General features: G+C 34.4%; 1 protein-coding gene across 4 annotated transcripts; it reads right to left on the reverse strand.

Moving 5' to 3' along the window:
* Positions 1-7,115: 7,115 nt before the first annotated feature.
* On the reverse strand, positions 7,116-108,029 carry CALCRL (calcitonin receptor like receptor). 4 transcript variants are annotated; one of them, XM_053598032.1, is made up of 17 exons: positions 107,753-108,023; positions 91,184-91,251; positions 59,464-59,535; positions 48,324-48,414; positions 48,055-48,145; positions 46,600-46,692; positions 44,013-44,148; positions 42,511-42,621; positions 42,298-42,410; positions 40,552-40,643; positions 25,553-25,679; positions 21,969-22,122; positions 20,440-20,500; positions 20,291-20,357; positions 15,691-15,909; positions 15,495-15,536; positions 7,116-10,119 (listed from the first exon to the last, which is right to left on the reverse strand). In XM_053598032.1, exons 6-17 carry the CDS (start codon positions 46,651-46,653, stop codon positions 9,904-9,906), a joined length of 1,392 nt encoding a protein of 463 aa, XP_053454007.1. In that variant the 5' UTR covers positions 46,654-46,692; positions 48,055-48,145; positions 48,324-48,414; positions 59,464-59,535; positions 91,184-91,251; positions 107,753-108,023; the 3' UTR covers positions 7,116-9,903. The 4 variants fall into 4 exon arrangements, with proteins under 4 accessions (XP_053454007.1, XP_053454006.1, XP_053454008.1 ...); XM_053598031.1 differs by lacking the exon at positions 59,464-59,535; XM_053598033.1 differs by lacking the exons at positions 59,464-59,535; positions 91,184-91,251 and having other exon boundaries at positions 107,753-108,029.
* Between the last annotated feature and the right edge of the window lie 18,786 nt (positions 108,030-126,815).

The raw sequence follows: 126,815 nt of genomic DNA on the forward strand, positions 1-126,815 counted from the left end.
AGGTTTCTCCTTCCAAAAAGGTTGTTTGCAGTCCCACCAGCAGTGCAAAAGTGTTCCTTTTTCTCCACAACCATGCCAGCATCTGCAGTTTTGAGATTTTGTGATATAGGCCATTCTCACTGGGGTTAGGTGATATCTCAAGGCGGTTTTAATCTGCATTTCTCTAATAATTAGGAATGATGAGCATTTTTTCATATGATTGCTGGCCATTTGTCTGTCATCTTTGGAGAAGATTCTATTCATTTCTCTTCCCCATTGATGTATGGGATTGTTTTTTTTTTTTTTTTCTTGTGAATTAATTGAAGTTCTGTATAGATCCTGGTTAAGTGTTCATCTGATTCAAAATATGCAAATATCCTTTCCCCTTGGGTAGGTTGTCTATTTGCTTTGGTTGTTGTCTCCTTGGCTGAACAGAAATTTTTCAATTTAATTAAATCCCATTTGTTTATTATCGCACTTGTTGGTATTGCCATGGCAGTCTTCCTCATAAAATCTTTCCCCAAGCCAATATCTTCCAGTGTTTTTCCTATTCTTTCTTTGAGGATTTTTATTATTTCATGCCTTAAATTTAAATCCTTTATCCATCTTGAATCATTTTTTGTGAGTGGAAAAAGGTACGGGTCCAGTTTCAGTCTTTTACATGTGGATATCCAATTCTCCCAGCACCATTTATTGATAGGGAATCTTTCCCCCAGTGGACGCTTTTGTTTGGTTTATCGAAGATAAGGTGGCTATAAGTTGTTGATTGCATTTCCTGGTTTTCTATTTGATTCCAAATGTCTGTGTCTCTATTTTTGTGCCAGTACCATGCTGTCTTGACCACTATGGCCTTGTAATACAGCCTAAAATCTGGTATGGTGATACCTCCGGCTTTTTTTTTTTATTACTAAGAACTGCCTTAGCTATACGGGTTTTTTTCCTGGTTCCATACAAAACGCAGAATCATTTTTTGCAAGTCTTGAAAATAGGATGTTGGTATTTTAATAGGGATGGTGTTGAATCGGTAAATTGCTCTGGGAAGTGTAGACATTTTAACAATGTTGATTCTTCCCAGCCATGAGCATGGTATGTTCTTCCATTTGTTAAAGTCCTCTGCTATTTCCTTTCTTAAGGTTACATAATTTTCTTTATAGAGGTCCTTCACCTCTTTTGTTAGGTATATTCGTAAGTATTTCATTTTCTTTGGGGCTATGGTGAAGGGAGTTGTGTCTTTAATTAACATCTCATCTTGGCTGTTGTTGGCATATACAAAAGCAACTGACTTGTGGATTTTATATCCTGAAACATTACTGTAAGTCATTTTTAATGACTTCCAAGAGTCTTGTGGTTGAGTCTTTAGGGTTCTCTAAGTATAAGATCATATCATCAGCAAAGAGGCTCCAATTTGGATGCCCTTTATTTTCTTGTCGTGTCTAATTGTATTGGCTAGAACTTCCAGCACTATGTTGAATAGTAAAGGTGACAGAGGACAACCTTGTCTGTTCCAGTTCTAAGAGGAAAAGCTTTCAGTTTTACTCCATTCAATAAAATATTAGCTGTGGGTTTGTCATAGATAGCTTCAATCAGTTTCAGAAATGTGCCACCTATGCTTCCTCAGTGTTCTAATTAGAAAAGGATGCTGGATTTTGTTGAATGCTTTTTCTGCATCTATTGAGAGGATCATATAGTTGGTGCTTACCCTAATGCTCTCATATAAACTATAAACCATAGTTTGTGTCTTCAATACAGAAAGACAAATAATAAGACCTTGAGAAAAAAATGTACTAGACATTTCAAACTATCAGTACATCAAAGAGCAGATGCACATGTTATACATTTAAACTTTTGGACCATACCAGTAAAGTGAGCCAAGATTTTGAGAACGTTTTTTAGGAGCACAAGAGACAGCTTCATGAGACTACTATGATGAGATCCAATTGATCAAGAATTTCATGTTTCATAAGACTGTAACAATTGATGAAGGGAATTTTATTGTGGTTATTTGTGTAAAATATTATTGATTTTGTTTTCATATTCTATTTATTAGATATATACTAAACCTCTGCTGTTTGACTTTAGATATCTAACCCATAATAATTTTATAAACTTTGTTCTTTAAATGAAATAAAACATTTAAAAATAGTAGATTCTAAATGATCCCCAGAATTTGGGGACAAAGCTTATTAAATATCCTTGGTTTTTATGGTAATATCAGGTCAGACAAGTTCACGAACTCATTCTAGAAAAAGTGCTGCATACTCATTGCTGAACTTTACTAGAGATACCTTCAAAGTACACCATTTGGAAGCTATGCCCTGATTCCAAAATCTAGTCCACCCTTCAGAGAGCTATCTTTGAATTATTTTTCTGAAATGGCCATCAGAGCTGTCATCATATAAGGTCTGAAAATTAAGTGTATGAACTTATCCCAGACCAAGTGCTTTGAAGGGTGGCCTAGGTACTTGTGTCAGTGCAGAGCTTCCCAAGGAGAGTACTTCAAAGGTGACCACATAGTAATATTCGACAATGAGGAAAGTAGCAATTTTAAAAAATGAGTCTGTAAACTAAATTGTCTGATCCTGTATAGTTAATTGCACAGGGTCAGTAACAATGCACCAGCATATTATTAGACAAAAGGATTGTATGTTAAAGCATTTTCCTGGCGTGTCATGTGTGAGAATAACGGTCATCAAATTGTGGGCATTTGGGGGAATAAAGTTTGGCTGTTTTGTGGAGCCAATGCCTGCTATTTTCTCTCAGGAAAACTGGCCTGGTATATGGTTTACAGGTCCCAGAATTTTAGGTGACAAAAAAGGTTAATTGCTAAAATGCCAGAAATTGGAGATATCCAAGAAAAGAGGAATTCACTCAAATTTATAGACATAGCAGATGAAATATAATAGATATTTGGGGGCATATAGGCTTTTAAAAATTCAATTAATATTTCATGTTAATATTCTCAAACAGAAATTAAGTTTGTGGACTTAGTAAGTGATGTTCATCATTTTATATGTATAGTTAAAAAATTAGATAAATTTTATGAAATGGGCAAATTCCCAGAGCTATCGAAACTGGATCACAAAGAAATAGATAGTCTGAATAGAGCTATATAATGTGAAGAGATTGAATCAGAAAACTACCTACATCTGGCTCAGGCTGGATGGCTTCACCAATGAATTTGTTAAAGAAGAATGAATACTAAATCTTTACAAACTCATGTAAAAAAATAGAAGAGGGAGTACTTTTCTCATCATTCCATGATGTCAGTATTATCCTGATACAAAAACTAGACAAATACACCAAAAGGAAAGAAAATTGCAGACTAATATTTTTATTCCTCAACAAAACACTAGAAGATAAAATTCAACAACATATACAAAGAAATAGACACTGTGGACAAGTGGGATTTATCCCATGGACATAAGATTGCTCTATCACCTGAAAATAAATTAATGCAATACATAGTATCCACGGGACATAGACCAGAACTCACAGGAAAATCTCAGAAATGCATATAAACTATTTCTCAAGATTAACATTTTTCTTTTACAAGAACAGCAATCATTGAAATAGAAATGAAAGGGAATTTCTTCAACCTGATAAAGGGCATTTACAAAAATATCCAAAGTTAATACCGTACTTAATGACAAAAGACTGGATACTTTAAATCAGGAATAAGACAATGATGTTAACTCTTGCTGCTTCTAAATACCACTTCATTAGAGGTTCAAGCCATGACATTTAGACAACAACAACAACAACAACAACAAAAGACATTCAGATTGGAAAAGAAGAAGTAAAAATATCTCTCTATTCAAATGGCATGAACTTTCATATAGAAAATCACTAAGAATTCATTACAATAGGTTAGAACTAATATCAGGGTTGCATAACACAGGACCAATATACAAAATCCAATTGTATTTCAATAAGTGATACAAAAGCATAATTAAAGAAACAATTCCATTTATAGTATTATGAAGAGTAAAATACTTAGGAATAAACATAATAAAGTAGTATACAACTTATACTCTGGGCCAGGTGCAGTGGCTCACACCTGTAATTCTAGCACTCTGGGAGGTCGAGGCATGTGTATTGCTTGAGCTCACGAGTTCGAGATTAGCCTGAACAAAAAGCAAGACCCCATGTCTACTAAAAATAGAAAAACTGAGGCAAGAGAATCACCTCAGCCCAAGAGTTGGAGGTTGCTGTGAGCTTTGATGCCTCAGCCTCAGCCCAGGGTGACAGCTTGAGACTGTGAAAAAGAAAAAAAAAAAACAACAAAAAAACTTATACTCTGAAAACAAAATATTTTCAAAATTAATTAAGAAATATTTAAATAAATGGAAAATCATTCTATGTTCATGGATTAGAGGATTTAACATTTAACATTAAGAGAGCAATACTCCCCAAATTACCTACAGATTCAACACAATCCCTATAGAATTCTAGGTGATAATCTGTATAAATTGAAAATCTGATTCCAAAATGTGTATATGGAGTTCAAGAGATTCAGCATAGCAAAAGCAATCGTGAAAAAGAATAATAAAATAAAATAATTTATGCTTCCCGATTTCAAAACATACTATAGAGCAAAAGAAATCAAGACATTTTGTTTTAAGCCCAAGAACAGACATATGGGTCAAGGGAATTAAATTTAGAATCTGGAAATAAACCCATACATCTAAGATCAAATGATTTTGTTAAAGACACCAAGACCATTCAAAGGGAAACAGTGTTTTCAACAAATGGTGCTGGAACAAAGGAATAGCCATATGCAAAAGAATGAAGTTGTACCCTTACCTCATACCACTTACAGCAATTATCTCAAGTGGACCAAATACCCAAACATATAAGCGAAAATTATAAATACTTAGAATAAATTGTAGGGGCAAATCTTATTGCTTTTGAATTTGGCAAAGCATTCTTAGATGATAATAAAAATATAAGCAATAGCAAAAAAATAAATTATACTTTATAAAAATTACGTTCTGTGCTTCAAAGAAAGTGACAAGGTAATTATTGAATGGGAGAAAATTTTTGCACATTATTTCTCTAATAATGAACATGTGTCTAGAATAAATTTAAAAAAAAACCTTGCAATTCCATTATTAAAAGACAAATAACAAAATTAATAATGGGCAAAGAATGTGAGAAGACATAGCCCCAAAGAAGAGATACGAATGGCCAAAAATACATATGAAAAGTTGTTCCCTATATTTATCCATCATGGAAATGCAAATTAGACTACACCGTGCTATTTTTCTCTTGTTAAGGTGGCTAAAATAAAAAAGACAGGTAATGACAAATGTGGGAGGAAATGTGGAGAAATAAGAACACCCCAAACACTGTTCATGGGAATGTAAAATGAGTTACAGTATGACCCAGCATTTCTAATACCACCCCAAAATGAAAACTTTGAATGTGACAAAGTTATACTCTTTTGTTTTACATAAACATTGTGTAAAACAAAAGCGTATACCCCAAACGGAATATTATCCAGGCACAAAAATGAATGAAAAGTGCAACATAAAACATGAATGAACCTTGAAAACATTATAAGTGAAAAAAGTCAGTCACAAAAAATCTATACCGTATGATTCCATTCGTAGAAAGTCCAGAGTAGGGAAATCTATTGATGCAAAATGTAGACTAGCGGTGAGTAGGGCTGGAATGGGAGTAGGGATGTAGGGATTGAGAAGTGGTGTCTGACAGATACGTTCTTTCTCCTCAAGGTCATAACAATATAATGAAGTAGTTGCTGTGGTGGTACCACGTATCTGTGAATATACTAAAATATGCTTTACTAATGTACTGAAAACTACTTTAAGTAGATGAATTATATGGTACATGAAGTATATATCTCAATGAAGCTATTAAAAATGTAGAATGGTTCTAGATTTGTAAAACAAATTTAAGGATGTCTATACTGTAAATGAATACTTTTGTGTACCTATATAAATAATTGGATCAAACCTTATGAGACTGGCAATATTTTGTAACAAGAATATTCTTCTTTGGTATTACTATAATGAAAAGGAGGGGGTAATTTAAGAAATAAATTGCAAAAGTTTTGAAATGTCTATGATGTATCTACGTATATATTATAGAAAACTGATAAAAATGCACATCATTCTTGATCATAAGAATAAAAATTAATTATTCATTCAAGTTCAACTTATTATTGTCTTAAGGATTTGGCAGTTTTGCATTTATTTATAAATTAATTTCAATATTTCCTATATTCTCATATATGTGCAATATTTTGGTATTTTGTTTTTGTTTTGCTTGTTTTTGGAGACAGAGTAGCACTCTGTTACTTAGGCAAGAGTGCCATGGAGTTATCCTGGCTCACAGTAGCCTCAAACTCCTCTACTCAGGCAATCCTCCTGCCTCAGCCTCCTGAGTAGTTGAGACTACAGGTGTGCACCACAATGCTTAGCTAATTTTTTTCTATTTTTGGTAGAGACAGGGCATCACTCTTGCTCAGTCTGGTCTTGAACTCCAGACCTCAAGGAATATTCTCCGCTTGACCTTCCAGAGTGCTAGGACTACAGGGGTGAAGCACTGCAATCAGGCCTGCATGTGATATTCTGAATAATGCTTTAAGTTGTTATATCTTACTGGCTCTCCTATAAAGTAATAAGTTAAACAATATCTTTGACACATTTCCATTTTTCACTTGTGTGAGAGTCATGGCTATGCCCTCTTTTAAAATTATCTTCAAATCCTTCTTCTTCTTTATCTTTCTGGTATTTAACACAAAGTACATAATGGAATTTAGTGCAGAAAGGAGATGAATCCCTGAACATTTTCTTATTTCCAGGCATCTTTTCCTTTCATTCATCATAATAAGCAATTTGCATACAATGTAGTTTACTTGAAATTTTTTACTTTAAAAACAAAACATAACTTTTCTTAATTGGTTTATTGATTCACTTAATGGTTTATTGAAAACTTTTGAGAGGATAGTAGAGATATATTTGTTGACTCTAAGAAGTGTACCACTGATTGCCATAAAAATTATGTTTATAAATTAAATTTTTCAGCACTCCAATAATATAAATGAAAATCTAACTCTTAACTACAATATTTTCATACAATAAAAATGGAGACATACTATAATAGGCAAAACGTGTTTTAATTGTCAAGAATATTTTATTATATTTTTACAGCTACATGGTGACTTCTATTAGCAGATTAAAACAAAGAGAAAATTGAAATAAGATCACATTTTTAAAAACATTGTAAGCAATAAATACAGCACCACAATTACTGCTAATTTTATGTACAATGGATTCTATTTAAACAAACACTAAATTCCAGAATAGATATTTTATGAATAAATGCACTGGAAAACTACTTCAGAAAAACAGATTTAAATTTTTAGAAAATTAATATATAGTTTTCACAAGTAATCGCAGAAAATGGCAATTTTATGTTTTAAAAGCAAGAAATTCCCCCAATTTGTTTCACATACCAAAGAAGTTCGCTTCCAAAATTATCAGATTTACTTTCCTTTCCCAGTATGATACAAAGATCTTAATTAGCACTTCGACTTTAGAGAAGTATGATGTTTAAAAATCTTACTCCTAAAACTAACAGTGATTAATCATGAACTGACTGGTACACTTGAAGATCATACAATAGATGAACTCCAGCTATAAAAGAAATCTGATCTAAGCTCAATATGATACAAACACAACAAAAATACTTGAAAATTAGGATATCATTTAGTATAATGTTCTCTGATAATTCAACATTTTCTACTGTTATTTATGATTCAGACTTGATAGTTTGTCTAGAAGAATGCTGAAATACGTGAACATCATCAGCAAAGGATTTGAATCTATTCCTTTGAATAATACAAAGCTAAGAACTGACTTTATTAAAAGGATTTTTTTCTATAATTTAGGCAGTTGAAAGTCTTCATTTTTATGAAAGCTTACTATGAAATCCATAAATTTTAAACTAAGGAATACCTTTATATGTATAGATAAATTGTAAATATTCACTAGACCACTTAATGTTAATTCTTATCACTCAGATATTATTTCATGGCAATTTCAACTGAATTCTGAACTCACTATATATTGACAGTTTAATAAACAACTTATAATGACTAATCCATTAATTTAATCAATTTTAAGCAGCTTGACACTTCAAAAACATATATATATAATGACTTGCAAAATTGAGTTTTACAATTTGAAGTCATTCCTGTTCTAAGAGACTATAGTGAAAAATAACATTAGAGAAACTGAATCCCATTTAAATTCATTAGCATGGCTTTCTTCCACATTTATTTAATCCATACCACTTGAAAAAAATTTTTCCTTAATGATATATTCAAGTCTTTCACCGGTTTGTATGAACACGTACAGTAGCTCTATTAAAATATTAAAACATTACATATGATATACATTTTATTCTTCTAGTCTTTTTTTTTCTTGAATTACCTAGTACATTTTCAAAGTCATGCATCTTCATATAGTAAAAGTCAATAAAATAATATTTTAATAAGGTAAAACCACAAGAGTAGCAGACTGGCATTTATTACAGTAGTTGTTTAAAATTTCCTGGATTAGAATATCAATTCCTCGTCAAAATAAAAGGAGAACTATGTCTAGCACACCTTTATTAAAGTGTGAATCAGCAAAACAAAAATACTCAATAAAATAATGGTCTTATGGTTTTGAAATAAATATTTTATATCTTATTATAGATGTTTCTGTTTTCTTAGTTTTCAAACTTCTGATGCTGGCATCTGGTTGTCATTAAAATATTTACCAAATATAGAATTCTACACTCTTATAAAGTCAGCTCAGACAGTATCAGATACTAATATCTATACATTATTGTATTATGTATTTGCCTTTTAAAAATTACCTAAGTTGTGTGTGATTTGAGAATATAAAATAAAATAATGGTGTATTTACAAGGGCACTTTTCATATTTTTTTTTTTACAAAATTGCAAGAAAATAAGAAATCCTTCATTGATTTCTTTTATGAAAATGATTGCTAATTTGTCTACACAGTAGAAATGGAAGGGGCAAAGTGTCTATTTACAGATACGGGGAAAACTGATTTCCTCTCACTTGTGTAGTAAGACAAGAAGTGCATGATGAGGCACTTTGTAACATCAACCAAGATGTCTCCCTAATGACACAGATTTGGACTGTGAACACATATCCTGTTCACCAGTTCTCAAAAAGAGATATGACATGGCGTATAACTGTGATGTATGTGTACAGTAAATGAGTAAATAGCTCACAGCAATTCTCGTCAATTGCTTTTCTTAGATAAAAGATAGTAAGCCCTCAATGAATCCCCAACAATAAAAAAAAAAAAAGAAAAAAAAAGATAGTAAGCCAACAGGGGTAACTCACTCTTTGGGCCATTCAAGAATGTAATTAGAAAAAATACTAGGGTACTTTCTGGGCAAAAAAAATTCAGCTGCTCTAATTGAGATGTGAGAAAGATTTTTAAAGCAAACAATCAAAAAATTAATGTTTCCTTAAGTCCGTAAGCCTTAGCTAGGTCTTTTATGGAAACAAGAGGAGAATCACGCCCAACGTGTATAGGAAGTTTAGTCATTCCTGTGTGAATTCATGTGTGGTGTGCAGGAGCTGGCTCACACCAATCCACAGGAGTTGATTAGGCTTGTCTTTTCTCCAGTTCCACATGTCAGGTTGGTAGTTTGACATCAATCATGGCGAGAGTATTTCCTGGAAAACATTACAGACCAGGGGGTTTTTTCATAGAGCTGGTTGTTATGCAATAAAACATTACTGAATTCCTGTGATGCTTTTCTTTATGACATTCAAAAAATTCATTTAATACTGAAGTCTTCTGGCTATAAAGTCATGAATCCAAGTCTTTGAGTTAGAAGTGGCACAAAACAGGCGATCATCTCTCTGTTTTCAATCATATAACTTTTCTGGTTTTAAGATAACATTTTCAACATCATGGATGCTTTTTCCATTTAAGTGTTCACTAGGAAAGTCATGACTATAACCTGGAACGTCACTGATTGTTGACACGGTGTAAGATGCGCTACGGAGAGCGTCTGAGTGGGAAAAACTATTTCCAAATTGGATTTTGTATTGATTCCAGTTTCTTCTCAGAATTGCTTGAACCTATCAATCACAAAGGAACAGAAGGAACAAAGTCAATCCATTAACTGCAATGAAGAAATTGTATTCAAAGCACAATAAAAATAGGCTTTGTAGACAAACATTTAAAAAAATTGATGTTAATTAGTGATTAATATTGCTTTGTTTTCTTAATTAAAAAATTAAGTTTAGTAAACCATATTTTCATTAGGAAATATGTTGCAATTACTTTAGATTCCATTAATATGCTTGTACCATGCCTTGTCTTCAAAGCTTTAATCCTGCATATGTATATAGTGTTGTCAAATAATCAATCTAGCAACTCTCCCACTTACCAGTTTACAACATATAGTTTTATGTTAATGTCTTTATTAATAGAATGAGAAGATAGTTGAGAGTATAAAAGAAAAACAGAAAGCAGGATGTAGAAAATGTAATTCTTCATCGTCCTTAGAAACAGCAGCAACCTTTTACTGAATGATTATCATATGCCAGGAATTGTGCTATATTTTTAAAAAAGAAAAATAACAAAGTAGTCATGGACTGCCCATACATACCCATGAATAAATAATTACAAATGGGTTAAATATTTAGTGGAAAAAATGGAGGAAAATGTTTAGGAATGTGACTACTCCACTTTCACATATCTGGACCCCTTCTGCCAAATGAATTTAAAGTTCAGTGACTCATTCTTCTTCTCTGAAGTTAGAGATCAGGGATAAACAGGTCATATACAGTGATTGTGGTTTTAATTGAATTTAAGACAATAAGGTAGTTTTCTTCACCTCAAGTCAGTAGGCACAAATGAGAATATTCGAATACATCTCCTTCCTGATTACCTGAATATTTACAGGTATGATGAGTGAGCGGACTGGCTTTGAGAAGTCTGCTTCTCGGTTATGAAAGCATTAGTCAAATCTCTGTGACCCGACCTATGTCTGCTCATAGTGTGTGTCACTTTGAATGGTCTTCGCCAAGCTCTCTATGGCTCCTTGATCCCCAAGAGGAATCTGAGCATCTAAAAACAGGGTTCCACTAACTCATGGTCTATATACTCATCAAATAATTCTTAAACTTTCTACTTTTTATTTAGAATTCCTCAACTTTCTATTCACTATATTCATGCATACAAATCAATGTTAAATCTTTAAAAAGGGCTTAATTTTTTTTTTTTTTTGAAATGGTGAAGAACTCTGAATTTTCTTTTTTTTTATACAGGTATAACACAGGTGGTACCCACTCCCTTCTCTGCCCCATAGTGTATAGCTCTGCCTACCTTCCAGGGAAGAGAAGGTTGGGTGAGTAGCCTTACTATTTCTCCAGCTCAGCAGTTATCAGTGGATACATTCTTTTTACTGCTTAGGAGTTTCTAAGAAAAGTGCAGGCTGATGTATGCAGAATGGGCTTTACAAATAAATATTAAATCTTTAAAAAGGGATTACTTTTTTATCATTTTCTAGTATAATAGGTCAAGAGAGCTCAATTCTGTAAATTACAAACTTTCTATGGCAAATATATATTCCTAGGATGTCTAAAGTTTTATAGGATTCTTCAAAGTCCTGTTAAAGTCTCCTGGTTCTGTCACTTTAAATGAACACCAAGTTTTACTATCTCATTTCATGTTTTTAGGAAAGAAGAAAGGAGCAAATATAGAGTCTACAATTTCTTTAGGTAGAACTCAAGATTAGAACTCGAGTTAGGTTCTCTATATAATTAACAATATATATAATAAATATGGCATCAAAAGGTATATTTTATGAAGTTCAGCAATTAGGACTTTCAAGCTGATTTCTTTATATATGGTGACTATATAAATAAAAGCACTTAAAGGGATATAAAATGATTCATCTTTTAAATGATCATAAGTTGTTTCCCCCGATTTAGTAATATAATTCAAGTTCTACAAATATCTAAATTTCTAAAGTAATATCCTCAAGAACATAGGCAAATGACAAATCAGGGAGCTTTAGGTCGTGAATTTGTTGGAGACTTAAAACAAAAATGATTTTTGCCTAATTATCTGTATATTTCTGATGGAAACTATACTTGGTCCTTATTTTTCTGCTTAATACATTTTTTTTCTTATTGCTGGATTGATTATGTAGCTTCTGATTGAAAGGAAGTAGAATGTAGCTTTCTACAAAAAATTCTACGTAAATGTTGGGAAGTTGACAGGAAACAACAGTTGTGAGTCTAGTACTACATTCGTAAAGTGAAGCTCAAATTCAGTTCTAAAAAGCAAAACAAATTTTGAGATATTTGACTGTTTACTCTTGAAATATAAATACTTTTATAAGGGTCATCACCTTATTTCTTCTTTCCAACTAAATCATCAAATAAGCAATAGAAATTTTCTGAACTGCCGGGTCTATTAAAAAAAAAATTAAAAATAAATCTAATTAAGAAGTCTCAGGCCTTGTAGGCTTCAGATTGTTTATGTCATTCTTTGTAAGGATATTATACTTTTCATCTACTTCTTCTAAGACAATATCACACCTATTTGTCAAAGAAAGTTTAGTAAATGTGGCTACTTCTAAATTATTTTTTTGAGACAGGACTTTGAAAAATCCTATAAAACTTTAGACGTCCTAGGAATATATATTTGCCATAGAAATTTGTGATTTGCAGAATTGAGTTTTCTTGACCTATTAGACTAGAAAATGATCAAAAATAAGTAATCCCTCTTTAAAGATTTAATATTGAGATTCAAGCTGTCGCCCTGGGTAGAGTGCCATGGTGTCATAGCTCACCACAACCTTCAATTCTTGGGCTGAACCGACTTTCTTGCCTCAGCCTCCCAAGTATCTGAGACTACAGGTGCCTGCCACAGTGCCAGGCTATTTTTATTTCTCGCTCTTGCTCAGGCTTGTGTCAAACCTCTGAGCTCAGGCAGTCCACCTGCCTGAGCTTCCCGGAGTACTAGGATTACAGGTGTGAGCCACCACATCCAGCCTTAAAAGTGGCTATGTTTAATAAACTTTTTTTTAAGACAGAGTTTTGCTGTCACCCTGGGTAGAGTGCAGTGGCAACATAGCTCATTGCAACTTCAAATCCCTAGGCTCATCCATCCTTCTTCCTCAGCCTCTTGAGAAGCTGGGATTACAGGCCCACACCACTGTGCCTGAGCAAATGATTTTAAAAAGTACATGACATAGTTGGAAACACACAAAATGAATTTGGCAGGTGTCTCTTCATGTTATGAGAGTGGGAAAAACTAAGAGGCAATGAGACACAAGAGGAGGGATTATAGTCTCTTAAGATGAGATATGAGTCATACTCAGAGATTGCATCACAAGAGATGAACTAAACGAGATGGGTATCAAAGAATCACAAAGGATTTGGTAACAACCTGGCTCAAAGATCTTTTTATTATTGCCATTTTCTAATGCCAAAATGGTCTCAATTTTAGGACATGGCAGAAGATCAAGGTTCTGTGTCTCTTTTGCTTACACAGATAGAGTACAACAGAAGTGTTAGGCAATTAGTTGGCTATTCCCTGGACACTCTTTCCAAATAAAAGGGCCAATTTGAGATTTTGATTCCAGTATGATTAATATTCCTGTTAGTATGTGTATTTTTGAAAATGAATATTTGTTAATCTAGTAATCCAAAATACACTGAAGAGCTAGTAAAGTTTTAGGGTGCCAAAAACTTTACAATCCCTAGTTTACATTAATCCTTGAAAACTTATTTTGAGGACCTTGCTCTTATTATCTGTTTAGGAAAGGCAAACTCAGATTTCTGAAATTTCTGAGCATTTCCCAAAATATCACAGCCAGGAAGAAAGTGGCATCTTTGGTGCTTAAATGCATTGCCATTTCCCATCACAAAATATTATGCTAATTATTATGTTTTGAATATTTAAAAATTATACTTCATAAAAATAAAATATTTTTCTGTGGATAGAGAGCTATACCTTTCCTATTTCATGCATATTCTTTGACATGCCTTCCCTATCACTCTCATCTGTATTTAATTGTTAAATCCTATATAGGCAGCATACGGGATTGTCTAATTCAGTGTATACAATAATAAATCTATAGAGGTACATAGCAAATGCTATTTACATTTTATTATTAAACCAAGTGATTTACATTCACTGCATTCTCTCGTCTATACTTCTCACTGATTTCAAAAAAGAGCTTATCAACTTCTGTGTTGCACTAGAGTTATGGAAACACCATTAAAGGTATGAAATAAAGTCTACTATGTTTGACAGTTCCACACCCTAATAAATAAATAAATACATAAAATAAATACCTATGTTTTGAAATTAAAATATATTTTAACTTTTAATTAAAATGAAATGTCAAGAGGAAAAAAGCAAAATATTACTTAAGCAAAGGAAAACATTTTATTATTTTTCATAATATGTACATGATTTCCAAGGTTCATTGTTTTATAAGAATGGCTGTCATAAGTTATGCCAACTGGTTCCATATGATCCCCATCTGCATTTGATCTTAGCCAAAAGGCCAAGAAGCTTTGTGATTAGATTCACATTTATCAAGTGTTCATGTCTCACTCAGTTGCTGTCTGAATTTATAAACTTTATTCCATTTTACTAAAATCTTATAGGTTAAAATTTGTCAAGTAGATTAAAAACATCTAAAGGGCTAAGTTGATGGAGCTCAAGCCATGATGGATATGCATAGAAATTATGGTACCAGTTTTTAAAATGCTTGAAACTTCCCAAATTAGGAACTTCTTGGATAAAATCTGGAACTATCCAAGAGCACATTGCCATGTTATGAATTGGAGCATACTATTTTAAATTTCATAACTACTCCATCTTCTCCATGTATAACTGAGAGTTTAATTGTTTCTAATCCTTTAGTACGTTCTGTAAAATTGTTTTAAAAAACCTCATTGTGGGGCAGAGAAAAAAAAAAGAGGGAAAATGAGCTGATCCTATTTCATATAGCTGATCCTATTTCCTATTAGATTGTATATTCTATGAAGTTAAGGATTACCTAACACTGTACCTGGGACAAAGTCCAGACTTAGTAGGATTCAAATGGTAGTTCAAAAGAATAGGTGAATAAAAGTCACGGACAAAATACTTCAACGTGAGGCTGACTTTTCCCTCGCTGGGAACTCCAATATGACCCGAGCTACATAAAAAGAGATTCTATTGGGGCAGCACCTGTGGCTCAGTGAGTAGGTGCTGGCCCCATATACCAAGGGTGGTGGGTTCAAATTCAGCCCTGGCCAAATTGCAAAAAAAAGAGTTCAAAATAAAAAATTAAAAAAAAGAGAGATTCTATTAATCTTTTCTCTAATAGAAATGAAGTTTGAAATAGTTATTTATTGGGAATTTATAACATTAGCCTATTTTTTAAAAGAAAAAATATACTGTACATGTAGAATAATAGAAAGAATAAAATCAATTACCATACCTCTCCATTAAAGAAGCAGAAAATTGTAGAGACCAAAAGACCCTGCAAAAGAAAAACAGAATTATCAGAATTCAAAAGAAAAACTATACATTTCTAACCAACTTGCAGGATAAATGATCAAGAAGGAAAGCAATGCTGTAAGAAAATTTAGTTGCAAGTTTCTAAAGCTGCCTTCTTGCTGTCGAGAGCTGCATACCTGATAGTGCATAAGGATGTGCATGACGTAGTCATAGACTTCCTCTGCAATCCTTCCTTCGGGACGCCATGGAATCAGCACAAACTCAATGCCCAGCAATGGCACCAGGATAAGAGTGGCTCTCACAGCTTTCATGTAGAGATTTGATTCTGCTTGGTGTGTAACTTTTAATTTGGTGATGAGAACACGCACAATATTCAGCAGGAAAAAAAGATTCACCTACAAAGAAAATTAAATGGCATATATAAATCATCCTACATTTAATATTAAGAAACCTTATGAAAGGATCATCCATCTTATAAATCTTCGAACATTTTTAATGCATAAGAATATGTTCTATTAAGGGTGTATTTGTCTATGATTTGAATTTGCATTTCTAGAATTGTGATTTATTTATTTAACAAGTACATCAACTTTAAAGAACTTCTATTTTAGAGAAACAAAATGAAGGTAGAATAATTGTGGAACACATTCAGTTGAGAAATATCTGAGTGTTTTTATCAGCTCATTTTCTCACGCAATTAAAAAAATATTCCTAACTAAAGCTTTTGAATATTTTCAGCTCAAAGAGAAAAAACCGTTTAGGTCAAATTCTAATTTTAAGGCATCACCTCTCCATCAGTGTCCTTATGATATATGTTCCAAATATATATTATACAATGATAACTATTTTCTTTTGGGGGCCGGGGGTTTATCCTTACGTTTCTTTTGTGAACAATAATATTAACACCACCACTGTCCACAATAGTACTGTGATCTTCTTTATCCTTAGAGAAGACTGAGTAATAAAATTGATGCTGTTAATATTCAGCACAGGTTATCCTGAGTTAAAAACCATTTGGCATTCCATAGGGCCTTCTGTTTCTTTCGGTAATTACGTATTTACTGTTTATTGGGTCTTAACAACTTTTCTCAAGAGACAACATTCCTTTTGAAAATACAGTATAACTAAGGGAAAAAGATCCTGCTGAAATACATTCCCTCCTATTTATCTCTTTTTCTTTGTTATTTTCACCCAAGTCAGTATCGTTTACTTTTGCCCGTTTTCTCTATGCCCATTCCCATTCCTCGTGCATCCATAGGATTACGGACTTTAATCCCAGAAGAAATCCACAGCAGCACCTGTTCTTCTTTAAATAATCTTAAAATTTCTGACTACAAACCAGTATTTACAGTTTATATGTATGCATTTCAATAAATTGTAAAAGTAGTGGTAGTATCACATTTAATAAAGGAAATAAATTAACACATAACACAAATTTGCTAATATAAAAGGGCATGTGTTATGAAATTAATGAGTATTAAAATAGTCTGCCACTGTTCTCAGAGAATTCAAAGGAACATATGCTTTAAAAATATACAGCTCACTATAGCCCTGATGGAAACACATCTATAAAAAGTAACATGTTTACAGTCACAGGAATGTGATGAAGACAAAAGCAGACTAAGCCTCTTCAGCAGATGCAAGAATGAAACACGACAAATCAACATGTCAGCTGTGATTCCACCCATCCAAATGTATTCCTGCCCTAAGAATTCATTGCTGTTCCAAAGTCTGCCCTGAATTAAAATTGCTACCATTCCATAGGAGAAAACATAATGCTAATAATGCTTATAAATTTATAATATAGAATATTTTATAATCCTAATATATAAAATCACCAATTACAAAAACACAGTAGAAATGTTCCTGTTTAGATGTCTGCTAAATGAAAAAAATGTTTAATGCAAAGTGTTCCTCCAAAATGGCAAGTATGATTTAAAATGTGAAAATAGAAAGTAGGAGCTAGCATTGACCATGGAATTAATTCTTTTGTTAGCTAATCTGTAAAGATTTGTGTCACAGTGAATTGGATGCTTTTTCTAGGCTGTTTTTCACATACTATAATTTTCAGAATTATAATCCCTTTGTCTTCATTTTGTGTAGCTACTTCCATTTATTTTAAAGAAAAACTGAATAGGCAGTTTAAATTTCAGATGAACTATTTGTCCATCCTAGAGCAAGACTAGTTAAGGAGCAAAGACACCTATTTTTACTGAAACATCCATAAAGTTCATATCATGACATTTTCAAATTACAATACCACCCCAAGGTCACGAGAGGAAGCAGGGAGAATCATCAGAACAGCCGCTATAGGAGGGTTTCTAGAAGCCATTCTCATATAAGAATGACCATCATCACTTAACTATGCCCCCAGGTGACCCAAATGTTTCTCACTGAACCTAAATTAAATGTATCCTCCCTCAACTTCCCCTTAGCAAGATCTCAAAAATGCTGAAGTCACCCCAATACCACCCTGTTCAGAGGAAATGTTATGTAGGAAATGTGAGTGAAAAAAATTGATCGTGGTTAAAATCAAAAAAGCACAAATTGTTTGTGGTTTGGACAAAAACACGTGACCATATGAAGGATTGCTAGGAACCCTCCCAGGAGCTTGGAGTTGTCCACAACTGAAAAGCAGCCCTGGAGCTCAAACAAGGACAGAGCAATTTTAACCTGGTAGAAAATCTTGTTTTAGGCCAGCAAGATGGAAAAGGTTTATGAAAATAATGTGGATCTTTACTTCTTCCTGAGCAGTTTGATGATGAGCTACATGCCTATGTGATAATTTATCCGCCCCCATCAGCTATTCTTCTTTCCTATAGTTGAACTGGACAAGTTTTTCTAAGGATTGTGTTAGCTGCTCTTAAATTTTGCATTTGCTAGGTGCTTTACTTCCAGAACCTCTTTTATTTAGGAGTTCAAATCACATAACCCTCCGGGAGTCGGATCTTTTATAATAAAATGTTGTCTGGTATTTGTTTTAAAAGTTCCTGGGTGGCCCAAACAATGTATCTTAATTTTTTTTGAGTTCTTTCAGGACAGAAGTTGGATATCAGGCAGAAATTACAAGTGAAAAAACATTTTTAAACCATTTTTTTTGAGAATTTATTATTAGGCACTATGCTAATCACTTAGTAGAAAATATCTTATTGAATTCTTACAATACCCTGTGAGGTATGTACTATTATTTCTTCACTACAGATGAGAAAATTAAGTCACAGGGAGGTTTAAGAACAAAAAAAAAAAAAAAAAGGACTTGGTTTGAGACGCACAGCTAATTGTGGCAGAGCCAGGATTCAATGCTGGCTCCTTGAATACAAAGAATACAAAGCCAGGCAGTTTCAGGGTGCAGTTAAACACAGTGTGTCAAATACATCCTTAGTATGTGGGGGGAATAAAAGAATGGAGTACTTCTGCCTTTGAAATTTTCACTATAATCTACATTAAAGTATATTAAAATTTTCATGAGAGCATAAAACCTTTCACGAGAATGGCTTAAAAATGACAGATTTTTAAACAGGTTTGAACAGTGTTTGAATATAATTATATAATAAATTGCAGCTGGCAAATATAGCAAAATGATAGAAGGATTTCATATAAGAAAGAGTAAAAACAAGAGTCAGAAAGCTTTGCATTTTAGATGAGAAATAGAACACTTTTTTGAATATACAATTTAATACCAGCTGCCATTGGAGTGCCACTCCTAGAGGCTGTAACTGCATTATGCTCTCTGTGAGTGAAAGCATGCTAATCTGCATTAATTAATTTCCCCATTCAAATAGTGTAGTAAAAGCCCTGACTGTGATTTCTGCTTCATTGCAACCACACTAAAGATGTCCAATTGGTTCATTCGCATTAAGTGCTAATTATTATAACAATAAAATGACTTAAGCAATAATGTCGTTTGTTGACTCCAAGCCTTCTTTTTTTTTTGTAGAGGCAGAGTCTCACTTTATGGCCCTCGGTAGAGTGCTGTGGCATCACACAGCTCATAGCAACCTCCAATTCCTGGGCGTAAGTGATTCTCTTGCCTCAGCCTCCCGAGTAGCTGGGACTACAGGCGCCCGCCACAACGCCCGGCTATTTTTTGGTTGCAGTTCAGCTGGGGCCTGGTTTGAACCCGCCACCCTCGGTATATGGGGCCAGCGCCTTACCGATTGAGCCACAGGCGCCGCCCGAATCCAAGCCTTCTTTATTGGAATGCTGCTCTTATCTGGGTGTATTGGCTTCCCTCACGTGCTGCACCTCCCTACTAGATCCGCTTTCTGTTCTTCTCTGTGCCCCAGGAAGCTGACAGCTATGGATTGCCTTGTTACCTAGGCCTTCTCACAATTGCTGCTTTGGGCTAATGGGGAGAACCAAAAGAGCAGAACACGGGAAGAAAGAAAAGGCTGGGTATTTGTTTGTAGTTCTTCTTCCCTGCCAGGCTGTGGTTTGGGCAGTAGATGTTTTCCTCTTCCTAGGGCCACAACTCCCTCAATGCTCATCCAACTCTAGTAAAACTGTCCCGTCCCCTCTTCAGGCCTAGGCATAGTCACAGTGTCCCACTGTTGGTCCTGATGCCTCTCTACCCCTTTCAGATTAATTCTAAATTCTTGTGGACTTTGCTACCCACAAATCAAATATGACACCTTCAGTAAACTGTATTCATTTCAGTGCTGTGGGCACGTCGTATGTGGCCTCTGGGATCCTGAAGGATATCACAGGACAGATGATTCAGGAAGTACAGTTGAAATGTGAGCAGTGATGAAGAAAGGAGACTTTTTGATGACATACCAGTAAAGCAGCACAAATCGGGCCGTGGATTATGTAGAGGAGATGGGTATCAGAACTGATCCAGCAACTAGGGAAAAAATAGGGACATTAGGTTGAAGATTTTCATTTTATTTAGTACGAATAAAAATTGTAAAGAGAGATTATCTTACTTGTCATTGTAATATAAGCTTCTGGCAACAGCGTGAATGCAAGCAGGAATCAGGGGAAATCCTGTAAATATCAAATAAAAAGAAAATAAATGGAAGCTTTCCATATAGATTGAACTAAAATACCCAATGAAATGTGAAACTGCAGAATATCCTAGAAGTAATAAAAAGAAACAAAAAACTAGTCATCATATGTTTATTGAATATATATTATCTGTGTAGTAAAGGAATAAATATGACAAACTATTAGGTATTTATATTTTGTGTTTTTTTGTGTACAAGTATTTATACATTTTCTTCTTATACAAGTCATTTTGAATCAGTGGACTCTTGAGCTTAATGTTCATAAATATGCTGCCTAAACTGTAAAGCTTAGAAGAAACTTAGCATTAATATACTTTCTGTGAGAAGGAATCAGCCAATATTTGTAGATTATCAGATATGGGAAGAAGTTGAGACTGATGGGAACTTCCACTTGAGAGCGAGATTAATGGTAAGCGCTTATCTGAAGAAGCAGAGAAAGAAGAGAAAGAGATGATTTCTAGATCACAATTTTTGTTTGCTTTAAATATGCTAAATCAGATCTTTCAAATATGAAATGATAAAATGTTTTAGAAGTTAACCAGAATATACTAAAGATCGTGTGTGTGTGTACACGTGGCTCTACACAGACACACAGACAGATGATAGATAAGTGAAATTTTAGTTTTATTTTTGGAAACTAGACCCATTGAATTCATTTTCTGCATTTTATATTTTGCATTATTCTAGTTTATTTTAATATGCCAGAAATAAATTGCATTTGCTTTGTGAATAATACCATGTCAGGATAGTGTGTGCAAAAAATAGATTTTAGATGCCTTTATTCAATTACTCATACCAAGTGACAATTTTGAAAAAGAAATATTTTTAGAATGAAACTTCAAAGTTATATAAGCCTAATGCTCTCATCTTACACAAGCCAAAAGAACAAGATTCAGAACAGGGCAAAGACTAGTTCCTTAACTTGGGATTCTAATTCTATGGTTTTCGTCATTTGCATATTCTGTGAAGACATAATATTCATTGGAATATTAAATAGAACAATATCTATTACTAATTGACTAATAAAACAATGAGACAGTGATACTGAAATATTTTGACTTATAACAAAAGTTAATTACTTGCTATTCTTTCAAAATGATTAATCACAAGTATGTTTGTATTACAGGGGACTATAAAATCTTCTTCTTTTTTTTTGTAGAGACAGAGTCTCACTGTACTGCCCTTGGGTAGAGTGCTATGATGTCACAGCTCACAGCAACCTCTAACTCTTGGGCTTACGCGATTCTCTTGCCTCAGCCTCCCGAGTAGCTGGGACTACAGGCGCCCGCCACAACGCCCGGCTATTTTTTTGTTGCAGTTTGGCCAGGGCTGGGTTTGAACCCGTCACCCTCGGCATATGGGGCTGGCGCCCTACCCACTGAGCCACAGGCGCCACCCTATAAAAGCTTTTGAATCAGTAGAATCAGTAGATGTACAATGGCACTTACCCCAGCCAAGAAAATAATACCACATCAAGTGTTGCTTCTCTGCAAACACGGCCACTACGATGAGCGTGTGTAGGTAAATGCCCTCGCAGAGCATCCAAAAGTAATTACAGCCCATCAGGTAAAGATGAATGAACTGGGACACTTTGCAACTAACCTGTGGGGAGAGAAAAGCAATCAACATCTAGTTGTTTCTGAATTTACATGCAAAACAATGGTCTAGTTTAATTCAGGAAATATAAAATTATTTTTTCCTCTTTACAAAATCTTACACATTAATGATTCAGGTTTATACAATGTCGGTCTTCATAAAAATCTAATGATATCTCTAAAGGTTTTAGCCACAGACTCCAAAGATTTATAATGGCATATCTCAAAAAAATGTGTACATTCCAAATCTACTTCATTTATGGGATATGTATGCTTCCATGTTTTGTGGTTAGTATGTAGTAATAAGTATAAATTTTTCACACATTAGTAACTTTATACCTATTTACATCTATTTTAATTATGTCATCATGAATTCCTTGATTGCTGTATTCTGTTGGGAAAAAAAACTTAATTTTTAAAACCAAGTCATTAAAAGTCTATGTCTTTGAATGAAGAAAGTAATAGAAAGTTTCATTAATTAAATTAAATAATTTAATCTTTAATTCTAAAGAATCTTCTTCTTTGGTGTAAAATGAGAGCATTAGGCTTATATAATTTTAATTAAACTTTAATACATTAAATTAGATAATAATTTAATTTCTGGCTTGGTGTCCGTAGCACATGGTTACAGTGCCAGCCACATGCACCGAGGCTGGTGTGTTCAAGCCCTGGCCCAGGCCAGCTAAACGGCAATGACAACTGAAACAAGAAAATAGTCGGACATTGTGGCAGACACTTGTAGTCCCAGCTACTTGGGAGGCTGAGGCAGGAGAATCGCTTAGGTTACTGTGAGCTGTGATGCCACAGCTCTCTACTGAGGGCAACATAGTAAGATTCTGTCTAAAAAACCGTAATAACAATAATTTAACTTCTTATTAAATAATAATTTAATAAGTCCATATATTATCCTATCCAAATATTGGATTTGAAGTTTTCAGTATGTAAAAAGAAAAAATATAGATATAGTTTTCCTCCTCTTTTCCTGAGGTCTCCTTTTCTCTTTTCTACTCTTAAAGAGGCAGGAGAAGGGAGGTTCATTTATGGGGTAAAAAAACCACAAATGGGTAAGAGATATAGTTCACTCTCCTAACAAGGAGAATAGATTTAAAGCTGTCCCAGAAACACATTGCCATTCCTATCAATTCCAGTTTTCAATCTGGAACTCAGTAAATATTTAGTGACAATTATTATTATCATTTTAAATAAATTTTTTAAATAAAAAGAAAATTGGAAAGAAAATGTACAGCAAAAGAAATATTGGATTATCATAAAATAGTAATAATAACACTTGCAAAGGAATTAACTTAAAAATAATGTATATTTGGCTCAGCACCTGTGTCTCAGCGGCTAGGTCTTCAGCCACATAGGCTAGAGCTGGTGGGTTCAAACTCAGCCTGGGCCTGCCAAACAACAATGACAACTACAACCAAAAAAAAAAAAAAAAAAAAAAAAAAACCCATAGCCGGGCATTGTGGAGGGCACCTATAATCCCAACTACCTGGGATGCTGAGGCAAGAAAATTAATTGCTTAAGCCCAAGAGTTTCAGGTTGCTGTGAGCTGTGATGCTACGGCACTCTCCCCAGGGTGACAGCTCGAGACTGTTTTTTTAAAAAAAAGTATATTTACACATATTATTTTATTTAAGCTTATAAGAGAAGCTTATAATGCACTTCTCTTATCTGGTGAGAAGTGCATTATCATTAGCCATATGTTTTATAAGTAAAAAAATGAGTACCAGAAAAGTTAAATGATTTGCTAATATTCACACATTAATCAAAGCTACAACCTGAACATTATTTTTATAATCCCAATTTTGTTTTCACTATTGCACACAATGTTTCCTGACATAAAGGTATTTGTAAGACCTATCCTTCATTAAATGTACCTGCAGAAGTCATGGCATTCATTTTTAAATAATGTGCCTTTATATTAAATGCAATGTTAAAGTACTCCCACTGGTAAAAATGAATTAATAACTATATGTGTATACATATAATAAATTTAGCTTCTAATTTTTATCTGTATTGTTTTCAGATATTTATATCTAATTGGGTTCTAATTTTTATTTTATTTAAAAATTAATCTATAGACTATTATGATTAAAAAAATTTAGAGCATGCTTCAGAAAAAATATTTCTGTGCAGGGTACTGGTGACAGAAGCAAATTATAAATTTTTCCAAAATAATTACACTACAGTTTGTAATTTGTATATTTAAGCACATCCTGGTATATAAATGTGGGATTTAGAACTGCTTACTCTGCAGCTTTATAACAAACCTTTGTATCATTTTTTGCTAGGAAAATTTACTCTAAAATAGCAGGACACTGGCCAGTTTTTTATATTGCTAATTATACCCCAGTGTGTTTCCTAACCCAGTGACTTTAGCGTGGAACATATACAAGATTAAGCAATCCGGATGCACATGTGCAAACAATGTAGGGAATTTAAAAATTCTGGAAATTACCCTAAAAACACACATAAAACACAGTTGAGAGTGTTGTTTATTGACCCATTGGGTGAAAATTCCTTCCCTTCCCTGATCTCAGTTATTAGATAACTTATTCTTGGAAAAAAAAAAAACACTTTATACACATACACATCAATACTATGAAGATTATGAAAATAGATGATTAAAAAATTTGAATGTGGGGCGGCGCCTGTGGCTCAGTGAGTAGGGCGCCGGTCCCATATGCCGGAGGTGGCGGGTTCAAACCCAGCCCCGGCCAAAAATCACAAAAAAAAAAAAAAAAAAAAAAAATTTGAATGTGCATATATGTATGTAGATCTTTTAATTTAAACATATTTACATATACATATTACTTGCACAAAATGCACACATTTAATAAATAATTTTAAACTATGTATTTAAAATATGGCTTTTAAAGAAACAACGTATAAATGTTTATGAAAACAGAAATTTGTAGCTCTTTTTTAAAATTTCACACTTTGAAGTTTACTGCTTTGTGGAGATTTATAATTCTTTTTTTTTATCCTGGTTTACTGACTTCTTAAAGTCTACCTGATACTAAAAATATAACTTAATTTAAATATATCACTTTATATGTCATTTTTTCTAACTACACAGTTAATAGCTTTGATTCTTTTTCATTGGATTGAGTAAATGTTATGTAGTCATAAACCTTTCTATCCCATTAGCAGCAAGATTCTACAACCATATGAGGTGAAGGTATGTGTAACATATATAAATAATGGAGTTGAGAAACGCATTCCTCTTTTTGATGTTTACTTTTTGTATGTGGCAGAATGTTGAGAAATATTTAGCTTTCTGGGGTGGGATATATCTATATACACTCTCTGTTTATCAGACCTGAAAATATACGTGCACTTAATTACACACATAATACATATGTCAGCACTCCCTGCACTGTCCCACTAACTCTTTGAACCTAAGGACAAACTCTTGTTTTACTTACAGGATTTGTGGCTACTAAGGCCTGGTTGTTGGCCACTGCAGTGAGATGAATGATTGTTACAACAGAGTTACAAACAAAAGAGAAGAACAGATTTTTGTGTAAGGTGATCCTTTGGCAGCTTAGGCTCCTAAAAGGCAAGAAAAACAAAGTGTGTTGACATCGTAAAATGCTTTTTATTAATCGTCATACAAATCAGATTGTTTCCTAATTCAGAGCTATGACTCTAATTCTGGAAGAATTATTTTTTTTCTCCCCAAGAATCAGTCATTATAAAAGATTAATTAGGGGAAACTAATTCCTTAAGACCTAAAGAGGAAGGAATTGCTTTAGGGGAGCAGACATACACAGGGACAAGAAATTTGCCTGTAGAAGGCTTCCATGTAGATTTTTTCTAATGATTTCTGGATATGATTAATATCTTACTTCATTATGCAAATCCAGAAACTGGGATTTAGTGAAGCGAGACAACTGATCAAAAATTGTACAGCTAATTAATTTGAACACTTTTTATCCGTCAAATTTTCACACGGGCAATGCTCTTTTCTTGACAACATACAGCTTGTTTTGTAACACACATGTAGCCTGTGTTTCGTTGTGCTGGTGCTGACTATGCAGACCAGCTCTGTGAAGGATAGCCATGTGTTTAGAGTAGATGAAAAGATACAATATAGGGTAGCAGTCAATGAGGCTTTACTGAATTTTTCTAATTGGCCCAACCATACATGAGATCCATGATAAAATAGGGCAAACTCAATGGAGTTCCTCTTATATAAAACAAAAGAATTATCTTTGTGGAGTTCATAGAGAAGTAGACTTCAGGAATAAGTGCCCTTGATGATAAATTGTGCAGCTCGTAAGACTGAATTCACACTCACTCTAACCTGACCATCCATTTATGACTGCCTTGCCTATGCTCAGCCATTGCTTTCTTTGTTAAACATTTACTCAAAGGCTTATTTCAGAAACAGTTTTAAAATAAAGAACATGATCTACTTAAAGCTGAATACTTAATGTCAAGTCTGAACACATATATAGGAAGACATGAAGAATCATTCCCTCACAGACATAAAATCTTATTTTGTATATTTTATAAAATTGTGCAATTTACACTGTCAACCTATGTAACCCACTGCATAGAATTAAAACCAAAGACTTCTACTTTGGAAATTTTAAGAATATTTTTACTTGATTTTATCACTCCTTCCTCTTATCCTACATAGATTGTGTGCCCGGAATTTTAGAATTGGGATGAGATGCCCAAGTATCCTATATTTAAAAATGCAAATTTTAGGCTATATTGACCTTGACATTTTTTTTCCGTCTGTAGGTCTGTAATTCTATATATAGCTCTAGTATTTTACCACCCCCCCCAAAGGAATCCAATTCTGTGTTATTAGGGAAGACCTCCTTCATGGACAAGATGGCTCGTGGAATATTGTTAAGTGTAAGTAAGACAGTTATGTACCAAGAAGTACATGAAATCTCACCAAAATCCACTAAAACAGAAACAACTGAGAAGGGCTAGTATTTTCACATTACAGACTTATTCCCTTTGACTTGACTTTGCAGCAGATAGGAGGAATGACAGGCGGGCAGTGATCAAGGCTTATCTACAGAGTATTGATGATATTTTATGGAAAACAAGAATCTTTGGGAGTTTTGAATAAAGAAGTGGCATGATTGCTATTAGTTCAGGAAATTCACTATCAAGGAAAGGACAGCTCTCCTTTTTTGATAAAATGCCATAGCAGCAATGTGATTACTTCATGTTCACTAAGTGTGAAGTGAACTGATAAATATGAGAAAAGGTCTGGTTAAGAATATTCTATGTCAATCAATTGTAATATGTGTGGCTTATTTCTGCAGTTTATCAATCTCCTATGGTGAAAGTTTTGGGTATATAAAATGTGTCCACATGGTCTCATTTTAAAATGCCTGCTTTGAGCTTACCCTGTGCCTGTGGAGGGCCAAGTATCATTGAGGAAGGAATTGCTCTCCCCTGCAGTTATACACTCTTTTAGAAAGAGAATTTAAATAACTTAGCTATCATCACAAGAAAAAATAAAATAAAATGTTTTTCTTAACTACACAATTTTGCTCTTTACTCCTGATCTCACACACACATACATATAGCCAAAATTTCGTAGTTCTCAAATTATGACCAAAATATTGAGTAGATTCGCTTAGCAAATATGAAATATTGGTAAGGAGAAAATTGGAATCGGGAAAAACAAACATTAAAGAAGACTTTCAACAATAACAATGCATGATAGAAGAGCTGAAATATGGTAGCTAGGAACATAAACAAATATTTATATTTTAATTATAATGATATATTAAAAACATTCACATGTGAAAAGATAGGAGCTAGTAAAATGAACTGTGAGTTGAAATAATTAATTTTCTTTGTGTACATTTAAATGACCCTCTCTTCTATAAGTCCGTTTGTGTTTCTGTTCCTCTCAAAATTCCACCTTTCCCCATGACCCTGCTCCCACCTCAAACTGCCTTGAAAGGTAAGTACTTAAAAGTGAGTTGTTAGTGTATTTTCTCTTCTAAATGTGATTATTGTGAGTACAGCCACAGAAGAAATGTTTGCTTCTTCTCTTTTTTCTTTTTTGGAACAGAGTCTCGCTTTATTTTATTTATTTATTTATTTATTTCTTATTATTAAATCATAGCTGTGTACATTAATGCAATCATGGGGCACCATACACTGGTTTTATAGACTGTTTGACACATTTTCATCACACTGGTTAACATAGCCTTCCTCACCCTCTGGTAGAGTGCTGTGGCGTCACAGCTCACAGCAACTTCAAACTCTTGAACTCAAGTGATTCTCTTGCCTTGGCCTCCCAAGTGGCTGGGACTACAAGTGCCCGCCACAATGCCCAGCTAATTTTAGAGATGAGGTCTCACTTTGGCTCAGAATGATCTCTACCTGGGAGCTCAGGCAATCCACTCTCCTCGGCCTTCCAAATTCTGGGATTGAAGGTGTGAGCCTGGCTTTTCTTCTCTTACTGTGATAAAAGGATATGTGCGGTCTGCATTTCCCTTTTTTAGACTTAAACAATGTTGATATGGGAAAACTTTTGAAATAATAGAATGAAATTCACTTGAAATGAACTTAATAAACAAACCATATACTTAAGTTATTTCATTATGAAGACATACAAGTTTGAGTGCTTTACGAAATAATCCAGAAAATATGGTCAACCTGGATAACTCACCCTAGGTAACCAAACAAAAGACTTCTGCTTTGGAAACCCTGATATCCAGGTTAGCTGTCCAAATTTCAACAAACTGGACCATTGCCAAATCATTTCATTTTGTGTTGTGTAAATGTGTCCTACTGTCTAAAATATTAATCTCCTGCTTTAGTTTCTTCCATTTCTGCCTGCAGGAACTGCAACTTCAACTAATGCAGGCGGATGCTATCTGACATATGGTTTCTATCAATGCTCAGTGGTAAAAATGGCTCAGATTTTTCTAGTGATGCATATTGTTTTCCTCTAAACATATTCATTAACACATGTAAGTGGATTGGTACGAATAAAATCAACGTGTAAATGAAAACCAAATGTAACTGATAAACAAATGTTTTATTTAAATAAACCCTAAATAGTTATACATTTTTTCAAATGTTAACCTGCAATCAACTTTACTTACTTTAAATTCTTTTTTTTTTTTTTTTTGTAGAGACAGAGTTTCACTTTATCGCCCTCGGTAGAGTGCCGTGGCGTCACACAGCTCACAGCAACCTCCAACTCCTGGACCTAGGCGATTCTCCTGCCTCAGCCTCCCGAGTAGCTGGGACTACAGGCGCCCGCCACAACGCCCGGCTTTTTTTTTGTTGCAGTTTGGCCGGGGCCGGGTTTGAACCCGCCACCCTCGGTATATGGGGCCGGCACCCTGCTCACTGAGCCACAGGGGCCACCCTACTTTAAATTCTTAAATGTTCTCATTGTATCCTAAATATTAAAATCAATTATTTTATAGGCTTAAGAAAAGTTTACAAAAATTCTGTTTTCTTTGAATTTTATGATACCCTATTCTATCTTAGCATAACCAGAGAACACAAAATGTGGTCTGTGGGTTTGGATTGCTTCCATTTAATATTGTTTACGGAATTACCTTAGAACACTATTTCAATATGCAATTTCGGAAAGTAGAGTCATAAAGGCACTCGGTGCAAGTGTGTCAACAAAATTATTACATTTTACATGCAATGACACCATGTTTTTTCAATTATCTTTTGGAATAATTAGAAGCAGGTAGTTATCAAGTTAGCACACATAGTTCAGAGAGTGAATCTAAACTCTGCCATGTATTTGTAGTATGACTTTGGGTAAGTTATTTGAGAACTCTAATCTTTAATTACTTCATCTGTAATTTACATAGTTGTACTTCATGAATTGGTTTGAAGCTTAAATGAGATGTAGCATTTTAAATGCTTAGCATAGCACCTAACCCATGATGAACACAGAATATTAAGTTAGTTATTTTTTAAATACAATTATCATATGGCTGATTTTAATCAATACTATACTGATTTTCTGTCACAAATAATAAAATAGCATGAAGGTTCTCAGTAAGGTAAAGCTGCCTCTGTGTTAAAATTCTGTTTGAAGTAATTCAATGAAGCAGTGAAGAAATGTCATCTTTTTCTTACAAAACAGCATTAGAAAAACAATTTCCCTATGATAAAGAGCAATAGAGAAAGCAACCTAAATTATCTTCCCAAGGACTTTCATTCTTTCATTCTATAGTTGTTACCAAATTACTGAGTTCACTACTAGGCTGACCCTGAATGTCATACTTCATCTTCAAAGTTCTGCCACTAGCATGGACAATAGCCTTGCCTTTGGCTTCCATCTGCTTTTGATACGAGCTAAAAATTTTCAAACTACTTTCCTCAATATTAAGCACGAGCAAAATAAATAATGAAAGGAGAGAATGCACACAACATAATAATGTCCCAGTCTACAAAATATTCTCTTATTCGCATTTATCTAATTTAATTCCCAAATGATCAGATCTTTTCCCAAGAAAACATTAGCCATGTGTACAAAAAAGGAAAACTCACGCCAATCTAAACACTGCCAAAGACAGCAAATATATCAAAGGAATAAGAAGTATGACTATCGGTTTGTCTACTGAATGAATACTTGAGTTCATGGGATGACCAGATTATGTACAACAAAAAGCATTTGTAACCTCTATCAAAAGCTTGCATTAGGGGACTGCTGGTGACCAATTTGGATAGATTAGAAGGAGCTTTCAATCGTTCAAATTGGAAAGTCCTTCTGGAGGAGAAATGGTGTGTCTTCCTCCATCCTGCTTCCTCCTTCCCTGCCTTTACCTTTTAGGGATGCTTATTTAACATAACACAGGAGCTCTGGGCTGCATATGGAACACCCGTGGTCATTGTGTGTTGCCAACTGATTCCCTCCCATTTGTGAGGTGCTGTGATGGGAGTGCTCTTCTGGGTCTCCCAACAGGCAGGAAACCAAAAGAAGAAACAGTCTTTCTGAATACTCTGCTCTTTTGATTGTGTCCTTGGCTATGTAGGAGCTTTTAAAATTGATCCCGTCTCATTTATTTGTTTTTGTTGTTGCAGTGATTGCTTTGGGGTCTTCTTCATGAATTCGTTACCTAGTCTGATATCTGTAAGTTTTTCTAACATTTTCTTCTAGAATTCATATAGTTTCCTGCCTTAGGTTTAAGTCTTTCATCTATTGTGAGTTAATTTTTGTGAGTGATGAGAGGTGTGGATCCTGTTTCTGTGTTTTATATGTGGCTATCCAGTTTTCCCAGCATCATTTATTGAACAAGGGTTGTTTCCCCCGATGTATATTTTTTATCTGTTTTGTCAAAAGTCAGATGGGAATCTGAGGACACTTTTACTTCTGGGTTCTCTGTTCTCATCTATAAGTCTATGTCTCTGTTTTTGTGCCAGTACCATGCTGTTTGGGGTTTAATAGCCTTGTAGGGTACCTTGAAGTCTGGCAATGAGATGCCTCCCACTTTGGTTCTTGAACTCCAAAAACAAACATAAACAAACAAACAAAACCCTTTTTAGAGGTAAAATTTATAATAATAGCAGCCACCATATTTTGAACCCTTAGACTATCCCTAACACAGAGATAAGCACTTTAAAGTTATTATAGTTTTTAATAATCTCTTGAAGTATCATTATTCTTCGATACAATTGAAGTAAGTTTCTCAAAATTGTACTCATATTGTGTAATCTGTTGAATTTAAATGCTGACGTTTTTAAGGGAGCAACAAGGCTTGTGTTGACTTTATTAGTCATTATTCTTGTGTAGTAATGTATTGGGCACTGTTCTAAATACTGGGGAACCATTGTGAAAAGTACAAAAAAGGACTCTGATCTCATGTCATGTTATAATAGAAGGTAAATAGGCTCATAAATGAAATAATGTAATATCGGATATTGGTATAAGGTTTTTAGAAATTAAGACAGGATTAAGAGATACAAAAGGACTGTGGGAATACGCAAGATAGAACAGAAAACAGAGCAGTCAGAGCAGGAGCGTATTACAAGCAAAGAAGGCACCCTGAGTCAAAGTACTCAGCTTAAAATGTCTGAAAGGCAAGAAAAACAGGCAAGGTGACTGAATATCAGGGAAAAGTATATTGTTTTATTTTTCTATTTTATAGATGTAGAAAGTGAAATTCAAAGAGCATGATCGACAAATGATTCTGAACCTCATAGTCTTTTGTTGTTGTTGTTGCATCTTGGATTTGTCAAAAAATGGAAAACTATTTATTTTATTCTTTATTTTTCTATTCTATTCTATCTTCTTCATTCTATTTCCATGAAAATTTAGGAATGCTTACATAGAACTTCTATTTTAATTTGCTTAAATATATAAATTCTTTGTTCATAAAAGTTGCACATTTAGCAAAAATATCAATAGGAATAGAAATATATGGGTTTTGGATGGCGCCTGTGGCTCAGTGAGTAGGGCGCCGGCCCCATATGCCGAGGGTGGCGGGTTCAAACCCAGCCCCGGCCAAACTGCAACAAAAAGAAAAATAGCTGGGCGTTGTGGCAGGTGCCTGTAGTCCCAGCTGCTCGGGAGGCTGAGGCAAGAGAATCGTGTAAGCCCAAGAGTTAGAGGTTGCTGTAACCTGTGTGACGCCACGGCACTCTACCCGAGGGCAGTACAGTGAGACTCTGTCTCTACAAAAAAAAAAAAAAAAAGAAATATGTGGGTTTTAACATAGATTTATAACTTTAAATACATATTATTTAAAATAAGTTCAAATTCGCTATTTTGATTAATGTATTTGGTTCATATTTCCCCACTTGGCTTTCCTTGGTACCAGAACAAAAGAAGAACTGGTTTTTGTTAAAGCAAATCTATTACGTTTGCACTACTCTGTCCTATTCAAATCTGATACTCTAATGTGGAAATGCAATATATTATATAAAAAATTAGTTTATTATATAATTACAGTGAACATATTGTAAAAGTTTTCAAAGAAATTTTATATTTTTAAGCTGCTGCAACATACAGTGTATGGGGGGATGGGTTTTTTAGTGTATTTATTGAAATTCATTAATTTGGAAATAGAGTCACTGAGTGTGGTATAATGTAACATGATTTTAAAAAGCTATAGTTAAATAAACAATATCCAATGTTAAACTGGAGGAAGCCTGAAATACATAGCACAGAATAAGATATTCAGACCACAGTGCATAACACATTAAATTGAATAAATGATCCTTAACTATTAATTAAGAATGCAAGGATGATGCTGGGGTTGCAGTGGCGGGTCTGCTATCCAGGAAATTCTATACAAATGTTTTTGAACTTAGCTCTCGTCAAACCTCCTGACAGTACAAAATTGCCAGGTGATAAATAGATTTACTTAAGTGAAAGTTGCCCAAACTGGTACATTGCCAAACGATTTGTGGAACAAATGCTGGGGGTTTCAGTGTAGAAATTCTTTAACTAATTAGTTGTGTTTAAATATGATTTAAAGATTGAATCATGCGGGCAGTGCCTGTGGCTCAGTGGGTAGGGTGCCGGTCCCACATACTGAGGGTGGCAGGTTTGAACCCCGCCCTGGCCAAACTGCAACAAAAAAATAGCCGGGTGTTGTGGCCAGCACCGGTAGTCCCAGCCACTCGGGAGGCTGAGGCAGGAGAATCGACTACCCAAGAGCCAGAGGTTGTTGTCAGCTGTGACATCATGGCACTCTACCAAGGGTGACAAAGTGAGACTGTGTCTCTAAAAAAAAAAAAGATTGAATCATGAATAATTTTCAGGGAAAAAGTTATAGCTTAAAGAAAAAGCTATGCTTGCTCTAATTCAAAACAAGAATGCAAAAACTAAAAAACAAATTAGAGTTCACAGTATTGTCTAAATAGTATATTCAGATGTAATCCAATAAAAAAAAAAAAGTAAGAATCTGGATAATTGGTCCTGAAAAGCAGAAATATAAGCACTGCTGTGGAGGATGTTTTGTCCTACTCATCGGATAGAGTTGAGGTTTGTTTGTTTGTTGGGGAAGGGATGGCTGAAATTTATTTGGGACGTACAGCAAATACCTAGAAAAGATATTGTTGTCTATATAATTACAGATATGCAACTTGGCTATAATTGTTTGGAATCGGTGTCCAAAATGTTAGCAAAAATGTTATTTTTTCTCTTTTAAAAAGCCACTTTTTTTCCTTATACTAATAAAATAGATGTTATATGCTCTCTTTTACGGGCAAGATGATGGAGCCTTTTGTCTGAGGTGAAAGTAAGAGCAAGGTTGGCTGTGCTCTCAGATTTTAAACAACAATTAAAATGTAATCTGTAACTAATTCCAGTAAAGTTTATTTATTTTTTTTATCTAAACTTTCTGCTCTGTTTTTCCAAGCATGATTACAAGAAAGTCATTGCCTCTCAGGGTTTGGCAAACCCCAAAGCCATGGCTCTTCTCTTTGACCCTCCCTCTCGGCTCACTTTCTTTTTATCTCCTGCTCTATTTCCTTTAATTAGCTCTAATAGCAAACTGAAGTATACCTGGGGACCAGTGTTTCATGTTCTCTGTTTCTAATTTAAAGTGTGGATGAGTAGTAGACTTTTCTCTCTCTCTAAAAAAAAAATAATAATAATAATAACATACAATATCCTAAATCACCTTTTTGTATGTTTCTTTGTTTTTATCCGGGTGGATCAGTGACCCTCGGTTACCAAAGGAGGGCGGGGGGTTCCTATGCCCGAGACAAATGATTTTGTGTAAAACATCAGCTCCACTGGGAATTGTTTTCAGGTTAGCTGAAATACAGCTAATAGTAATCTATTGCTCCTGACTTTACAAGAACATGCTTCATAAACTGTTCACTTTCAGCATTTTTTTTGAGATGAGAGTCTCATTCTGTTGCCCTCAGTAGAGCGCTGTGGTGTCAAACTCATAGCAGCTTCCAACTCCAGGACTCAAGTGATTCTCATCTCTTGCCCCAGCCTCCCGAGTAGCTGGGACTACAGGCACCTGCCACAAGGTTGTTTTTTTTGTTTGTTTGTTTAGTAGAGAAGCTGGTCTCAGTCTTCCTCAGGCTGGTCTTGAACTTCTAAGCTCAGGTGATCCACCCACCTCCAGCTATGAAAGTGCTGGGATTATAACCAGCACTTTCAGCCTCCACAGCCAGCACTTGCAGCATTTTCGGAGGTGGCCTGGTGGTCCTCCTTGGATCTAGCTGAAGTCCCATCTTCTTTTACACAGTAAGACTCTCAATCTAATGTTTTTCTTTGTTGATGGAAAAACAAAGGACAAACTCAAGGGACTTGCTGAAAGTCATAGGGCCTGGAAGGAGCATTAGTGACCAACAGGTCCAGCTATGAACCCAATATTGAAATCACTCATTTCTGTCTGAAAACGCTGAATGACAGAAAGGTCAACTGGTCAATTAATGGTTCATTACAATCTTTTAATTATTAGGTTTTCAAAAAATTATAATTGTGTCATTCGTTTCCTTTTCTTGTTATGCAAACAACGTATTCCTGATTCTAGTCAGAAATTCATTAATTTGGAGATAGAGTCACCTGACTGTAGTGTATTGTATTCCTAGCACTCTGGAGGCCGAGGAGGGTAGAGTGATTGAGCTCAGGAGTTTGGAACAGGCCTCAGTAAGAGGGAAACCCCATTTCTACTAAAATAAAATAGTGGTGTATAGTTGTGCAGGCGTATAGTCCCAGCTACTCGGAAGCGGAGGCAAGAGGATCGCTGAGCCCAGGCGTTTGAGGTTGCTGTGAGCTAGGATGCCATCCTATACCACTCCAGCAGCATTGAAACTCTGCCTCAAAAAGGAAAAAACTGATTGAGTCCCTACTGTGTGTACAATCCTATGGTAAGCTGTTGGATGTATAAAGAAACGAAAGAGATATGATTCTTGCTGTCACAGAGCTAACTTCATGATATTCTTTCCATTATTCCAGGTGTTTTTTTCAGTAGACAGTTCTGCAGTGTGTATATTAGAAGCATCTACATTCAAAGACCACCAATCCATCAATATGAATTCAAGTATAAAGTAAGCTATGTGGTATCTTGTGGTCATTAATAAACTCTTATTATTTTTGCCTAGTTTGCTTAGACATAGGCTCTTCTGAAATACTTACATTATTAATTTGATTTCAAAACATGTCCATTCATTGTTTATTTATTTTTACATGAACTTTGTAAACATTTCTTTATAAATGTAGTATATCATATCTAAAATTAAAAATCATGTTCTTTAGTTTTGTTTTTAGAGATCCTACTGGCGAAATGTGCGTACCAGGGCTCAATATCTATCTTACAATATTTCAATGGAGAAGATTGATAACAATGCCAATGTTAGATGCATCCTCTGAACTAGACATGTTTAAGATCGCATTTCCCTGATAATACTGCTGTTATCTCAGGCCTTGTAACAAATCTATGATGTAGATCCTAATATAATCTGCATTTTAAAGATGTAAAACTGAGGATTAGAGAAACAAAAGAACTTCTTTCATGCTACTCAGCAAGTAAGTGACAAAGGCAGAATTCAGGACCAGTTCTGCTTGCCTAGAGTACACACTTTTCTGTAATGATGTCTAGACATATACAAAATGCCATTTTCTCACGATTTATGGAAAGCCCGAGAATGCCTAAGAATAAAGGAAAATAATTAGTAGATTTGCTTCTTCTTGTTCAAAATCTCTAAATAGAAGAGCACAGATTAGGAAAAACCCTGAAAAAGTTAGTTAATTAATTAAAAAATAAATAAAATTAGGTGCTAGACTAAATAATCACTTCATTATTTAAGGTTTACAATTTCTCTCTGTTGAAATCTTACCCATCACTAATGCATTTCTGGCATCTCTTTTGGAATGAAGATTGTGTCTAAAAATTGCATTTTAAAAGCTAATTAGTATCTACAGAGTGAACAATTTTTGTTCAAAAAAAACTTTTCCATAGATGAACTAAACTAATTCTGAGGTTTCAAATTTTAGTCCCTCAATTTAAATTTAAAATTAGCTGTGAATATCAACTGAATGATATTTGTTTATTTAACATACATTAAAACTGATATAGGAAATATTGACCTTGATATTCTTTCGATTTTTAATCAATAAGAAATTTAGTTTCCCTATGGAGATTGCTCTAGCTTGCAGAATGTTTTAACAAATACTAACTTTACTCATATTATGATTATGTACTTTGATTAAAAAAATGACTTTCTTTATAATCCTTTTTATTAACCTACTACTTTATTCATCAACTCTTGGGCATGGAAGGAACATTAGAGACCTCCAGGTCTAGCAATGAACACAGTATAGGAATCACTCACTTCAGTATTCCTAATAGATGTACATCTAATTTCTGGCTGAAAACCTTGAGCCAGAAGTGACAGGAAGGTCAATTGGTCAACCAGTGGTCAATTACATTTTGTTTAACTGTTGGTATTTTTCTTTTGAGACAGATTTTTTTTCTATCCTTATTATTTGGTTTTTCAGGTTTTTCTCATGACTATAGTTTGTTTGTTTTGAATTAGGGGTGGCATTCTATTCCCTGAGGTTAACAATATTTAACTTGTAACTTTTTTTCCCCATGAAAAATTTTAAGATAGTTTGTCTTGTTCTGTCTTAGCACCTTGACAACCTGATCAGCTTATATTATAGTCTTCAATATCTTCCCATTCTATTAAGGTAATTCTTAAGACCTCTTTTCCTTTTACATAGTGAACTAGGTGAGTAAGTGGTCTGATTAGAGGTTTAGCATTGAAAACTACACATTTTATTGGTGCAGTCTGGCTTGTAGCATTGTTTTTATTTGGCAGCCCCTTATTGCCTCATTAATTCACAAATGAGGATTTGTGCTCTTAAATCTTAAGTTTTTTTCACATGAAGAAGTGTTGCTAATTTTACCCTTGACTTTATGGAAGTGGTTTAAGACTTTGCTAAATTTATACTTGAGTCCCTACAACTTGGAATTCTAGGAGACTATTGTTTTCTTTCCGACTACTGGTTTTGGCACGCAATACAAGCTATACTTTATTTTATCTCTTTCAAAAATTTAATGTGCTTGGCTATTTTGCTTTATGACATGCAATATAAAAAGAAGCAATTTAATCTGAAGGGTCTCAGCTGTATTGGTTTTTAATTTGCAGAAATGATGGTATTCCGAATGGTAACCAAATTTTAGCCCATGTCCACTGACTTTAATTGTAATTTCAGAAATATTACAATAAGTAATTCAGGAATATTTCACTAAGGAAATTATGCTAAGTTTAGATATGAAAAAAATACATTTAACTAGGAGGTAGGAAGCAAAGGAACAGGCGAGCTACTAAATTCATTTTGATTTTATATGAATTATATTAGGATGTCTAAAAGCTTTAGAAAAAAATTTAAAAAATTTTAGACATCCTAATAAAGTCAGATCTAAAATCTTTGAAACTATTATTCTGGCTGCATTGTTTCAAACTGACTAAAGAGTGAAAGTGAATTTACTTAGCCTAGGTAGAATAAGACTGGTGTTGATGGCAGTACAGATGAAGCAAATTGGGTAGATTGGAGGCATTTCAAACGTTAAATCCACAGGGTGTGAGGAAAGAATTGCGGGGTGGGGAGGGAGAAAAAGGTATCACAGACTGCTCCTAAATTTCTGGCTCATGGAACTAGATTGCTGGGTGCCATCTGTGAAAAATGGATCCCTCTGGAAGAAAAATCAGCTTTGGGTTAGTTAGGAAGAGATAGACGTTATAAATTTGTTTTGAACATGTTGATTTTGAGATACTTTTGAGATGATATGTTTCAAGAGCCATAAAAAGATATATAAACTATGACCAAGAAATCCCAAGATTCTGGGAATGTGGCCTAAAAAAATAGTGCAAAATATGGGAAAAGTTATGGGTGAAAATGTCCATTGCAGTATTTTTTAATTAACAGAAAAAGATGGAAGCAACGTTAATGCTAAAAAATTATAATTGTTTAACAAGCTTTTATAAACCTATTAAATAGAATATTTATTTATCTGGTTAAATGGTTGTTTTAAAAACTACTTAGTAACATAAAACAGTGGTTATATAATACTGTTATAAAAATAGTTAAAATAATTTACATACTCCAGTTAAAACTGTAGAAACAATTGGACATGAATAAAACTGAAAAAAAATTAGAAGTTGCTTAAAGAATGTTTGAATTATAGATATATTTATATATTTTATTTATTTATAAATTGGTAACATGTTTCTATTACCTATTTTTTTTTAAATATTGCAAATTTAAGTGCAAATCTTCTTTCTCAAGACTATAGTTTGTTTTGTGTTAGGGGTGGCATGCTATTCCATGAGGTTAAAAATATTTAACTTGTAACTTTTTTCCCCATGAAAAAAAAAAAAAAAAATTTTTAAGATAGTCTTTAAACCTTTATAATTCACATTATATGTCCTTAGACTAGAGGCTATACTCAGTAATGGTCACAGGGGTCTTCGTGTTAAAAAAAAAAAGAAAAATTAGTTAATATTAAGTACATTACTGCTAATGCTGTGTCTTTGTGTGAGTAATGGATACATATAATGTATGTTATCAGTATTAATTTTTTAATTCATCTCAGAAAGTACTTTTTGTAACTAAGTCCAAAGTTTATCCTTCAAGAAAAGTAATAGAAAAAGTTAACAAATTCTCTTCAATGCCAAACTACCAAAACCTTTGATTCTAGGTAATAATCAAGTAGATACACTAGCCTCTCACAAAGAAATATTTACTATGTCAATACAAGCTTCAGCCTCCCCTACTTCTCATCATCAAAATGCCAACCATTAGCATATCCATTCCATTAACATACCTATTGAACTTGCTAAACAAATAGTATGGGTTTGTTCTAATTGTCAAGATGTCCAAGGACCTTCCCTTGAAAAAGGCTGCATGAGGTTTACACAGCAATGAACTATAACAAACAGATGTTATTCATTATCCATCATTTTAAACATTTAAGTTTATCCATGTCACCTGTTGACCACCCAAGCTAAAAAAATAACCTAACCATAATAGTATATTTAGATTACATTTTCAATAAATCATGAAATGCCTTTGCTATTATTTGCCAAAAAAGCCAGTTCCTGTAACACACGTGTATATTGATAGTTTACAAATTTGTTTAAAATGTTGAACATTCGGGTAAGGAGTTCTATAATATGTGACAGTTCCTAAAATAAACACAATTAGGTTTGTTTATTGGTTTGGGCTTCTTTCTTACTATAGGATTTCCTTCGTATATACCTACTAATTTTGTAAAGTTGGAGTTAAAATATTTTATCAGTCTCCCTTACATATTTTATAAAGCTAAGATCAACTATTTCAATTTATTTGAAACATTCAGCATATTTTAAGCATCTATGCTATAAATGGCCTATATTTTATATATTTTGTCAGCACATTACATAAATATACACGTAACTGCATTCATCCAGGACAATTGGTGAGATTTTAAAAATATTTTTATATACTTACTTGAAATAAAAGAAAATGCCAAGTGAGATCAGCAGTGATGCAATAGATAATCCATGTCCAATTATAGTCAAGTAGAACAAATTCAGTGCAGTCTGTAATTTGTATGAATAAGAAAATAATTAGACTGACATCAGTACTACAAGTATCTATAAACCTACATGTGCAAAATTTCACATTTATTTATTGGTTAGCTCACAAACCAATAAATACTTAAAAACATCGGGAATAAAGTCTATCAATACAAATTTATCAAGTGACATCGAATTTCTAAATTATATGTTGTTATTTAAAAAACTGGAAGACAAATTTTAAATCTTTCATTGATCAAGGTTGCATCATATATGAAACCAGAATTTAATTTTTATGCACCTAAATCAAATGCTACTTGATGAACTATTTGCTTTAGACTTAAATATCAGATAAGGTTTTCTATCCCAACCAAGTTTCTCATTTTCTTTTTACAAATTTGAATTTCAGAGACAAATCTCAATATAACTTATTAAGTTTCTATAATCTGTACAAATGTGTTCCTTCTACTGGTTTTGACTTGTTCTCTTTTATTTTTATTCATCTGAATTCTATTTATTTGTACCATACCATTTTATTCTGTATTTTTTCTTTTTGGAGACAGAGTCTCAAGGTTGCCCTAGGTAGAGTGCCGTGGTATCACAGCTCTCAGCAAACACAAACTCTTGGTCCCAAGTGATTTTCTTGCCCCAGCCTCCCAAGTAGCTGGGACCACCGACGCCTGCCACAACGCCCAGCTATTTTTGTTGTTACAGTTGTCATTGTTGTTTTAGCTGGCCCAGGCAGGATTCAAACCCACCAGCATGGGTATGTGTGGCCGGTGCCCTATCCACTGAGCAAAGACGCCACCCTTTATTCTATATTTTTATAATTTTCTTTAAATCCTTCTATGAATTAGCATAGAATATATGGTTTATAAAGATTACAATAGCTGGACATTATCAAGTGCTTACTATATGCTTATCTTCTAAGTATTTTTCTGGTTTTAAGTCAATTCCTATGAAAACCATGAGGGTGCCATCTATTCTCACTCTCATTTTATACACTGAGGGAATGGAGGAGACCAAGGCAGAGGGATGTTGAAAAACTGTGTAAAGTCCCCCTGGTTTGGGAAAGAAACAGGACGTGAGATAGCAGGATTCCCAGTTTTAATCACTATGACAAACTGCCTCTAAATACACACATGTGAAACGTGCAAGCATTTCTATTAAAGCTTTATTATTGGGACAAACACTGATTAACTGAGACTTTAATATGTGGAGCTAAAAATGGGAACATGAACTCCAGTGACCTAACAGCCAGTCAGAATGAAAGTCTTCTACTGAGGGGGCAAAAGGGGCTGTCTACACCCTGCTGGGCTTATCCTGTTTACTTGAGCACAAAATCAGAGGAAATTCTAGAAATTCTACTACAAATGAAAGTTTTTCCTTTTCTTACACTGTTAAGGTATGTTTTCTTTGGAAAATGTGAAACCCAGTTGTGACACATTGACTTGTAAATACACTATTACCCAATAGGGTTGCTTGCTTCCGCAGTGTAATGACAAAATCAGTAATTCCTACCACAGACACTTTTCTTCACTATTTTTCTCAATTTGTCTCACAAAAAGGTTTTATAAGGGAATGGAACACTGATTAAATTTTCTCCAATACCGCACTGGTCACCTAACTGTTTGAACAGATAGTGTAAATTGAATTTAAATTCACAGTTGTTGCGTACCTTCACTTTCTCATGTGTGTTCACATTACACTGGGTATAATTGGTCCATGTTCTGTTGCTAGCTGGATGTCTAAACCAGTTTCCATCTTGGTCACAGATCTTTGTAACTTTTTCTTTAAAATTAAAAAGGAAAAAGAGGAAAACAGTAATTTAATGAATGTGGGGTTTATTAGATAAATGTCAAGGAGATAGGTACATAAATTCTGCTTTTACCTGAGGGATCAAAGTCCTGAAAGTAATCAGGGCAGAGCTGCATTGATTCGGTTCCTGCCGCAACGTCATTCCAGCACAGCCATCCATCCCAGGTTCTGTTGCAGTAAACTCCTTTAAGGGGGAAATAAAAATTAGGCATAATTAACTCCCTCTACTTATTCATAAAGACATAAAGTCTTAACGGTGGTTTCACACCCACATGGTTAAAGACTGTCTACTGAAAATGCTGATGTTATGTGAATAATCTGTAGCACTGACTTGGCTTTTTCAAGTAATTATTAGAATACCTAATTTCTAAATTAAATTTAGAAATATGTTGATATATATAAGTTTAGATTTAATTCTGATTCTCAAAGGTAACTATTTATCTAATAAGGCAAATGTCTTTCCTGGTTGTCCTTAACTGTAAAATAGTCATTAGTGTTTCTACACTTAAAATGTCTAAAAACTGCAAATTGGAAACATGTTTTATTTTAGAAATTGTATTCAAGGTGTAAGTATTTTCTGAATCAACCAAATAATAGTTCAGTCTTTTTAATTACACTATTTTAATGCTGAAAGATTCTTTTTTAGGTCCTTTTGCTAAATTCTAACTCTCTAATCCTTTTCTTTTCAAATGGGGTAGAATGCTTACTATCTCATATTTTTCTTAAACATGAAAACAAAAGCTCTTAAATTAAAAACATAAAGTTTTTTTTTAAGCAAAGACAGATTAGCTGACCTATGTTTCAATGTGTTTTTTTGTTTGTTTTTGTTTTTGTTTTGAGATAGTTATAGCCCTAGATAGAGTGCCATGGCATCACAGCTCACAGAAACCTTTAACTCTCAGGCTTAAGCAATTCTCTTGCCTCAGCCGCCCAAGTAGCTGCGACTACAGGCGCCCACCATAAAACACTGCTAATTTTTTGTTGCAGTTGTCATTGTTGTTTAGCAGGCCTTGGTGGTTTCGAACCTGCCTGCCTTGGTTTGCAAGGCTGGCGCCCTATCCACTGAGCTATGGGCACCATCAGCAAAACAATGTTTTAATGGAAACAGAAGAACCAAAACACCGTTAGCTTTGCCACCAAATGTACTATGCAAAGTATGTGTATTATGTAAAAAAACCATATATTCGTAGTCATCATTTTATTATGCAAGCTCCAATCAAGCAGATTGAGAAAAAAGAAATACAAATTATGTAAACCAAAGGTCAACTCTCATTAGTGTAACTAGAGGCATGTGTCTTTGTGTTAATATTAATACTTATTTGATTTTTAATATCTTTATATATAAAATTAGTAATGCCAAGTAGATTATATTGTGAGATCTTATTTTTTTAAAAGAAGATAACATAATCTCATAAAATGCTTTTCATAATTAAATAATTATAATTGCACACACATTGGAAAAACTAGCAACTAGCCCCTTTTAATAACAAACCAAAGAACTCAAAATGATGTGATGAGGGTAGTTTGCTTTTGAAAATATATCAAATACATTGAGAATCAAATAGTCACACTTACCTTCTGGTTGTTGAATGGGGTCTTGCATAATTTTTTGGTAACATTCATATTGAGCTGTCATGATTTTATTTCTAGTAACCCCCAAATGAATAGAGCCATCAGGGCTTTCTTCTTCGGATTCTGCTGTGACAAGAATCTAAAGGATTTAGAAGCAAAAACTTCAGTGTTGTGCAAATGTCTTTGAGAGAGGTGGTTTGTCATAGGATAAAATAGCAAGTGAGTGATGTACTGAATGATAGAATGTGCCTCTGGGGAAAAATTCCTGATTTTTAGTGTTTGCTGAGTTTCATGGTATAAATATCCCCACCATGTCTAGGTTCAAATAACAAACAAGATGTCACCAATGGCAGAGTTGGGAAATATTTATTATTGGCTTTTGGAGGCTTGTGGTAGTTGGCTGTAAGACACTCCTTTGCATACAATAAAAATTGTATTTATTTACCAACATCTTAAATGAACTTGTCACTTTGATTATCAAAATATCATGTTCTGGAATGTAGGCAAAGCTGTACACAGAATCCATTCCCACATTTCTACATGCTCTGTGAACATGAGCAAAAGACTTGCCACGCTCCCCTCAAGCCTTTGCTTTATAATATAATGTAATATATATAATATATTGTTACAATATAATGAATGGTATGGTGATAACTGGAGGGTTGTATCTGGCATGTGGAAAATACACAAAGTTTGTTGCTATATAATTATGATATTTTGATAATCAAAGTGACAAGTTCATTTAAGATGTTGGTAAATAAATACAATTTTTATTGTATGCAAATCCATAAAGTTTTTGGACAAGTTATATATTTATGTTCTTTCAATTTAATAGCACTATTTTAAGCTTGACTTCTACTTTAATTTCTATATAACCTTCTTCCCTGATTTATAATAAAGCTTGAACAAGTCTCCTTTCAACCAATTCTCCTTAGTCTTTGCATTTCTTCTGTTAAGTTATCTTCTATTCTTCTTTTGTCACCTCATTTCAAAATAATAATATTCCCTTACTGTGAGGCAACACTCAAGTTTTTTTTTTTAGAGACAGAGTCTCACTTTGTCCCCCTTGGTAGAGTGCTGTGGAGTCACAGCTCACAGCAACCTCCAACTCCAGGGCTTAGGTCTCTTGCCTCAGCCTTCTGAGTAGCTGGGACTACAGGCACCTGCCACAATGCCCGGCTATTTTTTTCTTTGCAGTTTGGCCAGGGTTGGGTTTGCACCCGCCACCTTGGTATATGGGGCCGGCGCCCTACCCACTGAACCAGAGGTGCCAACAGGCACCACTCAAGTTTTACCATCATGTGATCCACCAGTTAACCTTAACTCCTTTCTCTGATTGGTTTTAATGTCCAAGTGTAGCAGCGGTGCCGCTCAAGCAATAAATGGGCAATTAGAACAATAAGGTAATTCATACTTTAAAAACCACAGTTTCTGATGTTCTCAGGAAGTTTGCAGGATTGCATGACTGGATGTCATTTTTTATTTCTACTTGCAATAAAGACTCAGATTTACACACTATCTTGAAAAGATTCAAGAGAAAGGGTCACAGTTTCTTAATTACAATATTCAGCTGGTAATCTATTATGGAATTACGGCAGGGAACCCAAGTTCTGTGCAGCTCACTGGCACTCTCAGTGCTGAAAAGAGTCCTTTTCTTGAATTCAAGTCAATTTAAAGATACCATCTAGGATGTGAAGAATTTGGACTGCTCCTAGACTTGAGAATGTTTTCAAATGCAAATGCTGACAGGAATGTAGTCTTGTTTTTTGTTTTTTCTTGTTCATGTTTTTTGTATTTTTCCTGAGTTTCTTTATTTCTATCTTTGTAGGGTTTTCTTGGAAACACCACAGGAAAATTCTTTGCTGGCAGAGACTTAGATGAGAGTAGATCTCTCCATTTCTCATATTTATTTAATATAACAAGAGCACAGTCACTGTTTTAATTTGAGGCAGAGAAAAATATGAATAATACATTACTGTAAATAAAAATAAAATTAAATGTATGAGACGTATGATTCCTTAAGTAGAGTAATTGAGTTTTGGACATTGTTTACCTTGCATCTCATATCCCCAGCATACATGTGGAGAGGTGTACACGAGTGTGCATACACACACACACCTCCCCAAAATTTAGCACCAATGGTGGTTTATCCTAATAAATGGGAAATTTAAACTACAGTGCATGGTTTGGAAATGCCCTTCAAACAGTATAGGTCAATCAGTTGGCAGAATGGGAAAAACATTTATGAGAGAATCACTTGTTATTATTATTTTTTAACAAATCTAACTCAGAAGCAACAAGTCTGATCGAAAGTACTTTACTATGAATGACGGTACTATAGTGTCATTTCATTTTTTTCCAGTTGGTGTCCTATACTTTGTATCTACTGATATTTGCCACTCTGATGCCCCCAATGCTTTACCCTTCAGCCCTTGCTCTTAGGAAATAAATGATTGTTCTGTTGATGGGACATAAAGTGTAATTATTTATGTATCTAGTAACAGGTGTAATTTTGTTGTTATTAACCTTTATCAATTATAGCAATATTGTCAGTGAAAAGAGAAATAATCATGGATATTTTTATGCTTACCATTAACACCGGCAAGAGAAACAGAAAATACAGGACATAGTTTTTCTCCATCATTAAAGCCAAAGTGAAATACACTACGTAATATAAATCAAACTGCAACAGAAAATGAAATAAATAAAATTCATCAATATTCATGAAATAAATGTATATGGTTCTCAACAGAAAATTTATTTTAAGATCATATAATACTTTTACTTTGAATATTTAATTCATGGGCTTATGTTCTACAAATGTTTAAGAGCATCATGGTTTAAAGCACTAATGAGCTTAAGTAAATACATATTAATTTACTTAGATTTATAAACAAAAACATTCCTCATATATATATATATACACACACAGACACACACACACACACATATATATTTATTTATTTTTTGCCTGGGTATAGTGTCATGACATTATCACAGCTCACAGCAACTTCAAACCCTTGGGCTCAAGAGATCCCCTTGCCTCAGCCTCCTGATTTGCTGCGACTATAGCACCTGCCACAACCACCAGTTAATTTTTCTATTTTTAGTAGAGAAGGCATCTCACCTTTGCTCAGGCTGGTCTAGAACTACTAAACTCAAGCTATCTACCTGCCTTGGCCTCCCAAAGTCCTAGGATCACTATATATTTTTTAAAGTAATTAGAAAACAACTTGCTTTCTTTTCTTTACCAAAATTTGGATCAAATGATGAACGTTTCAAAATAAAGAGCTTTACATGAATATAATAATATACATTTTGATAGTATATTTTATTAGAAAACTTACTCGTATTTTCCATAAGTAATAGTTTCATGTTAATTTTTTTACTCTAGCTATTTAAGGGGAGAATTTAGTCCTGGGCTAATCTCTTAAGAATCAACATCCAGACATCATAAAAATTTCCTTGTGATTTAATAGAAATTATTTTTAATTACAGAAAATTAAATCTTTTTTTAATAAGAAAATAAAAGATTTTCTAAGACACCTATAGTATGGAAATAAGGTTATAGGCAATGAACAATATCAAATAAATAATTCTCTTTAAATATCTAATAGTAGATACAATTCTGAGGTAGGAAAAATGGTCTCTAAAATTCCACCCTCTAGCTTGCTAATTCTAGGAGACAAATATTGCTAAAGTAATGTTCCTAATGCTTACTCCCTGTCATGTCTGGAAGCATTCTACTAGGAAATATTACTATTGTATAGCCATGAAATATACAGTTAATTTACCTGAATACATAAGAATATTTTTAAAAGAGACAAAAATCCCAATAAATACATATTCACCATTGAAATTAACTTAGATTTAATTCTGTTAGGAATCTAGCCATAATTTTTATTATAGCACTAATGGCCAAAAAAGAATTTGTGAAACCTTTCTATATGTTCGCATGTTTTATCATTTGTATTACCACATGCATGAGAGATACCACCAATTATCACACAGAATCTGCCATCGTTTGCTCTCACCAATGACTCACCTAGAATCAGTTTTTCTTTTGAATTGTAGTAATTTTCCAAATGTTGCCTCCTCTTCTGTTAACTCTTCTGGGTTTTTATTGTTAAGTGATCCTAAGAAAAATATAACCAAAATATCAGGAAGTATTGCATTAATTTTAAATATAAAAACAAAGTGTGATAGTAGGCAGAATACAGTGAAGCACGGTTTCTGCAATTCAGTCATTAATGAGTTGATATTGTAGTTTTTATTACATTTTACTATGAGAAAATCTAATTTCCCAATACTTACATGCAAAATTGTCTCCAGACTCAAATCACATTTTCTCTTCGATCATATTTGACATTGTTTTTAAGAATTTCTTAAATCCAGAGGTCATGACCTGAAATATTGATTGATGTAAGAATTTAATATCACACTAATGAACCAAAGTTATGTTCATGATAAATTTGAAAACTTCAAAGTAAATATCACTATTAAAATCATATTTGTATTAAACTATTGAATTTTAGGTGTTTAAATTTATTTTTATATAGGATCGCCAAAATGTTTTCCTCATGCATTTACAATTTAGGCATTATATCTTTATGCATCCTTTTTGACTGGCAGTAAATAAATATTTATCATATACATGAATGAATAAATGAAAAAGAAAATGAACCTATAGAATATTTAAAAATCCTAAAGTCACAATCAGGGACAATGGTCACAACTGTTAATCGTCATTTCTTATATTTAAAGGTTTAAGATAGTGTTTGAAGCTCTACTGAAAATAAAAATGGAGGGGCAGTTCTTAAGTCAGTATGCCCACTTTCTTACAAATAAAATCATGAAAACAATTCAATTTTGAAGTTTGTGATTATACGGATGTTGAAGCAGTAGTTTAGTATATTATTACATTTGGAACCCATAAAATTAAAACAAACAGAAAACATTGGTGAGTCTATATTTTCAACATTAGTAGTTGATATTATTCTGTATTGAAGCATATATAAACCAAACAAAACATTTAAATAAATATTGTTCTATCTGAAAATCAAATAGGTTTTACAAACGATGCTTTGATGATTTATCCGTGAGTCAGGATTAGATCACTTTTAATATGTACATGGGCTCAAAAAATGGAAAAGGAAAGTACTTCCAAAAACATGTTTGGAGTTTTTCCAAACCTTATATATTTGAAAAACATTTCACCCAACACTACAGTTATTTATGTTGCTTATCTAATAGATTTCAAAATCAGATTTTCAAAAAGTATCTTCGTGAAAGATCTCTTAGTGGTCATGCAGTTGTCCTGTCACCAATAATCAGGGGACATTTTTCTGCTCACAAAATGTTTATCAAGGCACATAATTCCATTTTTACAGCTTTCTTTGTTCATCCTATTCCATAGTGATCTGGAAATGTGCTACTAGAAACAGGGTTATCACTGGCACTCTGTACACTTGTGGCATTCTATCAAGTGCCCCCCCCCAGTTTATCAAGGATGGAGCAGCAAGTTTGGGTAGCAGCCATTCAAACACATAGTGGATGCCTGTATTCTGCATAGGATCCTTGTAATGTTGAATTTATTTGGCAATGTAATTAACTTGAGTTATCTACTTTACAAAGGACCTATCAAACTTCTCCTACCAGCAGACACCATAGTGTGTGGGTAGTTGTGAAGGAATCTCCTGTTTCACCAACAGTTCTCTAGTGTAGTAATAGATGCTTCATGACTGGCTACATGGAAAATGCCCTTGCAAACGTAGCTGAAAATCAATTTAGACAAAGTCTTTTATTAGTAGATAGAATGGCGAGACTGTTCTTAGGACAAGTGTGTTTAAAGGTAATCCTTGAGTTAGCTCATTGTTTCTTCGCATGCTTCCTCTAACTGGCTGATTCAGCAAGTGGTTCTCCTATATTTAGCTTATTCTAAATATATCTTTGCTAAAATACAGTTGATATTGACTGACCCAAGCTGCTAAGCAAATCCTTTCGAATCTCATTCAGATCTTATTAAATTATTTACTGATAACTGAACTGGTTGTCACCTCATGAAATATAGTAGCTTCCATTTAATTTTTGGGAGAGACCAGGCAAATAATGAAAAGAGGTCAAGTTAAGTGATTAAGTCTGCTAGTGGGTTTTTCCACGTGTGCTAAGGTTTGTTTAGCAGAAGTAGTTCTGAGTTGTGAAAGCTCTAATCTATACTCTTAACTGAATTTGTAATCACAATGGTACTGGAAGTAGTTACCAATATTTTCTCTTTCCAGATGCTAGTCTCACAGATCCTGGAAATACTATTTTCTCTTCTTAAAATTAAACAAAGCGGTCTACTACTAGAAGTGAGATAATTTTCTTTACAAGTAGAATTTTAGAAAACCCTTGTTTATAAATATTCTTCATGTTTCCCACCAAATCTTTAACATTAAAATAAAAGAAAATCATTTATTTCATTACTGAAGGAACTTTGTGAAATGTCTTAAAACCTAGAATAACTTTTGAAAAATAGCTCACTGAAAACTTTACATAACTTGCCATTCTGGTTTCATTTAGTACCATCTCAGAACTGCCCCATGAGACAATTATGCATAGACTCACATTTCTAAGTCCATAAATTTTAAAAGAGCAGCCTTCTTGGAATACTGAAGTATAAAAGCATTGTTTTATTTGATACAAACATCAGAGGCCTTTATGTCTTTATCAATACTAATTTATCAGAACATAAAAACACAAACCCTGTATGTGCATACCAGTGCCTTGCAAAACTGCTTCTTATTTTCTCAAATTATTACTATTCCTATCCATACTTTAATTTATATTTGCCTCTTTTCATTTCTTATTTTTTTGTTGAGTCACCTAACCCTAATATTAAAAATGTACATTCATTCCAAGACTAAAAAAATAAAATAACTTTCCTCTTCTACTTCTCTGTCTCTGATTTAGATTTTTACAGGCCTTAAGCCATATTCTTTTTTTCATTTCTTTATCCTATCTTAATAAGGTTGGCTGACAGAGCAGTTTCCACTAATATCTTACTTGTCATGCGTAACCTGAACCTTTGTGTGAGCAAAGTTGATTTGCGACCTATCAATACCTTTCCTTTACTTATGACATATAACACAAACTACACTTCCTTTAAATCAAAACAAGGAAAAAAGCACTCTTCTAGAATAGATGTCACTGAGAACAATTTCAGAATGCAAGAGCCTGCTTAACTTTAATTTTTCCCATACTGCTTATTCGGGGCTGTAATTGTTATTGCAAGTTATTATCTTTACTTCCAATAGAGTAAGAAATAAATAACAGTGTAAAGTTTGAATTCTGAACCTGAACTTTGCCTAAGATGTCCCACACAATTTTAATATGTAAAGCAGTAGGAAAACCAAAGTATAAAGAAACTTCTCTGTTCTAAAGATTTGTGACTGATATAAGAAACTGAAATGGCAACGCTTCTCATGATATTGTTTGGGGCTTGCTCTACTTTTTAAGCCATTGAGTGGATAGGTATCAAATCGCTGATGTAGTTATAAATCAGTGTTCCTCAAACTGTGGGTTCACGGGCCACATTCATCAGCTTCACCACCAAAACTTGCTGAAATGTTAGACTGGCCGAAGATTCTCTGAATCAGAATGTTTGAGGGAAGAGCTTGGGAATCTGCACATTTAATAGGCAGCCACATATACTTTTGGCTTATGAAATTTGCAGAAGCACAATATAATTACATCATCCTCACTGGACCATGCAGAAACATGAACACTCTTGTGTTTCTTTGTCTCTAGGTAGTAGCCAGACTATTTTAAAAAGAGCTCAGTATAAATCAAGCAGAATATTCTACAGGGTTCTCAGACATAATTAACGTCTCAGAACTCCCAGAACAAGCTATTCAGATATCTATTTTAAAACATATCGTGTAATCTTATAAATATTTCTTTGTGTGTGTGTTTGTGCCATGAGACTGTGAGCGCAGTAAGGACGAGGTGGCGGCCTATCCATATTCTTGGCGCCAACTCCAGCACAGTGACTGAATAAAGTCGGCACACAGCATTTTTTTAGTAGATTATTTACAAGATGGATTTAATTAATTTGGAGAAACCTGATGTTTTTAGGTATTCTCAAGTCTTCCAAATGTATTATAATTTTCTGAGTTATTATCAGAAAAAGAGCAATGCCTAGATCCACTTCAAAAATTCTGATTTAGTTCATCTTGACAGAAGCCCAAGGATAAACATTCTTTTCAGGTTTCATTGGTAATTCTAATCCATAGCTGGGTTTGAAAACCAGTGGTATAGAAAGAAAATAAATGTAGCAGGCAAAATAATAGAGAGCTAGACATTGTCATGCCCTATTCCCTCAGAAGCTGTGATTACAGATGCAGGTCGGGTTGTATGTCTATGTTAACACGCAAAGACGATTCTAGATAATCTTGAAATATCTGCCTCAGCCTGGACTAATTACTTGAGTTCTTAAAAGTAGAGGAGGAAGGAGACAAGTCAGTAAGAGAGACGCATCAGAGGAGGAAGCAGAGGGGATACAGAAACATGAGGAAGAGCTGATCCCAGTAGCTGGTTCTGTGATGGAGGAGCCCGCATGCTAGGATGGGAATGAGGCCTGAAGATTGTCCAGTCCACCCCGGACTGGACATTCAGTAAGGAAATTGGTTCTTTAGCCTTACAACTTGAAGGAATTGAATTTTTCCAGTGAACTGAATGAAACTGGAACCATATTCCGTCCCAGAGCTTCCAAAGAAAAGGCTGCCCCACCAGTCGGGTGACTTTGGCCTTGTAACTCCTCAAACTCAAGGCACGCAGGGAATTTCACACTGAAATATGGCTCCCAGGTATTATGAATATTTTGAATTAAAAGAGACTTTTCCCCTAACGGCATGATGACAGGACAATTGACCTGGTTCCCCTGTTTGTTTCTTCATCATCCATTAGGGGAAAGAAGACGGAGAATGTAACCACCTCTGAGCTGACCCCTTTACGAGACAACGACTGCAGGTGCCATTTAAATCCCAAGAAAACGAATTACAAGTTAAACCCCAATCTCATCATTCTCCCTTACAATAATTTATTCCTTTCAATGGAATTCTTATCCTCTCTCCTTCCATACTCTGTTTTACCAGGATCCAAGCCTCCATTCTCTCTGTGAACTCTGGAGGGTGCATAAGCTTCTGGATCCCATTAGCATATGGGGTGATCACTCTATGATCCTCCCAGTGTACATGGTAAATACATTTATAAAATTTTTCTCTTATTAATCTGCATTAATAATATGAGTTGATCTTTCAGCAAAACTTCAGGGGGCCAATGGCCTTGGTCTCAACAAAACAAAGAAACCAACCAAGTCCACAAAACTTCAGACCTATAGAACTGTGAGGCAATAAATGTCTGTTCTAAAGCCACTAAATCCTCACCCTGATCAAAAATTGTACATTCCCATCAAACCAAAGTAGTAAATTTCTGCTTCCCAGCTAGCCATTTATGTTAGAAGACATCCACTAAAGTCAAAAGTAGTTTCAAATTCTAGTTCTTGAAATACTAAAACTCTCTGAGCTGATTTCCTGACCTTAAAATGTGTGTACAAGTAGTGGCTATTTTAGAAGGTTGATGTGACTTGTAAATGAGATAGTATCACTTACTACCTTGTCAATCAATGTTGCCTGTAAGTTTTACCATAACTCATCTTAATTGATTATTTTAAGTATTAAGTTATATAATAAATACAAAGAACTTGCCTCATACCAAATATGTAATAAGCATTAACTATTACTATTATCTGTATCACTTTATAATTTTGTTAGCCAGGGCAATGACAATCTCAACTGGACAAACTGGGCAAATCCAGGATGCAAATTTAAGTCACTTGGCCAAGGACATGAAGAAGCTTAGGGCTGACTCCAAGCACAGAACTCAGATTCTCTGACCCTAAATGCTTGGCCATTCCCTCTATAAAATACCAACTCACAGAACTGAGACATTTACTTGTATAATTAAGGCTTAAAAAGTCCAAGATACATTTCTATTTTGCTTATTCGGTTATTTTGCTTAACCATCCAATTTTCTTATTATATTTCACTTCTGTGCACCAAACACATTCATTTATGATTTTTTCCCACATGATCTCTTCTTGCAATGCCTTTTCTTAGTGATAGTGTCCTATTTGCTTTTCTTTTTTTTCCTAAATTTTCATTAATAAAGGCTTGACAACTCATACTGGCTATTCTGGTAAAGCACTTGAATAAAAATCACATGAATTATCTCACTCCGAGCACTTTAGAACTCATTTTAAATAAAGAAATCTTTATTCTAGAAATTCAGTTAGTCATCCTACCCTATTTATTGAGCATCTATTTTCACCTATTTTGGTAGATATAGAAGTGAGATGAATTCTGCTCTTAAATATTTTGTAAGTAGAAACTTAGGCTAATTTTAGAGGTTTAGCTCATGTCTTTAAACATTATCCACAGAATTCATTCAGGAGGTTATAAAAAGGAATGATTTTACCAACATTTAAAACAGGACGTTAGTAGTCCCAGGACTCAGAATTAGGATAAAAGGAATTTAAGTCTTGGATGGGTGTTCAAAATTTATATAAAAAGGAAGAAAATGGCATACAGGAAAGGATTTTATTCAAGGTAAACTGAACTCAAAATACCCTTGAAATCAAGTGCTCTCTAAAACTTTTTTTTTTTTTTTTTTGGTGGCTCAGAAAGACCTTCCCTGTGTCTCCTAGTACCAAAAGCCCAAGGGAGTTTGAGTTTGAATATAAGACAGTAAAAAATGGACCTCTTATCTAAATCTTTTTTCTTTTGTTAAATAGGAATCCAGAGAAAAGATACCTAAATAAAATGAAATTAGTTACCTTACTTCCGCCTCTTCATATACTACCTCTTTTTAGAGATATTCTTACTTTTGAAAGACGATTTGGCTAACCTCTAGTTCAGGCGTCCTCAAACTTTTTAAACAGGGGACCAATTCACTGTCCCTCAGACCGCTGGAGGGCCGAACTATAGTTTAAAAATAAAAACTATGAACACATTTCTATGCATGCTGCACATATCTTATTTTGAAGTAAGAAACAAAACGGAAACAAATACAATTAACACCGCTGCATGTGGCCCGCAGGCTGTAGTTTGAGGACCCCTGCTCTAGTTCTGTCCTCTCCACTGACTCTCTTTCCAGACTTCTCAGAACACAATCTGGGATCAGTTCATCTAGCCCATGCTAAACTTACTACCGTCATCATTGGAGTAGCCTAATGCTCCCGGGACTGGAAACCCACACTCTCTGAATCTGGGTTGCCTTGAGATTTTATCTTCTTTGCAATTAACATAAAGTGAGTTAGCTATGAAATTTAAAAGTACAGAATAAAAGAAATTATAAGACATGTTAATAAATAATTTAACCATGCAAAAATCCAACAGAATAATCAGTAAAATAATAAGAAAAAATATTACATTTAATATATCAGAATGATCTAGGATATAAAAACAAATCTAATACCCAATTATCAAAACTTGATAAAAACTTACAAACAGTTCCACAAACTATTTATTTTCAAAGAGGCATCTACATTTAAACCAAGAGAGTATATATTGCTAACATCGGCCTCTTGATCATAGAGTTTTCTTTTCCAGCTAGATATTGAAATAAAGGGAGCAGCATCCAAATGATATTTAATAATGAGCATAACGGGAGGACCATGTGTGAAACTAGTTAGAGGCACCAGTTTTACTGATAATAAATACAACTTAGACTTCCTGAGATTAAAATCCAACTCTGTCATGCAAGTTAAACAACTTCTGCAAGAATAGTTTTCTTACCTGCAAAATAGCTTCTAAACAAGAATGCTATTGTAAAAATAAAATGAGATAATGTAGTTATTGAGTTCCTTGGAACTCAATAAATGTTACTACCTTTATAATGTCACATTAAAATTTTTAGAAATATGTTAGTTTACGCATGTTTTGATATATTCACAATTAAAATAGCATTATAACTGGACAATTAATGCTGTAATCAAGGCGATGGTCAAATGAATCTTGAGTGTTTTACCTTCTGAAGAAATATTATGATCGTTTTTTATTTCATCCTTTAAGTAGTTATAGAAATATCAAATTCAATAAGTATATTCCAAGAAAAGATGTCAATCTTGTTAATGTAACTGCATATTTCCTAAAATTGAGCCCATATTAACTAAAGCTCCAGGATTTTTTTTTTTTTTTTTTTTTGGTACGCACTATAATCAAGTAGCAACATCTTAAAGAATATAGCATGCTAAGCTATTTAAAAACAAAATATAAAACCTCCTACATTTGACTTTAATTTTAAATTGACTATAATAACCTTTATTAACACTGTACTTGAACAACAACAGAAAAACCATTGACCCTATACTTACTTATGCTTACTTGCTTCTTTAATGAACATTCCAGGTTGAACAGCTGAATAACTACTAACGAAATTTTTTGATTAAGTTTGGAACGTCACTTTACACTCTGAAGCACTTACTCATGGGAATAATTTTCCCATTGTGGGTATAATTAGCCATTTTCCGGTGATTTTGGCCACCCTCTTTTTATTTGAAAGAGGCACGTGGCCAAATCTTAGTTCAATTAGTAAAAGGTGGGAAGGAGCCTGAAAAAAATGCTTTGTACTTGATGGAATACTCTCCATTCAGGAGATGTAATATGGAAAGAATTTATTGCTCAAAGGGCAGAGAAACAAAACACATCTTTCCAGCGCTTTAAACTATAAAGAGCTTTATACCTATTTCCACACAGCTAGTAATCAAATTCTGGGTGAAAGCATGTTTTCTCCCACTAACAATAACATTGTAAATTATTAAACTTATTGGAATTTTAATTTAAATTACACAGTAGTCCATGATCCAAGTTATACTATTCTTGCTATATAAATCTTTCTAAATGTTTCTCAAAATAAAATTTATAGAGCACCTACTAGCACATCTCAACATTTGGGAAGCATAGGAGCCCTGTTTATACTGTCTGTTTAGCACACCTTCCTTTCCCTTGACGGAAACCTTTTCCTACTGGGAATCCTTTCCAACCCTCTGTTTCATGTACGGTCTCCCTTTTGGTCACTGAGGGGAGTAAGACTGAAATCTGGCCTGATTAGCATAATCCTCTGATTATGGACAGGTATTCCAGGCTACACCATGAGAATTCTCTGTATGACATTTCTATTAATGTTATCAGGGAAGCTTTTTCTGTTGGGATTGAAGGCCAGTAAGGCACGACTCTCAGGCAAGTCATCCTACATTCTTCCTCTCATACAAAGAAACCCAGTTCCAAAAATGGAGCCATGAAAGGGTAATCAGCTAAGAGCTGAGGACTGGTGGAGAATCCTATGATGTCATTACAGCCTTGAGTCTGGCCATGTTTAAAGTCACTTAGAGTCCTAGATTTCAGGAAGCTGTATAACTGGATGATTGCTAAGTGTGGATTATGGTGCTTCCATTTTGCATTATATGATTGAATGGACTCAATATTCCTTAACCTGTAAAATGAGATGACTTCAATCTAACATAATCATAATAGGTACAGATTATTTTCATTTACAACAAAGCTGGATGTTATTATTCATATCCAAAGCATACTCTATGTTCAGCCAGTAGAAGTTTTTTTTTTGAGACAGAGCATCACTGTATTGCCCAAGGCTGTAGTCCCATGGAATCAGGCTAGCTCACAGCAAACTCAAACTCCTGAGTTCAAGGATCTTCCTGCCTCAGCCTCCCAAGTAACTGGGACTAATCATGCCTGCCACAATGCCCAGCTAATTTTTCTATTTTTAGTAGAGATGGGGGTCTCACTCTTGCTAAGGCTGGTCTCAAACTCCCGAGCTCAAGGGATCTTCCTGTCTTAGCCTCCTAAAGTGCTAGGATTATAGGTATGAGCCACTGCAGTGGCCAGAACTACATTGTTGATACAAATATATCTCAGACATAAATTTTTTCCTATATCTGAAATAAACTTAGCAGTATATGCTCTTATATAATCCAAAATTAATGTGTACATGTTATTTACGCCCGGCTCTAAAAAGTAAATGCAACTCTTTTAGTTTATTTTATTTATTTATTTATTTTTGTAGAGACAGAGTCTCACTTTATGGCCCTCGGTAGAGTGCCATGGCCTCACACAGCTCACAGCAACCTCCAACTCCTGGGCTTAAGCGATTCTCTTGCCTCAGTCTCCCGAGTAGCTGGGACTACAGGCGCCCGCCACAACGCCCGGCTATTTTTTGGTTGCAGTTTGGCCGGGGCCGGGTTTGAACCCGCCACCCTCAGTACATGGGGCCGGCGCCCTATCGACTGAGCCACAGGCGCCGCCCAGTAAATGCAACTCTTATATGAAAATGTGTAAATCAACTTTTGTCATCTTAGCTTAGGCAATGATTTTATAGATATGACATCAAAGGGGAAATTGATAAAAATGGAATAATTAGATTATATCAAAACTATAAACAAATAACATCAAGGAAATGAAGAGATTACTCAGAGAATGGGAAAAATATTTTTAAATCATATATTTGCAAAGGGACTTGTATCTAGATCACATAAAGAACTATAACTACTTAATAATAAAATGATGGTCCAATTTAAAAATAAGAAAAGCATATATAGCATCAACCTAAGTGTCTATTAACAGATGAATAGATAAAGAAAATGTGGTACGTACATACACACACACACACACACAGAATACTATTCAGCCATAAAAAGAATGCAATCCTGCCATTTGGGGCAACATGGATGGACCGGAGAATGTTATGATACGAAAAAAGACAGGAACCAAAGGATAAAATGCCTCACATTCTCACTCAAATGCAGAAGAAAAAAAATTATCTCACAGTGTAGAGAGTAGAACGCTAGTTACTAGAGCCTGGAAAGGGCAGAAGGGAAGGGGGTTAAGGAAATGTTGGTTAAAGCCACAGTCTCCAACCCCTGGGCCACAGACCCCTGACTGGTCCATGGCCTGTCAGGACCCAAGCTGCACACAGGGGGCGAGCAGCAAGGGAGTGAGTGAAGCTTCATCTGTCTTCACTGCCACGCCCCACTGCTCACGTCACTAAGTTCTGCCTCCTGTCAGATCAGTGTTGTCCTTACATTCTCCTAGAAGCATGAGCCCTACTCTAAGCCACGCGTGTGAGGGATGTAGGTTGTACACTCCTATGAGAATCTAATGCCTGACCATCAGAGGTGGAGTGGACTGGTGATGTCACTGGGGAGTGTCTGAAAACAGATTATCATTAGCAGAAAGGTTTGACTTCACAGAGACCATAACACATCAATTGCTTACAGACTCAGATCAAAACCCTATCAGTCAATGCCAAGTGACAATTAAGCTGCACCTGGTGGCAGGCTTTAAGTCAAACTCTGACACTTACTTTAGTCTGCATGTGGCCCGCCCGTGATTTTACTTACCACTTCCCTCCACACTCTTCCCACTCCGTGCACTTGTCTCAGTCACGGTTTTAGCAAGCCCACCAGCTAACCCTAGCAAAAATGAGTAAAAACAAACATCACTGGAGAATGTCTTTGAACATGATGAAATGGTAGAAGACTGTAGGACTGCTAACCAAGTGAAAGCTGCATTTAAAAGAAAATACCAAGAATCCTACTTAAATTACCGGTTGATTCCAACAGGTGATTCACATTCTCCAAACCCATTTTGTATCACATGTGGCAACTTGCTATCCAGCCATGCCCTGAAACCTTCAAACTACCTCACCATACTCCACGCACCCTGCATTACAAGACAAACTCTTGGAGTTCTTTAAAGGAAAAAAAAAAAAAAAAAAAAAAACATGAGCACAAATCTCAGAAGCAATTTTTGAAGGCCACCATTTTATCAAATGCGTGGCTAACTGCTTTGCTAAAGCTAAGAGGGTTTATCTTTTTTTTTTGTTTGTTTGTTAACTCTTGGTAAAACGGTTGATCCTGCTCACTGCTAACGACATTTGCCATGAAATCTTAGAAGAGACTGAAGTTGAAAAGTGGGACGTATTCTTCTTCTGCCAGCACCGTAACTAGATTAACTGATAAAATAACAGAGGATACTGAGGCCCGAGTGTCAGGCCTAATGAGACATTGTGGTCCACAATCCTGATTGACGAGTCTACCGATATTGACAATACGACAATGATGCTTATTTTTGTAAGATATATTTTAAGGAGGATGTTCATGAAGACATGTTACGTGCACTTTTGTTGCCAACACCACAGATGCAAAACTATTTAAGTCTTTGAATCAGGAGAACTGCACTGGTGATTTTGTGTCAGTATACGCATGGCGGTGTGGCTGCCATGACTTTATGACTTTCTGGTTTCACCACACAGGTCAGGGGTCACTTCTGAATGTGAGTCTACACCTGGGTCAACCATAGAGAAATGATGGCTGGCTGAAAAATATCACCTGAACTAAACAACATTTTGCAGAATGTGATTGAAATTATCAACCACATTAAAGCACATCCCCTGAACTCTGCCTGTGTGAGCAGCTCTGTGAAGAGATGGATGCATGGAAGCACATCTTCTTTTACTCCAGAAGTGAGATAGTTCTCTAGAGGTAGATCATTGGTTCATGTTTTTGAGTTATGAGAGCCGCTACAGACATTTCTTTAAAAAAAAAAAACAAAAAACTGTCACTGCCGGCAGCATATTTCAGTGACATTTTATGACCGACTGGGTTATAAAACTTGCTTACTGGTGTGACATAGTCAACCTGCTTGACAAACTCAATCTGTCACTTCAGGAGAGAAGGACAACTGTGTTCAAGTCGGCACACAAAGTGGTCACATTCAAAGCCAAACAGGAGTCATGGGGTCATGAGTGAACACTGAGATTTTTGACATGTTTCAAACATTAGCAGAGATCTTGAAAGAGACGGAGCCAGGGCCTTCTTTCTCCCAGCTGGTGTGTGGTCACCTATCTCAGTTTTCAAAAGAATCTGAGCATCGCTTCCCAAACACAAAAGAACCTGGAACTAAGAAGGAATGGACCCGGCAACACATTTGTGAATTAGCCAGGAAGATCAACTTTGTGGTTGCTAGAAGAGGATCAAATGCTTGGGATTGCAAAGGACTGCGGCTGTTTGAGGGAACTTTAAATCTCCGTATGTTCTGGATTAAAGTCAGGGAAAAATATCTGGAGATTTCCACAAAAGCACCAAAAGCCTCTTGCATGTCCAACATCCTGCCTTTGTGAAGCAGGGTTTTCTGCAGTGACAGCAACCAAAACAGTATTACCAAGTGGACTGGACACAAAAACACAGATGTCATTGTCTCTGATCACCCCCAGATGGGACTGTCTAGCTGCAAAAAAACTCGAGGTTCTCACTGATTCTGCCTTATGGTGAGTAATGTAATTGTTTCGTTATATGTTACAATGTAATAATAGTAGAAATAAAGTGCAGAATAAATGGAATGCAGTTGAATCATTCTAAAAGTATTCCCCCACCCTGAGTCTATGGAAAAATTGTCTTCTGTGAAACTGATCCCTAGTGCCAAAAAGGTTGGGGACTGCTAAGTTAAAGGATCTAAAAATAGAGCTGGCTAAGAGGAATAAGTTCTAGTGTTCTCTGGCATTGTAGAGCAAATAGAAGGAAAATAATTTATTATAGTATTTCTAGATAGCTAGAAGAGAGGATTTTGAATATTCCCAGTGCAAAGAAATAATAAATGTTTGTGATCATGGTTATGAAAATGGTTTGATTTGATCACTACACATTGTATGCATTGAAATATATGTACCCTGTTCCCTAATACATATGTATAATTATGTGCCAATTAAAAAATTTTAAATGGGCCATTGATCTGACGTGTGACCAACAAATACATGAAAAAATGCTCAATATTATAAGTCATTAGGAAAACGCGAATGAAAACTGTGATAAGGTACTAGTTCATACTTACCAGGACAGCCGTGATAAAAAAGACAGACAATGAAAAGTATGACAAAGGCCTTGCAGAAATTATAACTCCAAACATCGGTGGTAAGATGGAGTGCAACATGGTGCAGCCATTTTGGAAAATGCTTCAGTAGTGTTTCTAAATGTTAAGACTTTACCATATGACCCAGCAATTTTACTTCTAGATATATGCCCAAGAGAAATGAAAACATATCTCCCAACACACACTTGCACGTGAATTCTCTTAGAATCATTATTTTTAATAGATGAAAAGAGAAAACAATTCAAGTCTCCATCATCTGGTCAATAAATAAACAAAATATATTCATACAAAGGAATATTGTTTGGCAATAAACAGAAAGGCATGTCAATGCATACTGTAACATGGCTAAACCTTGTACACATTACGACGAGTAGAAGAATCCAGTCAGAAAAGACACATACCGCATGGTTCTATTTATATGAAGTATCAAAAATGGGGAAATGTATAGTGATGGATAATATATTAGTAGTTGGTTAGGGCTGCGGGTGAACAGTGACGGGAAGTGGAAGTGATCTCTAATGGTTGCGGAGATCCTTTACAGGGTGATGAAACGGTTCTAACATTAGATTGTGGTAATGGTGGCATAGTCCTATGAATATACTAAAACCATTGAATTGTACATTTTATTTTTTATTTTATTTATTTATTTATTTATTTTTATTAAACCATAGCTGTGTACATTAGTATGACTGTGGGGCACCATACACTTGGTTCATAGATCGTTTGACACATTTTTTAAATGAGTGAACTATGTGGTACATGATTGATATCTTAATAAAGCTGTTTTCAAAAAGCAAATGCATGAAAGCCATGTGTATCAACAGAAGACTTATGCTGATAAGAATATTTACTTTCTCTCTCTCTTCTCTCTCTCTCTCCCTCTGTCCCCCTTGCTCTGGTGGCAGCCAGGCTACTATACCAAGCACTGTTAAAGTTAGTCCAGAATCTGTGAGAAAGAGTCCCTTGAGTCATTACTGACGTCTGCCATGGGCACCATCCTGAGAAATAATGATATGTATTCCATATATTTGCCAATCCTGTTCCCCAAAATGAATAATATATAGAAAAATTCAACAAAAGATCAATATGACAAGATTTTCATTTTGGAAAGTGGGAGTATTAATTTAAAGGCGTAGGTAGGGGCAGTGCCTGTGGCTCAGTGAGTAGGTGGCCAGCCCCATATACCCAGGGTGGCAGGTTCAAACTTGGTCCCAGCCAAACTGCAACAAAAAAATAGCCAGGTGTTGTGTCAGGCACCTGTAGTCCCAGCTACTTGGGAGGCTGAGGCAAGATGTCTAAGCTCAATAGCCGGACATTGCTGTGAGCTGTGATGCCACGCACTCTATTGAGGGCAACAAAGTGAGACTCTGTCTCTAAAAAATAAAAATAAATAAAGATGGAGGTAGATGTTGTAGAGGGACAAAATAGAACTCTACAGCAGAGGCTTGTAATGAAAAAAAGGCCGGGCATGGCTGCTCACGCCTGTAATCTCAGTACACTGCGAGGCTGTGGCAGGTGCATTGCTTAGTTCAGGAGTCAGAAACCAACCTAAGTAAAAAGCAAGACCCTATCTCTACTACAAATAGAAAATAGTAGTTTGGCATTACGTGGAACACCTGTAGTCCTAGCTACTGGAGAGGCTGAGACAAGGGGATCGCTTGAGCCAAGAGTGTGAGATTAATGTGAGCTATAATACCACTGCACTCTACCCAGGCCACAGAGTGAGACTCTGTCTCAAAAAAGCAAATAAAAAAAGAATACTAGCAATAAGGAAGAAAAGAGGGTACTATGGATTAAATGTTTGAGTCACTCCAAAATTGATATGTTGAAGCTCTAATCATTAATATTATGGTATTTGGTGGTAGAGATTTGGGGAGGATATTGAGTACAGATGAAGTCTGTATGATGGTAAAGCCTCCATGATGGGACTGATTCCCTTACAAATAGAGGGCGAGACAGGAGAGGGTGCCCAGTCCACATGCTCGCACCAAGGACTGCATGTGAAGATGTAACCTGGATAAGACTCTTCGGCACCCAGTCTATGGTAATCTATTATAGCATCCTGAACTGACTCCGATGGAGAGAAATATTTAAAAGACAAAGACATTAAAGTAAGGTTTTATCTATAAAAATGTAATACTTTAGCACGTGTAAGAAACCTAAAAAGATACCTACAATGCTATCACGAATACATAGGTACATTCAAATTACTAATATAGAGATTACAGGAGAAGGGAAAGGGCTAGTGGAAAAATATCTGAGAGCAATTCAGACAGCTTGAGTAAAGCAGTGGCCCAGACTATGTACAAAGGAAGGCTTTGAAATAGAAAGTTCACATCCATCATCATATCATACAATAGTGCTTAAAGAACAGTGACATTTTGTTCGGAAATACTGTCTATAAAGGGAAGGGGGAAGATGGTATATTCTAAGAAATGTGTATTTGAATTAAATTACAGCACAGTTCAAAACATTGGTGTTCAAGGCACTCAAAGTAAGAAAGAAGATGTGTTGGCAGAAGACAAAGGTTAGCACTTTCTAGGGACAGGGAACTACAAATATTAAACAAATGCATGAGCACAAAATGGGCCAGGCTGTGTGAGCCAAGGTAAAGGTACAGGCATGTGAAATTCTCTGGAGAATTAATAAGCAGAAAGCTGGGTATGTGACTGGAGGCATTTGCTACACACAGTGCCACGATGCACTCTGCAAACTGCTGTGACTTTACACATAGCAAATGCGGCTTATTTTTAACTATTTACTTCTGTGACTAAGTCTGGGTTGTAATTTAAAAATAGATTTTCCAGTGCAAAAGAAGTTGCACAGGAAGGAGCTCCTTGCTGAATTAAGCTGTGTTTAAGTGAGAACTGACGCTTAAGAACAACACGTTCCTGTGAAAAAAGATGGCAAATCCATTTCAGTAAGCCTAACCTTTATGGAGTGCTATTATCAACTCTATTGTATGTTTTTTCCTGTTTCACAAACATGTTCCCAAAAGACTTTTAAAATAGCTTTCTTTCCTGCTAAATTGTTGTGCCAAGCACTTTTTCTGATTCACAGCCTTTACTAGACCAGGATGTGTTTAAAAAAAAAAAAAAAATGCCCTGTCAAGCTTGACAGGGTTTAATAGGTTTTAACAACAATGGTGAGACAGTTTCTTAATCTGACTGCTCCCTCCCTCCTTGAATCTTAAGACAGCACATTTCATTTGGATACAAAGCATCCCAAAGAAATTAAGGAAGTAACACCCTCCAAAAAAGTCACTATGTTCAGTCAAGACACTTAGTCAAAAATTTGTACACCGAAGTAGGATTCTTGTTGCTAACAAAGAGAAGGAAAAAATCACTACAGAAATGAAAATACTTTTGTAAAAGTTGAAATAACCCCAAAGAAAATAATTAAATGGTTTCCCAGGTACGAAATAAGTGGTGTATGTGTGAAAGGAAACGACAAGGAAAAATAATGCCACTTGGGGACTTTCACAGGGAATAAAAAGGTAGAACAGTGGAAAGTGAGACGCAGGGCAAAGAGCACAGGTTTCTCATGGAACAACTCCGTGTTGAGATACCAGCTGCAGTATTTATTAACTTGAATGCAGGCAGAAACTTAATCTACATTATTTACTCGTTTCTATAGTTATAATATGGCAGATAATACCTGCATCAAAGGGATATTGTGGGGGTTAGATATAATAATACACACTATTGCCTAGTATAATATCAGGGACGTAATCACTGCTAAATAAGTAATGATTTCTTATTCTTGATTTGCTTTAATTGGCCCCAATTATAAGTCTTACAATTTTGAGCAAAATTATATGTCAACACCTAACAATGCCATTGTTTGAAGCTTTCTGTAAACGAAGGAAGGCTTTGTGGGCTGATGAACATGGAGGGATTTTTGCCATATTCAGCAGCAAGTGAAGATGTTCCTGTCTCCGAAATCACTTGTTTTCTTATCAAAATGACTTTTCACATGAAAGCTATAACCCAGTTACAACCTAAGAATAGGGGCAAGGGGGAAAGGGAGGGGACGGAGTGGGGAGGTAGGTGGATGGAGGGGGATTGATGGGATTACACCTGCGGTGCATCTTACAAGGGTATATGTGAATCTTAGTAAATATGGAATGTAAAGGTCTTAGCAAAATAACTAAGAAAATGCCAGGAAGGCTATGTGAACTAGTGTGATGAAAATGTGTCAAACAGTCTATGAACCAAGTGTATGGTGCCCCATGATCATACTAATGTACACAGTTATGATTTAATAAAAAAAAAAAAAGGAAAGAAAGAAAAATACTCCTGAATACCTTAAAAAAAAAATGACTTTTCTCTATGTACGCTGACCCTTGCTCCATTAGGCTCTGCCTTTTAAACTATATGTTAGTCCTCTCTTTTAACTATGATTATTAGTAATTAACACTCAAGTTTCTCTAACCTTTTTTCATCATCCTGAGCACAGTATTACTAGGAGGTGAAGTCTTTTGCTTTGTCTAAAAAGATTTCTGCATTTGCATTGATCAACTCCTTTGTTTTATGTGCTTAATCAATTCTTGCATGAAGGAGAAAACCAGTGGAGCTGGACGTGTCAGATACATTAGCTGGAAATAGCAGGGGGGTCTTAGTTGGAGAAAGCTGGTGTAAAGAGACAAAATGCAAATGGTTGAAGGAGAAGAAAAAGCCTGTAGCAACTAAACTTAGGAGAAATTTCAGTAGTTTGGAGGAAGGGCTGCTGTGTTCCTCAGAGACACTTGGCCTACAAGAACTTGGGAAATAACTGTAAAAAATTTTGTTCTTATGAAGTATGCCCACTTGGACTATTTATTATAAATCCTGTATATTGGTACCTGTTTGAAGATGTGTGTTTATATTGTATATATTTTATTCATTTTGGACAACAGTGTTGTGTCTATTAATATAAAAATGCATGTGATACCCATACTGGGCTGTGAAGCAGCTGAGCTTTATCACTGCCTTGGTACGGTGGCTTGTCAAAATTTGACACTAGACTCTGCCCCCATCCCCAGCAAAAACAAACAAAACAAAATTACCTGATTAGTGGCCTGTGAATACAAAGATTACCATCTACAATGACGTTTAAGCTCCAGAACAACTCAAATAATTCCTTGTTTTGTAATAGTATATGTATTTTATTTATCTTTTACTATTATAAAAATTATTTGTAAGAAAACATGTACTTTTAAAAATTGGAATTTTATTCATTGACTAGTACATATGTACAGAATATTTAGTTCACATTTGAAATTTAAATTTTTGTTAAATACCTTGATCATTTAAAAAATCTTAGGAAAGTTTTATCTCTGAAGAGATGTGGGGCACCAGTTAGTGAGAAAAAGGAAAAATCAGAAAAGGAGAAATATGGAAGTCTAATATTTTCTTTCTTTCTTTCTTTCTTTCTTTCTTTCTTTCTTTCTTTCTTTCTTTCTTTCTTTCTTTCTTTCTTTCTTTCTTTCTTTCGATGCTATTTTAAACTAACAATTGCTGGCATTGCTGTAGTTAGCACCTAAAATAAAAGGCCAGTAAGAGTTTAAAAAATGATGTGATTTGGTTGCCTTAAGTTTGTGAAAATGACAGTGAGAAAAAAAGAGAGATGTCTGAAACTGGAAGACAGAAGAAAGAAGGACAAAGAGTGATGGAATGAACGTTATTAAATGCATAAATTAATTATTTAACTGAAAACTCAATAATCACCTGTATAAAGGCAGGAATTTTGGAAAAGAAAGAATTATTTTGTACAATAAGGCCGACAATGCTCTGTGACATATCTAATTACTGTCGTCGTAGAACTTTGACTCTATCATCCCAGGGAACCTTGTTTGACCTTTAAATTTCTTTAATTTCCATCTACATTATTCCTGTGACAAAGTTAGACTGAATGCACCCTCTTTATCCACCCTTAACAGTGCATTGTCACAACAGATAAAGCCAGGTCCTTGTTTTGTTTTTCAGTTTTTCTAAATCTCCCCTACTAAACATAAGTGCTATTTGAAGTCATTATCTTCCTCATTATCAAGTTCCCAGGGTAATTCTTAGTATGCATTCATCTTCACTAAGTTTTTAATGAATAAATAAATAAAATAATTATGCATTCCAAAATATATGTCCATAGTCATGATATTTGACATTCATTTATGTAATGCTTTACAAAAAGTGAGGTCAGTGAAATTTGGAAGTATTTAAGACAAGTAAAGACTAGTTAAGATTATTTGTTTTGTCTACTTGTAAAGTAAATAAGGAAAAGCACTTAAACTACTCAAAGAAAATGTTTCCCCATTCTTTTGAGGAAAATAACTAAAAACAGTAGGCAATTACAATTAAACATTATTAAATGCATAAATTAATTATTTGACTGAAAAGAGTAAGCAATTATAATACCATGGCAATCAAAATGAGAACTTTGTGAACATTTTCAAATAATTTCCTTTATTTAATTACTTAATTATTTAATTATTTCTTTTATACAATTCATAAGTAATGTATGTTCTTAGTAGTATTAGTAGTAAAAAAATTATAATACAAAAAAATAGTATATTTTTATACTACTATTACTAATTCGTAAGTATATTTTTGCCTGTTAATCCTAGAAAAGTGTGCTGGTATTGACTTTTCTATAATGAGAGTAAATACTTAATTTTAATGGTAAAAGAATGACAAGTCTATGGGGATATGGTAAGAACTGAGATGCCATGAAATACAAATACAAAAAGCTTTGACATTAACACTTCTTTAGCAACAAGTGTATCTTGAGCTAATATATTGCATTTAAAAAAGTCAAACAGCATTAAAACAAATATGGGTAAATCCAGTTTCTAATTTGAACCGAACCCTGAGATTACAGAGGAGACAGCGGAAGACCGGTTCTAACAGCAGCATGTGTGATCCTAAGGCTTCTCTTCCTGAGTGTGTTAGCTTTGCTAATATTCCCACCTCTGCATGTTGTCTTGGTTTCTGTTACTGAACAAGCTCTACACAGTTGGAGCAAAACCAAACCATTTATCTTTTGGCAGCCTCAGTTATTAATTTTTTATATTTGTACAATAAAATTATTAGACTCTATTCTAAGGTTCTAGTCTGTTCTTTAATTCTTTATGTAGTCACATAAAGAAGGAAAAAAGAAGGAAAAAATACCGTTATTAGGACACTAAAACATATATTAATGTAAATACAGTAAGAATTGAAAGCCAAAGTAAAAAAAAAAAAGTTTTTCTCGCTCATTTACTTCAGCTATATGTGAAACAAAATATTGCAGTTTTGTAACATAATACTATTTTCATATTTATGTACATATTTAAAAATTTATATTTAGATTTTATTTCTAGCTAGAGTTTTTTCTTTCTCTTCTCAGTGGCTTAATTAATTAACAAGTAAGGTTAACACTGTTAAGAAGCATGAAAGTAGATATTAAAGCTTATTTAAAATGTGATTAAGAAACAGAGAATCTGAATCCAGATATAAAACCCAAAGATGCTTAATACAATGTTCATAAAATTGTTATTTACTACCTATCTTTCTTTTTAAAAGTTAGGATAATATAGAAGCCTAAATGCCTACCGCAGAGACAAATGAATTTTCCTGTATCCTTGTACTAAAGTTCTCTCTTCTGTACAGATGAAAGAAAAGAAAGACCCAAGAAAACAAAATTAAACTCCCTTCTGCAGCTGGTTCTGTTTTTGCTCTTGGGACAATTTAGAAGGACTTTGAGTTTTATTGTAGTTCACATACAAATTCTCATATCTCAGAAAAGTTACCAGCAAAATTTTAATAAAATACATTAATTTAATTGCTGTGTAGTAGAGTAAAATAATATATTCTAGCAATAGCTAAAGAATCACTACACCAAAAAAAATAGATTTACACATGCTGTTTTTCATTATCATTTCTATTGCATTTTTATCTCTCTGTTCCATATAGTTAATAATTAAACCAATCATTCACAGAAATACAGAATTTTTTTTTCTAGAAATAAATAACAATCACATTTCAAAAGGAGCGTGAATAAATTAATTTGGAACACATAACATAGTCACAACTTCTCTTGGTTAGCGGTCTGAAGTCTTTCCTTCCCCTGTTCTGCTTCCTTCCCTCACGGCTGTGACTATAATGGTCCCTGTGAACTTTTGTAAAGCAGTGTTTTACATGTGAATGCCTTTAATTGACTCCCTTTACCAAATAATGATGGATAATAGCCCGGATCTCCCTGGGAAAGTGTTTACAACATCAAGTCTTTTTTCTTCTTCTGTTGGGTCAGCTTTTCAAGCTAACTTGTTTTGATTCAGGGAATAACTTTAGCATTAGGGTGTCTCTCTGGACCAATAAAGGCAATGTTATTGTGATCTAAGCATCTGTCAGGAAATAAATATCTTCTTTTTAAAATACTGGGATGAAATAACTTGAAGCTAGAGACATTCGGCAGCAAATATTTGACTTTGTAGTCACATAAATTAGGTTCAACGATTGCATAATTAGGTTCAACTGAGACAGCATCACAAGCATTATCTACCATCAACTTAGTGAATGTCATTCTGTACTCCAGAAAAGTTGAACTTTATTCTCACATTCAACAAATGTCTAGATGTTGGGGCAACTGTGATGAATAAAAGGAGATTAGATGTAGGCCTTTCAAAAATTATAATAGAGGAGTCAAGTATTAATCTAATATTCATACAAATTTAAAACCACAAATAAACATGAATTCTAAGAAGGAAGAAAATGAACTAGTCTGGAGGATTAGGAATTATATCACAGAGGAACTGATAATTTATTAATACTTGCTTGATTATCTCACATTTGAGCCTGCACTCATTAGGCAACTATTGGGGGTGGTGGTGAATGGCTTGGAGATGTGGGAAAAACATATGCAAATACCTCCTATCAGGAGGGAACACAGGCCAGAGGGCAAGGGAGAGAGTTGTGTCTGATGAGGGAGATTGTGAATAAGGTAGGGACTTCAATAGTCAGGGAATTGGATAACCCATTAGAGACTCTGGCCTTTGTTTTATCCCACTGACAAACCTGTGTTCCCAGTAATTGGCCAACAGGGAAAGATTTGGTTTAGGGGTAAAGAGCAAAAGTCAGAGGAAAATGGTTTCAAGAGTGAGAGAAGGAAATAGTAAGCATAAAAAGTTCTTTGGAGAAGGTTGCTTTGTAAAGAAAGAAGAAAGGGTGACAGTGGTGGATGTGGGAAAACCTGCAAAGAAAAAAGTTTTATTTTTACATGAGAGTGCCTTAAAATAGTAATGGAGTATCCCTGTGAGCTGAAAAATATGAATATGAAATATCTTAAGGATTTTAATTTCCCCCAGATTGGAGGAAACAGGATGCAAAGCAGCATTGGCAATCTTTAAATATTGAGAAAGAAAAAAAGGATACTGGATCTGGTAAGCTCACAGGTGGAATGATGAGTAGGTGAGGGAGTTTGAAAACTTCTGTTTTGTTTTGGTTGTTATGAGGGAAAGAAGAAGTGAAGAGGGGGATGAGGACTTATGGAAAGTGCAAAAGGTTAGAAGGGCTATTTTAGATCTGCAAGAGTGTATTGGCTAAATAAACCAACTAGGATTTCTGGGCAAGGAATAAACTGGTGTGAGCTAAGTTACAGTTTGCTAAGAGGTAAGCGGAACACGAGTTCCACAGCCAACAGGAAAAATTTTAGGAGGTGAAGAAGAGTTGAGGGTTGAGTGAGAGGGTCATAAGGCACTTCGGGCTGGATACAGAGGTCGGTGTGTGCCTTTGCACTGTGGGATGGTAAAGACCCTCAAGGATCTCAATGGTGTGTGTGTGTGGTATGGTATGTGGGACCACAGGGTTTAACATCATTTAAATATTTTTTCTTGATGCATCATCCTTCAAACTTGTATGTAAATTAAACAATAAATATTTGTTTATTTTTACTGGTGTGCAATAGAAAAACAAATGACATGAAATGAAATCAACTTCAATGACCGATGAAGCTTAAAGAACAAAAGTTCTTTCATAGCTGAGAATGTTGCTAACCTAATCATTCTTTTAAAATAGTACCCTTAACACTTCTTAAACTCTGATATCTCACTTTGGGAGGCCAGGACAGGAGGACTGCTCAAAGCCAGGAGTTCAAGACCAGCCTGGGCCACATAGTGAGACACACTTTCCTCATCACTACCAAAAAATGAAGAAAAAATATTAGCGAGGCATGGGTTTGTAGTCCCATCTATTCTGGAGGGTGATGTGAGAGGATCGCCCAAGTATTAGAGGCTGCAGTGAGCTAAAATCATGCCACTATACTCCAGCCTGAGCAAAAGAGTGAGACCCTGCTTTAAAAAAGCAAAACAAAATAAAACAAAAAAAACACACTATCACTATCCCTACAAGTAACTTAAAGTAATGTGCTAAAAATACATTTTTAACTCTACCATAAATTGCAATAGTTTAACACTATGGAATTTCTATATATAACTGTAACTAAAACGTAACTATAAATACTATTAAATCAAGTCTCATTCATGCATGTATATACAAACTAAGTTGATAATAGTATTTGCTACAGAGACACAGTACCTGCTAAAGAGATGTTAGATGAAACAGCCGCACCCATTACTATATGTGGTTCGCCACACTGATACTTTATGCAAGGGCAGCAGTCTACCAGGTGGCAATGACTCATGATACGGTCTAGTGCTAAAGTGGTGAGTTGAGCCATTTTAAATACTTTTTTCAAAATTTCTAATTAAGAGAAAATGAATTATTTAATGGTAGATGATGAAATGGAATGATACTTAGAGAAGGGCCGTGATGTGCCATCTGTGCATAACATGCGATAAGGGATGCAGAATCCAGACCATTAAAAATCATGGGGCATGTGGCAGGCGGGGCAGGAAGCAGCAGAGAGAAGGATAAGCTAAGGGAGTGAGTGGCATGCAGAGAACAGTGCGCTGTGGGCACCTTTCTAAGGAGAGGCACCGAGGATGCACATGAGGAGCGGGCAGCAAAGGGTAATGGCACAGGGGGACTGGAGTGAAGTTACAGAGACGCCCACAGCGTGGCCTTGCATCCCTCCAGTTTTAGAACTGAGTTTCAAACTGTGAGAGAGAAAGGTTTAAGGTTTGCATTCCTGCGTTTCCGGTTCCATTCATCAGGTTAGCTTGAGCACATGTCAAAAGTCCCTAGTCTGTGTGGAGTGTGGATGATTTTCGCCTCGAGGGGCCCCACATTGGAAGAGTACTGAACGGGGGCTCCAGAGAACGGCCCCCCACCTTAGAGAAGGCTTCTGACTTGAGCAAACTTTTCAAATTCACTCATTTCCCTGATTCTTCTCTTCACCTGTAACTTGAAATATTTAGGTTAAATGTCCCCTATGTCCTGCTCTTTCTCTTTCTGGTTTCACCTGAAAAGTATGCTTTTTAGTATATTGAATAGATCTTCAAAAATAGAATACTATATATGTAAATTAAAACATACACTGTTATCAGAACTATTCACGCTAAAGATAGCCTCTGACTGGTATAAAGTTTTCTTTTCTTTTTTTTTTGTAGAGGGGTAGAGAACGCACCGTGAAGAGTATGAGTGGAGTCACATCTCAAGAGCCTAAGGGTTAATAGAAAACACAATGGGACGTTTCAATAATGTAAATAGCCTTCAGATTTCAAATTATTTATCACTTGATGAGTAACTCTTGTTAAGTAATTTCATATATAGAAATAATTAGTTTTATATTACTTTCTCTCAACTAGTACTATTATAGTTAACATAGGTGGTACATACACTTTGTCACCTGGGAATTTACAATCTAGTAGAGAAAGAAAATAAACACAAAAAACATTTCATTATCCTGGTATATAAGGATTGATCTCTGTAAGTTTTCAGGGAAGGGGTTATAAAAGGGGGATGCAATGCCCAGGGTTATAAAAGTAGAAACTCCAGTTAGGGGGATATCCAAGTGTGGCCTTAAAGAATAAGAGGAAGAAAAAGTGAGAAAGTGTGAGAGAGAAAATATCAAGGCAGGAGAAGTGACATGGGCCACAGCAAAAACAGGAAGAAAAGCGTGAATATCCCATGAGGCTTTTACTTCTGAGAATTTCAAAGAGACTTAAACATTGATTGCTCTCTCTTTTTTTTTTTTTTCTTTTCTATTTCTTCTTTTTCCTTTTTTTTTTTTCCTGTAGAAATAGAGTCTCACTTTATTGCCCACAGTAAAGTGCTGTGGTGTGACAGCTCACAGCAACCTTCAACTCCTAGGCTTAGGTGATTCTCTTGCCTCAGCCTCCCAAGTAGCTGGGACTACAGGCGCCCACCACAAGGTCTGGCTATTTTTTTGTTGCAGTTTGGCCGGGACCTGGTTTGAACCTACCACCCTCGGTATATGGGGCCGGTCCCCTATGGTTATATGTGGTTATTTTCAGCTGTTATATTTTAAATTTGTAAGTGAATTGTTCATTTATCTATTGCTGCTATACCTAGAACTGTTATGTCATGTTGTTTACTAGTTAATTTGCCCTTTTCAAATGAAGAAAGCAAGAGAATATAACAAGACTATCACAATATTTGAGATTTCTATTTACATATAGAAAAGACAAAAGGAGGGGCAGACTAAATCTCCAGCACATACTAGAAGGACTAGAAGTGATTCTTTCAGTCAGCAATTCTGACAGGAAAACTCTGCAAATTAACCGTTAATGGGCCTAACTTTGATATAAAAATATACCTTCATTCCCGGTATAGCTTGTGTGCTAACAGCACAAGAACTGACACTAAAACTTACATTTTAAGTGTCAGTAGACATACAATACCGAAAAGGGCAATCCAGAGTTGGTTAGCCCACACATGATACATCTTAGGGAATGAAGAGTTATTTGGCATATGCGAAGGCTAAAAATTTGCATTTAATTATAAGTTAGATATAATCCTCTTGCCTCAGACCCCTGAGTAGCTGGGACTACAGGCCCCTGCCAGAGCGCCTGGCTATTTTTAGAGATGGGGTGTCTGCTCTTGCTCAGGCTGGTCTGGAACTCCTGAACTCAAGCAATCCACCGGCCTCAGCCTCCCAGACTGCCAAGATCACAGATGAGCACCACTGATAAGTGTGTATATGTCTATGTAATGAGGGCCAATTACTCCTTTAATCTCAATATAACAAAAATAAAATAAAGATAATGATAATGTATTGTATATAGTGTTGATGTGATTATTACATGAAAAATCAGTACGTAGGGAGCTAAGAATATTTTCTGGCACATTGTAAGCACTCAATAAGTGTTAGTCATGGCTATAATGCCAATTTAATAATGGCTTATTAATGTTTGTCACTCAGGAGGAGAAATGCTCAGCATCATGTCTAAATTGGGACAGCAGCATAACAAATATTTTATTTGTGTGCAAATTGTATTTGTGGGACAGAAATTTTTGCTTTATTGAGGTGTGAGCATGGAAAAGTGATATAACTGTGGTTGCCTCAGAAAGTCAATTACCATATTTTTATCCAAGAAAGCTTCTGAATTTTTCAATATTGGTCAATAATATTTCCTTCTTAATTATAAAAATAATTTTAAATAAAAATTATAGAACACATTGCATTTTAAATCCACTACCCACTGCCCACCCACATCTTAATGTAGGTTATAGCATGTCACAGTGGACTCATTTAAAATCTGCTTTATGTCAACCGCACAAGAATACACAGAAGAGGAAGTAAAATTTATGGAAATACTAACATTGAAGACAGATGTTCCTCAGGCTGTGGAGGCATTCCCATTAATGAAGAGTTAGGCTCAGAAATCAGTGCCCATTACCAGAAAGAAGTCAACACATCCATCACCCCAAATTTATTATTTCTCTGAAGCTAAGAGAAACAATCTGTACCCATAAAGAAATTAATTAGTATAAGTGTTTTTTTTTTATTATTACAGCAGCTGTTCTTTTTGTACTTCCCTCTCACCCCAATCTATATCTTAATTGTTGATTGATTAATTTGGTTAGGAGTAGACTCTAGTGCTGTCACAATAATCTCTGTGGCTAAATATTAATCTCACAAGTCAAAACCTAATGTGCAACAAATAAAATTGCAAGAGCCCTGATATCAATATATCAAGCTTCCCGAAGAAAGAGATTCTTATGGATTCTCTTGGTCAAAGTGTGAGAGCTTCAGATGATAGGATAAAAGAGATTTGGAGATATTGGATATAAAAGAATTTCACATTAGATAAATACAACTAAATGCTTAGAAAAATGTTGCCTAAATATTGGGACTTTTGCTAAAAGCTACACTTAAATTCCTGACTTTGACCTTTTCACATGAAAAAGGAGTTACATATGACAGAACCCTAGAGAACAGTGGACATAGCCCAGGCCAGTTCACAAATCGTGTCTCTGGACAAGCAGATTTATCTTCAGACTATGATGAGTAAACAAAATAAAGAAAACACATTTTAAAAATTTGTTTAAATTTTTAAAAACACATTTAAAAATTGACATGATTGAAAAACACTGAAACACAAAGAAAATAGATACAAATCTTTCTGAAGTTATCAGAAGAATATAGACCTGATGTATACCTAATAGTGTAGAAACTTTTTATCACCTTTTCTGACATTTAATAGTGTCTATGACAGGAAACTAGTAGTGTCGTGGACATCAATTTAACATGCAACTATGAAGGGCTTTAGTCATGACTGTTTTATAAAATATTTGGGTGAAAATTCTTTTTGAAGGTCTAAGGTATAAGATCTCATATACCTACTCATCAAACAAAAACTACTACCTCTACACACTGCCAAACAAAAGAAAAAAGCATGATAAAGTAATTCACAAAAGAAAACTTCAATAAATATAAAAACATGGTAAACAAAATCCAATTAAAGATATGAAAAAAAATCAAGTAATTTTGCATGCATATATCATAATTCTACCTTAGCTTCACAGACAGAATTAGCAAAAATAATTTTTTTGGAAAGAATTGATTGAATAAATATTACAATAAAATTATATATATAAACCTTAAGGAATTAAGCTAATATGTAGCTTTCTGTTTAAATGGCTTAACATCTTAATAAAATTATCAACTTATTTGACATTACTTCTGTTTGGAATTTAAAAATCCTCATTGTAAAAATCACTTCAATGATTTTTATTTTATTTTTCTTCTTATTTATATTTGAACTTCTGGAAGACTATGTTTGAATCTACACTAAGTGAATAGAACAATTTTTGGAAGAATAAACGGGATACATAATTTTTATATGTTCAAAGTTATTAAGATTTAAAATGGGTTTACATAATAATGTTATCAAAGTGATAAATAAACATTCAAGAAATGTATGAGAAACTCAAATAACTCAATAGCAAGAAAATAAATCACCTCATTAAAAAACAGGGGATGGGCCCGTATAGACCTTTCTCAAAAGAGCACATACAAATGATGAATGGGTGTATGAAAAATGCTCAACATCAGTAATTATCAGGGAAATGTGAATTAAAAGTACAATAAGCTATCACCTCATAGCTGTTAGAATGGCCATTATGGAAAAGACAAAAGATAAAAAGTATTCCTGAGGTTATGAAGAAAAGGAACACTTGTACTGTGCTGGTGAGAATATAAATTGGTATAGCCATGGGAAACAGTATGGAAGGTCCTCAAAAAATTAAAAAATAGAACTACCATATAATCTAGTAATCCCACTTCTGGGTATATATTCAAAGGGAATGAAATTATTACTTTAAAGTAGTATCTGCACTCCCCGTGTTTAGTGCCCATCAATGGATAAATGGACAAAGAAAATGAATACTACAGTAGACCATCTAAAACATACCCATCAAAGAAAAACTCAGATCAATTCAAGGTGGGCGATGGGAGGATGAGGCCACAGGGAGAGGGGAGGAGGGAAGCGATGGGAGTGCTCCCACCTAAGGGCACTACCTTAGGGTGTATGGCAACCTCTTGGGGGTAGGACACAATTATAAGGGGGACTTTATAAGCAAACAGTGTAACCTAATTCTTTGTGCCCTCAGTGAACCTGAAACAATAAAAAAAGGAAATGAATACCACTTAGTCATAAAACAGAAGGAAATCTTGCCATTTGTGACAATGTGGATGAACCTGGTGACATTATACTAAGTGAAGTAAGTCAGACACAAAAGGACAAACATTGGGTGGTCTCGATTCTCTGTGGAGGCTACATGTTGACTCACAGAAATAGAACATAAAATGGCAGTTACCAGGAGCTGAGGGAGTCGAGAGTGTGGAGGATGGCAGTTGGGAGATGTCAGTCAAATGATACAAAATTTTAGTAAATAGGAGGAATGAATTCAAGAAATCTACTGTGCAACAAAGTGACGATATTAAATAAAAATATAGGAATAATGTGCAGGCAGTCAGTCTCATGGTTACAAATGAGAGAGGTTCTACAGGTTTGTTCTTAAGCTGAATTTGTGTGTAAGTTGGAACAGATATATTTGCCTATTACCTGTGACAACCTCCATTCATAACTGTGAAACATATGTTAGTTGGATGTTTGTAACTCAGAAATTCACTGTAGTAGTCTCCATTCATAAGTGATAGCTGTACATAAGTCAAATGTTTGTAACGTTGGAACTTCCTTGTGTGTGTTGGAATGTTGAGAGTGAATGTTAAATATTCTGGCACCAAAAAACGATAGCTATCTAAGGTAATGCGTATATTAATTACCTAGATTTAGTTATTACACAATGTAAACATATATATATACTTCAAAACATCATGGTATACATGATAAATACATATAATTTTATCTGTCAATAAAAATTATTAGTGAGTATCTGATAAAAAATGGTTAAGCAGGACATTCAGCTCTTGTAAGTTTTGTATGCAAGTATCCAATTTGTTTCATCTTGAATGACACAGCGCTGCCATTCAACATATTGCATGACATCTTCTATGCTTCTGATTTCCCTGCTGTCCTGCTAATAAACGCACCTTGCTGTATGAGTGTTTCTGCACCTTTCATCTAAATGAAATTCATCACACATAGATCATAAGACATACGAACATGAAAAGAAGAACATAAAGAAAGGCTAGGAATAGATTTTAAAAAGCCCTGCATTTCATAAAAGAAACGCTTTACTTGTCAGAGATGGTTTAAAATTTTGATTCTAATCTTTCTAGCACATCAAGTTACCAAGTATTCTATCCATAAGATAAAAACTAATCAACTAGGGAGAAGTGCTATTATACTCAGAACTATTTGAAAACAGAACATCTAGGATGTTCCAAAGAGGATGTTCTGTAATGTAATGTACATGTTTCTTGACTACATTCCAACAGTGGAAAATGGGACAGGTTGCCAAGGGCTGTTTCTTATCATATTCATCAATAATGAGCTACAGTCATGCATTAAAAAAAGTCTACTCTAGCAATTAATTATTATGTGGTCTTTTAATCTGTTGATTTAACTTTACCCAGGAATAGATTTTGGATTATCTGAAGAAACAAATGTACTAAACAATTCATTTAATAATTCTGCTATATATTCTTTCTTTTAAAGGAGATTGTAAATGACTATACATTCAATAAATATAATTATTGATAAATACTATGTAGGAAGCTCTTTTATTAGATCAAGGTTGAAAATTTCTTGTGTCTGAAATAAAGGCCGTTTTCTATCCTCAGGTGAATTTTTAAAAATATTCCCAAGGCAATGTTTTGGAAGCTACTAAGGTTTAATATATAAATGAAGAAATAAAATGTTCCAAAGACCTGCTTAAAGTAGCACAACTTCAATACTTAACAAGAACAATAACAGCAACAATAACAACAAACATAAAAGAGAAAAGAAGGAAAATAAAAATAAAAAACATCATTGGAATCCAGCAATACTACTTTTTGAATAGCTCCAGATAAATGTGTAAAATTTATACCAGTGAGGTTTTTTTTCTCAAATTGGATTTCAATTGATTCAATCCAAATCAAATCAAGATTTAAAATGCTTGATGAGGTATATGCTTATGTTACAAATAATGTATGCTTCCCTATTTTTCTATTTAAGTATAATTTGAAAAATTGAAAAAAATGTTTTTAACATGCCTTTTATCTGTCATAAACAACTACAGAATCCAAAAGATGATTAAAGGTTGAGTGTTGACATAAAGTTTATGATAAAATATTGATTGAAATAATATAAACTATAATTAAGGCTTCTTAAAATGGGTCATTGGGATGGAGAAATACACAAGGAAATTTAAGTACTTTTTCTTCAATATTTCATCTTTTTTGCAGCATCTTCATTTTAAAACAAACATATTTAGATTTAGGTTTTGGAATAAAAGTTAATAAAAGGTATAAATTAGAAAGACATAGAAAAGGGGATGTTACAATAGTTACTTGTTATTGGAACAGTTTATAAAATAAGAAGTAATTGACATTATATAATTTTTTTATTTTTACAAAGGGTCAGCTGTATACTACTTCACCAATATCATCTACATTGCATTCATAACTTTGCCCAGTTCCCACTGTGAGAAACCAGTGCTGTTAAGTTATGATCCAGCTTAGTTTATCTTAAGGTTAATCTGATGTTGTAGAAAGTGCTTTGATTTTTTAGGTTCTCAGAGTCCCTTTGCAACATGTTTTGCTCTGACCCTTTCCCCTTTAGGACTTCTATTCAGTAAACAATTGGAGGCATCAATGCTAAGTAAGAGTAGAATTCTGGTCATTAAAATATATATATATATATATCAATTATCATTCTCTGCATCAATTATAAAAGTTATTCTTCATATCAATATTTAGAGAGGCAGTTGAAGCAAAAAACAGTTCAGTTGGGCTTATAATTTTATAAAGCAAGAGTATTCTAAAAGTAGAAGATCAGCATATAAAAACCAACCCTTTTCATTGGATCTGCAAATCAATATGAAATCTTTATTTTCCATGAACATTCTTATCAAGTCTACTTAATGGCATTGTATCATATTGATGTCCGCTCTATTTTCCTTCATTAGCCTATAAATTCGTCCTGAGAGTAAATATAGCTAATCATGTCTTAGACGTCTACTTCATTTTTATACTGCACCTTCCCATGGATATAGACCAAAGAACATTCATCCTCGTCTTCTTCTCTAGCATTCAGGATAGTGCATAACAGGCATTTGAAAATTGGTTAAGTTGTTACTCAATTGACTTAGTCTCAAAACATTCATGTAATCAGCCCATCCATAAGAAGTTGAGTAATAGTTGCATATTCTCTCGATATCATATAAGATTTAGGTTCATAAATATGTTTTTTTGTTTATCTTTGTTCAGTTTTGCTTACATTCTAGAAAATTTCATCTTCTTCCAATAATTTTGTTCTGGAAACTGCTGGTGTTATGGACTAAGTTCATATGCTTACTTTCTAACCTCCATTGTGCTTGTATTTGAAGTTAGGGCCATTAAAAAACTAATTAAATAAAGACAAAAGTGCAGGGCCCTAACCCAGTATGACTAACGTCCTTGTTCAAAAGTAAGAGACATCAGAACATGTGAACAGACCTCTGAGGATGCAGAAAGACCACATAAAAACCAAGGAGACAGGTGTGAGAAGGAGCCAGCACCTTGATCTTGGACATCCAGTCTCCAGAACTGCAAAAAAAATACCTTTATCTTGTCTCACCTCCTAGTTTATTGTGTTTTGTTGTATTAATTTCCCCTGCAAATTAATACATTTGGGTTGGGCCGAGGGTGGTGGATTGCTTGAGCTAAGGAGTTCAAGACCAGTCTGAGCAGTCTGAGTAAGAGTTAGATTCTGTCTCTATTTAAAAAAATAGAAAAATTAGCCAGGTGTCATGGTGTGTGCCTGTCATGGTGTCAGCTTCTTGGGAGGCTGGGGCAAAAAGATTGCTTGAGCCCAGGAGTTTGAGATTTCTGCGAGTTATGACGGCACAGCACTCAACCCAGGATGACCGAGTGAGACTATCTCAAAACAAACAAACAAACAAACACCTTAAGGAAGATAAAAAATGTCTACCAAAACCAGTTATGAATTCTTGTCAACTATTTCCAGAAGGAAAACAAATCATTAGGCATACATATTAGAGCGTCATCTTGCATCAGAAGAAACAAATTGCCATGTGCATGTAAAAGGATGCGTGAGAGTAGAGGTGTTGGGACAGTTATTATTCAGAAAAGTAAATAAAAGAAAGTTTCCAGGATCCAGTCTTGGATTATTTATATGTACATAGAGCAATATTCCATGCCAAAGTTCCATTTTTAAGTAGACTTAACATATCTGAATATGTATGCCGTAGGGGTTTTGAGAAAAGATTGAGTCAGGGTGGCAAAGCCATTTGAGAATTTCCTTTGAACAGTCTACACGGTATCTGTGAATCTAGTTTATTACATCACGACTAAGTTACAAGAAGTGACTCGCTGCCTTTCTCAGCTAGAATTGTCTGTGCCAGGAATAGATTAATCTTTGGGGTTATATAAGAATCAAGACCTCCCATGTGGAAGCTATTATAGTGATTTTTTTCCCATCTGAAAATAACCACATGAGGAAATATCACACACCTTTTTATTTCTGGGTGACTAATAAGAAGGCACAGGATCCCTTACGCCACCTCCACTATAAACTTTATTGCTCATGTACTATTTCCCTAAGTTCAACCTACTCTCTGTTCCACACTATTAAGCTTAAATATTTATCCTAAATATATATAAATAATCTATTCCATAATTATTCCTTTGACTAAAACTTTGTTAGGCTTCAGCAGCCGCTGGACATCAGGTCATATTATCAATATCCCAAAGATTCCTAACGTTATCTGCACTGTTAGAAGATGGGACTTCTAGCATGTTTCAAAGTTCCTAGTGTTAAAAACCTTTAAAGGAATGATTCACAATACAGTCTTTTTTGTAGAACTACCATACACCATGTTTCTTCCGGTGCTCTGACCTATTTTGTCTACATCCTCTGTTCTTAGAGTCAATTGAAGTGCCTTCACTCTTGGAGTCACTCTTGCCATTACATACTACTATATCCTGACAGTATCTCCTGATGCTCTCAAAGTCAGCAAATCTTGGCCTGCCAGAATTCTGCTGTTTTCTCTGTGAAACTGAAGGGTAATGGTCTTCTACAATATTCTCTGCATTGTGGTGGGTGCCTGTAGTCCCAGCTACTCAGGAGGTTGAGAAAACAGTCTGAGATTGCTGTGAGCTACAATGCTACGGCACTCTACCAGGGGCAACAAAGTGAGACTCTGTCTCAAAAAGAAAAAAAAAAAATTCCAGTAGAACAAAGTAAAAATTTAAGTTTGTATAAAGAATGGAGTATTGATTATAGATAATTTCTAAGAGACATAATTAGGATGGTTGATACCAGTGTATTTCAGAAAAATGGGCCGTAATTCTTATTGTGACACTAGGATAATATTTTGTTCATTTAACCAATCTTTTAACTGTAATTATAGCATCATAATATCCAGGGACGTTAACACCCTAAAAAAGTACAATTCCTGTCCAGAGTTTTACTAATTCTGTCACTAAAATGTCTTTTTATCTTTAGCTCTCTAGAAGCTCCAAACCACTTTGTATGCCCAGTAAAAACTAGATGCCACACCAGCCTTTGAGCCTTTATGTCCTCATCATCACAATCTAGGTTAAAACAACAATAACAACAACAAAATAAAACATACCACTTCCTCTTTTCTTCTGCAGCAAAGTCCAGAGCTTCTTTGCATATTATTTTAAGAATACAGACACTGCTGGAAGTGTAGGAAGATGTGGGCAAAGGGAAGAGCATTTGGACCAGCATTCTATCAAGCTTCCACCTTACTAATAAAAAGGAAAGCAGTAATTGTCATGAATTCATCGAGGTTGCATTTAAAAATGTATTAAAATGTATTACCAACAGAGCAAAACAGATATTAGAAAATATGATAAAAGATACATGCCCACGTGCCCAGTTATATTCTGGGGCAACTGTTTCTTAGTACTGAAGTTTCAATTGACAGTATTTTTAGAAAATAGACTATATATAGGTTCAGGCAGGTAATAAAATCAGTGAATTACAAATGTTGTTTAGGTTCGGAGCCTGTAGCACACTGGTTATGGGAGCCAGCCACATACACCAAGTGTGGTGGGTTCAAACCCAGCCTGGGCCAACTAAACAACTGCAACAGAAAATAGCTGGGCATTGTGGTGGGCACCTGTAGTCCCAGCTACTTGGGAGGCTGAGGCAAGAGAATCACTTAAGCCCAGGAGTTTGAGGTTGCTGTGAGCTGGGATGCCACAGCACTCTACTGAGAGTGACATAATGAGACTCTGTCTCAAAAAAAAAAAAGGTTGTGTTTAATGAATACAGTTGGTGCTTTCTTTTTATTTTTGTCTGCTTCACCAACATGAAGCCACTTTGATGTTCCTGATAACATATCCACCTTTATCTTGTGTAACACAGTTCATATTTTTTCTACATCTTCTTCCAATGTAAAAAATTACTGTCTGGTCATTTACTTACGTTAGAAAATAACTGGGCAAATTCAATGGTCAATGGATTGGATATGAATCCAAAACAGGATTTGCATGGCTCCTGAATTCCACACTTAACAGTATGTGGCAATTTGCTTTGAGATTGTGAAGGAGAAATTTTCTTGAATCCATCTTTTAATAGTGAGGATCTTACAGCAAATATGAAAATTCTTTGTTGAGTTACATATAAGTTCAACATTTTCTTATAGAAAATGTGGAAGGCTGGGCGTGGTGGCTCATGCCTGTAATCCCAGTATTTGGGAGGCAGAGACAGGTAGATTACCTGAGCTCACGAGTTGGAAACCAGCCTGAGTGAGAGTGAGACCTCACCTCTAAAAAGTACCCAGGTGCTGTGGCCAGCGCCTTTAGTCCCAGCTACTCAGGAGGCTGAGACAACAGAATCGTTTTAGCCCAAGAAGTCTGAGCCATGAGCTATGACGCCACGGTACTCTACCAGGGGCAACAGAGTAAGACTCTGTCTCACCAAAAAAAATAAAAATAAAAATAAATAAATAAATAAGAGTTCCAGTTGAACAAAGTAAAAAATTAAATTTGTATGAAGAATGGAGTACTGATTATACATAACATCTAAGAGACATAATTAGGATGGTCAATACCGTTTATTGAAGAAAAAAGAGCCCTAATTCTTGTTGTGAGACTAGGATATTATTTTGTTTCATTTAACAAGTCTTTTAACCTTAATTACAGCATGATAATAGCCAGGAACTTTAACACACCATTGACAGAACTGGACAGATTCTCCAAGCAGAAAAGAAATGAAGAAACAATGGAATTAAACATGATCCTAGAACAAATGAGCTATAGTATACACTCTTACCCCCACACTACTGGATATACTGAATATACATTCTTCTAATCAGTTTATAGTTCTTTTCAAATGAAGATATATGATTGGCCAATGAACTCATGAAAAAATACTAAACATCTCTAATCATTTGGAAATGCAAATCAAAACCACAATGAGATATCATCTAACTCCAACTAGAATGGCTCTTATTAAAAAGCGGCAAAACAATACATGCTGGTGTGGATGGGGAGAGAAAGGGAACTCTTATACAAGGTTGGTATGATTGAAAATTAGGTAACTTCTATGGAAAATTATATGGAGATACCTCAAAGAAATCAAAGTGGTCCTATAATTTCATCCAGAAATCCCATTGCTGGGTATATACCCAATGGAAAAAAGTCATCTTCCAAAAAGAACACTTGAACTTGAATGTTTATTCAGCACAATTCACAACTGTAAAGATGTGGAAACAACACAAGTGCCCACCATAAATACATGAATGGATTAATAAAATGTGGTATATGTACACCACGGAGAACTGCTCAGCCATACAAAAAGGCAACCTAGTATCTCTTGTGACAACCTGGATGGAACTGGAAACTATTCTTCTAAACAAAACATCACAAAAATTGAGGAAAAAAACACATGTACTCAATACCAAATTTGAACTAATTCATCAACACTTAAGTGCAGATATGGAAATAAATCTCAGTGAAAATCCAGCTGAGAGCAGCATGAGTAAAGCCACATCATTGGATATAGCGCACACTGTCTGGGCGAAGGTACACTTGTAACTGACTTGATCTGCACCAAAACAAAGTACATAAGCAAAACATGTCTACCTCTAATATCCTGAAATTTCAGTAGATATTTGGAACTATATAGAAACGTTATTTGAAGAAGTTTTGAATTCCCATCAGGGAATATAGCCTAAAACATTAAAAGTAGTTCTAAATGTTTGCTTGAGTAAACTAACTATTGGCAAGTCCACTTGCCAGGCTTATTAAACCATATTCTTTCTTTACTTTAAATCCAGGGTCTGTTCCTCATTGGCAGGAATGCTTTTAGTTCAGTATACTACATATCAAAAGCTGTAAATATCTGCATTGGGTTTTTCTTTGTGAGACAGCTATAGCAGCCTGAGAGAGCAAAGGGCATTAGCCATACCGGAAACTTCCTCTTAAAATACAGTGAATGACTGTGCTTTCCTTACAAACCACACCCTTTATTCTCCATAGGTCCTAGGAACTTCTCAAATATTTTAGGTAGGAATTTGCTCACTTTAACATAAATCAAAAATGCAAAGGTCTTCATTTGTTTTTAATACATACATATATATTACTACTAGAAGTATAAGTAGGATATTGTTAAATATATTAGCAGGCTCTATATATTAATGCAGCAAGCAAAAAAGATCTGTCTTTCATAAGTATCCTCTGCCCGATGAAGTAATACAGACTGATACAGAATATCCTGAAAAAGTATAAAGATGGGAAGTTTAGGAAGAGCTGGCTATACATTAAGAAGAACTGGCAGGGGCAGCTGGCAGGGGTGGCACCTATGGCTCAAAGGAGTAGGTCCTCGGCCCCACATACTAGAGGTGGTGGGTTCAAACCCAACCCTGGCCAAAAACAGCAAAAAAAAAAAAAAAAAAGAAGAACTGGAAGATTAGTAACACTACAAGTATAAATTGTGGAATCACCTGATTGAAAATTTCACTTTATCATATTCATACTTGGGTCTACATATTTTAGGAAAAGAAAACTATTTGTCAAAATTGATATATTCCAAAAATGATATGTAATATGCTTGCACAAGAAGCGTAAGTAAGGCCTGGGTTACACAACAGAAAACAAATGTAACAATAATAAAATACCAAGTACAACAAACGAGGGTTTTGGTGGTGGTGGTGATAGTGCTTTCATGTAGGATTTTTCTACACAGGGGAGATCTGCACCACATGCACTATTAGAATTCATTAGGGGTCTAAGAGTCTCTGGTTGAATTTTAGCCTAAAGGGTTAAATTATTAATGATAGGTCTGATCTTGTACCATAGAACAATCTTTTGGAGTCTGATGAAACCTCTTTATTAGAAACACTGTTCAATCTTTAGATTTATTTTAAAGGTCAATCCATTTCAGAAAAAGATTGTAGATTTTTTCCTACAGTTTATGACAACATAAATGTTGGCAACTTCTTATTTTTGCTGGCTTGTAAGTTATAATTATCAGAAATAAAGTAAGCAACTTCCGACTAGTGAAGTCACAAATATAGTTATTACCTATAGAATTACCCCAGTTGCAATGGACCTTATTTAACTTCATTATAATTTATTACCCTTAATAACAAAAGCGAAGCCTTTTTGGTATCTTTAATCCATCTCTTACAAACTCTGATATTTGTTTGCTTACTAGTATAGCACCTTTCCATTTGATACCTGTAATACTGAATTGCATTATCTAAGATCCCTTCTTTTTTCTCCTACAATTAAATTAAGTTTGGAAGATGAGGTTTGTTGCTTTGGTCACAAATGACTACACAAGGAAAAGCATGATATTATAACTCACCATATTTTCATAATAAGAAAGAAATTGTATGCATATTTATTGATGTGTGTTCCTCAGGGAGAGGAGTGAAAGGGGAATAAAACACTCTAGTCAAGAATATTGTTCTTCAAATTTTTCTGTTGACACCCTCTTTAAAGTAATTTTGAAAGAACCTCACTCCTTTCAACTGACAGCTCAGTTGCAAAGCATGTAATTTTCAGCACATCTTAAATGTTGACATTTCAAACTATAACTGTCGTATCATTCTTTTAAATATTCCCAATTAAATAGAAATACTGGAGCAATTCAATATCTACTACATCCATTAAAAATAAATGAAGGTGCTGAGCTTATCAGTTAGGAATTGTGCTTCATTTTTTTCTCCACTTAGTTATATTGCATGCCACTACCCACCTTTTACTCACAGAATTTTATTCTATTTAAATGTATTTTTATATTGCAAACTATTTTTAACGATTCCCTTAAGGAGAGTCAGGACATTTCATTACACAGGAAAAGATGGGAAGAAGGAACTGAAGGGAAAGTGGAGTCAGAAAGACAAAGCAGGTGAGCAGGCAACATTTCACGGTCTGTGATCTTATGATACCTGCTGTATCCTTTGTGATTATTTGCATTGCTACTATGTAAATTTCTCCTAATCTTTTTTCATAAAAATCCTTATCCTATTCAAAAACTTCTACACAAAAATTTTATTTTTAAAACTTTCCTGTGCAGATGGAAGAAAATGAATGTTTTTTTCAAATCTTCCCAGAGTGCATCCTCATTATAATTTTTATCAGCAATAATGAAAACAATGATGATGTTGATAACAGTAGCTAACACTTTCAGAAGTTCATTATCGGCACTGCATAGAACATGCTTCCTACTAAGTTTCAATTGGCAATTTATTTTTGCTTACTTACATATGTCAAGCACAAACCTATGCATTAATTATTTATATCACAACTTGAATCTACCTATTCATACTCAGAGTGGCCACCGAGTATAGAAACACAAATGATATGCAATAAATGGTTTGCTGATATTTGCGCTATAAATGTTTCTGCACTATAATGTTTCATTAAGTAATATTTAACTTTCCAGACTTTTGGAGCACTTTATAAAAACACACAAAGTAACTTGTATAATTAATCCATGTTTACCTGTGAGAAAACTGTGGTGTGGTTGGTTTATTAACTTCACCAAGTGATTAAGAAGTGATCAATTCAGGAATTGAGGTCAATAGAATCAGGTGAATAGACTAGGTTTGGCTCTAGTCTGTATTCTAAATTAGAACACATTTGTTATGGATTTTGATGCATAATTTGATACACAATTTGGTAAATAATTTGCCTGAAACACACAAAAACATTTTATTACTGATACATCCTTTAAGGAAATAAAGAGGAAACTTTATGCGTCTTTGTAAAGGAGGCTTGCCAAACATTAATATATCCAACGTGCCTGTCCCTTTGTTTGTGGCCTGGAGGATTATTGCACCTTGCAAAAATACTCTACAGTAAGACTCAGAATGGGCAAACTAATGCTTGTAGGGTGTGGGTAAAAAAGTAAAAGAAAGACTGTGAAAGGAAGGGGAAGGAAGAGCTGGCCAGAAACTTGTGATTTACTTTATATTCTACAGCAGTTGTTAGGTGAGCTAAGCCGAAGATTCCTCGCTCATCTCAGTTTTGAGTTCTGTTTATTAGTTAAAACTCAATCATATATGACTCAAACAAATATAACAGTAAGCTGTAATTCTAGTTCTCAGAAATATATTATTTTAATCATCCTTTAGATGATTTTTCACCCTCTTTCTTACTGTAATTGAAATTCATTTACACCTTAAGCTGTACTTTTAGAAATATAATAAAAAGAATTATAAAAGCAGCAATTAACTTCTCGCATAAAATTTTGCTAGTGCTCTGCAAATTCTGTGAGATAAAGCTAATCAAATGAAAGATCTTTAAATTCAGACCTTTCATTTTGAGCCAGTGCCAACTTATCTCTTTCACCGTATCACATAATGTCCACATAAAAACATGATAGGTACCCACGGGTAGTCAGAAACCAAAACCAATTCTCTCATAGTAAGTGAATTTCCTACCATTATATGATCTGTTCTACTTACATTTGTTAACCTGAGAAATATGGATTTGGCATCACATCACACAAAACAGCTCAGGAAGAACAATCCAGCTGTCAGGTATCTGTAGGCACTTTGAGCACCCAGATCTTGCTCTAAGGAGCAGTGAGTCATGTGAAATGTGATGTGGAAAGGAAGCTGACACATAAAAGAACAGAGCAACAATGATGAGTTCCCAGAGACACGCAGTGGGAGAAAGAACAATGATACAGGTTCTATTTTTGGTCTCAGCAGTAGGATTTGGGAATTTTAAAATCACAGCTTAAGTACAGAAAAAGAAATTATGTCACCCAGCATTGAATTTAAGAGAAAATAATTTAGTAGCCATTATTTTTTATAAATGTTATTGTTTATTAGTGTGATACATGATAGAATTGTTAAATGTTTTGCAGTCTAAAACTAAGTGAAGGCAGGGAATCTACTTTAATGTTGTAGGAAGGAGGCTCTGAGGTGTAATAATGATTGGATAATGAATATTTTACTTGTCCTGGTTCTTTAACAACAACTATAAATAAGAAGACACGTGAATGTGGAACAGTCGTCTTTAGGAAGCACCAAAACCTCTGAATTCTGTAGGAAATACTCAGGCTTGAAATGGAGACTCCTCTGCCAGGAAGTTCTAAAAATATTATTTGCAGAGTGGTTTAAATTTTAAAGCAACTTACCACCCATTTTCCTGTCCCCTTGTTTATAAACAAGGTATCCTCTTATATTTCAATTATGAAAAAGTTTTACATTCACTTGTAGGAATATGACAGTGACTATGTAAATCAGAAAAGAAAGAGAACTCAACTGAGGAAAGGAATTTAGTTCAGATGAACAACTTAGATCTGCTACATTATAATGTTAATGTATTTTTACATGTACTAATAGTTGTAGTAATTTTCCATAATATGTATATATGATGCCTGTGGCAAATTACTAATATTAATAAATCTGATGGGACACACTTAAATTAATTTTATGTTCCCGCCTCTCTGTCCAAAGAACATGGGGGTTAACTCCATTCTCCAAAGACTCAGGGATATAGTTTTGTAAGTTTCATGGATATCCATAATGCCATTTTAATTAGTATTTTGTTGGATTGCCTTTCAAAGTTTCTTTTATTTGGAAGCTAACTGTATTTCTGTGAAATCCCTCTTACTACTGTTAATATGTTCTTACTATCATTGGCTTTACTGGAAATCCAACATGCTAATTTCTTGAGGTCATTAATGTCCTTTTGTAGTGTATGCAATACCTGAAGGTAGGGCCATCCAAAGTTTTGGCAGGAGACAGCACAAGTAGTTGGTGTATCATCGTAGGACCCTGGATAACAAGAGAACATTCCTGTGAATTTGGTAATGTTATTTGTGGATAGGGGACTTCACAAAATATAACTTAGATAACTAGTTATCTCATGTGTTTCTCTGTTAAAACCATGAGTATATAATTTTTAACGGTACATTTGTATGAGAAGTTGGGAGGAGATATATCAGGTACATTTAGGTCACCACCATTCTAACCTGGAAGTCATTGATAACTTTGTTCTGGCCTCTTTTGTTCTAGGAATGCGGTCTCTAGTCTCAAAGGAGCACAAATATAGAGGCAGCCAGTCCCTGTTGCAGGAGATATTGGAACTAGGAAGAGGTAGAATCTATGTGTATGTGGCTCTGGTTCATCTCTGCCCTCATGGAGCTTATATTGATATTATTAGGAGAAATGAACCACAAATGGATAAATACTACAAAGTTCAATGGTAATAGTGTAAGGAGAAGGGTATGATGATGGAATACTAGACATAATAGCCATGGAAAGTCTCTCTGAAGAGGTGGCATTTAAGTAGTGACCTGAAAAAAGGGGACATGTCATGAAGTGTTCAGGAGAGTTGATGTTTCCAAAAGGGATGACTTTGGTCAAAGGTTCTGAGGTGGAATATCTTTACTGGTTCAAAGACAAAAAGATAATTAACATAGTGATAATGGAAAAAATGAGAGCAAAGAGCACACAAGAATCTGGTCTAGAGGGGTAATGAGTAATAAGTTTGAACTCTCCTTAAACATAATGTTACTAAAAAGTTAACTTCGCCACTGAACAAAGACAATGTAGATAAATGTGGTTTTTCAGACTCAAAATAAGATTGAAAAAAACATATAGTATGATATAATTTTACCTTGCTTTGTATTTACATAATATTTGGACTTTTAGAAATTAAAAAATGTCAAAATTGTCTTCTATAAATTATTTATCTTAATTAACTCATAATTTGAGGAGCTTCTTTGATCTTATAATTATGTAATATCCATTTGCTGCTACAGCTAACTATATTCTGTGTTATTGTTAATGGATTTCTATAAAGCCAATAGAAATGTTTAGGTGAAGACTCCAGTGTATTGAGGATGCTTATTATTAAAAGTAACCTCTATAGGGTGGCACCTGTGGCTCAAAGGAGTAGGGCGCCGGCCCCATATGCTGTAGCTGGTGGGTTCAAACCCAGCCTCGGCCAAAAACTGCTAAAAAAAAAAAAAAAGTAACCGCTACAATAAAATCTTTTGTGAACCAAAATCCCACACCCCTTAAAATAATAAACATTATATATGACAAACCCACAGCAAACAACATACTGAAGGGGTAAAGTTGGAAGTGTTCCCCTAACTGGAAGAAGACAAGAGTGCCCACTTTCAACATTTCTGTTAAAAATAGTATTGGAAGTCCTAGCTAGAGCAATCAGGAAAGAAGACATGAATGACATGCAAACTGCAAAAGAGGAGATCAAACTATCCATATTTGCTAATGTTGTCATCTTTTATCTAAAAAACCCTAAAGACTCCACTAAAGTTCCTGGAAATGATAAGTGAATTTCAGTAAAGCATCAGTTTATAAAACTAAGGTATAGAAATCAGTGGGATTTCTGTATACCAATAGCATCCAATTTGACAATCAAATCAACAACGCAACACCATTTACAATCGCTGCCAAGAAAATAAAATACCTAGGAATATACTTAATAAAGGAAGTGAATAATCTCTATGAGGAGAACCACAAAAGAAAGAAATCATAGACGACATACAAATGTAAATATGTCTCATGTTCAGGGATTAGAAGAATCAACATTGTTAAATCTCCATACTACCCAAAGTGATTTACAGATTAATGCAATTCTCACTAAAATACCAATTATATTATTCACAGAATTAGAAAAAAAATCCTAATTTTCTTATGGAATCACAAAAGAGCCCAAACAAAAAGAACAAATCTGGAAGCACAAGACTGACTTCAAGTTATACTACTAGGCTATTGTAACCCAAAGAGTATGATACTGTTAATAAAAATACATGCAAGGACTAATGGAACTCAGAAATAAAACCATACACCTAAAACCAACTTGGACAGAGCAGATAAAAACATATATTGGGGAACAGATGCCTATTCAGTGAATGGTGCTGGACAAATTGGAGAGCCACAGACAGAAGGATGAAACTGGATATTTATCTCTAAGCATACACAAAAATTAACTCATGTTGAATTAAGAATTAAATGTCATATCTGACACCATAAAAATTCCAGAAGAAAATTTAGGAAAAACTCTTCTGGATATTGGCCTAGTGAAATATTTATGACTCAGATCATAAATACAACACAAACAAAAATAAATAAATGGAACTTTAAACTAAATTTTTTCTATGCAGCAAAAGAAATAACCAACAGAGTATACAGACAACCTATAGAATGGGAGAAAATATTCATAAACCATAATCTGAAAAAAGATTAATATCCAGAATCTATAAGGAATGCAAATAATCAGCAGGGGAAAAAAATAACCCCAACAAAAAGTGGGCAAAAGACATGAACAATAATTTTTCAAAAGAAGATGTACAAATAGCCCACAAATGTGAAAAAAATTCAATATCACTAATTATCAGAGAAATGCAAATTAAAACCACAACAAGATACCACATTACCCCTCTCAGAATGGCCATTCTCAAAAAGTCAATAACCAATAGATGTTGGTGCAGGTGTTGTGAGAAGGAAACTCTAAGTCACTGTTAGTAGGAAGGTAAATTAGTATAACCTCTATGGAAAGCTGTATGGATGTTCCTCACAGAACTAAAAGAAGACCTACCAATTGATCTGACAGTGTCACCACTGGATATACCCGAAGGAGAAGAAAGCCTTGTATCAAAATGACACATGCACTCACATGTTTATTGCAGCACAATTCACATTTGTAAAGATAAGGAATCAATGTAAGTTCCCATCAACTAAGAATGGATAAAGAAAATGAGAGGCACACACACACCCTTGTACACACATCATGGACTACTACTCAGTCATGAAAAAACAATGCAAACAATGCAGTGATGTCTTTCACAGCAACTGGGATGGAAATGTAAGTCACTATCCTTTGTTAAATGTCTCAGGAATGGAAAAACAAATACTTCATTTTCTCTCTTACAAGTGAGAGCTGAAGGATGGCTATACCTGGTCACACAGAGAAGAATGAGGTTCCTTGGAAACTCAGAAAGTAGAAGGATGGGAAGACAATGAGAATTCAAAAATTACCTATGAGGTACAATGTATAATATTTACATGATGAGTACACTAAAAGCCCTGACTTAGCCACTGTAGAATTCATCCATGTAACAACAAATTGCTTGTATTCCCTAAATCTACTGAAAATAAAAATAAAAAAAAATCAAATGTTGTGAATGAATCTTTCTACCCTTTTGGTATTTTGAACCAAAAGTACCATCATTTCTGGCTATCAGAAATTTTATTGATGAATTAATTTGGGGTACTCAGTGTTTTGCACATATTAACAAGATACAGCATCTGTGTCAGCACGTGCCTCCACATTCTTCTGAAAAATGTCCGTATCTGCAGTATTAAATTATGTAGTTAAGATAAATATTCAAAAAGAAAGGATACAAAGAGAACATTATAAAGGTTAATTAAAATGATAAAAATACCTAGTGAAAACTCAGTAGGAAGAGCTAATTTCGTTCAAGTCACAAAATTGGTTAAAGTGATTAGATAAAATCAAAATCAACTAAATCTTGAAAAAGCAGCAAAGAAATACAGGAAATAAATATAATAGCTAAACTTTTTTGATGTAATTTTGCCACAGTGAAGCACAACAATTAAACTAAAAAAGTGTATTTATCAAGAGAAGATCAGAACCTTGAAGAAATATTGGATAAATTCAGCTGATAGCTATAAAGGTAATCAAGTGAATTCCAATATGAGGAATTGTGCGCATAACATAAACTCTTAACACCTTCTATAATGTTCTGACACATGAGAAATATTTTTTTACAACAGATAGAAGGAGAGAAAAAGTCACTTTCAGGAGTCACTTTGTTAGTTCCATCAATGATTTTAAATATTCAATAAATTTTAAAAGAGAACCCAACAAAACAACACACACTTATTATACATACACAAATAATGGAATCATTTGTTTTCCTCTTCTCTTTATTTTCAAAGGAGATTTTGATAGATATTTGGTAGAGTTTTGAATCAAGACAAATGGAAAGTTAGAGGTATGATTCTGGGTCTTATCGGTCTATGTTTTTCATGAAAAGTTATATTATTCACACATTCCCCACAATAGAAACAAACATGCTTTTCCCTTTTCTCAGGACCCCCTAAGTAAAGAGAAGTATCTTCACTATAGTTGGACAACATGAAATCACTGCTACCCAATTACAAACAAATGTTTCAGAAGAAAATTTAATTTCTTTTCATACAAATTCACTGTGACTCATAATCAAGAAAATACAAATTAAAACCAGAATGAGACACTAGGTTGCACATAGCAGACCAGTACAAATTAAAAAGTCTAATAATAATACACCATATTGGAAAAAAATATGGTAGAAAGGAAACCTCATACACCAGCTTTGGGAGCATAAATTGGTACAAGCACTTTTAATGCTAAGATCCCATTATCTCACTCAGAAATACCGTCTCTGAAAAAACTCAGACACATGTGAACCAGGAGCTCCACAAAAAATTGCTCATGTCCTCATTTTTTGTCATAGCAAAACTGTGGAAGCAATTCAAATATCCCTGAATGGGAGAGCAGAAGAAAGGATAGACACACTGTGATACATCGATACAACGGGACACTGGAAGCGTAGAAAGGAAAACACTCAACTGTATATATCCACAATGCAGCATCTGAAGAACATAATGCTGAGAGGAAGAAGCAAGTCTCCAAAGAATATATTCAGGATGATTCTACTTTCATAAAAGTAAAAATAAAAACAGAAAAAGAATTTAATGTGTTGCTCAGAAACATACACACGTGGTAAAGCCATAAAGTAAAACAAAGGAAGGCTTAGGGTAATAGTTTACTTTTGGAGATGTGTGTATGGGTCAATCAGTGAAGAACGTCTCAGGTCCAGGCAGAAAGGTGTTTCTTTATTTAACAGTACATTTACGTGCTACTCTCTATGTAAGAGATAATACAACCGCAAATTTTTTTTGTAGAAAATATACAGAGTATGATTATTTACCCTGGTGCTTGTTGTGAATCTATGAATGCAACATATTTGGGATAGGTTTGGAGATTTGGGTGGAAGATATAGCTACCTTACACGGTACTGACCAATCTGAAAGTTTACTACATGGGGCGGCGCCGGTGACCCAGAGCGTAGGGGTCCATTACCAAGGGTGGAGGGTTTGAACCCCACCCTGGCCAGCTAAAACAGCAGTGGCAACTGCAACAAAAAATAGCCGGGCATTGTGGCGGGCCCCTGTAGTCCCGCCTACTTGGGAGGCTGAGACAAGAGAATCATTTAAGCCCAAGAGTTGGAGGTTGCTGTGAGCTGTGATGCTACAGCACTCTACTGAGGGTGACAGAGTGAGACTGTCTCAAAAAAAAAAAAAAAGTTTATTACATGATTTACCTATGTAAATTCTATTTGATTTCAGGTTACTTTCTTAATTATAGAGAGGTAATTTTGCAACACCTTGAATCAATAAATGTATATGTATGTGTGGTGTGTGTGTGTGTATTTACTCCTGAATCCAATGATAGTGAGAAGGGCTTGGGGTTTTGCCAAGTTCCTAAATCTTTTAAGTTAGAATGATTCAGACAGGAAAAAATGTGCTCCCAAATCACAAAAGTAATAACTCTTAGTCTAGAATTGAAACAGGAGATATCACACATATCTTGTTATTTATGGGTAGCTCTGTGTAAATGTATATTTACTGTTTTAAAGAATCACTTGATTCAAACATGTGCCTTGTTCACTCTCTTATTTTGTTATTGTAAGTTTGAACTTACCGTGTTATTATGTCTTATTCACATAATAGCCATAGTCCAGAAAAGAGAAAACTGTCTCAGGGCACCCAGGGACCATCCCTGACTAATCCTGTAGGTTTGGGATAAGTTGAGAGATTTTCATTTTACCAAACAGCCCTGTTGTTTTCAATGTGGAATGATTAACTTTGCCCTGCATGTTGAGAAATTGTCTTGGAGACTCTGACTGAGCAGGTCACACTCCATAACACACCCCCACCCCAGTCAGAAGGAGAGCCACATCTTTACCAACTAACATCAAGACAGAGCTCACCACACAGAAGGTGGTGTTTCCCTCTCACAACTTCTTAACAAACATTTCTTGACCATTATCTTAACTGAATTATCTCATGAGTGAAAAAACAGACATATATATTTGCTATTACACTGGAACTAACTGAAGAGTCACACATCTGCACAGGGGGAAGTAACACTCAGTGGAAATCAAGGGAGAGAGAGAGTGGTGGGGAGTGGGGGCAGGGAGGAGGGGAATAAACCAGCCTAATGGATAATATGTAAACTGTCTAGGTGCTGCGCATACCTATAGCCAGACTTAAACGTTACAAAAATGATCCATGTAACCTAAAACATTCGTACCCTCTTCATATTTTAAAATAAAAAAATAAATGAACATTCTCAGCTCTTACCAAAAAGAATAACCCTTAGGCTTAAACCTCAATCCATGCCCCAAACAGAAAGGCAGATAAAGTTTCTCCTTCTAAAATTTTACATTCAGCACCTGGAAGATATTTATATACCAACTAAAAATGGTACCCATTGGAGTCCCCATTGTGCATGGCCATGGATCCAAAGCATCTCATCTTAATTTCTGTGATCTGATACTAGATTTTCTTATCCTAAATTTTCTGGCAAATAAAATATATCTTTTTGAACCAATTTGTGCTCATTTATTTTTTCTTCTTTTAATTTTATCTTTTTTCTTTTTATTCTGTTAATTTCTCTTTTATTTCTATGGCTTCTTTTACTTTCAAACTCCAAACCTCCTCTAGTTTTATATCAGTCTTTTCACTTAGTCAGTAGTAAGCAACAATTGCTATGGTTACTGTGAAAGTCACATCTTTCTATTCACTAGGCGAGTGTTTTTTCAGAATCTTCTCTGTTCTCCTGGTTGGCCCTTCACTCCCTACTACTGTCCTTTCATTTCTAATTTTATCAACTTTGGGGTGAATCTCTGAGCCCCCTCCTTGCCACATGTCAAAGACACTGTCATCAGACTTGTAACAAAGTGCAGTGTTCTGGATTTACCCAAAGGGATCAAAGTTTAGGGTGTGCAAAAATTTTAAATTATATGTTTAATAATCCACAATTAAAAATGTGGTAGGTCCTAGGTATAAACATGGAAAGTACATACGCTTCTTTAGAAATATCTTAGATGAGGAACTAGGTAGCAATAGGAATTATGTAAAATGAGACTCAACATAGAATTGTTTGTTAGTAACATTTGTTTGTGGGTAACATCATGAATTACAAAATTAACTTAAAGTTATATTTCATGCTATGAGATACCCAGTTACACCTCTGTGTTATTTTGATGTTACTAAGCATGGAATCAACATGCTTAACATAGCAAAGGTTGTACAATGTATGTAGCAGCTGACAGGCTACTAAAATAAATTGGAATCTCATACTATACCTTAAAATCCACTGTGAAATTAAGAAAAATTATAATTCACAAAGATGTTTAAAATTTATAGCCAATTATTTTAACACTCAATTTAGTATTAGGCAATTATTCAGACTTCAAAATAGTCTTTCTTCAATCTACAAGTAGTATTTTGCTAGAAAAGGCTCTCAAGTATATTTGGTGTCTCTGCTGAATCTAGATGAGAATGAACAAATACATTGGCACAGCCTTGTCCTGACCATGAATATGGGAGTAACTTATTTGTCATTGTAGCTTGAGAAAGTGTGAAGTGTATGCTCTCTGTGAGAAATTAGCCATTGCATACTAACTTTAAGTGTAAAAAATTGAAATTTCTATCAAGTCTTTTATTTATACAAATTTTAAGTGTACTTACATTATTTTTTCAAGTCCATTCTGATTAGAAACTGTCACACTTTTATCCTTTTAAAACTATTACTGGTCCCAGGTTTATTTTATTATTATTTTTTCCATTTTAAGCTACTTGGGGTAAATAAAATGTGTTGTGAAATATGAGATTGTCCTGCTACGTCTAAACATATCAGACAATTATGTGACAAGCTGAATGTAGACTAATTCTTAAAACAAAATATAGTTTTTGTGAGGACATTCTAATTCATGTTTTGCTTTACCATTCACACACTGTTTGATAGTAACTACATCAAAGTGAGAAAGTTCAAGAAGAAGAGTTAAAGGACAGGAAAAACTAGTGATAAGACAAAGCCATTCACAATTTTTTTTTTTTTTTTTTTTTTTACGTTTTGAGCCATATTCCCTCTGGGACAGGGTCGTTTAATTGATCCTAGTCTGTTGCTTATGGCTCAAAGTCCAGTTGTTGAAGGACAGTAAAATTACAACTTTGACACATTTTCTATACATATTTTATCTGAATTCTATAAACATACCATGACAATTAGTGTTTTCTCCAAGGAATTTATTGCTTTTCTGAATGATATCATGTCTGTGGTCAGAACATGCCCTAATTATGCTATTTGTAGGTGAAGGAATGATTTACTGTTATGTTTTAAAAGAAAGCAATAAGCTTAGCTCTATGAGTCTCAACATATGAGAAATCTAACTTGGAATGGAAGAAGTCATATTATTACCACGTGTGTTCTGTTAATTCAGAAGATATATTTTGTGAAAATCCATTATAAGGAAAATCCACAAATTATGATTTTATTTAATCACAAAAATGCCTTTTAATTTATGATAGTCCTTTGGCTTTAAGTTTAGGAAACTTCCAAAACCATATAATGATGTAAGGCTATTGACGATTAGCATTCTTTTTACAATTACCTTTAAATATTTGTCAATCAGCTTTTAAAAGCTTAATAAATAAGATATTAACAAACGTGTTGTAACTAATTACCTAATGTAAGATGTAAAATGTTTTGGAAATTAAACTCAATTTTTATTCCTTTGCATATTTTTTATGAAAAGGATTGTTTACTTTCTTTCAATTTCGTTGCTAAGTTTTTTTTTTCTTTCTATAGACTCTGTAGTGCTATTGTCCATAAAGGCAATAAGTAATGGAGTCAGGCTTTTGTTGGGAGGCAACAGTTGGCAAGTCTGCCAGTTTCAACAAGAAATTCTGCCAATTCGAGCCATTGTTTGGCCATTTGGGGAAAGCCTTCAACATTCTGTGTTAAAATACGGAGCAACCTTCTCAGTTACCCTAGTCTGAAAGGTCAGTCCTTGGAATTCAGTGAAACTTGAACACTGAGTACATTACAGAAAGCATCTTTACTAAGATGCTTTTATTTTCCCTTAAGAAGACAGTGAAGCAAAAATATTAGGTTGACCTAAGATAAAATGTTAATTAATTTTGAATGTTTTTCTTTTAGAAATGGGTAGTGGTTCTAACACCTTCAGAATTTCAGCTTTGGCATCAATTGTGTACTGCATACAAAGTGGCAAAAAGTCAACACCCAGTTTCCTATAAGGTAGAGACTGATATGAAGGAAGGTTGGTTCATTCATTTAATTACCTATCAAAGCACTCTTAAGTACCTAGAATGTGCAGGCACTTCTTTGGTTGCTTTTGATATAATATTGGAAAAAAGAAGCAGAAATCTTTGCCCTTGTGGAGTTTAAATGTAAGTGGGATGAAAAGAAGATAGATAATAACATTAGCAAATTCATAAATTAGTAGATGGTTTGGTGTGAGGTTAGAGTGTTATGAGTATTCGATACAAAAGGTTGGACAAACTAAAATAGATGAAAGAGGTACATAATTTTGTATGTATCTTTCAAAGCCACAGGTGACAATAAAGGTTTTAGTCACGTTCAGTCCGTTAGGAGACAACACAGAACTAGGTGAACAAACTCTACTTTCAGGGTTGATGTGAAAAATTACACATTCAATGGATTTTAAAGAATGTTTGCGTTATATCTAAACTTAAATGGAAACTCTTGTTGGCTTTGATATATTTATTTGAAGGCAGTAGAGTAGAATCTGGTTCACTAAATATGGACATATATTAATTTTATTATCAAAGGACTTTTCACAGTGATAACATGGAACACAGGACAGGGAATTTTTTTGGAAAGTGAATAATTAAGGATGTTAACTATTATGAGGAATTCAGTTAATTAAAAACTTAAGTAATATTTAGGAAAATCATTTTGCGGATGTTACTTGTCAGGCTGTTCTATAGACCTGAAGATTTTCTCATATCTCATTTGAAGGCCTTCCTGTTCTCATTAAGCCAAACATTGTTCAGAATGAAAGAATATCGCTTTCTAAGACTCATTCATTTTGTTTAAAAATTAAAAATTTCTTATCAACCCTCACTCTAACCTTTTCCTGTTCAGAGAATCATGTAGACTTCATGGAGTTTTATAATAGCTTTTTGATTTTTAGACCACTGAAGAAGGGAGTTTGAAAGATACTGTACATTGTTAATAATTGTTTGTCCATATCCTGCCTGAAATACCATGTGTGTTTATGAAAAGTATCTTTAATAAAGCTGAATTTGGGTTAGCTGGGGAAAAAAATGAAAATTAAAAATTTCTGATCTACAACCATGACATTTACAATGGAATTAGATAGAAATAAATATTTTCTGTTATAATATGAAAGGTCAAGGGGGTGGGAAAAAAATATGAAAGGTCAAAATTGTGTTAAAAGTGCTTGAAAAGAAGATATTTCAGAGTATATTAACCAAAGTACATACAATTATGAGCAAAGCAGAATCATAGGGTTGTTCTTTATTTCAGGATCTTTTGACAATTCATTGAAAAGTCCAGGTTTATTAAAATAATAAACATAGACGTATTTATATATGTGTACATCTGATTTATTAGACATTAATATATCTGATTTATCATGTTTTGTCATTTTAGAAAACAGCCTAGCTAAAACTTTGAATCCAGATCTTGTGACACAATGAAAAATAAAGACGCAACCAGCAGTATGGATTAAAACTTCACACTTTGATTCGCACTGTCTCTGCATGACATTGAGGTGGAGATGATACTGTTCAGACCAGTGGACTTGTCTGCATGGACGAGTTCCACGCTTAGCAGGGGGCCTGGCCCATCACAAGTGCATGTTAAACTGAAGACCATGCTGGTTAGCCCTAGCATCCTCTAATAAAAACAATGATATAGTTCTAAGAGTTCAAGTGTCAATGTTTTCTGACAGATTAGAGTGAACAGAAATCAAAATCCTTTCTTCTTCAAATAAATTACACTGCAATATCACCAGATTTAAATTTGGTCAGAGGAATAGCAAATTTAGAAGGCCCTGTTTAGATGGCATACAGAAAATTATGCTACTCTTGATCTCTAGAAGCCAAAATGTAGCTACTGGGCATATGGTTTGAAAGAAAGTGAAGGTTAGGCAGGGGTAAATGGAAGAATTTAGAGGAAGGAGGAAGGAGAAGAAGACGGAGAGGGAGATGAGTAATTAGCAATTGCAGATTGTACCTACTATGTAGTCCTTCCTAGAGCTCTGCAGTCACGTCTTCCGTTTGATGAAAAGCATCTTATGCCATTCATTTCTGATGTTCTTGTCTGTTTTTGGATGCTGTCTATAAAAGTATCTATGGTTGTTGAACTATACAGACACACAGAGATAATTTATCTCATTCTATAAGTGTCATGTGAATTAATTGGAATACAGATTATTAAATCGAGAGTCCTAGAACTGTTAATGAAGCCATCAAAAAGGCAGATGCCATTAATTCATCTAGTCAAATGTAAAACATGAGTAGTTTGTTTATAGTTTTCACTACATTCCCTTTTTTTCTTTTTTTCAAGGCACAAATTTTATTAACATGTATGCCTCATATATACTCGGGAGACACCCAGGAAAATTAGTCAATCTCCTAATGTCTTCATTACATTCTCTGCTTAATGATAGGTATTAGTTTAATAAGAACATGGGATCCAAGTAATACTCATTTATAAAATTTATGAAGTTAGTAGTTGGGTAGAAGATAATTTTATCTTAGTTTTGGCTAAGATAAAATCAAACCTGTGTGTTCATTAACATGCAACTTAAGGAAATCCCCCAGGTGACTTAGGAGAGGGATAAAGCATCTAGCTGCTATTTAACTGATCATGGCTATTTAATACACCAAATGATATCTCAGATTTCACTATGATTTATGAGAAAAATAATTGAACTCGGCTTAACCAAAAAAATGAAGAAGAATTATTTCAGGTTTTATATAAAATTGACATTTTTGATTAAAAATATGTTCCTTGTTAAAGGGAAAGAGACTTCTCTGAAAATGGGGCCCATTTAACTAACTTAATAAAATGTAAACCTGTATGGCCTCAATATGTAGTATCATTAAAGGTATTAATTTATGTATTTACTTTTATTTATGCTGGGTTGAGTTGGGCTAGGATTTTTGTCATTGTAGTTTGTAATACAAACAAGGTAAAAAATATATATAATATATTTAATAAAAACCATGGATAAAAAGAAAGATAAAAGTTTTTTTACTTTTAAGAAATTTTAAATACACTATTTTGACCACTTCTGCAAGCAATAATATATTATTTGTTTAATTTTGTACAATACTGTCCCTTAAGTAAAACACAAATTTAAAAAAAATGGAAAAATGTTTTCTAGAAAATAGTGCTACCTATTAGCTTACAATAATTCTAGCATCCTAAGAAATATCCTCTCACTGAGTTCATAGTCTGTGATACAGTTTTACTTTTTAATAATAGGAAGTAAGACGTTATTGTGTCTTTAAAAATTAAATACATTTCTTCTTTTTTGTAAAATAGTTTATCACATTAAAATTAATTTTATTTCGGATTACTCAAATATGAGGAAATGTAGAGATTATTTGATCAAATGTGATTTAATGAAAATATTATAATCCTAGACATAAAAAATTTAAAACTGGAATTATTGAGGACTTTTATGTTTAAATTGGAATTGCAATGGGATAGAAAAATATATTTCCTATTAGTTTTATTGGTTCTGTTGATTAAATATATTTCTAATGCATATTTTCTTCTTTTCTCTAAAAATGATAGCTTAATATTTAAATTTTACTAGTAATGGTATTATACCTATTATTTCTTCAATTTTACACTAATTAAGACTATGTATTTTCAAAATTATGTATCGATTTATTTGCAAAACTGTCTGGCTTCTTCAAGTTATATAACTGCTATTGATGTAAGCATTTGGGCAGTAATGACCATGTGAATAAAAGCGAAAAGGTAAAGTCACAATTAGTATGGAGACCTTACCTTACATTTCAGGTAACTTTGTATTTTTCACCAAATTGTATAACAACATTTTTATATATTACATGTGAAGATTTCTTAAAATAATTTGTAATGCAGCATGGCATAGTACTTTGGCAGAAAAAGAGAGCATTACTGAGAAGTTATGAATTATTACAGTTTACTATGGACCTCAAAACCAGACACAGAGAAATGTTTTAATAGCTGTGTACTATTCATATTTGTGCATCTTAAGTACATTTTCCAAAATTCTGATTAAGTCAAGAACACAAACTTGACTCTCATCAGAGAGTCTTTCATTAACACCATTGCAATTGAGGGATCTTGTGTTTATGGCTTAAAAGCGTCTCTGAATCCCAAACAAAGATAAGATAAGCAATAAAGCTAAAGACTTCAAATAGTGTTATTTGAATACATTGATATTCTGAAAAGCTGATACTATAATCATTATATATCTAAAAACGGAATTATTTTTTCAAGCTGAATTTACAGTCATATATAGAGTATGAATTAAGTTTGCTCTGTGAATACTTATCTTGATCCTTTAAAAATTATTTTGTTATTTTTCTAACAAAGGTCTAAGAAATCCCTTAAAAGGTATGTTGCTATCAAATTTTAACTATGTAGATAAAATTGCTAATAAAATATTTTTATAATGGTTCCAAATATGCTCTAAGTTAGAAATATACAATAGTGCTATAAACTGAAGATCAGTTGGTTTTCATGTATTTATCAAATAATTTCCCCCATATTCTATAAAGCATAAGGTAATCTGTCTTAATATTACTTTGAAATTTTTTTAATTTATGGTTTTTTATTTAAAAGTGTACAACAGCCATGCTACCTTGAATTTTTTAACTGAATTTTATTCTTTTTATGTATGACAATAATAGTATGCAGGCAAACGTTTTCTTAAATCTGCAATATATTAACTCCATTTAGATGTCATTATATCCTAGGGATTACCAGTGAGAAAAACATATACGACTTGGCCATTCATTTACATTAACATTAAAAATTACATACCCAGTTTTAATTTTAAAATGTTTCCATTATTCCAACTCTACGTAAATAGTTTTACATATTATAACTATCTACATATTTTAACCTTTAAAATAGTGCTTTGACATGTGGTAAAATAAATTAGAAAACAATATTGTAACAGTAACTTAAAGCATATGTCTTTAAGAAATAGAATATTCCAGGTAACACATATTTCAGCCACATCATTCACATAATTTATCAAGTCTATGGTTCCTTTCACATATTTAAAACTGACCATAGACTCATTTGATTTTATATTACAGAGAACTATCATATAGAGAAATAAATTAATTTCTTTAAACAGAAAGTCTGCATTGATATTTTCTTGCCAATAAGAATGACAATTTTAGAATATAATAATATGAATTATTTCAAAATTCCAGTTATTTCCTCAAATAATGTCTTTGCCTAATGACCTTCAATATTCATTGCCTAGTGTTTTTCGACAGCAGTTTTTAAAAAATAAAGATTATAAACCATGTTATTAGTTTAGTAATAAATATTTAATTAAATCATGCAAAGAAATTAAAAGTTTGAGGCTACCAATTAAATAGAATTTTGGGAGTTACTCATTATAAAATATAACATTAGTTAAGTACCTACTTCTAAGAAATTAATTTGGGTTTAAAAATGTGTTGCTTTACTTTTTGTTAACAACCGATGGTTTTTGATTCTTTAATGTGTTGTTTCCACTTTCTCTCCCAATTATATAATTGCTCTTTAAAAATCACATTCTAATAATACTTTTCCCATTTCTCCATGTTCAGGGACCTTAGTATATTTAAAGATCGAAAAGAAACAGAAATCAGCCATGAGACTTTTAAAGAATCACAAATGTAAGAATTAATTAAAGTTTTTATTTTATAGAGAAATTTGTGGAAAATTTCAGTTAAAAATGACCCAGGAGTCACTTAGGATGTTTGTAGTCTACTGCTAAAGTGTCCGATTAGGGGTGAGTAAGAACAGGATGCTTCCATTGAAGGACCTCTTGAAGAGTATAATTTCATTTAAGGAAGAAACTATGTAATTTAAAAATTATGTCAATCAACATAATTTGAACCCCAATCTGACACTTAACCTTCTTTAGCAACAAACTTGGGATATCTCTATTCCAATGACTTTTAAGTAAATACTAGTTTCTTAAATTGTTCAAGAAAGTCTGTACTATTAGAATGAATATTAACAGATGTTTTATCTCAGCATTTCAGTAAGTATTATCCTGGAATTTTTTAAATACATACTTTGATTTTTATGTTTAATTATCTAATATGCTTGTGTGGAAAACTGTTACATTTTTAAACTACAGATACCTTGATAACTTACCCTTCCCCCAAAAGCTTGCAGAGGAATACCAGTCAAGTTGAAATATTCTCTTAGCTAAAGATTTTGAAATTAAGAATAATTATAAAATACTCTATATTTTCTTAACTCTAGGTTTTCTTCTTCCCTGTAGCTGACCTCAGATCCAAAAACAGTGGAAACAGTCCAGGGTTAGCAAAAGAAAGCTTTAAACACATCTGGCAATAACAAACAATGAAAATTCCATTAGTTTAATAATTAGAGATATACGTGTAAATAGAGATGAAAGGTAAACAGAAGGCAAATATAATAAATCCAAAGCGACTACAGCTATTTTACACTTGGCATTTTGTTCAAAAAGAGAGTGCGTGAAATTCCAAGATCCCCTAAGTAGTTATTATTTTAGTCCTTTCCTAGAATCCTGATTATATAGAAAGTTTAAAGACCTCTCTTGGGGGCAAAATGTTTTCCAGCTGTCAAGATTCAAGATTGCTTAATAGTGGAGCTAATTTTTAGAGGCATTGTTCTCTGATTAAGATATCTGTTCAGAAATATGCCTTTTAATCCATTTAGATTTTTTATTACTTGTTAAATTTAATTTCTAGAATACCACTGTAAATAATATAATCTAGTAATAACAGATTTTGTATGCATTTTGGGGTAATATGCTACAGTTTCTCTGATGTGTGAAATAAATGAGAGTATATTTCAACATCATTTTGATGCCATTTACCGTAGTGGAAACAGTGTCAAACTACATGAGAATACTACTCAGGATAAGAATAATGCACTTACCCCGCACAGCTCCTAAGGAAATTCTTAGTGAAGTATTCTCAGGATGGAATTTGATTTTCTGAGATTCCGCAGAAGAGATTTACCCCCAGGCAAGGTGGAGGAGAGGGAAAGCCTTGCAATAGGATCCTGCAGGCAGGATGAGACCCAGTTAGCACAGCTTGATGGTCCTAAGGCAGGAGGTGACACTCTGCTGGAGAGAGAGGGGTTGTTCTGAGTAGATTGGAAGTGTGGTCAGATTGTAAGTGATCAGCAGCAGAAGGGAAACATCAGAGCTTCCTGTTACATCACTCTGACCCCGCCTGCAGTTAGTGTTAAGTTACTTTCTTTCTCAAATAGCATACCCCAGGAAAGCTGCACTCCTTTTTTATTCTGAGACAAGAGCAAGAAGCAGCCTGAACAGACAGAGATCATAGGCTGTGCGAATACATTATTACCAGTAAAAAGCTGGCTTGCTTTCCTCACCTTGACTGAGTTCTGTCAGAACTTGCCAAACAGAGCTGCCTCTGATTTAAAGGAAATCTGAATTGAATACAACATTCTGCAGAAAGAATCAAAGGAGTTAGTGGTGTGTATGTGTATGGGAGAGTATGTGTGTGTGTGTGTGTGTGTGGGTGTGTGTGCACGCGCTGAATTAGTTTACAAACCATTCAGGAAAAAATTTATGTATCGTGTCTTTTACATAAAAGAACCTCCCTCGATTAACTATGTACATCATAATTCTGTGATTTGACTCATTAATTTGAAGCTTTGACAATCAGATGCTGTTCCGTTTCATAATTAGATAAATAAACTATACGCTGTAATTTTATTTATTTTTGTCTTTCTTCATGGCATAGTGTATGTGTGCCGTAAAGTAAATCTATGTGTACAGTGTGTTTTTTGTCATAACATACATTTAAGTATGTAGTTAAAGAAAATAACTTTTTGAAAATAATTAATAATTTTAAAATAGTTGCCTACATTTTAAAATATTTGACATAATTGTGTCATCATCTATAATCTAAAAAATAATGTATACTGTAATATTTTTATCTCACAATGGCTTTAAAGAAAATGTAGCTATTTTATAATATAATACTATGAAATATTACAAAATACATAATATGTTTAAATTTTTTAGAAAAATTTTTATCTCAAAATTTATACAAATTCATAAATAAATTATAGTATCTAACCAATGAATCACTTAATATTGCCAAAGAATAGAGTTGTAGAATTGAAATACATTTATCATTTTTTATAACATGGTAAATGTGTGAGATGCAACAATTAATGTAATTGTTGAGCAGCACTGAAAGTCACTTATCTGGGTGTGAATTTTCTCATTGGTAAATCCAATAATATCTAAACTCACTTTTATTTCCAAGACTTTGGATCAACAAATTTCATTATATTTAGAAATAGTTAAGATATTGTGAGGATCGTTAAAGTATTAGTAAATTAAGATCAGAGCACAGAGAGATAGTTAAGTTACAACAATTCAGCAATGAAATTAAGTGCCCCTACTCTTTGTAGATTAACAAAGGAGATGAAGACAGCAGAAATTAAGAAATATTGTGTTTCTGAAGCAGGGTGCTCCTGTTGACATTTTTATTATCTGGAGTCACGGAAGAAAATTATTACACCATCTTTGATTTCAAGACTAATAGCATCAAGGTCAATAAAAAACACATACGTAAAAGTAAAATAGGATACATATTAATCTCTGTTAAAATTAAGAAAAAAACTTACAAGAAACTGAGTTACCCTAGTGTGGTTACTAGAAGATAGAAAATAACAAGAGGAACTAAAATGTGATGTTATACAGCACTGTATTTTGAGATAGGGTTTGGTTTAGCTTTGCTGTTGAGCTGTACTTCATTTTTGAGTTGTTTTCTTAGGCCCATGAGAAGAAAAGTCAAATTATTACAAGTTCCATAAGCAATGAGTCTTTAATCTGAAAACAAATGTGAATATTCCTAAGTGAAAATTCTACTTAATTCTGATGTTGGAGCTAGCACACCGTGTAGGGGAGTCACCAAGAAAGAAATAGAAGGTCTTAGGGTTGGGTCAAAAGGTAAAGAATTTCAGTTCTGTTTCTTACACTTTCTGGAATAATCTCGCCAAAGCTTTTTAGACTTGGTGTTGCCATTGTGAAATTCAGAGCAAAATCAAATAGCAGATCTTAATATCCAAATGATGATGATACATGTCCTCTCTGATTCAGTGGCAACAATAATAATATCTAACCCCTACAAACAGATCAATGTGTAGTTTTTAGATTTAATTAAGTCATTAAAAACTAATTTTTTTCCTGATAAGTTTGTAAAAGATTTATTTTTGTTTCTCTAATGATTCATTGATTTTATTTGTCCAATAATAGTAAAGTCTAGCACGTGTAAAATCCATGCTTTGATCTTATGTCATAAGACACTTAAGCCAATGCTCTTTCTCTTCTATATCAAGAGCTTTGTTTAATAGAGTGTCTAATAGAAGTTATAGTATTTATACTTAAAGCATTGGTTAAGTACATAGGCTGGCCCATGGTTGTAGTCCATGAAGACATTGGTGTGTGTCACACTTTGGGGGCAAGACATGATTGCAAGAGGGACTTTGCCTAACAATTGCAATCAATGTAACCTGGCTTATTATACCCTCAATGAATCCCCAACAACAACAAAAAAATAACAGGAAAATTTCATCCCAGTAATTGGATCCTTGAGTTGCCATTTTATAAGATGCAGAAGGAATAGATAGCACAAGCATGTCCAGGTAGCTAATTTGGGTATACTAAGTTATGCAGGGGCAAGTGAAATAACAGAGCCCGGAAACTTCTTAAATACCCAGTGAAACAGGAATATGAATATTTGCAAAACTGCACAGAACTAAATGAAAATGTTTTAATAATCAATGAGGCGGGCGGCGCCTGTGGCTCAACGGGTAGGGCGCCGGTCCCATATGCCGGAGGTGGCGGGTTCAAGCCCAGCCCCAGCCAAAAATAAAAAAAAAAAAAAAAAAAAAAAGAAAACAATAATCAATGAGGCAGTTTTCATTACATTAATTACATTAATTCAGCTTTATGTGAGACATAATTATATGTATTTACATATTATAACCATTCTTCAGAAGACACTGAAGCCACTTGGAATAATTTATCAAATGGTGATTGAACCTGTATTTTGAATGTGAAACTCTGCTAGTTGTGTTTTAGGGAGTTAAACAAAAGTATGATATGGCCTGCTATCTAGTTATTTTAGGCAGAAATTGACTAGCACGCAAGGAATCAAGTGTTAAATTCTGTGTGATTAGCGGCCAATACAGCATCTAGATGTAATGATGAGCAGTACTTTCGATAAGGTTTTCTGCATAAATGCAGAATAGTGCACATAAAATGATAAACAGTTACATGTTCTTCATTTCAAAATCCTATATGTGAGATTTGTGCCTATATTTAAAGTCCTGTGTGTGAGGCGCACAGTGCCAGTCTCCCACCAGGGAGTGCTGGTTACCATGTGAGATGCATGTTGACGCAGAATCACAAGGAGGCAAACTCAAAAGTCACTAGATTACTGTTTATATTGACTACTTCAGTTAAAGTAAACCAAAAATGTGGCTTGACAAATTTAGGTTTCTACTGACCAAAGTGACCACTTATTTTGAATTTGTGTGGATGCTGCCTTGGAGCAAAGCTTTGCCACAAGAATAAACAAAACAAGACAGAACACTTTTATGTGAAACATATTAAAAATGGACCTTCCCTAGTGAGAGTGCAAGAATTAGGAGCCAAGGAAAACATTTAAAAATTATTTCCATGAAGTTTTTCAGTTATTATGTTGTTGAATTAATAATTTCTCTATTCTTAATTGAAAATCATTACCTATACTTAAGTATAACGTATACAATCAACAAAATCATGTGAAACCTACCTTATTAAAAGTTCACCAATAATTTGAGGAAAAATACATAATTCTTATATTCCTTACATCAGAAATTTCTCCTACCAAAGAAATGAGTTGACCTGATCTTTTATTATTTTACCTAGTGATTTCTGTTAGTGTTTTTCAAGTTACAGCCCAAAACAAAACAAAATAAACTGGATTTTGTAAAATAAGATGTATTTGATGACTGGGCCCTTGAGTGTAAATATGCTATTGTCTATAACTAAAACTAAAGAGCCTATTTTTAATTTTATGGGAAATTATAATGTTATTTAAAAATATTTACTATGAATAAGAATTTGAAAAGCATAGATAACTAAATTAAAAATGGGCAGTCATTATATCAGGTCCCTATGCAGACAAATAAAACTATTTCATAGTCAATAGAAACATTTCTATTAGAACAGTGGTTCTCAACCTGTGGACTGTGACCCACAGGAACTGTATTAAAGGGTCGCAGTATTAGGAAGGTTGCGAACCACTGTTTTAGTATTTTATCACGTGTTTTCTTAAGAGAGTCAAATAACATAAAATATAATTGGCCAAATACTACATTTTTTCTTTTATTTTTATTATGTTCTCATGGATTTAGATTTTCCAGTAAACTCATGATTATCCTACATATATTCATGAGTGTTTGGGCAGTAATTATTGCTAGAACAAAGAGCTAACACTGGAAAATGAGCTGTGTTATGGACTAGGTAAAAATGAATTTTTGAAATACTTTAAATGAAAGAACAAAATAAACTTCTTAAGGGTATAAATACCATCAATGGGGTGAACATGTGTCTCAGTTTTCCAGGGCAGTCCCAGTTATATTTTAACTCTCGAAAGTATTCTGGGATGGATAAAATGTGTACAATACGTGGTCCACTGGTTATATTTATCCATATACTACACTGGTTATATTTATCCATATACTACATAGCACTGATGAATGGCACATAAACACTAAGAGTGATTTAATCAGAAATGCATGTGGGAAACTCAAGTCTCCTTTCCCAGAAAAGTTTAAAATAAGGATTATTTCTAGGACAGATTTAGTTGACATTGAAAAAGTGCCTTTTTCAATTCTGAATATATATTTATTGTGAATTTCTTCTGAAATGCATCTTATTTGCTGAATATTAATCTTGATTGTGAAAATAGAAAGTTTATTTAAATTTGCATTTAGGTCCTTGACTTAAGTAGCATTTGATTAAAATACCAAGTTCTACATTTCACTTAAATAATTTAAAGATTAAGTTCTAAAGATTCCAAATAATATTAACATAACTAGCAAACTAGTACGTTATCATCATACTGCTATAACTTATAAAAGTATTATTAATTTATATATTTTTCTTCAAAAGCTCAATCATGTTTGACATCACTTCGTAAATACAGTGAAGCTTTAAATATAAAGGAATGTGGAATGTGGAATAATGCCTATACATTACAATAAGGTAATGTATAGGCATATATTAAAGAATAATACAATGTATTTGCCTGGAAAATCTTTTTAGCATTTTTGAGAAAGTATCAACCTTTCTTTTTACACTTAGCAGTGAAGACTTGAGTATTTGTAGTCTCATTCTGCCATCTAGTGTTAAGCATTCTCAAATTATAAAAAGTTGCTCTTTTACTAGAATAAAAATGAAATTCTCTCTATTTCTCTATTAAAAAGGTCTCAATAACTAGGGAAAACTTCTAAGAAAACCTTGTGAGCACTGCTGAACTTGATAACTATAGGTAGGTATAATGGTCAGCTTCTTCTCATAAAATATACAAACTCAAGCTTTATGTAGGCTGAAGACAGTATGTGCTTCATGAAATATTAAATACAAAGGCAACACATCAGTACATAAATTTTAACATATATTATAAATTATTTAAAATGACATTTTAAAATACCATATCGTCTTGTGGCTTTCAATGTGTATGTGTGTGTGTGTGTGAGTGTGATTCAAAGGTAGGCAAGGCTAGGCCAAAGTGGATTGATGCCTATATATCTGATAATGAATATAAATAAGATATTCAAAAACTCACAATAGATTGATAAATGTCTCTTACATCTGAAGGCTCTCATTATGTCCTATCAGGAAAAATGTTTGTTCTACCACTATTTGTTAGGAAAAATGTCAATCATTAATTGTCCATAATTATCTTCTTGCTTAATAACATCTGACATTTGAGAGAAATTATATTTGTTGAATACTAATTACCTCCAAGATCTATCTCGATGAACATTTATATCATCAAAAAATAAGGTTTATGAACTGTAGTCATCCATTGAACATTTATTGATTGATCATCTATCATGTGCCAAGCATTTGGATAGATGCCCGTAATGTAAAATTTGGAATAGGGACATAGTCCCTATTCTAAAGGAACATACTATTTGCCATCGGGTAGAAATTTAGAAAAATACACTTGTTTTTGTTCACATTGCTCTATATTCGTGTTACTAAGAAGCGCTATCTGTAATGATTGAAACAGACCAGGACTAGGTAAGTAAAAAGGTGGAATGTAAATATAACCTACTTCTTGTAGGAAAGCATTTTCTCTGAAGGTATAATTCAACTGGAATCCAGAAGAAACATGGGGCTTTGCTGAGGTGAGAAAGAAGTCTGTTCCTGGTTTGGCTTCTCATAACAGAGCTTGCGAGAAAGATTTGGGTGCAAGTGATTTATTGAGGTTTGCTCTTCAGACTTTCAAAAAAAGCAACAAGGGAGGGAAGGAAACAGAATTGGGAAGAATGAGGTGAGCAAGCATGTAGTCTGAAGTAAACCTGGATTTGATGTAATCCACAAGAGTGGGGCTCTGAAACACAAACTGCAGTCTAGAATTGTCGTTCCTTGATGCAAAGACATCTGTCTTCAGTAGCTATTTATTGGTTTGTTCTTATCCAAGCCACTGGGGAAAAAGGAAAATATTATCTAAGGAGAGTAGTTGCCATTACCAGAGATCATTTGTCTAAAGAAGGATAGAATTGGGAGGTGGTGGCATTCAATTTTCTCAGCAAATGAGAGATGAGATCATTAGCTTAACAAAAGATGTGTGATACCCCTCCTGTGCCCAAGCACACAACCTGGGGTCTTGAGGATTGTCCAACCCTGTCCACCACCAGTGGTGTCTGTGTAACTGTTCTGGAGTCTACAGACAGGTCCTTCAAACCTGGCTCCATTTCCATAGCCAACACCCATCCTCACATACCGCATAGAGATCTGAGGACCATCCCACACATTCCACCACAGCCAACACTAACACCAATTCCTGCATTTTTGATGTCCAATAGTTGTCCCACCAATAGTGCTGCCATTGCCCATGCTTTACATACTATCCAGGGAACTGAAGACCCACCCACACACCTGTCCAACTACCATCACTGCTGACACCAGTATAAGCTACCTGGATATCTAAGAATTAGACCATTTGGACTCATACCAGTGCCTGTGTATATCTACTGGAAGCCCAAGGACAGGCACGTTCAGCTCACTACTGCCATAAGACTGGCTCTGGCGGCATTCCTATTCCCAGCAAAATGTCACTAGCGCTTCCACTAACAACTGTAGCCTAGCCACTGAGGAAGTATGAAACACGACTGATGCTGTTTACAGCCAAATAAATCATACAGAGGCTACACTACGGCTTACACTCTCCTACCCAAACCATACTATAGGTTCATCTCATGAAAAAATGTTTTTCCCTACAAAAAACAATCCAAAAAACGTGGAAGAAGCAACTGTTCCATGAGATACATAGATATCAACACAAGAAACATGAAAAACAAGGAAATACGACACCTCCAAAGGAAAGCCGTAATTCTCCAACATCAGATTAATCAAACTAATGATGTTAAAGGAGCTGAGTGAGATAAATGAACACAAATACACAATGAAAAATAATTCAGTATTTGAATGAGAGTCTCACCAAACATCGATATCATAAAAAAGAACCACACATAAATCCTGGAAGTGAAGAATTCAATTGATGAAGTTAAAAGTATATTTGAGAGGCTCAGCACCTGTGGCTTAAGCAGCTAAAGTGCAAGCCACATACACCTGAGCTGGTGGGTTCGAATCCAGCACGGGCCCACCATCCAACAATGATGGCAGCAACCAAAAAACTAGGCGAGCATTATGGCAGGCACCTGTGGTCCTGGCTACTAAGGCAGGAGAATCGCTTGAGCCCAGGAGTTGGAGGTTGCTGTGAGCTGTGATGCCACAGCACTCTACCCAGGGTGACAGCTCTCAAAAAAAAGAAAAAAAAAGTATATTTGAGAGTTTTCACAATAAAGTAGAGTAAGCAAAAGAAAGAACTTCATAATTTGAAGAATGATTTTCTGAAATAACTCAAAGACAAAAACAATCAACAAACAAAAGAAGTAAAAAGAACGAGTAAAGCCTACATGATGTACGGGACACTATACCGTAACAAATGTGCAATGGGGTATTCTAGAAGGCGAAGAGAGAGAAGACATAGAAAACCCATCAAATGAAATAGTAGCTAAAATTTTCCCAGTCTAGATGTTGCACAGGAAGCTAAGAGATCCCTAAATAGATGCAACTCCAAAAAATGATTTCTCCACAGTACATTCTAATGAAATTGTCAAAAGTCAAAGACAAACAGATTCTAACAACAGCAAGAGAAAAGCATTTAGTCACCTATGAGGGAATCTCCATCAGACTAAATAGCAGATTTATCAATAGGAATCTTATATGCCAAGAGAGAATGAGATGATATAGTCAAAGTATTAAAAATAAAATAAAAAAAAAACAGCAAAGTTATCCTTGGTAAATGAAGGAGAGGTAAAATCTTTCCCAGACAAGCAAAAATGGGAGGAATTGATCACCACTAGACTGGCCCTGAAGCAAATGCTTAACAGATTCCTAGCCCAGAAGCAAAAGGGGGATATCTGATATGATGAAAACACACAAAAATATAAAACTCAATAGTAAAACAAACATGCAAATGAGAGAAATGATTCAAATGTTACTACTACAGAAAAGCACCAAGATGCAAAGATAAAAAACGAAAGAGAGAGAGAGAGAATATGCAAAACAACCAAAAAAGAAATAACAAAATGACAGAAATAAATCAGCATATGTCAATAATAACCTTGAATGTAAAAAGGTGCAATTTTTACTTAAAAGATACAGAGCAGCTGAATGGACATAAAAGTACAAAACAACTGTATGCTGCCTACAAGAAATTCACTCCACCCTAAAGATACATAATTGCCTAGAAGTAAATGGATGGGAAAAGGTATTCCACTAAAACTGAAACCAAGACTGAGTGGGAGTAGCTATGGTTATATCAGATAAAACAAACTTTAAGCCAAAACCACCATAGACAAAGGAGGCCATTACATCACGACAAAGGATGCAGTCAGCAGGTGATGTAACAATTGTAAGTGCATGTGCAATCCATCCACACCCGAGCACCCAGATAAAGAAAGAAAGTATTACTAGATTTAAAGAGAGATACATACTACAATACAATAGTAGTTTGGGCTTTCAATAATCCACTTTCAGTATTGGACAGATAATCTGGTCATAAAATCAATAAGCAAGACTTGACTCTGAACTGCATTTTCCCCATTGTATGAAATAGATGTATACAGAACAGTTATCCAACAGCTTTAGGATACACGTTCTCATCAGCACATGGATCAAGTTTCCAGGATAGACCTTGTGTTAGGCCACGCGACAAGTCTCAACAAATTTAAAACCATGAAAAGTATACTAAGTATCTCCCAGACGAAAAATGGAATAAAACTAGTGATCAAAAATTAGAGGCACTTTGGAAATTTCTATGTACAGATACATATAAATTAAACAACATATTCCTGAATGACCACTGGGTAAATGAAAAAATTAAGAAGAAAATAAAAATAAGTTTTTGAATATACAAACACAGCATACTAAAACCTTTGGGATACAGTAAAAGCAGTGTGAAGAGGGAAGTTTACAGCAATAAATGGCTATATTAAAATAGAAAATTTTCAAATAAATTATCTAATGATGTACTTCTAGCAACTAGAAAAGCAAGAAACAGAGGCTGGGAAAGGGCCAGTGTGCAGGGTGTGTGTGTGGGGGGGGTGCGGGGGAGGCCGTGAGGAGAGATTAGGTAGAAGCGACTAGTTTAATACAAGAAGGAATAAGGTCCAGTTTTCAAGAGTAGACTAGGGGTAACTATAGTTGACAACAACATACTGTATTACATATTTCAATATTGCTAGAAGAGGATTTGAAATGTTTCAAGCACATAAAGTGATAGATGCCCTAAATGCCCTGAACTGATCATTAAATTTTCTATGCATGTAACAAAATACCACATGCACCCAATACAAATGTATAAACGTTATATACAAATTCAAAAAGATTGTGGAAGGGCTACAAATGAGACTCTACCCAGAGACTGCTGCAATTAAATAGAACTTGTTTCAGGGCTCTATGTGGACTCTTACTGGAACTTGGAGACCGGTGAGCAAGAAGAGAGCCCCATGTAAATACAGGAGGGCATGAAATCAGGGTCATATACATTGTAGTAAGAAATGTGTATTATACTCTGTGTGCAATGGGCCATATAATCCGAAGTATGTTTTACAAGCACGCTTAGTTCTAGTGAGTCTGAGTGAGGCTGGGGTAGGGGGAAAAGTAAAACAAACTTTCCCTCTGTTTTTATGTATTTCTGCAAGGGAGTAGTTTAGTTAGTGTGCAGTGTTGACCATGGTCCTATATATATGATACCCATAAAATTCATTTCTCATGGTATTTTTAAATATTCAGAAAATAAAATACTACAGTTGGAGGACTCTTGATGGATTATTTATAATAAAGCATACAAATTCAGTGTTGGGTTATATGTATTAATTATTTTACAGTCATATTTTACTTGGGATGCATTCTGAGAAAAATGTTGTTACATGGTTTTGCTTTTGTGCAAACATCATAGAATGTTCTTACACAAACCTAGGTGGAATAGCCCATCTACGACATACCTAGGCTACATGGTACAGCCTACTTCTCTAGGCTACAAACCTATATGGCATGTCACTGTACTGAATACTGTAGATAACTGTAATATAATGTGTGTACATAAATACAGCAAAATCCAGAAAAGGTCTAGAAAAATGTGGTACAAAAGATAAACAATGGTACACCTGTATAAAGCATGAGCGGAGCCTATAGGGGTAGAAGCTCCTCTGGAAACTTAGTCAATGGCTAAGTGGAGAGTGACTGTGAAGGCCGGGGACATCACACTACTTCAGACTTTATAAACAATATACACTTGGACTGCACTAAATTTACATAAAATATTTTCCTTTCTTTAATAATAAGTTAACCTTTGCTTAATGTAGCTCTTTTATTTAATAGACTTTTTAATTTTTGATTTTTTTTTACATTTTTCAATAAAATTTAGTTTGAAACACATTGTACAGTTGTATAAAAATATTTTCTTTATGTTTTTATTCTATAAGCTTTTTTCTAATTTTTTTTACTTTTAAAACTTATTTATTGAAAACTAAGACAAACACACACACATTGGGCCAGCCTTGATATTGTCAGGATCAACAATATCACTGTCTTCCACCTCCACATTTTGTCCCACTGGAAGATGTTTCAAGGGCAATAACATGCACAGAGCTCTCATCTCCTATGATAACAATGCCTTCTTCTGAAAATACGTACTGAGGCTATTTTAGTTAACTTTTCTTTTTAGTAAGTAAAAGGAGGACCCTCTAAAATAATGATTAAAAAGTATAGTATAGCAAAGTGCCCATCGACCCATGAATGGATTAACAAATTGTGGTATATGTACACCATGGAATATTATGCAGCCATAAAAAGATGGAGACTTTACCTCTTTTATGTTTACAGGGATGGAGCTGGATAATATTCTTCCTAGTAAAGTATCTCGAGAATGGAAGAAAAAGTATCCAATGTACTCAGTACTATTATAAAACCAATACATAATCACCCATGCTTTCATACAAATGATAAAATACAATTATAGTCCAGAACGGAGAGAAGAGGACGGCGAAGGGAGGGGAGAGAGGTGGCTGGGTGAAGGGAGGGTAATTGGTAGAACCTCATCTATTGTGTATATTGCCAAAGGGTACATGTCAAATATATTAAGAGTAGAGCATAGGGCGGCGCCTGTGGCTTAGTGAGTGGGGTGCCAGCCCCATATGCCGAGGGTGGTGGGTTCAAACCCAGCCCCGGCCAAACTGCAACAAAAAAATAGCTGGGCGTTGTGGCGGGCGCCTGTAATCCCAGCTGCTCGGGAGGCTGAGGCAAGAGAATCGCGTTAAGCCCAAGAGTTGGAGGTTGCTGTGAGCCGTGTAACGCCACGGCACTCTACCGAGGGCGGTACAGTGAGACTCTGTCTCTACAAAAAAAAAAAAAAAAAAAGAGTAGAGCATAAATGTCTTAAAACAAGAATTAAATAAGTGAGGTGAAGTCTACATTAACCAGTTTGACGTGAGCATTCCAAATTGTATATAAAAGCAGTACATTGTACCCCATAAATGGAAGAATGTACACAGTTATGAACTAATAAAATACATAAACCTGTAACATGGTCAGTTTTGATCATTATTAAGCATTACTTACTGTACATAATTGTATGCTGTACTCTTTTATAGAATAGAAAAAGTGTAGTAGGTTCATTTACACAAACATCATCACAGACATGTGAATAATGTGTTGTGCTATGATGTCAGGGACAGGGATGACATCACTAGGCAATAGAAAAATTTCCACTCTGTTATAATCTATGGGACCACTGTCCATTATTGATTGAAATGTTATTATCTGAGCAATGACAGTATTTTTAAGTCCCTGATGGTATCTAGTAGCAGCACTGGGTCTCTGGTTGATTTTAGGGAACACTGAAGTAGAAAGTACCATTGTTGACACTGGCATTTTTTCCCAGAAATATGCTATGTACCCTTTTTATACGTTATTAAATTACATGAAAATTTTATTTCCAATTCCTAAACAAATCCATAGAATCTTAGTACATTTACAGAACTGGAACTCAGTACAACCTGGACCGTGAAACTTAAGTTGTGTACATATTAAACCTCTCCTCCTTCACAACACGTTACCCTCCATTTTCCATTATTTACAAAATATTTAATCTGGTAAACTCTTTCAGATTTTTTGGAAGAAAATTATATGGACAGTAAGCCAAATTATACCAGCTATTGGGGCTTCAATTAGATAATTCCATTGAGCAAAATAAAATTTGTGGGTATAAGAAAGATAGGAAGGAAAATGTTCAGCAAGTTTCCATTAAGACATCAACCATTGGCTTGGTTATTTTTCTAGTTTGTATTCTGGGTTCTGCCTAGGTCATGCATTTCCACTATTATTCACATTTGAATAATAATGTAGGTTTCTAAATATTTGGGAAGGTGATACGGTAGTGATGATGCTCATTTTATACATATTTTAAATTTCTTAGAAATATGTGTGTAAGACACAGCCCAATATTTAAACATAAGTTTTATATGGGATTGTTAGTGAAATGAAAAGAACAGTTCACTGACTTTTACCTTTTTTAACCACATTATAGAAATTTTCATATTAAAATAATATTTGTGCCACTTAGGCAATTATCTAAAAAATAAATCATTACAAAATTCAAAACATTCTCTAATATGCATTTTTTTCATTTTGCTCAATATTATTAATAGTGAAACTGCTTTATATTTCTGGTCATTTAGCAGTTTATAAAATAATCTTTGCAGAAAAAAATGCCTAAAACTGCCTACCTTAGCTTTCGATAGCCTCTCTTATTTAAATAGTTGTGGCAGGTCAGAGACAACATTCTAAAACTTTGAAACATTAACTGTTCATTAAATTGTTATGCCAGTCGCTACACCAATTTATCGAATCCTTAAGCTTCAAACTCTATGCCCAGCTCTCTCCATGTGTGCTGTCATTCACTCAGTTCACAAAGCAGTAGAGGGTTCGAGAGGCGAAGGTCTATTCAACTCAAATCTGAGTTGATTTGAATACAAACTCTATGCTGCTTATCGTTATATTTGATTTGGCATTTGATTTTGTCTTCCCCAATCTTTAACATATCCTTTTCTGGCATCTAGCAATTTATTGGCATCCAGTAGAGATGAGAGAAGCTATGGTGTGCACTGAATTTAAAAAATTTTCTCGGTACATTATTCTTAGTAAAGCATCACAAGAATGGAGAAGCATGAATCCTATGTACTCAATCTTGATATGAGGACAATTAATGACAATTAAGGTCATGGAGGGGGAAGGAAAAGCAGAAAGAGGGACGGAGGGAGAGGGGTGCGGCCTTGGTGTGTGCCACACCTTCTGGGGCAAGATATAATTGCAAGAGGGACTTTACCTAACAAATGCAATCAGTGTAACCTGGCTTATATGAACCTCCCTCAATGAATCCCCAACAATAAAAAAAAAAAAAAATTTTTTTTCTCTGTAACTAATTGATCTGTATGTTTGTGTGAGGGAGAAAAATAAAAGGAATACATAAAGAGCTAGATAAAAAGTTTCTTAACAAGTAAAGTACTTAGATCTGTGATTTTAAAGATGTTCTCATTGAGAAGTGGCAATATTTTGAGTAAAATACGGTAATTGTCTTCATCTCTGTAGTAACAATTCCTTGGCAAGCTATATCATTAGGTAGCTCACAGCTGTTCACATTTTGGAACTCCCTGGAAATTTCCCTAGAATGATTTATAAATTTTGTAGAACATTGTGTTGAGAGTGGGGAATATGTTAAAAAAAAGAAAGCCTATTGGAAAGTCAAAGTTCTTGCTTTCTGATTCCAAAAATGAGCTAAAAAGAAGGAAGTAGCAGTTTCCTCTGGCTTCTAACTTGAGAACACCTGCGGTTTAGAAACAGAGTTCTGTAAATTACAAGTATGCTTTTCGTGAAAATGCAGATTAAATACAGATGAAAATCCCAAAGGCATTTGGGTTCATACTGAATTGGCTGATGTTATTTCACAGTTACTGAAGACCACAACATATCAGTTAACGTTGTCAGGAATGGGTTGATTTGGCTACAATTAGCATTTATTTTTTAAAAATTATAAGAATAAAATGTGTACTAAAATGAAAGATTGTAGTTCTAGCTAATTATTCTAGTTAGATTTAGCTAGTTTTTTTAAAAATGATTTTTTAAAAATCTAGTTCTAGCTAATTATTCTTACTTAGATTTAGCTAGTTTTTTTAAAAAATGATTAATTATGAGCCTAGAATACTTTCGAAATCGTTTCAAAACGTTTCATGACCCTGAAGTACATTTATGACTTAATGTAAACTAGCTACACATATTATTTCCTGAAACATATATATTACTGAATGAGGAAAAAAAAGTTAATTATTACACAAAATGTATTTTAGCCATAAATAAAACACAAATGTTAAGGCTTTCAGAATCCTCTTAAGCAAGTTGAGCCCCCTGTAAAGTAGTAATTTGGAAGCTTCTCATAAAATCTTTTTTTTTTTTTTTTGGTAGAGACAGAGTCTCACTGTACCGCCCTCGGGTAGAGTGCCGTGGCGTCACACGGCTCACAGCAACCTCTAACTCTCCAGCTTACGCGATTCTCTTGCCTCAGCCTCCCGAGCAGCTGGGACTACAGGCGCCCGCCACAACGCCCAGCTATCTTTTTTTTTTGTTGCAGTTTGGCCGGGGCTGGGCTTGAACCCTCCACCCTCGGCATATGGGGCCGGCGCTCCACTCACTGAGCCACAGGCGCCGCCCCATAAAATCTTTTGATGAGAATTTATTTGGCACTAAAAAGGGAAATTTACAGGTCCAGTCAGTTTGGCCATGGCAAGCTACCTCAGCATAGGATAGTTTTGAAGGAGTCTGCTTATAAAGGACAACATTATACTAAAGAAAGGTGGATATTACCAACAGTAGAGCCTGGGCAATATTGATTTTTGTTTTTAAATCAGAGCATCTCACATTTTTTGCTTACCCTGTGTTCGTATTAGATGCTTTGAAATACTAAATATTCTCACAAAATCTTAATATGCCCCCAATTGGAAAATCTTCTACATATAGACAGTCTACTCCAAAACAATCATTCTAAATATAAGTAAATGTAGGGCTAAAAAAATTAGATGTCAAATATATTCATTCATTCCTAGTTTTGGAACAAGGGACATGATCTCTTAGTTTACACTCCAGATCTTCTTCCCAAAGCATCTGGTGGAAAGTGAAAGCATTAAACAAACACCTGGATGTTTTTAATTCATTTTCATTCTCAGCAAGGTGCTACACACACATTCACAAAATATCAATTATTATGAAAGGGCTTCTGATAAGTAAATACATATTCCATTTTCCTCAGACTTCTTCATCCTACTGTCTGTGGCTTCCTTCCATTCTTACCATCAAGAAGCATAATTCCTTTTTATTTCTCCTTCTCTGTATGTGATTTATCCCACTACATTCTCCCCTGCTTTTTCTTAGACATTTTCTCCTCATTGCTAGTATTTGAAATTTATAAGTAAGTGTGTGTGTGTATTTGTATATGTGTGAAAAGGGGGTGTGTTCGGAAGGTTTCCTTTGTTGGGTACAATATACCATTTCTGCAGAGGAAGTCTTCTTTGTTCTTTTGTTCTATAAAATCTCCCTCCCCTCCATGATATTTTCCAGGACCTTCTGATACTTCTAGGAAAATTCCTGCCAAATTTTCCCATTTTATTCTATCCCGTTTTCCATCTCTGTGGCTTTTTCCCCTAGCATAGAGCCTTTTTAAAAATACCTTTTCTTGTATTCTTTGATTTTAAAAACTTAATTGTATTTCTATTATGAAGGGTTTTTGTATAATTTTGCATTCTTGTCTTGTATCTGTTAATATTCATTATAAAGGTTATATAAAATAGAAAAACATCTAGCTCTTTTTATGTCCTTCAATAACATATTTAAATTTTCAATGTGACATTTTTCTCTAAAAGGTTTTTAAATCACCTTTAGTGAGATTTACTGATAGATACATTAGAAATTTTGCTCTATTGCAGCTAGTACATGTTTTCTATTATTTTTTGTTCTATGCTATCAATTACATATGTGTAAACTTAATATAGCAATCTTGCTTAATGAGTTTCAGTTATTTCTGATCATTGTGGTTTAGATTCTCTTGAATTTTCAATTGTGAAAAGCATATTATGTGATAACTAAACTATAATATAGTGTTTATTTCTGTTTCTTCACTTTTTCATTGACAAGGCTTAAAGATTACTTGGGGATGATGACTAACGGAGATAGTGGAGATCATCTTGATCCTGTTCCCTACTTCAGTGGAAAGTTATTAACATTTTGTCACTAAGCATCCTTGTAGCAGCCCGTATAGCCCATGGCTAGGAGGAGTGAGAGTTAGAAGAAATACCTGTATAGCTCAATAATGGAACACTTTGGTGGAAAGGGCATGGAGAGGGATTTAGCTCTTCTAACAAGCATGAGAGCTCACGAGATGAGAGCCTTGGTGAATTGGCAGTCTCTGCACCTGTAGTGTTGAGAGGCACTGAGGTCAGCTTTATATTAGGCTGGAGGAGCAGGCAGTTGGGAGCATGCGCATCCTATCATGGACTCGCTTATTCTGACTCTGTCTCGTCTCCTGCCTGCAGAATGCCAGCACGGTGTCTCTCTGCTGAAGATTACCAAGCTGTACTAAAGACTAAGATCTACCTATTCTAGGACTGCTTTACTCTCTCTAAGACTCTCTCTCTCTCTTCTGTGAAAGTAGATAGCCCTCAGGCACCTAAGAGAAATTGTTCCTGAGCAGGGTAGTTAGTGGTGCGCGTCCAGAACCTAGTTAAGCCAGCCAAGGCCCGGACAGTGCTGGGCCCTGACACCTCCTCTTACTGTACGTTTCTGGTTGATATCTACCCTCACATTACCAGCTTCCTTCCCTGGTTTGCTTATATTTTAATCAGGAAGAAGTGTTGAATTTTATTAAATTATTTTTCTTTATTGAGAATAATCATGTAGCCTATTCTTTCTATATTAAAATTGTTCGTATCCTCAAATTTGCACTATCCTTACATTTGATAATAAATTATCCTGATACTAGATTTTTCTTTTTTGCCAGATCCCTATCATTCCTATGTGGCTCAGTTATTGATTCAACCATTTTAAAATTTGCATTTTATTCATTACATATTTTTGGATCTAATTAATATTTTTTAAAAATATTGAATTATAATATTATATTTATCTAGGTTACTAAGACTTGTTTATGCCCTCTTAAATTTTGTGCCTGAGACAATTGCCTCACTTGCCTTAATCAAGTCCCAGGCCTGCCTGCCAGATCCCAAGTTTCAGATGGTGCTTACATCATCTGTATATCTGGGAGTGGACTTGTCAATCAACATGGTAAATCAAAAGTGTTATTTTTCTAAACATGATTTTGGAGCCAAGGCTGGCCATAAGACACTTGGATCAATGAGCATGAATCTGGGACTTTAATTTGAGTTTTTGAGGCAAGAAAATTCAAATTTTCTAGAAGACTTTACCCAAAGTAGATATAAACCTAAAATTTTAGAAATTATCTTGAAATTCTGTGAGGTTAGAAAATAAAGGCAAAATATATTGGGTAATAAAACCAAGCCGCTAGATGGACTGAGTTATAAAAACTTTATATGAACCACAGAATCCATCCATCTTAAAGTCAACACCTCTGGCCTTAGTGGTTTTGTTGCTCAGGTATGGGTATTTGTTATTCAAACATGAAATAATTGGTAGAAATACATATGTAGCAAAGTAACTGTAGAATGTATAAATCATTAAGGGATAGTGGCTATTTTGCTTGACAAATAAGAAATCATAATATGTGGATGTGCACTTGTAATTAAGAGGGAAATTATCAAATTCTAGCTTAAGGTCTCTCTATCTTTGAGATAACATGGAACACTGAATTTGTTTTTATGTACCAAAACATTTCCTGAGTACCTCAATCAGACTTTATGATTTGGAATACTATACTATACTTCTCATAAAGTAAAAAATAAAATTATTAGAGAAGTTTTAGCATAAGCTGTTAATTTTGAATACAGAGAATAAGCAAAGTAGGTAAATACACATATTTGCCATACAACATAATTTTATATAAAATTCACAGTTAGATGCATTTCATTATGCATAATAAAGGACGAC

This window comes from Nycticebus coucang, chromosome 7 (assembly GCF_027406575.1).
Source record: "Nycticebus coucang isolate mNycCou1 chromosome 7, mNycCou1.pri, whole genome shotgun sequence".
In the NCBI taxonomy this organism is placed as follows: Eukaryota; Metazoa; Chordata; class Mammalia; order Primates; family Lorisidae; genus Nycticebus; species Nycticebus coucang.

What these genes read in the sequence shown, in the direction of transcription:
- CALCRL (XM_053598033.1), bottom strand. Translation starts at nt 46,653, where the DNA reads ATGATGGAGAAAAACTATGTCCTGTATTTTCTGTTTCTCTTGCCGGTG. An exon ending in AGCTTATATTACAATGACAA is followed by an intron (nt 20,358 to 20,439) that starts GTAAGATAATCT and finishes TTTTTTCCCTAG; the next exon opens with TTGCTGGATCAGTTCTGATA. An exon ending in CGATTTGTGCTGCTTTACTG is followed by an intron (nt 15,910 to 20,290) that starts GTATGTCATCAA and finishes TTTTCTTTGTAG; the next exon opens with GTGAATCTTTTTTTCCTGCT.